The following is a 144179-nucleotide window of genomic DNA, read 5'->3' as shown; positions in this document are numbered from 1 at the left end:
GATTCCATTTATGTGAAATATTCAGAAAAGGCAAATCTACGCATACAGGCAAATCTACGCATACAGTTTGGCAATGGCCTGAGTTTTGGGAGCAGCAATGAGGAATGTCTGCTAATGCTATAAGTTTTCTTTTTGGAATGCTTAAAATGCTAAAATTAGATTGTAGTGATGGTTGCAAAACTCTGTGACTAGACTAAAAAGCATTGAACAGTACACATTAAATAGATGCAGTTTATGGTATGTACAGTATATACCAATAAAACTATCAATACATGATAAACTTTTAATACATAATTATGTTAAAGCACAGTCTTCTGCATGAAGAGTAATAAATTCACAGACACCATTCACAAAGAACAAAGTGAAGCAAAAACAGGAAAAAACATCTACTTAGTCCAAACCCCAGATTCTTAACTCAGTTCAAGAATGAACAAGAATGACATACTGAACTCACTTTAAAGTTGCTTTTTCTTTGGTAAACCCACAATGCAAATAAAGAAACAGTAAAGAATATAAATGAGAAAGGATGCTAGAGAGTCAATTTGGCTCTCTATTGGCCCCCTTTGTATGTTATGGATGCATACTCAAAATTTAGTGATCTTACAGTTCATACAGAATCAAAGGCGCATAAAACTATTAACTCATTGCCTATTTTATTGTAGCCTTAACACACAAAAATGATTCACAAAAGAATAAAGAAAAGAAGCAGTCCTTTGAAAAAAACAAAGAAATATTGAAAAATATTAGAAAATAAAAGCAAGAAAGTAAGACAACCCAACACTGAAAATGAAAAAGGAAATATAAGCATATGTGGAGGAAAATGAAATGCTGTTATAGGAAAATATTTTATGTTCAATAAGTTTGAAATTCAATAAGAAATTGAATATTTTGCCAAGTCAGTTGAATTATCCACACTATTCCACACTATTTGTCTCTCTGACAAAATCTAAGTTAGCCAAAACCATAGATGAAATGGAAATCTTATCTAACATCTGTATATACCAAGTAACCAGATCATGTGATTCTCCCTATCCATCCCCATCCTTCAATATGGGGATTGAACCTGAGGCTAACACTGAGCTTACATTCCCAGTCTTTTTATTTTATATTTTGAGACAGTGTCCCACTAAGTTGTCCTGCTGATCTCAAACTTGCTATTCTCCTACATCAGCCCCACAAGTCACTGGGCTTATAGATCATGTGATTTTATAGGTGTGTTTGAGGAAATCTTGAAAAACAGATAGGTCCTATATACTAAACTATTTCAGCTCACAGAAAAAGAAAGTTTCTTAATTTATTTTACGAAGATAGCATAATCTTGATACCCAAATTTAACAAACTAGGATACAAATACATCAATTTCACTAGTTAATAGAATACAAATATTGTAAATAAAATATTAACAAATGATTGTAAAACTATACTAAGAAACAAATACAGGATGACCAAGAAAATATTATCACGAAAATGGATTACTGAGTCAACATTTAAAAATCTATTCAGGTAACTACATGAATTAATTAATGGATATAATCATATTGTGATTTCAATACATAACATAAATAATTTCATAAAATTCTGAACCCAATTAAAATCCTTTAGTAAAATGTAAAGAGAAACTTTCATAGATATATATGAAACAAAAATTAAACATAGCACTTAATAGTACATTCCCATCATATCCAGAAATAAAGTTAAAATATCTGTAATCTTCAGAATTACTAAATAGTGTTTGGCAATCCTATTTAATATTAATAGATATTATTATCTATTTAGAAAAATCCAATTACTTATCTGAAAAACTAATCTAATAAGAGAGCAAAAAAACAGCAGAATAAAGGAAATCCTAGTTAATGCTTTCTTACAGATCAGCATTAACCATTTAGAAAGTATGTTAGAAAAAACCCAATTCACAACAACAAAACTCATAATTACATAAGAAGAACTTTTTAAAAAATATACTCAACACTTAAGAAAAATTTCAAACATTACCAAAAGACTTAAAATATGACTTTAATAAATTTACATTGAGACCCAAGATGACTACTTGTGGAATATTGGGCACTGGGATAAATTACTTAGAAATATTATAACATTTAATGACCTCAACAACCTGTTAAGCAGTTATGTTTATCCTTCTTTTACAGTGAAGACATCAAGGATCACAGAGATCAGGTAACTTGCCTAAGGACATAGACCCATCAAATGATGAGGACAACATTCAAATTCAGTTTGTCAGGCTCAAGGCCTGGGCTTTTAATCACTGTGTAATATTAAAGAAATGGAAAATTAAAATAAGTGGAGAAACCAAACAGTAACTTAAATGATTAAGGGGCAGGGGCAAAATGTGAGGAAACAGAATGTACGCCCTACATGAACTGGTCAACTCACCGGGCAACTATCACCCTGTGGGACTGTGGGTTCAGAGTTGATGATTTTCCAATTCTTCAAAAGAAGCTAGAAATCCAGATGTGAAAACTCGATGCTCCATTTTTTAAATTTAAAGTAGTCAGGGATGTGACATCAGTGAAAATGGTGGAATAAGATGTCTTCAAGGACCTGTTCCTCCTCAAGGACCTGTTCCTCCACAGAAACAATGAAAAAAGAGGCACAAAAACTGTCAGAATCCATTTTGTTGGAACTGTGGAAAAGAGACAATAGTTTACTAAAATGAATGCTGAATCAAGAAAGTGGCTGTTTACAAACAGCAGGAGAGCACTACAGCACAATTATTGGTCCTTTTTCTCACTGTCCCCAGTTTGGCAGCAGTTTTGGAGATGGTAGACCATATTAACAGTGTGAAGTCACCATCCCTGGTTCCAGAAGACGTAGGGCAGCTCTTGTTCTCAAAGAATTGGGGTTATGTGTTTTGATCTGTCAGGGAACTATCTGAAGGACTGACATAAGGTTCTTGCCTTTCTTTGACCTTAGAACTCTCAGAAGGCACCAAAGAAAGGAAGAGAGAGAAAAAAGAGGAGAAAGGAGAGGATGGGAGGGAAAGAAAGAAAGGAAGGAAGGAAGGAAGGGAAGTAGGTAAGGAGGGGGAAAAGAAGGAAGGGAAGAAAGAAGTGGCTATAAAAAGGGTATTCCTCAAAAACATCGAAAAGCAATCTGTTGACATCTGGGTCAAAAGATGAAGATCAAGGTAAACAACAGACATGTTGACAGCTTGGCAGGAAAAGCTAGGGAGAGAGATTATTTGAATAATTAGGAAATTGAAAAGTTCCTGCATGTCTAGATATCTAGAAAGACACGTATATGCCCAGAGAAGGATGCATGCTAAAAGATCTGAGAAACCCTAATTTTCCACCTCTGGTTGGTTTTAGGCTCACTGTAAGCAAAAAGTTATAGGTATTGCCAAAGCACTGAAGGACTTCCCCAACACAAAGCCAATCTACAAAGCCTGGGAAAGTTTTTTGTTTTTATTTTTAACTCTAGGATTTCAAGAAAATATGTCAAAATGCTAGCTGACTACAATTAAAGGAATAAAGGTTTCAGAGCCCAAAGATGATGGAGAATATAGGCTTTACAAAAAGAGTTTAGAAAAACCACTGAACAAACAAAATACATACCTACTTAAAACAAACAACAAACAAACAAACAAAAAAACAAGAAGAGGAAGAATACGATTTCCAGAGCTGTTATATTATAATACATAAAATGTTCACTTTTCAACTTTGTTTTTATTATGATCGTTCAAAGAAAGAAACAAGAAAGTGTGGCCCATTCCCAAGAGAAAGTGACAGAAACTATCGTTAAGGAAGTACATATACTGAGCACACTAGACAAAAACTCTAAATCAATTGTCTTAAGTATGTTCAAAGAGTTAAATGTACCAATGGATGAAGAACTCATGGAAATCAGGAAAACAGTGTCTTAACAAAGGGAAAATAGCAACAAAGAAATAGAAATCATAAAATGGGACCAAATAAAAATTCCAGAGCTGAAAATAATAACTGAAAGGAAAAATTCCCTACAGGATTTTAATAACTGATTTGAGGAAGCAGAAGAAAAGATCAGCAAACTTAAAGACAGGTCAGTTAAAATTATTAAGCCAAAAAAAAAATTATTAAGCCAGGGGAGCAGAAAGCAAAAGAATGAAGAAAAATGAATATAGCCTGAGACCTACAGGACATTATCAAGTATACCACATATGCATAATGGGAGCTCCAAAATCAGTGGGGAGGCAAAAAAGAATATTTGAAGAACCAATGGCTAAAAACTTCTCAATTATGATAAAAGAAACCAATCTACACATCCAAGATCTCAACAAAGATTCCAAGAATAATAACAAAACAATGCACTGTGGCACATCACTATCAAATGATCAAAAGTCAAACTTTCTTTTTTAATATAATACTCAAGAGTAAGTTATATTTGTATAAAAACAGGCATATAATATAAAGAATGAAATCCAGTGTCCAAAATGGATCCAACATATCTACTCAAATGGTTTACCACAAAGGCAAGAAGATAATAATAAAAGGAAAAAAGAAAAATTGGATATATGATGTAAATTTTAAGAAATCGTCTAATCTTAACATGTTATCTATTATGGTCTTTATTTTTTATTTGTTCTTTTTAGATATACATGACAATAGAGTGTATTTGACATATTATACATACATGGAGGATAACTTACTCTAATTAGGATCCCATTCTTGTGGTTGTACATGATGTGGAGTTTCAGTGGTCATGTATTCATATATGAACATAGAAGAATTATGTCCTATCCATTCTACTGTAAAAGTCAGACTTTCTGGAAGAGACTCTTGAAAGCAGCAAAGGAGAATGTGGCTTGAACACAAGAATCTTCAGGATCAATAGTCAACTTCTTAGCAGGACTCATGGAGACAAGAAGGCAGCAGGATTATATATTTAAAGTATTAAAAGAAATATTCTCAAAAAATTATACATCCAGCAAAACTATCAACTAAAAAATAAAGAGGAAATTAAGACTTTCCTAGATAAACAAATCTGAGAAACTTCATCTATAGTAAGCCTGCCATACAAGAAATTTCAAAGAAAGACCTTAAGTAGAAATGATTAGATAGCAACTTGAAGCTATATGAAGAAAATAACACTAATATAGATCCTAATTTGAAATCTAGTATTATTGTATATTTGGTTTTTATCTTTTCTCTTTTTATATGATTTAAATTATAATGCACAAAACAATAATTACAAATCTATATTAATGGACACACACCATATAAGGATGTGATTTGTGACAATTTAAAAGAGGAGAAATAGAGCTGTATAGGAACAGTTTTGCGTACTATGGCTTCAAGCATAAGCGGTTCACTACTAATAAAATAATAAAAATTATACTCATAAAGGAATAAGAAAGGAATTAACACGGTACACTATAAAAATCTATTAACACAAGAAAAGCAGTGATGAAGGAATTAAGGTACAAAAAAAGATATAACTACAGAAAACTAATGATAGACTGGCAGTAGTAAGTCCTTCCTCCTCAGTTATTAAGTTCTCCAAAGAAAAAGGAACAGATTGGCAGAATGGATTTAAAAAAAAAAAAAAACATGATCCAGCTATGTGCTGTCTATAAGAGTGTCTTGTTAGTTCCAGAGATACAAATAGGTTGAAAGTGAGAGAGTGGAAAAAGATATCTTTTGCCAACAGTGACCAAAAGAGCTGGAGTTTCTATACTAATAGATAAAATAGACATTAAGTCAAAAAATTGTTACAAGAGACAAAGAAGTACATTATGTATTGATAAAAGGTTCAACTAAATGAGAAGCTCTTGTGATTATAAACATACTGCACCAAACAACAGAACTCCAAAATATATGAAACAAACACTGAGTGCTTTTAAGGGGGAAAGAGAAACAGTTTTACAAAAATAGTTGGGGATTTCAATACCTCACTTTCAATAATGGATAAACTATCTAGAAAGAAGATCAGTAAACAAACATAGGACTTGCTGAAAACACTATAAACCACCTAGACCAAACACATAAAGAACATTCTATCCAACAATAGCAAATACACACTTTGGGCAGGGGATGGGGAACAAGGACAGTTAAATATCTTTTTTTTATTTTTGGTTCTTTTTAGTTATACCTAACATTAGGATTCATTTTGACGTGATTATCAAAGCATGGAACATAATTCGTTCTAATTATTCAGTCCCCAGTTTTCCCTTTTCCCTCTCCTCCTTCCTCCAGTGGTTCCCTTCCTTCTACTCTACTGATCTTACTGCTATTTACTTTATATATATATAAATATATATATATATATATTTATATATATATATATATTTTTTTTTTATGTCTTGTGAATATACATGATGGTGAAATTCACTGAGGTATATTCATATATCTATGTAGGAAAGTTTGGTCAGATCCACTGTCTTTCCATATCGCATCCCTCTTCCTCCCTTCTCTTCATTCCCCTTCATCTTCAATTCACTGATCTTCAATTCTTTTATCCCCCTCCCTTTATTAGCTTCCACATATCCAAGAAAACATTTGACTTTTGACTTTTGGGACTGCCTTATTACACTTATGATAGTCTCCAGTTCCATTCATTTACTAGCAAATGCCATAATGTTATTCTTCTTTACAGCTGCACAACTTACAATAGCCAAGCTATGGAACAAACCTAGGTGCCCTTCAATAGATGACTGAATAAAGAAAATGGGGTACATATACACATTCCTTTCTTGGAACATTTTTCCAGGATAAACAATTCAGTAGACCACAAAACAAGACAATATATTTTAAAAGATTGAAATCATGCAACGTATCTTCTCTGAACATTGCAGGACAAAGCTAGAAATCAGTAATAGAAAGAAAACCGGAAAATTCACAAATATTTGGAAATTAAACAACAAAATTTTACAAACTTGTCAAAGAAATCACAAGGGAAATGAGAAAATACTTTGAGATGAATGAAAATGAGAACACAACACACCCAGAAACATAGGATGCAGTAAAAGCAAGGCTCAGAGTGAAATTAATAAACACTTACATTAAAAAAAAAAACAGAAAGATCTCTAATCAATGAAGAGTAATTTTGTAAAATGTATACACATTTAAAGATACAGGCATATGGATTTGCATCAGGCTAATTCCAGAAGGATGTACATCAAAATATTAATAAAAATTACATCTTGAGTGCTAAGGACATGTTTCCTTTATGCTTATTTTTCTTGCTTTTCTACATGTGTTGAGAGCAGGGTGGTATCTGTGCTGCTAACTGTCTCAAGGACAGACAGGACTGCGGGGCCCTTGTGCTTACCAAGGTTATTAAGAGATATTTGTCCAAGGAATGTGCAGCTTCCTGGAGACCTTATCCGTCAAGGACGGGAGCAGGGCTTAGCCCCGACTCAGCTCCTGCATAGTTCACCCCTTCCCTCCTCCCTTCTTCCACTAGGACCATTCAGTTCTGGCAGGACCCAATGAAAATCAAATAGATTGGCAGGACCCAACCAGAGGAGGACTAATGTTTAGCTGTTCAAATGTTAACCAATTAAAAGAACACTGTAAAACTGCTTGCCTTTTATTATAAAAACCCTACTAACATGGACTGGGGGCCTCTCTTAGCGTCACTGGTTAAGGACGCAGAGGACCAGGTTCGAACTTGCTAATAAGTGACTCTTTGCTGCTTGCATTGATCGTGGTCTCTGGTGGTCCTTGTGGGGTCTCGAGCCTTTGGGCACAACACATGAGTATACTTAAATTATAAAATGAAAAAACAGATCTGCCATACCAATGCCTACAACCATAGCTTATATCTATGTTACTCTAAACAGTGTTCATTTGCTCCACACATTCTTAAATAAACAAAAGTGGCAGGCAATTCATAAATGCATATTCAATAAACACTTCTTGAGCACCCACTATGTTCTAGGAATGTTTACATAAATGATTTTCCTTCAGTGAGTCTAGTTACCCCTTTCTGCTTCTAAGTATGGTTACTAATAGATAAGGAAAATGAAAAATCCCAAGATAATGTGGCCTGGGAAAAGGGAGTGAAAAGAAGGCCACGCAATGACAGCCTTCATCTCCCGAGACAGATGTTTTCCAGGTCCCAGCTGCAGACAGGGAGGAGGTATTTTATCACCCTGGAGTCTCTAGGAGGCATTAATCTCCTTCAAAGTAAATCCTCTCCGGACACTGCCCACAGACCCCAGCCCAAAACAGCTCAAATTCCTGAGTGCCCAAGGAAACTGATATGCTCACTAGACCACTCCTCACAATATATAACCCAGTCCCTTTCTTCATTCAGTGGCTCATTTTCCACCAGGAAAGTGGGCCAACTGGTGCCATTTCATCCCTGCATTCCCTGTTCTGGTGTGAAACTTTGTTTCTGAATGAACAGCTGAGATGATTCCTGAGGCTTCTGTCCTGCCCCTGTTAGTTTTGTTTTGTTTTGTTTTTGTGCTAACAGTTACTACATACAGCTTGATCACAACTATTTACAATTAGATTTTAAACCTCATCTCTAATTGCTCATCCCTAAACTCCTATTGATGGAATGCCTGACAATCTTTGGCCTGCCTCAGTGATTCTAGGTTTTGGAGAATTGAAGCAAAATGTGTACCTCTTTACTATCCTGCTTCTGAATGTAGAGGGGTCTGCAGACTCTGAAGTGCATTAGTAAGATTTATTTCAAAATGAAGGAGCCAAATCTCAAAAGTGGCCCCACTGGCCACCACTATCAAGTGCAAACTCCCTTCTTGTTCAATATTCCTGCTGGTATCTTTCTCCCACTTTCTTTACTCCCTTCCTTTCTGGAATTCGGGTTTGGCCTCCCCCTAAACTTTCTTTCTGGTCTAAGATCACTGAATATGTGATTTTAGAATCCATTCTCAATGGAACTTCCTTCTCTGGTGGTCCAGGCATAGATCATAGGTCCAATTCATCAAGAAAACACCTTGGGGCTTGTTTCCAACAGCCAGATGTGCTTTACAAAGGAGATGGGAAATTGCTAACCTGTCCTGTGAGACAGAGAAGAGGCTGGGAAGGGTAAAACTCTCCTTTCTATACTCCTTTACTGTAAGAAAAAATCCATATGGTTTTGGTAACATTAATGTTAGCTCTAAACTCTTCCTTGTACCACTGAAAATAGCACTGGCACTGTTTTGAAAAGAAGTACTGTAAAATGTATTTTGTTGTTTTTCAGTGTGTGGGGTGGGGTTGTTTTGCTTTGGTACTGTGGATTGAACCCAGGGGCACCTAACCACTAAGCTATATCCCCAGCCCTTTTGAGATAGGCCTCACTAAATTGCTTGGGTCTAAATTGCTGAGGCTGACTTCAAACTTGTGATCCTCCTGCCTCAGCAGACCAAGTAGCTGGATTATAGGCATGCCCACAGGGGATGGCTAAAATATATTTTTTAAAAAAAGGCCATTTAGCCACATCACCCCAATATTGATAAGAACCTAAAGAATAACATTTAGATTCTAGCATTCTAGATTTACTAAGCACGGTGCCCAACACTAACACACCATGCAACCTTGCAACACAACTATAGTAACACAAAAGTCAAAATTGGAAGAAGCATGACTTTGATTTGATGGTAACAGGAATCTCTGTTCAGGTACGTGGCCCGCTTGTGGTTTGGGGGTGTGAATTGGAGGAGTGGTACCTGAGAAGGTCTAGTTCTCACACCGCTGGGACCCTCTGCGGAAACCCAGGAGGGTAGGACTGGAGACATCCACGTGGGCCCCAAGGCCTGTATGTGGTGGTTGCCTGCGTGTGGGAGGCACGCTCCTCAGTAGAAGGCTGCAGTCAGAACCCTGCAGTCCTGCTGAGAGCACGATGGCCAGGGCCAGGCGCTCACTCGCCCATCAGACGGACGCCCAGGCAGGAACAAAGCCTAAGGAAGCCACGCTCTACGAGGGTCTCCGGGACAACGAGGCCCCGCCCACAGCGCCTGGCAACTGAGACCAGTCAGGGAGATCTCAGAGAATGGACGATCCTGCAGAAGAGGATCCAGGAGAATCCCTGGAAGAAGAAAGCCCAGCCGCATCCCCAACTGCTGGCCACACTGATAACCAAAAAGATGACAACCAGAAGAACCAGGATCAAGGGGAGGAATATGACCAAACTGCCCAAAGACTATCGGGAGAGCCTGAACCCATCATGTTTGACCAAGCTAACCACAAAGACTCTGAACACCTGGAGAACAGCCCATATGACCAGGATGAGCTAAAATCATCCGAACAGACTGGTGACAAGACATACGATCAAGTTGAAAATGTCGCAGATGTGCTGACTGATCGCCAGGTGCCTGGCTTGACTGATCAAAGGACTTCTGAACGGACTGAAGGAAGCTTGTCTAGACAGGTCGAGAGAAGAGTTTCTGAACAGGCCGACCACAGAATGTCCACCCAGTCTGAAAGAGGAGCTTCCATACAAAGTGACCGCAGACTATCCAGCCAGAGTGAGAAAAGAGCTTCTGGCAGACTGATGATAGATTGTCCATTCCACCTGATCCAACAGTTTCTGGACAACTGATACCAGAACATCTTACCAGGCTGAAAGAAAAACTTTGGAAACAACTTACCAGAGACTGTCTGAGTCATCTGACCCAGGAACTTCTGAAGAGACTGTGGACAGTCTAACTGAGAAAAGAACTTATAAGAAAATTGATAAAGCTGACTATGGAACATATGTAACAAACCTCTACAATGTTGACCACCAAGCCACTGAAGGAACTCAACAGCAGACGTTTGACCAAGTTGACCAGCTTAAGATTGAGGAGGATGACTTCGGTCAACCTGACCAGGCTGACTACCTGGTAGACAGAGAGGCTTACTTTAAAGACTACCTATCTTCCTCTGTGTCTGAGTATGGACTATTTCCCCAGTTTGGTGATGGCAAAGAGGGTCAATACAAAATACAGCCCTGCACATTTGAGGATAGCGAAACATTCTTCAAATCCACAATTTCATATGAAATGGAAACTGAAAGTAGAAGCCCTTTGCAATCCCAGTACCCAATTGATACCAGATTCACTGGACATTTTCTAGAAAAAAACCAAAGCTTTTACCAAAGATTGCCCTCCGTCTCAACTAAATTGGATGTCCTCAGTCAAGAAAAAAATCAAGCCACAGGAATCAGTACTGTAGGTTAAAGGGGTATTTTATATGTACCATGGGTGGTGGTGGAGAGAGGCCTGTGGAATGAGGTAGGGATAAGGGATAAGAAGACACATATTGGATAAAGGATGTTGAGTGTGACCCATAAGTTTCAGGAAGGGTAGGAGAAGGGTAGGAAAAGATGAATTTCTTCCTCTACTACTCTAAGGCCATTGGAAGGATCAAGGAACTAGTATTTAGAAAACCTAAGTTTCAAATTCTGGTTCTGTTACTAACTCTGTGGCACTAAGTCACCTCCCCTCTCTAGGTTTCTACCAAGGGAAGAAATTTGGATTTGACTGGAGATCCCTGTGAAGGGAAAAGTATTTGAAGTAGATTGGAGATGTCCAAGGTAACTGCCAGGACTCGAGGTATATCATATTGCTTGAAGGATGAGCTAAGTCGCTGTCTCTGACTCCTGCTAGTAAGATACTGTCAGTACTAGATTCCACTGGTTGTAACAACAGCAAAAATTGCTGGAGCTTTTAAATTTATTAAAAACTACTTGGTGGGGGGGGCATATTTTCCATTTCAGGATGATTATTCAGAGGAGCAAGCAAAGAGTTCTCATATGACCAATCAAGGTGCATATAAAAGGAAGCCTCCTGGAGTTTATGAAGATCCTTATGAAGTTTCACTGCAGTACATGGAGAAGCACAACATTCTGCAAATATTCCAGGTAAATTTCTCAATCTGTCTCTTTAATTGTGAGTTTAAAAAGTAATTTAAGGGGCTGGGGAGATAGATCAGTCGGTAGAGTGCTTGCTTTGTAAGTACAAGGCCCTGGGTTTGAACCCCAGCACCCAAAAAAAAAAAAGGTAATTTAAAAAGTAGTTTCCAAGTATATGTTCAATCAAAATATATATATGAAATATATAATTGAATGATGTGAGTACATTAGATATATCTGAATATTGTATACCTAAAACTTGCCTGATTGTTATTCCCTGCAATTGAAAAGTATATTTACTTTATTTTAATTTTTTGTGTTATTCAATAACAACACAAAGGTATAGAAGTGAGTTTTTTAAATTTGATATATTCAACCTCATTTAATATTGCAAAATAATTAACATAATTTTCACCTTTTAGAAACCAATGTCTCAGAAGAAAGGTTATATACAGGGTTACATCATGTGCATGTGTTCAATTTTTAGTCAGAAGTCTTTTCTTTGACTGCTCTTCAAAACAAATAACTTATAATTTATCAGTCTAGCGAAATCACAATTCTCAAACCAAAGATTCTCCAAAATTTCTCATTACCTCTATCACCTTAGAAACTACTATAAATATCCATTTCTACTTATTATTAAATTTTTTGCCCTCCAAATTTTATCTGAAGCTGCCTAAGTTTTCAGTAGTAAGAAAGTAAGTTGTCAATTTGTAGAGATACATTAATTTTTTCAAAATACTATGGTATATGTTAGGTTATTTGGAAAGATTGGTTAGTTATAACCTAGCTGCATAACTTTCTCTTAGAACCAAAATGTGATGTCTTATTCTCTCTCTCAGCAGATCACTGAAAATTTAGTCTATGAAAAGCCAGAGGACCCCCTGAGTTTTATGCTGTACCAGGTATGGAATAGGAGAAAAAGAACAACCTTTTCATTCTCATTATTGTAAAAGCGCATATTCAACAGACTTTACAAAACATGTATGACTCTGAATAGAAGTAAACATACTTCTATTTACATTCAAGTTTTTAAAAGATAGAACATGACCATCCTCCCAGAATCCCCTTTTCTTTCCCTCACAATACTTTCTCCCCACAAAAGAATTGTTATTCTGATATTTATAATAATAGCTTCCTCACTTTTCTTTATATTTTTACTGCTAACCATGAATCATGAGACGCTTTTGTTTAGATTTGTCAGCCTTTTGAACTGTGCATAAAGAGAACCATATCCAGTATGTATTCATTTGTATCTTATTTGTTTTGCTCAAAATCTTGTCTGTGAGATTGATCCACCATTTGTATGTTGCTATTCTTCATTCATATTCATGGTTGTATAGTATTCATTGTGTGGAATGTTACAATTTATCCATTCTGTTTTTAATGGACATGCAGATTGTTTACAACCTGGAGCTATTACAAAAAATTTTTTTGCTATGGACATTCTTGTATGTCTCTCAGTGACACATTCTCTTGAGTATACACCTTGAAGATCAGTTGCTAGATTGTGAGGTATGTAGTTTCTTAGCTTTAATAGAAAAGAAGTGACTGTACCAGTTTGCACTCCCACCAACAGTGTGTAAGAGTTTAATTGTATATCCTTACCAGTGCCTACTATTGTCCATGTTTTTAGCATTAGTTGTTTTGGTAAGTTTCATTTTGCCTTTTCCTGTTTACTAAGGCAATTGCATACCTTTTAATTTGTTTATTGGACATTTGGAAATAGTTATTTTTTACTGTTTGTCTTTGTGACTGTTTTCTACATCTACTGGTTATGAGCTCTTTGTGATTGTTTGTTGCATATATCTTCCCAATATCTTCTTTCCTAGCTCTTAAATATCTCTTTTAATGAACAGATCCTCTTTAATTTTAATATAGTCAAATTTAACATTCTTTGTCTTTACAATTAGTACTTGTGGTGTCCTATTAGGAGTCTCTCCAAGCTTCTAAATATGGTTTTCTATATGGTTGTAGAAGTTATTTGTGTTTTTTTTAATGGAGAATGTTGGTTTCACTTGTTGCTTGTTGACTTTCACATTCATATACTAGATCTATTTGGAATTGATTTTTTGGTAGGGCATTTTTTTCCAACAGTTGTCCAGTTGACCAAGTGCCTTTTAGTATAAAAACTATGCCTTCTCCACTGCTCTTTATTTATATTGTTTATAGTGTATTTGTTGATATTCCTGTTTCACAAGACTATCTTAATCATTGTGCACTGGAACAAGTCTTTTTCTTAATATTTTTTTTTAGTTGTCGATGGATTTTATTTTATTTATTTACTTATATGTGGTGCTGAGGATTGAACTCAGGGCATCACACATGCCAGGCCACTGCTCTACCACTGAGCCACAACCCCAGTCCTGGAAGAAGTCTTAATATCTAGTAAAACAAGTCCACTCACCCTGTTCTTCAAAAAATACCTTGGACATTCTTGCACTTGTGCATATAAGTTTTTAGAATTATTTACTAAGTTACACAAACATACACACACATTCACACACAAGCACACACTAGTGAGATTTTATATTGGGATTGCATTCAATCAGATTAGTTTGGGGAGAGGTGACAGCTTTAAAATGAGTATTTACAATCCCTGATCCTTTCATTTATTGGGGTCCTCTTTATGTTCTCTCAGTATGTGAATTATTGACATAAATAATTCTTCATGACTTTCAATAGTCTTATTCATAGGTATTTAATGCTTTTTAAAATAATTCACATTTATTATTGTACAGAAGTCCAAGCATAGAAGAGCCAGTTTTCCTGCTCAGAGTCTCACAAGCTGCAAATCAAGGTGTCCCTGAGATGTATTTTCCATGTTTTTTCTTTCCATAATTTTTACTCATGCACTAGAATTATACTTAATGATGGGATTTGTTGTTACACATTCATGCATTTACATGATACAACAATAAAATTTGGTCAATTTTATTCCCCAGTATTTCCCCTTTCCCTCTTCTCCTCCCTCCCCCTGGTTACTTTCCTCTGCTGATTTCCTTTTACTTTCCATGATATTCCCCCCAACTTTCTTTTCTTTTATCCTCTCTAGCTTCCACATTTGAAAGAAAACATACAAGCCTTGACTATCTGAGTTTGATTTGTTTTGTTTAACATAGTATTCTCGATTTCTGTTTTCCTGCAAATGACATGATTTCATTCTTCTTTATTCATAAATAAAACTCTGTTGGGTATATATATCACATTTTTCTTTATCCATTCATCCACTAGACTGGTTCCATAATTTGTCTATTGTGAATTGTGGTGCTATAAACATAGGTATGTATTTATCACTATAGTATGTTGTTTAATTCTTTAGGTTAAATACCAAGGAGTGGTAAAGCTGGATCATATGGTGGTTTTATTCCTTGTCTTTTGAGAAATCTCCATACTGACTTTAGTGCTGTCTGCGTGTTAATTTACAATCCCACCAACAGTATAAAAGTGTTCCTTTTTTACCCCATCCTCTTCAGCATGTATTATTGATTATATTCTTGATAACTACCATTCTAACTGGAGTAAGATGAACTCTCATTGTAGTTTCCTTAACTGCTAAAGATGTTGAACATTTTTTCCATGTATTTGTTAACCATTTGTATTTCTTCTTTTGGGAATTGTCTGTTTAGTTCATTTGCCCATTTATTAATGGAGTTATTTGGGATTTTGGTGGAAAGCTTTTTAAGTTCTTTATATATTCTGAATATTATCCTGTCAGAAGAGTAAATAGCAAAGGTTTTCTCACATTCTGTGGTTTCTTTCTTCACATTATTCATTGTTTCCTTTGCTGTGCAGAAGTTTTTTTAACCTGATGCCATCCCATTTATTAACTCTTGTCATGATTTCCAGAACTTTAGGAGTTCTATCGAGGAAGTTCTTCCCTTTACCTGTATGTTGGAGTGTTGACCCTACATTTTCATCTAGGAGTTGCATAGTTTCTGGTATAAATCCTAGGTCTTTGATCCATTTGGGGTTTACATTCATACAGAGTGAGAGATAAGGATCTACATGGATTTTTCTACATGGGCACAACCAGTTTTCCTAGGACCATTTGTTAAAAAAGCTGTCTTTTTGCCAAAGTCTATTTTTGTCACCTTTGTTAAGGATCAGATGACTTTCTTTGCAGGTTTGTCTCTGTGTCTTCTGTTCTGTTCCATTGGTTTTTGTGTCTGTTTTTTACCATGCAGTTTTTGTCACTATAGCTCTGTAGTATCATGATGCCTCCAGCATTGTTTGTTGTTGTTGTTATTGTTTTGTTTTGTTTGGCTTAAGATCATTTTGTCTACTCTGTGTCTTTTCTTCTTCCAAATGAATTTTCAGATTGTTTCTTTCTAGTTCTATGGAAAATGTCATAGGTATTTTGATGAGGATTACATTGAAGTTGTATATTGCTTTGGGTAATATGGCCAGTTTACCAGTATCAATTCTGCCTATCCATGAACATGAGAGATATTTTCATCTTTTTGTATCTTTAATTTATTTTTTCAGTGTTCTATGGTTTTCATTGTAGAGGTCATTCACCTTCTTGGTTGGATTCCTAGGTTTGGGAGGTTTTGTCTGTTTGGGTGGTTGGTTTGGTTTCGTTTGTTTTGTTTGTGAATGGGATTGTTTTCCTGATTTCTTTCTCAGCAATTTCATTATTGGTATATGGTAAAGTTACTGATTTTTGCATGTTGATTTTAGAGCCTGCTACTTTGCTAAATTTGATTATTTCATTATAAACTCTAGTAGTCTTCTGATGGAACTTTTTGGATCTTGTAAGTGTAGGGTCATAGATATCATCTGAAAGAGTGATAATTTGACTTCTTCCTTCCCTGTTTTTATTCTTTTATTTTCTTTTCTTGCCTAATTGCTCTGGCTAGAACTTCTAATACTATATTCAGTAGGAGTGGTGAGAGTAGACATCCTTAATTTATTCTGAATTTTAAAGGAAGTGATTTCACTTTTTCAATCACTATAATGTTGGCTTTGGATTTATCCTATATAGCCTTAATGGTGTTGAGGTAAATTCCTTCTATCTCTATAGTTTCTTCAGTGTTTTTTTTTTTTTTTATCATGAACAGATTCTAAATTTTGTTGAAGAATCTCTGCATCTTTTGAGATGACTATATGATTTTTGTTCTTAATTGTATTTATGTGGTGAATTACATCTGTTCATTTGCATTTGTTAAAGTGTCCTTGTATCACTGGAATGAAACGAACTTGGTCATGATACAAAATCTTCTTAATATGTTTTTTAATATAATTTGCTAATATCTTATTAAGGCTTTTTGCATCTAAGTTCATCAGGGATATTGGTCCATAGTTTTCTTCCCTTGATGTGTCCCTATCTTGTTTTTGATATTAGGGTGATATTGGCATCATAGAATGAATTTGGAAGTGTTCCATCCCTTTCTATCTCATGAAATAATTTGAAGAGCATTGGCATTTGGTCTTCTTTAAAGGTCTGGTAGAATTCAGCTGAGAATTTACCTAGTCCTGGGTTTACCTTTGTTGGAAGGCTTTTTATTACTGCTTCTATCTCATTGCTTATTATTGGTCTGTTTAGTTTTTATCTTCTTGATTCAATTTTGGCAGGTCATGTGTGTCTAGAAAAATATCCTTTTCTTTTAGGTTTTCACATTTATTGCAGTGTAAATTCTCAAAATAGTTTCTTGTGAGTCTGCATTTCTGTGATGTCTGTGGTAATTTCTCCTTTTTCATCTCTAATTTGATCAGTTTATGTTTTCTCTCTTTTTCATATTGTTAGTTTAGTTAAAGCATTATCTATCTTGTTTTTCTTTTCAAAGAACCAACTCTTCATTTCATTTATCCTTTGTATTGTACTTTTATTCTCTATTTCATTGATTTTGGCTATGATTTTAATTGTTTTCTTTGTTGTACTGGTTTTTGGATTTGGTTCTTATTTTTGTAGGGTCATGACATAAATCATTAGATTGTTTATTTGTAAATCTTTTTGATTTTTTTTGTGTAGGTACACTTGGATATAAACTATACTCTTAAAAATGCATTCAGAGTGTCCCACAGGTTGTAGTATATTATATCACTATCTTCATTTGATTCTCATTTGTTTTTTTTTTGTTGTTTTTTTTTTTATTGTAAACAAATGGGATACATGTTGTTTCTCTGTCTGTACATGGCGTAAAGGCATACTATTTGTGTAATCATAAATTTACATAGGGTAATGTTGTTTGATTCATTCTGCCATTTTTCCCTTCCCCCCCTCCCCTCCCACCCTTCCCCTCCATCTATACAGTCCTTCCTTCCTCCATTCCTGCCCCCCTCCCTAAACCCAACTCCAACCCCAACACTAACCCTTCCCACCCCCCATTATGTGTCATCATCCACTTATTAGCGATATCATTCTTCCTTTGGTTTTTTGAGATTGGCTTATCTCACTTAGCATGATATTCTCCAGTTTCATCCATTTGCCTGCAAATGCCATAATTTTATCGTTCTTTATGGCTGAGTAATATTCCATTGTATATATATACCACATTTTCTTTATCCATTCATCAATTGAAGGACATCTAGGTTGGTTCCACAATCTGGCTATTGTGAACTGAGCAGCTATGAACATTGATGTGGCTGTATCTCTGTAATATGCTGATTTTAAGTCCTTTGGGTATAGGCCAAGGAGTGGGATAGCTGGGTCAAATGGTGGCTCCATTCCAAGTTTTCTAAGGAATCTCCACACTGCTTTCCAGAGTGGCTGCACTAATTTGCAGCCCCACCAGCAATGTAAGAGTGTACCTTTCTCCCCACATCCTCGCCAACACCTGTTGTTGCTTGTATTCTTGATAATTGCCATTCTACTTGGGGTGAGATGGAATCTTAGGGTGGTTTTGATTTGCATTTCTCTTATTACTAGAGATGTTGAACATTTTTCCATATGTTTGTTGATTGCTTGTCATATCTTCTTCTGTGAAGTGTCTATTCATTTCCTTAGCCCATTTGTCAGTTGAATTATTTACATTCTTGGTGTAGAGTTTTTTGAGTTCTTTATAGATTCTGGAGATTAGCGCTCTATCTGAAGTATGATTGGCAAAGATTTTCTCCCACTCTGTAGGCTCTTTCTTTGCATTGCTGATAGTTTCCTTTGCTGAGAGAAAGCTTTTTAGTTTGAATCTATCCCAGTTATTAATTCTTGCTTTTATTTCTTGTGCTATGGGAGTCCTGTTGAGGAAGTCTGGTCCTAAGCCGACATGTTGAAGCTCTGGACCTACTTTTTCTTCTATAAGATGCAAGGTCTCTGGTCTGATTCCGAGATCCTTAATCCATTTTGAGTTTAGTTTCATGCATGGTGAGAGATATGGGTTTAGTTTCATTCTGTTGCATATGGATTTCCAATTCTCCCAGCACCATTTGTTGAAGAGGCTATCTTTTCTCCATTGCATATTTTTGGCCCCTTTGTCTAGTATGAGAAAATTGTATTTATTTGGGTTTGTGTCCATGTCCTCTATTCTGTACCATTGATCCACCTTTCTATTTTGGTACCAATACCATGCCGTTTTTGTTACTATTGCTTTGTAGTAGAGTTGAAGATCTGGTATTGCGATACCCCCTGCTTCACTCTTTCTGCCAAGGATTGCTTTAGCTATTCTGGGTTTTTTATTCTTCCAGATGAATTTCATAATTGCTTGCTCTATTTCTGTAAGGTACATCATTGGGATTTTAATTGGAATTGCATTGAATCTGTATAGCACTTTTGGTAGTATGGCCATTTTGACAATATTAATTCTTCCTATCCAAGAACATGGGAGATCTGTCCATCTTCTAAGGTTTTCTTTAATTTCTTTCTTAGTGTTCTGTAGTTCTCATTGTAGAGGTCTTTCACCACTTTTGTGAGATTGATTCCCAAATACTTTATTTTTTCGAAGCTATTGTGAATGGGGTAGTTTTCCTAATTTCTCTTTCTGAAATTCATCGCTTATATATAAAAATGCCTTAGATTTATGTGCATTGATCTTATATCCCGCTACTTTACTGAATTCACTTATGAGATCTAAAAGTTTTCTGGTGGAATTTCCTGGTTCCTCTAAGTATACCATCATATCATCAGCAAATAGGGATAGTTTGAGTTCTTCTTTTCCTATTCGTATCCCTTTAATTTCTTTGGTCTGTTTAATTGCTCTGGTTAGAGTTTCAAGGACGATATTGAATAGAAGTGGTGAAAGAGGGCATCCCTGCCTTGTTCCAGTTTTTAGAGGGAATGCTTTCAGTTTTTCACCATTTAGAATGATATTAGCCATGGGTTTAGAATAGATGGCCTTTACAATATTAAGGAATGTTCCCACTATCCCTATTTTTTCTACTGTTTTGAGCATGAAGGGGTGCTGTATTTTATCAAATGCTTTTTCTGCATCTATCAAAATAATCATGTGATTCTTGACTTTAAGTCTATTGATATGGTGAATTACATTTATTGATTTCCTGATGTTGAACCAACCTTGCATCCCTGGGATGAAACCCACTTGATCATGGTGCACTATCTTTTTAATATGTTTTTGTATGCGATTTGCTAAAATTTTGTTGAGAATTTTTGCATCGATGTTCATTAAGGATATTGGTCTGAAATTTTCTTTCCTTGATGTGTCTCTGTCTGGTTTAGGAATCAGGGTAATATTGGCTTCATAGAATGAGTTTGGGAGAGTTCCCTCCTCTTCTATTTTCTGGAATACTTTGAGAAGTATTGGAATGAGTTCTTCTTTAAAAGTTTTGTAGAACTTGGCTGAGAACCCATCTGGTCCTGGACTTTTCTTTGTTGGAAGGCTTTTGATGACTTCTTCTATTTCATTACTTGAAATTGGTCTATTTAAATTGTGTATGTCCTCCTCGTTCAGTTTAGGCAATTCATATGTCTCTAGAAACCTGTTGATGTCTTCGAAATTTTCTATTTTGTTGGAGTATAGATTTTCAAAATAGCTTCTAATTATGTTTTGTATTTCAATCGTGTCTGTTGTGATATTTCCTTGTTCATTCCGAATTTTAGTGATTTGGGTTTTCTCTCATCTTCTCTTTGTTAGTGTGGCTAAAGGTTTATCAATTTTGTTTATTTTTTCGAAGAACCAACTATTTATTGTGTCAATTTTTTGTATTGTTTCTTTTGTTTCAATTTCGTTGATTTCAGCTCTCAGTTTAACTATTTTCTGTCTTCTACTACTTTTGGTGTTGGTCTGTTCTTCTTTTTCTAGGGCTTTGAGCTGTAGTGTTAGGTCATTTATTTGTTGAGTTTTACTTCTTTTATTAAATGCGCTCCATGAAATAAATTTTCCTCTAAGTACTGCTTTCATAGTGTCCCAGAGATTTTGATATGATGTTTCTTTGTTCTCATTTCCCTCTAAGAATTTTTAAATTTCCTTCCTAATATCTTCTGTTATCCATTCATCATATAATAACATATTGTTTAATCTCCAGGTGTTGGAGTAGTTTCTGTTTTTTACTCTTTCATTTATTTCTAACTTCAATCCATTATGATCTGATAGAATACAAGGTAGTGTCTCTATCTTCTTGTATTTGCTGACATTAGCTTTGTGGCATAAAATATGGTCTATTTTAGAGAAGGATCCATGTGCTGCTGAGAAGAAAGTGTATTCGCTCTTGGTTGGATGGTATATTCTATAAATGTCTGTTAAGTCTAAATTATTGATTGTGTTATTGAGATCTATGGTTTCTTTGTTCAATTTTTGTTTGGAAGATCTGTCCAGTGGTGAAAGAGGCGTGTTAAAATCACCTAGTATTATTGTGTTATGGTCTATTTGGTTTCTAAAATTGAGAAGGATTTGTTTAACATATATGGATGAGCCACTATTTGGGGCATAGATGTTTATGATTATTATATCTTGCTGATTTATGCTTCCCTTAAGCAGTATGAAATGTCCTTCTTTATCCCTTCTAACTAACATTGGCTTGAAGTTTACTTTATCTGAAATGAGGATGGATACTCCAGCTTTTTTGCTGAGCCCATGTGCATGGTATGTTTTTCCCCATCCTTTCACCTTTAGTCTATGGGTATCTCTTTCTATGAGGTGAGTCTCTTGCAGGCAACATATTGTTGGATCTTTCTTTTTAATCCAATCTGCCAGTCTATGTCTTTTGATTGATGAATTCAGGCCATTAACATTCAGTGTTATTATTGAGATATGATTTGTATTCCCAGTCATTTGGTTCATATTTAAAATTTTTGACACATCTTGGTTCCTCCTTTATTTGACAGTTCCTTTAGGATAATTCCTCCCTTTGCTGATTTGCTTCTTTGTTTTTTATCTCTTCCTCATGAAATATTTTGCTGAGAATGTTCTGTAATGCTGGCTTTCTTTTTGTAAATTCTTTTAGCTTTTGTTTATCATGGAATGATCTTATTTCATCGTCAAATTTGAAGGTAAGTTTTGCTGGGTATAAGATTCTTGGTTGGCATCCATTTTCTTTCAGAGCTTGAAAAATGTTGTTCCAGGCCCTTCTAGCTTTTAGGGTCTGGATTGAAAAATCTGCTGATATCCGTATTGGCTTCCCCCTGAATGTAATTTGGTTCTTTTATCTCACCGCCTTTAAAATTCTGTCTTTATTTTGTATGTTAGGTATTTTCATTATAATGTGCCTTGGTGTGGGTCTGTTGTAATTTTGTGTATTTGGAGTCCTATAAGCCTCTTGGACTTGATTTTCCATTTCATTCTTCAGATTTGGGAAATTTTCTGATATTATTTCTTCAAATAGATTGTTCATTCCTTTGGTTTGTTTCTCTAAGCCTTCCTCAATCCCAATAATTCTCAAATTTGGCCTTTTCATGATATCCCATAGTTCTTGGAGATTCTGTTCATGATTTCTCATCATCTTCTCTGTTTGTTCAACTTTGTTTTCGAGGTTAAATATTTTGTCTTCAATATCTGAAGTTCTGTCTTCCAGCTGTTCTATCCTATTGGTTATGCTTTCTATGGAGTTCTTGATTTGGTTTATTGTTTCCTTCATTTCAAGGATTTCTGTTTGGTTTTTTTTCAATATCTCTAACTCTTTATTGAAATGATCTTTTGCTTCCTGAATTTGCTCTGTTAACTGTCGATTGGTGCGATCATTCAATGCCTGCATTTGCTCTTTCATCTCATCGTTTGCTTCCCTAATCATTTTAATTATGTACATTCTGAACTCCCTTTCTGTCATTTCTTCTGCCATGCTGTCGTTGGATTTTATTGATGTAACATCTAGATTTGTTTGGGGCATTTTCTTCCCTTGTTTTCTCATATTGTTCAGGAATCAGTGGGTCATTAAGATATTGCAGATTTCCTCTATCAACTTATAATGTCCCTGAAGATTGCTAGTATATCCCCTCTTATCCTTCAGTAGCCTGACGTCTTGGAGGAGGTTGATAATGCAGAGCTCCACGAAGAAGCTGCCTCTCTAGGTGTGGTAACCCTCAGGTGGCGTATATTCCCTGCTAGTGGGCAGAGGTGCCTCTACTTGTTGACCAATGGTCATCCAATGGGGAACTAGGCTGTGGGCTGAGGCAAGGCCTGTTTGTGCCTATGTCTCTGGCTTTACCGTCCCTGTGGGAAAACCTCCCCCGGCCGGGAAGAGTCACTCGGTGGGGACGTCTTGCTGGTCAGTTGCCCTCCTAGAGGTTCCCCTCAATCTACAACTACCACCTGGGCTGGGCTGTCTTCCTCTGCAACGATCCCAGGGGCCCGGGCCTACGTCCTGGGCCTGGGAGCCTCACCCTTTGCAGGCGAGTCTCCTTAGGCTGCCTCTCCCAGAGAATCTGCCCGCCGCCCTGGAAACTTCGCTCCGCCCCTAGGCGTGTCTCTGTGCGGCTCTTCCAGCAAGAAGCCACCTAGCTCCTGGGACGCTGCTCTGCACCAATCGCCTGGCTATGTGGCCCCTCCTCTGAGCCACCGCCTGGAGCCCCGTACAATAGCTCCGAGACCCAGAGACCCGCCACACACCTCCTCCTCCGGATAGCCGCCCGGTTTCCAACGCAGTCACTAGGAGTCCAAGCAACTCACTTCGGGTCTCCTCCTCCCGCCAACCACCCGTAGCCCTAGGCAGTCACTCCAAGTCCAAGTGACCTGCCCTGTTCCTCCTCCTCCTCCTTGGGGTAGCCCCCCGGGTGTTCAGGGGCGGTGGCTCCGAGACCAGGTGACTCACCACACTCCTCCTCCAGGAAGGCCACCGGTGTTCAGGAGCGGTCGCTTTTAGTCCAATCAACTCACCACTCGCCTCCTCCTCTGGCAATCGCCTGTGGTTCTGATGCAGTCACTCCCAGACTAAGCGTCGCACTGCTCTCCTCCTCCAGGCAGGCCACCAGTGTTCTGGAGCAGCTGCTCCGAGTTCAAACAGCTCGTCACGCAGCTCCTCCTTCGGCAACCGCCCGCGGCTCTGATGCAGTCACTCCCAGGTCAAGCAACACGCCGCGCTCCTCCTCCTCCTCCGGGCAACCTCCCAGCACTCAGGAGCGCTCACTCTGAGTTCAAACAGTTCACCACGCAGCTCCTCCTCTGGCAACCGCCTGTGGTTCTGATGCAGTCACTCCCAGACCAAGCGTCCCGCCGCGCTCCTCCTCTTCCTCCAGGCAGTCCCCCGGCGCTCAGGAGCGCCCACTCTGAGTTCAAACAGCTCACCACGCAGCTCCTCCTCTGGCAACCGCCCGTGGCTCTCTGATTCTCATTTGTAATTTTTATTTTCATCCCTTATTTCTTCTATAATCCATTCATCATCCAGAAGTGTATTTTTTTTGTATAGTATGGTTTTTATACTTTCTGTACTTTGGTGATTTTTCATGTGTTTATTTCTAACTTCCTGCTGTATGATCAGATAAGATGTAAGGAACTATATCTATGTTTTTGTATTCGATTAGTTTCCTTGTAGCCTAAATAATGGTCTGTTTTGGAGATGGTTTCATGAGCAGCTAAGAAGAAAGTGAATTATGCTGTTGTCAGGTGAAATATTTTATAGATGTCTGTTAAATCCATTTATTTATAATATTAGGACTGATTATTTATTGAGTTTATGTCTGGATGATCTATCTATTGGTGGGAGAAGTGTGTTGAAATCATACAGTATTATTGTAAAGGAGTCTATTTTAGTCCTTAGGCTGAGTAGTGTCTGTTTTATGTAATTAAGCTCAACAATATTTGGGGCATAAATACTTGTTTTGTGACCTAACATATGATATATCTTGAAAAATGTTCCACGTGTGCTTGAAAAGAATGTATATTTTGCTGCTGTTGAATGGAATATTTTGTGTATGCATGTTAGACTCATTTAGTCTAATGTTTTGTTCAAGTCCATTGATTAATTATTGATTATTGATTTTCTGTCTGGTTTATCTATCCATTGTTTAAAGTGGAATGTTGTAGTCCCTTACCATGATTTTTTAGTCTCTAAAAAATTAATTAATTTAAAGCAAATTAATATTTGCTTTAAATATTTAGGTACTCCAATGTTGGTGCATATATAATTAAAATTGTTGTATCCTCCTAATGAATTGACCTTTTCACTATTTTATAATGACCTTCTTTGTCTCTTTTACTATTCTTTTTTTTTTTTTTTTTTTGTACTGGGGAATAAACGCAGGGGCACTTAACCACTAAGCCACATCCCCAGGCCCTTTTTTGTATTTTATTTAGAGACATGGTCTCGCTGAGTTGCTTAGGGCCTCACTAAGTTGCTGAGGCTGGCTTTGAACTTGCAGTTCTCCTGCTTCAGCATCTGAACTGCTGGGATTACAGGTGTGCACTACTGCACCCAGCTCTTTTACCATTCTTTATTTAAAGTTTATTTTGTCTGATAAAAGTGTAACTACCCTGCTCTCTTTTTGTTATCATTTGCCTTAAATATCTTTCTTCATTCCTTCACTCTCAGTATGTGTGTCCTTAAGACTAAAATGAGTCTCTCAGAAGCAACATATTGTTAGTCTTTGTTTTTTAATACATTCATTTAATATGTGTCTTTTGATTGAAGAATTCAATCCATTTACAATAAAGCAATTATTAATAGTAACAATTTACTACTGGCATTTTGTTAATTTTATTGACTTTTTCATAGTTCTTTTGCTCCTTACTTCTAATCTTGCTTTTTCTTTGTGATGCTGTATTTTTATAATAGTATGTTTTGATTACTTTCTTTTTATCTTTTATGCATCTACTGAAGATTTTCTTTGTGGTTTCTATGAGACTGATGTGATATATTTTATAACATCTTAATTTAAGCTGAGACTATCTTAATTTTAATAGCATACAGAGATTCTACAATTAAACTTCTTTCCTTGTATACATTTTTGTGCAAACAATGGCATACTTTACATCTACTTATATTGTTTGTTTACAACTATAGTTACTTTTACTACATTTCTGAATTTGACTATATATTTACCTGTATCAGTGAGTTTTATACTTTCATGTTTTCATATTGCTCATTTATCATCTTTTCATTCCAACTCAAAGTACTCCATTGAATATTTTCTGTAAATCTGGCCTCACAGTGATATACTCCTTCAGTTTTTTAGAATCTTCCTTCCTTCCTTTCTTCCTTCTTTTTTCCAGTGCTAAGGATCAAAACCATGAACTTGCACCACACATGCAAAGCAAGTGCTCTATCACAAACCTATTTCCTTCATTTTTGAAAGAAAACTTTGGCCAGACATGGTGGTACATGCCTGTAATCCCAGCAACTCGGAAGGCTGAGGCAGGACGATTGCAAGCTTGAGACCAGCCTCAACAACTTAGCAAGACCCTCCGCAACTTAGTACAATCCTATCTCAAAATTAAAAATAAAAAGGTATAGGAATGTGGCTCAGTGGTTAAGTACTCCTGGGTTCAATTTCGAGTACCAAAAACAAACAAATAAATACTTTGCTAGGTGTATTAGCATTTTCTGTTACTATACAAATAGCTGAAATAGTTGATTCATAAAGGGAAAAGGCTTATCTGGGCTCATAGTTTTAAAGATTTCAGTCCATAATCAGTTAGTTATGGACCAATCAATTGTTTTGGACCTGTGAAAGCCCATCATGGTGAAAGCATGTGGCGCAGCAAAATCTGTTCCTTCAAACCTGGGAAGTGAAAGAGAGGAGGAGGAAGAGCCTGGGTCCCAATGTCCCCTTCAAGGGCACATCCCTAATGACTCCTCACTAATCCCTACCTCTTAAAGCTTCCACCACCTTCCAAAACAGAGGAATTAGCAGTAGTTGACAGAGATAGTATGTGTCCTGCAAATCCTGAAATATGTTTAATCCAGCCTTTTTCAGAAAAAAAATCCATCCCTTGTTTTGGTCAATTAGCCTAATTATCAATATGGTTTAGTTTAGATATCTCATTTTACTACTTATTTTGTTTCTCCTCTCTATTTTTATTTCTGTTTTCTTTTTATTGTATCCTATTGGATTGTGTGAATAATTTTAGTATTCTACTTAATCTATTAGATTTTGGGTTCTACCTTTTCTCATTTTTTTTTTTTTTTTTTTAGTGATTGCTCTAGGGATTACACTATACATTCCTAACATTTCATAATACACTTAGAATTAATATTGTCCCACTTCACATAAAAGGAGAAAACTTTATACCCAGAGAGATCCTTTTGCTCCCACCATCCTTTAAGGTTGTCTTATATATCATTTTCTACATACGTGAAAACACCCACAAGATAATGATACCATTTTTGCTTTAAATAATCATATGTATTTTAAAGAACTTAAGAGGGAAACAATAGTTTTTTATACTTACCCACATAATTTGTATTTCTGATCCTCTTCATTTGTTTGTGAATTTCCAAGTTTCTCTCCTCAATTATTTTCCTCCAGCCTGAAAAACATCTTTTAGCATATCTGCTATTGCAAGACTTCTGGCAATAAACACTTGTGGTTTTCCTTGACCCAAAAGTCTATTTCTGGCCTTTGTAAATTCTGAGAAGTTCATAGTCATCCAAATTGTTCCTCTGTATGAAAGGTCTTGTTCTCTTCATGATCGTCTTAATCTTTAGTTTCCAGAAGTTCAATTATGTTATTTATTGGAATTTACATTTTGGGGCAGGGATAGTTGAGCTTCTTAAATGTATACAACTACTCTCTCACTTTCTCTCTTCCTTTTGACAACTAACTTATGTTAGACTTTTCAATATTGTCCCACCAATTCCTGCAACTCATGTTTTTATTCAGTTGTTTTTCTCTCTCTTCTTCAGATCATATTGTTTGGCTTTATTTATAAAGTCATTGACTCTTCCGTCATCTATATTCTGCAATTAAGCTCATCCAGTGATTTTTTAAAAATTATTTTCAGTAACAAAATTTCTGTTTGTTTTCCCTACAGTTTCTATTCTATTCTCTTATTTCCTACATTTCATTTCATTTTCAGTATATGGTCCTTTCCTCCCCAAGCAAAGTTATCACACTGCTTTAAAGGTACCATAGTTGTGTCTGTTAATCTCAACAATGGGATCATCCTGGAATTGGCATCTGATGATTGTCTTTTCCATTTGGCTTGCATTTTCTACGTTTTCTAGAAGATAATTTTAGACTGTCTTGGAAATTGTGAACATTACATTGTGTAGACTGTGTTCTGTTATAGTCCTCTGATGAATGTTGATGATTTTGTTTTAGCTGTTTGTTCATATGGTTTAGATTCAAACTGTAAACTCTATCTTGATTTCTATGGTTAACAGGACATATATCAGATTACTTAGTCAAGTTTTAGCTACACTACTTTTAATCTGTTTTATGAGTGCATGTTTATTAACTAACCTCTATAGTTTACATTGGTGTTTTCTTTTTGTACTGAACATTCTGTATGTTTTAACAAGTGTATGTGACATGTGTTTATAAATCATGCAAAATATGGTCACTGTCCTAATAATCCTCTTAATATTTTACAATATTTCCCCTAGAGATTAAAATGGATATTTTTGAGTTACCAACTTCTAAATTTTGTGTACACAAAGAATTCTGTATTTTAAATCTCAACATATTTTAAACTCTAAGATATGTTTATTCCAAGTAAACTAAAATTGTAAGTGGAAAAAATTCTTTTTCATTCTTCTTAGGTACAGGAAATGCTGAATAAAAGAGACAAAACGTGAGCCATACAAAGAATGAATATCTCTTCAGTACTGTTTAAGGTCATCAGTGTTAATACTATGCTCTGTTTACTCAACTGAAAAATGGTTTTTGAATAGGCATTGATAGTGACTCTGCCTAAATGCATTCTTAATTTTTAAGTTAAAATATATAGGTTATCTTTGTAAAATTCATATAACAGTTATAGATATCTCTGAATAATCATTCAAAAAATTACACATTATAATTAGCTATCTGAACAATAGCAAGTTCACAAATAAAAGACTATTTCAATCTATATGTACTTTTCATAAGGCATAAAATCTATCATGTCTCCAAGCTGTTTACAATTTTTCAGTCAGAAAATGTGTGGAAAATAATTTATAATCATACTTTTTGTTCTTTTAATAGACGATTGTTTTTGGAATAGCTCATATTAATGACTACAACATATTTTTACTATTTTCCTTTTTTATTTCTATTATATTCTACCATTAAATTCATGGGATTTATTCTTATCCTAGTGATAGCTCACTTCTGATTTTTAACCTACAGCAAAATTCAAACATGTTATGCTACTCTGTACACACCTGTGGGTGAGGCAGAATGTCACTTCCTCATTACCTTTATCCCCTGAAGAGTATCTATATCATGTGGAATGCATAACCAGTCCAACTAGTATTTAACAGCAAAAAGCTTTAACTTGGTCTACCTGGTATAAGAGTATCTGCCCAAAAATCATAACTGAGATGATCATCTGAGACTACTTTTGTGAGCTGAACCTTTCTTTTAATTTCTATTTGAACAATGAACCAGACTTGATTCTTTATATTGTTTAACTGATGACTTAGTATGATTATATGATTGCATTACAATGAATTAAGCTTCTATTTGAACAGTCATACACAAACACCACTTATTTTAAATATCTGACGTTCTTTTCTTATTAATTATATTTAAAAAAACTCCTTATAATTTTAAGGCTTCTTTACCTTTTACATTCAGTTGTCCACAAAATGTTCACATGCTCAGACTCAATCAGTGTTCTCCACACAGACAGATAAGGTACTTGTCTATGGATTGTGAGCCTACAAAACTAAGTGAAAGCTAATAAGTTTGCAATAAATTTGTGAGAGAAGTTTGAGTGACATAACTAAAGTCATAATCAGTTGCTTGAACAAAATAGTTCAAAGATCAAAGGGCCAATATAGTTATTAGTAATCTGAAATGTGGATGTTATTAACAACATCTGAAATTAAGCATTTTACTTAGTTCACTGGAGTTCAACCCTAATATCAGATCATTTTAACAATTTTCTTAAAGCAAAACATCAAAGATCCACCCATACCAGCCACTTCATACCGTCCCCTTGACCCTCTTCAATGCCTTTCAGAATTGTCATTTTTTTACCTTTCAGTGGACCAGAGGGAATGGGCTTGCTATGATCCACTGATCCCATCTGAACATATTTAGCTGAGAAGAGAAGAAAGAAAATGGAGCCAAAGCTTCACATGCAGCGACTCAAACTCTCTACTCAAAGCATTGTCTAGTGTAGAAGATCAATCAGCTCAAAGTATACAGTGTTCAGTTCTCAGTTCCTGAGTAGTGGGAAGTAGTCCTAGGCCAGGAGTAAACACCAAAAGTGAGAACCTGAGTGGAACTAGTTATCAAATGGAAGAAGAAAAAGGAGTGTCAGAACTGGGCCTTTTAGAGTAAAATGGACGGAGGACATGGACGACCACATAGAATAAGAATGGGGAATAAAATTTTAATGTCAGAGTAACCAGAGATTGAAAGACATGACCTCTCCTGAAGAATTTTTCAAGGATGCTGTGAAAGAGTTATTCACAAAGATATGAGTTGTTAGGTCTCAAGTGTTGTCAAGTAAGATAATAAATGTAAAAGCACTTAGAACAGTAATTGCATTGTTAACCCTATTTGTTAGTGTTATTATCAACAGTAGTAATATTGGTTGTACCTGAGCAATCCTGAAAACCTTATTTGCTCAATTCCCCAGTCACTCTCATTTCCTTGCAGTAAGAAGATGTGAAATTACTAGTTTTCTTGGGGCCTATTTCTCACCTCTTCCATTTAAAGAATAAATATGATATCATTGGTATATTAATCAGCTTTTTGTCCATATGACCAAAATACCTGAGAAGACAACTTAGAGGAAAAAGATTTATTTGGGCTCCTGGTTTCAGAGGATTTAGTTCATGGTCAGCTGACTCCAAGGCAGAAACATCATGGTGGAAGGGCATGGCAGAGGAAAGCTCTTCATGGTAGCTGGGAAGCAGAGAGAAAGGAAGGGGCCAGGGGCAATATAAACCCTTCTAGGACATCTTCCCAGTGACCTACTTCCTCCAACTAGGTCCCACCTCCCAGTAGTCCATTTAACTCTCACTGGATAAATCAAATGGATTAATTCACTGATAAGGTCAGAGTCCTCATAATCCAATATTTGCCTAAAAGCTCTAACTCTGAACGTGTTGCATTAGGGACCATACTTTCAACACATAAGCTTTGGAGGGACATTCCAAATCCAAAAAATAACTGTTGATCTGTAAGAAAATGTAAATCAAAACCACAGTGAGATATTCCTTCAGATTCACTATGGTGACTAGAATCAAAAAGGCATACAATGATAAGTTATTGGAGAGAATGTGGAAATATTAGAATATTCATATGTTGCTGGTGGGAATGCACAATAATGTCGCTACTTTGGAAAATAATTTTTAAGTTCTTCAAAATACTAAACATTGTATTGACATATGACCCAGAAATTCCACAGCTAGGGTATATATCCAAGAGAACTGAAAACATATTTCCTCATGAAAATTTGTAAACCAGTGTTCATAACACTGCATTCGTAATAACCAAAAAGTATAAACAACCCAAATATTCATTAACTGAGAAAAGAAGTGAGAAATGTGATATATCTATACAATGGAACATGAGTCATCCTTAAAATGAGCATTAAAATGGAGGGAAAAACTGTCACATGCTATAACACAGGTGAATATTATGCTAAAAAAAATAGACCAATGACATAAAGATAAATACAATATGATTCCATGTACATTAGGTATCTAAAGTAGTCCAATTCATTAAAACAGAAAGTAGAATGTTGGTTTGAGCAACTTGGGGAGAGGGGAAATTAAGGGTTATTTAATGAATATGAACTTTTGGGTTCTGCAAGATGGAAAAATTGTGGAGATCCATTGCACAGCAATATAAGCATAACACTGCTAAACTGTACACTTTAAAAGGTTATGTGGGTTTTCAAGATGATGCAATAGAAAAGGTCACTTTCCTGGCTGCTCTGTGGCATGAAACCAAGAAAGCAGATGAGCAGCTTCTCAACAAAGTGGATGAACCAAGGGAAAAAAAAAAAAAAAGTGGAGGATTTTTTTTTTTAGTTGTAGGTGGACACAAAATACCTTTATCTTATTTTTATGTGGTGCTGAGGATTGAACCCAGGGCCTCACATGTGCTAGGCAAGTACTCTACCACTGAGCCAGAACCCCAGCCCTGGGGGGATACTTTACTGGAATTTAATAATGGATATTCAAGCAGATCAGGGACTCAGGAGGTTGGATATAGTAAAATAAAGAACAAATCCCCAGTGCTATAGCCACTACCACCACCAGAGGCACCAGCCAGAGTGGGTCCTCTGCAAGCAAAGTGAAGGGATAAGGGACTTAAAGGACCCTGTATTTATTAAGTCTTTGGCATATCTGTATAAGGAGCATTTAAGGATCAAAGATACCGCCTAACTAAACTAAAAGGCATGCTGCACAATATCCTTGTGTGGGCGAAATGTCACATCTCTCCCAGCTGCATGTGGAGGACAGAGGAAGGAACCATTTTGTAGCCACAAATAGGGCCAGGCAGCTGGGGGAGCTGATTCCTGGAAAACCTGAATTTGACCTGAAATATAGGCCTGGCAAACCCACACTGCATGACATAGAGTGTGCCTAAGTGACCAGGAGAAAATCAAATGTGGAAAGAGGTTTACACAGGGGCCTACTGGTAGTGGAAACCCACCTGGCCTCTCCTCATCCCTCTCCAATCCAGTTGCTTGCAGAACCTGCTGGGAAAGAAGTACCTAGCCAGGAATTTCAAAGGGCTGGAGTGGGAGAGATTGAATTTTGAGACTGAACCTGAGACCAGGAAATGTGGGGTCCTCAGGGGACATAGACTAAGAATTGGTGGCTCCACCACACAAGTGGAACAAAGGGGAGGTCCCTGGGGTGCAGTCTTCCAACATGGACCAGCAATTGCTGGGTCCTAGAGATGCACTGATTTAAAATCTCCAGAACAATTGGCATTCAGCAACGAGCTTGGAGCCTACCAAAGTCTAAACACCACTTCCAGGAGTTCCACCTGTGGGATTACCTCTCACTGCAGCAACCCCACCATGAGGATGGAGCAAGCATCACACTCCAGAAGACCCAGCTAACACTGCTGAAAAGGAAAGTTGAGAATCTTTTGAACATCAACAGAAAAAATTCTTTAACTCTTCATTGGGTTTTTTTTGTTTGTTTGTTTGTTTGTTTGTTTTTGTCACTGTTTAATTGTGACCTTCATGTTCATGGACATTTATCATATCCATATTTTGGATTTTTTTCCTCATTTCTAGCAGTTTTGAAGCCAGTAATTTTTCATGAATCCATTGGTTTGTTGTTTTTTAATTTTTTTTCTTTGAGGACTAGGATGTTTAAGTAGTGTATTTCAGTTTGTATTGTATTATTTTTAATTTTTTAAACTTTGACTTCACATATATTTTTGTTTCCTTTGATTCTCTTTCTCTCTTCTGCTAAGAGCCAATCTCTACTGTTTTCTCTTTCACTCTTCCTTTAATTTTTTTACTTCTATTTTCTGTCCTCCTCCCTCATAATCATTACATCCTACATCACTTATTTTCTCTCCCTGTGCACCATTCAAAATTGTAAACACTTTGCAAACTTATTATTTTAATTATAGGCAATAACTGATCATATTATTTCTGTGTATTATGACAATTACATTGTAAACATCTTAGCAGAAACTATTTGGTTTAATGTTGTATTCTGTTTGCATTGGTTGTTATTATTTGTCTCCCCCTAAACAGTGAGGCACTAGAAACCTTCAGGGACACCCTAAGTCCACAGAGTAGACAATCTACTACCTCAAATCCATACTGTTAGATGGGTAGACACACAAACAACATGAAAAAGCAAGGGAACAAATTACCCCAAACAAACCAAGATACCCAATAAAACCACAGTGGAAGAATCATCAAAGAAGGAGTTTAGGATATTCATAGATAAACTGACCTGCAAGGTAAAGGACAATGTAAGGAGTAAAATCAGACATAAAACACAGGAAGTGAAATAGCTCTTCAATAAAATAGAGATTCTGAAAAAAAAATCAAGCAGAAATCCTCAAAATGAAGGAATCAATAAATCGAATTTAAAAATTAATGGAAAGCATCACCAATAAACTAGACCACTTGGAAGGTAGAGTTTCAGGCAATGAAGACAAAATATATATAATCTTGAAAGCAAAGTTGACCATGGAGAAAAGATATTAAGAGAAAATGTACAGAACTTCCAAGAAATATGAGATGATCTGAAAAAACTAAATTTAAGTTTATTGGTATAGATGAAGGCTTGGAGATACAAACAAAAGAAATGCACAATGTCTTCAATGAAATAATGTCAGAAATATTCCCAAACCTAAAGAATGAAATGGAAAATCAAATGCAGGAGGCTTAGAGGACCCCAAATACACAAAATTACAACAGCCTCACACAAAGGCACATTATCATGAAAATGCCTAACAGACTAAGGATAGATTTTAAAGCTTTCCAGAGAAAAATGACAAGTAACATTTAGGGGGAAACTAATCCAGATCTCAGCTGATCTCTCAATCCAAACCCTCAAAGCAAGGTGGTCTTAGAATAATATATACTAAGCTCTGAAAGAAAATGGATGCCTGCTAAGAATACTATACCCAGCAAAATTAAGTTTCAGAATTGATGATGAAATAAAACCTTCCACAACAAACAAAAGTTAAAAAAATTCACAACTAGAAACCCTACACTACAAAAAATACTCAATAAGGATAATTCATGAAGAAAAAATGAAAAATAAAAGTGAAAAACCTGCAAAGAGAGGAACTACACTAGAATAATAGCCAAAGGAGAAACCAGTTCAAATTAAAAACCAGAAATAAAATGACAGGGAATAAAAATCATATCTCAATAATATTGAATATAAATGACCTAAACTTATCAATCAAAAGACACAGACCAGCAGACTGGATAAAAAAAAAAAGATCTGACAAGATGCTGTCTCCAAGAGACTCACCTCAGAGCCAAAGACATCCACAGAGTGAAGGTGCAAGGATAAGAAAAAAAAAAAAAAAAAAAATATATATATATATATATATTATATATATATATATATATATATATATATCACTCACATGGATCATGTAAACAAGCAGGGGTTTCCATCCTCATATCAGACAAAGTGGACTTCAATCCAAAGTTAGTCAGAAAGGACAAAGAAGGACATTTCATACTGCTTAAGAGAATAATACATCAACAAGACATAACCATCATAAATGTTTATGCCCAAAACAATGGAGCATCTGTGTACATCAAACATACCCTTCTAAATTTCAACAAGCAAATAGGCCACAACACACAATACTGGGTGACTTTAACATGACTCTCTCACCACTGGATAGATCCTCAAACAAAAACTAAATAAAGAAGTGATAGGGGGTTCTCAAAATGGCAGACTCTGGCTGCATTTCATGTTGCTCCAGGACTCAGGATTCAAAAGAGGAGATATTGAGAGACTTGGGACCAACTCAAAGCCACCGGCGAGTCTCTCCCATTGGGGAGGCGTCCCGGATGGAGCTGTAGTCCCGGAACGCAGGGAACTTGGTGAAGTAGAGTTGCCCAATGAGACGCCCCTCCCCCCACTGGAGCAGTGAACACGGACAAGTGGAAGCATTGTAGAGGAGGCTGCTCAGCACAACGCTTGGACTCGGAGCAACCACTGGGGCTCCGGGCGGCTGCCTGAGGAGGAGCTGCATGGCAAGCTGTTTGGACTCAGAGTGACCGCTCCTGAACACAGGGGGCGGCCTGGAGGAGAAGGAGGAGCACATCGGGTCGCTTGGATCAGAGCAGCTGCACCAGAGCTATGGGCAGCTGCCCAGAGGAGGAGGCAAGCAGTGAGTTCTTTGGACTCAGAGCGACCACTCCTGAACACCAGTGGGCTGCCCGGAGGAGGAGGAGAAGCACGGCGGGTCTCTTGGACTCAGAGTGACTGCACCAGGGCTACGGGCGGCTGTCGGGAGGAGTAGGTGCGCAGTGAGTTGCTTAGACTTGTGGCAACTGCACCGGAACTCTGGGTGGCTGCCTGGAGGAAGAGGCATGCGGTGGGTCGCTGGGACTCAGAGCGACTGTACGGGGCTCCAGGTGGCTGCTCAGAGGAGGGGCCGCAAAGCCAGGCAATCAGGTGCAGAGCAGGGTCCCAGGACCTAGGTGGCTTCTTGGTGGAAGAGCCACACAGAGACAAGCTGAGGGGCAGAGTGAAGGTTCCAGGACTGCAGGCAGATTCTCTGAGGAGAGGCAGCCTAAGGAGACTCGTCTGCAAAGGGCAAGGCACCCAGGCCCAGGAGGTAGGTCCAGGCCCCTGGGAACATTGCAGAGGAAGGCTGCCCAGCCCAGGTGGTAGTTGTGGATTGAGGGGAACCTCTAGGAGGGGAACTGACCAGCGAGACCTCCCCACCGGGTGAGTCTTCCCTGCCGGGTGAGCGGGTGAGGTTTTCCCACAAGGACTGTAAAACCAGAGACACAAGACAAACAGGACTTGCCTCAGCCCACAGCCTAGTTCCCCTTTGGATGACCATTGGTCAATAAGTGGAGGCACCTCTGCCCACTAGCAGGGAATATACACCACCTGAAGGCCACCACCCCTAGAGAGGCAGCTTCCTTGTGGAACACCGCATTATCAACTTCCTCCAAGACTTCAGGCTACTGAACGCGAAGAGAGGATATACTAGAAATCTTCAGAGACATTATAAGTCAATAGAGGAAATCTGCAATATCTCAGCGGTCCACTGATACCTGAACAATATGAGAAAAGAAGGGAAGAAAATGCCCCAAACAAATCTAGATTTCACATCAATAAAATCCAACGACAGCATGGCAGAAGAAATGACAGAAAGGGAGTTCAGAATGTACATAATTAAAATGATCAGGGAAGCAAACAATGAGATGAAAGAGCAAATGCAGGCATTGAATGATGAGATGAAAGAGCAAATGCAGGCATTAAATGATCACACCAATCAACAGTTAAAAGAGCAAATACAGGAAGCAAAAGATCATTTCAATAAAGAGTTAGAGATACTGAAAAAAAACCAAACAGAAATCCTTGAAATGAAGGAAACAATAAGCCAAATTAAGAACTCCATAGAAAGCATAACCAATAGGATAGAACACCTGGAAGACAGAACCTCAGATATTGAAGAAAAAATATTTAACCTTGAAAACAAAGTTGACCAAACAGAGAAGATGGTAAGAAATCATTAACAGTATCTCCAAGAACTATGGGATATCATGAAAAGGCCAAATTTAAGAATTATTGGGATTGGGGAAGGCTTAGAGAAACAAACCAAAGAAATGAACAATCTATTCAATGAAATAATATTAGAAAATTTCCCAAATCGGAAGAATGAAATGGAAAATCAAGTTCAAGAGGCTTATAGGATTCCAAATACACAAAATTACAACAGACCCACACCAAGGCACATTATAATGAAAATACTTAACATACAAAATAAAGACAGAATTTTAAAGGCTGTGAGAGAAAAGAACCAAATTACATTCAGGGGGAAAACAATACGGATATCAGCAGATTTTTCAATCCAGACTCTAAAAGCTAGAAGGGCCTAGAACAACATTTTTCAAGCTCTGAAAGAAAATGGATGCCAACCAAGAATCTTATACCAAGCAAAATTTACCTTCAAATTTGACGATGAAATAAAATCCTTCCATGATAAACAAAAGCTAAAAGAGTTTACAAAAAGAAAGCCGGCATTACAGAACATTCTCAGCAAAATATTCCATGAGGAAGAGATGAAAAACAAAGAAGCAAATCAGCAAAGGGAGGAACTATCCTATAGGAACTGTCAAATAAAGGAGGAACCAAGATGTGTCAAAAAATAAATAAATAAATAAAATGAGCCAAATGACCAGGAATACAAATCATATCTCAATAATAACCTTGAATATTAATGGCCTGAACTCTTCAATCAAAAGACATAGACTGGCAGATTGGATTAAAAAGATAAATCCATCAATATGCTGCCTGCAAGAGACTCGCCTCATAGAAAAAGATACCCATAGACTAAAGGTGAAAGGATGGGAAAAACATACCATGCACATGGACTCAGCAAAAAAGCTGGGGTAATCATCCTCATTTCAGTTAATGTGGACTTCAAGCCAAAGTTAGTCAGAAGGGATAAAGAAGGACATTTCATACTGCTTAAGGGAAGCATAAATCAGCAAGACATAACAATCATAAATATCTATGCCCCAAACAGTGGCGCATCCATGTATGTCAAACAAATCCTTCTCAATCTCAGAAACCAAATAGACCATAACACAATAATACTAGGTGATTTTAACACGCCTCTTTCACCACTGTACAGATCTTCCAAACAAAAATTGAACAAAGAAACCATAGATCTCAATAACACAATCAATAATTTAGACTTAACAGACATTTATAGAATATACCATCCAACCAAGAGCGAATACACTTTCTTCTCAGCAGCACATGGATCCTTCTCTAAAATAGACCATATATTATGTGCCAAAGCTACTGTCAGCAAATACAAGAAGATAGAGACACTACCTTGTATTCTATCATATCATAATGGATTGAAATTAGAAAAAAATGAAAGAGTAAAAAACAGAAACTACTCCAACACCTGAAGATTAAACAATATGCTATTATATGATGAATGGATAACAGAAGATATTAGGAAGGAAATTTAAAAAATTCTTAGAGGGAAATGAGAACAAAGAAACATCATATCAAAATCTCTGGGACACTATGAAAGCAGTACTTAGAGGAAAATTTATTTCATGGAGCGCATTCAATAAAAGAAGTAAAAATCAACAAATAAATGACTTAACACTACAGCTCAAAGCCCTAGAAAAAGAAGAACAGACCAACACCAAAAGTAGTAGAAGACAGGAAATAGTTAAACTCAGAGCTGAAATCAACGAAATTGAAACAAAAGAAACAATACAAAAAATTGACAAAATAAATAGTTGGTTCTTTGAAAAAATTAACAAAATTGATAAACCCTTAGCCACACTAACAAAGAAAAGATGAGAGAAAACCCAAATCACTAAAATTTGAAATGAACAAGGAAATATCACAACAGACACAGGGAAATACAAAACATAATTAGAAGCTATTTCGAAAATCTATACTCCAACAAAATAGAAAACCTCGAAGACATCAACAGGTTTCTAGAGACATATGAATTGCCTAAACTGAACGAGGAGGACATACACAATTTAAATAGACCAATTTCAAGTAATGAAATAGAAGAAGTCATCAAAAGCCTATCAACAAAGAAAAGTCCAGGACCAGATGGGTTCTCAGCCAAGTTCTACAAAATCTTTAAAGAAGAGCTCATTCCAATACTCCTCAAACTATTCCATGAAATAGAAGAGGAGGGAACCCTCCCAAACTCATTCTATGAAGCCAATATCACCCTGATACCTAAACCAGACAGAGACACATCGAGGCAAGAAAATTTCAGACCAATATAATTAATGAACATTGATGCAAAAATTCTCAACAAAATTTTAGCAAATCGCATCCAAAAACATATTAAAAAGATAGCGCACCATGATCAAGTGGGTTTCATCCCAGGAATGCAAGGTTGGTTCAACATCAGGAAATCAATAAATGTCATTCACCATATCAATAGACTTAAAGTTAAGAATCACATGATTATTTCAATAGATGCAGAAAAAGCATTTGATAAAATACAGCAACCCTTCATGCTCAAAACACTAGAAAAAATAGGGATAGTGGGAACATTCCTTAACATTGTAAAGGCCATCTAGGCTAAGCCCATGGCTAATATCATTCTAAATGATGAAAAACTGAAAGCATCCCCCCTAAAAACTGGAACAAGGCAGGGATGCCCCCTTTCACCACTTCTATTCAGTATCGTCCTTGAAACTCTAGCCAGAGCAATTAGACCAAAGAAATTAAAGTGATACAAATAGGAAAAGAAGAACTCAAACTATCCCTATTTGCTGATGATATGATTATATACTTAGAAGGACCAGGAAATTCCACCAGAAAACTTCTAGAACTCATAAGTGAATTCAGTAAAGTAGCAGGATATAAGATCAAGGCTCATAAATCTAATGCATTTTTATACATAAGTGATGAATCTCTGGAAAGAAAATTTAGGAAAACTACCCCATTCACAATAGCTTCGAAAAAAATAAAATACTTGGGAATCGATCTCACAAAAGAGGTGAAAGACCTATACAATGAGAACTACAGAATACTAAAGAAAGAAATTAAAGAAAACCTTAGAAGATGGAAAGATCTCCCATGTTCTTGGACAGGCAGAATTAATATTGTCAAAATGGCCATACTACCAAAAGTGCTATACAGATTCAATGCAATTCCAATTAAAATTCCAATGATGTACCTTATAGAAATAGAGCAAGCAATCATGAAATTCATCTGGAAGAATAAGAAACCCAGAATAGCTAAAGCAATCCTTTGCAGGAAAAATGAAGCTGGGGGTATCGCAATACCAGAACTTCAACTAAACTACAAAGCAATAGTAACAAAAATGGCATGGTATTGGTACCAAAATAGGTAGATCAATGGTACAGAATAGAGGACATGGACACAAGCCCAAGTAAATACAATTTTCTCATACTAGACAAAGGTGCCAAAAATATGCAATGGAGAAAAGATAGCCTCTTCAACAAATGGTGCTGGGAAAATTGGAAATTCATATGCAAGAGAATGAAACTAAATCCATATCTCTCACTGTGCTCAAAACTAAACTCAAAATGGATTAAGGACCTTGGAATCAGACCAGAAACCCTGCAGATTATAGAAGAAAAAGTAGGTCCAAATCTTCAACATGTCAGCTTAGGACCAGACTTCCTCAATAGGACTCCCATAGCACAAGAAATAAAAGCAAGAATCAATAACTGGGATAGATGCAAACTAAAAAGCTTTCTCTCAGCAAAGGAAACTATCAGAAATGTGAAGAAAGAGCCTACAGAGTGGGAGAAAATCTTTGCCAATCATACTTCAGATAGAGTACTAATCTTCAGAATCTATAAAGAACTCAAAAAGCTCAGTACCAAGAATACAAATAACCCAATTGACAAAAGGGCTAAGGAAATGAACAGACACTTCACAGAAGATCTACAAGCAATCAATAAACATATGAAAAAATGTTCAACATCTCTAGTATAAGAGAAATGCAAATCAAAACTACGCTAACATTCCATCTCACCCCAATTAGAATGGCGATTATCAAGAATACAAGCAACAACAGGTGTTGGCGAGGATGTGGGGAGAAAGGTACACTCATACATTGCTGGTGGGATTGCAAAGTAGTGCAGCCACTCTGGAAAGCAGTGTGCAGATTTCTTAGAAAACTTGGAATGGAACCAACATTTGACCCAGCTATCCCACTCCTTGGCCTATACCCAAAGGTCTTAAAATCAGCATACTACAGATATACAGCCACATCAATGTTCATAGCTGCTCAATTCACCATAGCCAGATTGTGGAACCAACCTAGATGTCCTTCAATTGATGAATGGATAAAGAAAATGTGGTATATATATACAATGGAATATTACTCAGTCATAAAGAATGATAAAATTATGGCATTTGCAGGCAAATGGATGAAATTGGAGAATATCATGCTAAGTGAGATAAGCCAATCTCAAAAAACTAAAGGACGAATGATCTCACTGATAAGTGGATGATGACACATAATGGGGGTGGGAGGGGTTAGTGTTAGGGTTAGAGTTAGGGTTAGGGAGGGGGGCAAGAATGGAGGAAGGAAGGACTGTATATAGGGAAAAGAGGGGTGGGAGGGGTGGGGGGAAGGGAAAAAATAACAGAATGAATCAAACAACATTACTCCATATAAATTTATGATTACACAAATGGTATGCCTTGACTCCATGTACAAACAGAGAAACAACATGTATCACATTTGTTTACATTTAAAAAAAAAAAGAGAAGTGATAGAACTACACTACACTTAATACTACACTACACTACACTACAATTAATAATTTAGACTTTTTAAATAATTTAATACAATTAATAATTTAGACTTAACAGACATATATAAAATATGTCATTCATCAATGACTGAATACACTTTCTTCTCAGTAGCACATGTATCCTTCTCTAAAATAGACCATGTCTGAAACCATAAGCAACTCTTAGAAAATATAAAAAAATTGAATACCTTGTGCCCTAACATCAGAATAGAATGAAATTAGAAATAAATGACAAAATAAAAAATAGAAGCTATTCTACCACTTGAATACTAAATCATACACTACTGAATGATGAATGAATAGCAGAAGAAATCAGGGACGAAATAAAAAAATACTTCGAGGTACATGAGAACACCAATACAACATATCAAAATCTCTGGGTCACTATAAAGGCCGTGCCAAGAGGTTCATTGCATTGAGTTCATTCAGTGAAAGAATAGAAAGTCAACAAATAAATAACTTAACATTACATCTCAAAGTCCTAGAAAAAGAAGAAAAATCAATGTCAAAGCAGTAGAAAATAGGAAATAATTAAAATCAGAGCTGAAATCAATGAAATTGAAACAAAAGAAACAATGGGAAAAATTGACAAAACAAAAAGTTGGTTCTCTGAAAAAAATCAATACGATTGATAAACCCTTAGCCAAGTTAACAAACAGAAAGAGAGACAACACAATTTATTAAAATATGTGATGAAAATGGACTATCACAATGGACATGACTGAGATATAGAAGATAATCAGAAACTATTTTGAAAATTTATACTCTAATAAAAAAGAAGATCTTGAAGACATTGACAAATTTCTAGAGACATATGACCTATGCAAATTGAATCAGGAGGACATAGAAAATTTAAGCAGATCAATTTCAATGTACTTGCAGATGCCATAAAAAGCCTACCAAGACAGAAAGCCCAGGACCAGATGGATTTTCTTCTGAGTTCCACCAAACCTTCAAAGGAGAACTAACACCAATCCTCCTCAAATTATTTCATGAAATGAAAAAGGAGGAAGCCCTTTTAAACCCATTCTATGAAACTAATAACAGCTTGATATCAAAACCAGACAAAGACACATCAAGGACAGAAAACCTCAGACCAATATTCCTGATGAACATAGATATAAAAATTCTTAATACTGGCAAATCACATATAAAAACAAATTTAAACTATAATGCACCACGATCAAGTGGGGTCCATCCTAAGACTGCAAGATTGGTTCAACATACAGAAATCAATAAAAAAAAATTCACATCAATAGAATTTTTTTTTTTTACATAGGGCAATGATATTTATTTTTTTCCCTTCCCCCCCACCCCTCCCACCCCTCTTTTCCCTCTATACAGTCCTTCTTTCCTTCATTCTTACCGCTCTCCTTATCCCTAACCCTAAACCTAACCCTAAACCTAATGCTAACCCCTCCCACCCCCCATTATATGTCCTCATCCGCTTATCAGCGAGATCATTAGTCCTTTAGTTTTTTGAGATTGGCTTATCTCACTTAGCATGATATTCTCCAATTTCGTCCATTTGCCTAAAATGCCATAATTTTATCATTCTTCATTGCGGAGTAATATTCCATTGTATAAATATGCCACAGTTTCTTTATCCATTCATCAACTGAAGGGCATCTAGGTTGGTTCCACAATCTGGCTATGGTGAATTGAGCAGCAATGAACTTTGATGCAGCTGTATCTCTGTAGTATGCTGATTTTAAGTCCTTTGGGTATAGGCCAAGGAGTGGGATAGCTGGGTCAAATGGTGTTTCCATTCCAAGCTTTCTGAGGAATCTCCACACTGCTTTCCAGAGTGGCTGCACTAATTTGCAACCCCACCAGCAATGTATGAGTGTTCCTTTTTCACCACATCCTCGCCAACACCTATTGTTGCTTGTATTCTTGATAATCGCCATTCTAATTGGGGTGAGATGAAATCTTAGGGTAGTTTTGATTTGCATTTCCCTTATTACTAGGGATGTTGAACATTTTTTCATTTATCTGTTGATTACTTGTACATCTTCTTCTGTGAAGTGTCTGTTCATTTCCTTAGCCCATTTGTCAATTGGATTATTTGTATTCTTCGTGTAGAGTTTTTTGAGTTCTTTATAGATTCTGGAAATTAGCGCTCTATCTGAGGTATGGTTGGCAAAGATATTCTCCCACTCTGTAGGCTCTCTCTTCACATTGCTGATAGTTTCCTTTGCTGAGAGAAAGCTTTTTAGTTTGAATCTATCCCAGTGTTGATTCTTGCTTTTTATTTCTTGTGCTATGGGAGTCCCTGTTAAGGAAGTCTGATCCTAAGCCAACAAGTTGAAGATTTGGACCTACTTTTTCTTCTATAAGATGCAGGGTCTCTGGTCTGATTCTGAGGTCCTTGATCCATTTTGAGTTGAGTTTTGTGTAGGGTGAAAGATAGGGGTTTAATTTCATTCTATTGCATATGGTTTTCCAGTTTTCCAGCACCATTTGTTGAAGAGGCTATCTTTTCTCCATTGCATATTTTTGGAACCTTTGTCTAGTATGAGAAAATTGTATTTATTTGGGTTTGTGTCCATGTCCTCTATTCTGTACCATTGATCTACCTGTCTATTTTGGTACCAATACCATGCCGTTTTTGTTACTATTGCTTTGTAGTAGAGTTGAAGATCTGGTATTGCAATACCCCTGCTTCACTCTTTCTGCCAAGGATTGCTTTAGCTATTCTGGGTTTTTTATTCTTCCAGATGAATTTCATAATTGCTTGCTCTATGTCTGCAAGGTACATCATTGGGATTTAATTGGAATTGCATTGAATCTGTATAGCACTTTAGGTAGTATAGCCATTTTGGACAATATTAATTCTGCCCTATCCAGGAACATGGGAGATCTTTCCATTTTTCTAAGGTTTTCTTTAATTTCTTTCTTTAGTATTCTGTAGTTCTCATTGTAGAGGTCTTTCACCTCTTTTGTGAGATTGATTCCCAAGCATTTATTTTTTTCGATGCTATTGTGAATGGGGTAGTTTTCCTAATTTCTCTTTCTGAAGATTCATCACTTATGTATAAAAATGCATTGGATTTATGAGCATTGATCTTGTAACCTGCTACTTTACTGAATTCACTTATGAGTTCTAAAAGTTTCTGGTGGAATTTCCAGGTTCCTCTAAATATATAATCATGTCATCAGTGAACAGGGATAGTTTGAGTTCTTCTTTTCCTATTCGTATCCCTTTAATTTCTTTGGTTTGTCTGATTGCTCTGGCTAGAGTCTCAAGGACGATGTTGAATAGAAGCGGTGAAAGAGGGCATCCCTGCCTTGTTCCAGTTTTTAGGGGGAACGCTTTCAGTTTTTCACCATTTAGAATGATATTAGCCATGGGCTTAGCGTAGATGGCCTTTACAATGTTAAGGAAAGTTCCCACTACCCCAATTTTTCTAGTGTTTTGAGCATGAAGGGTTGCTGTATTTTATCGAATGCTTTTTTCTGCATCTATTGAATAATCATGTGATTCTTAACTTTAAGTCTGTTGATATGGTGAATGACATTTATTGATTTCCGAATGTTGAACCAACCTTGCATCCCTGGATACAACCCCCTTGATCGTGGTGCACTATCTTTTTAATAGTTTTGATGCGATTTGCTAAAATTTGTTGAGAATTTTTGCATCAATGTTCATTAATTATATTGGTCTGAAATTTTCTTTCCTCGATGTGTTTCTGTCTGGTTTAGGTATCAGGGTGATATTGGCTTCATAGAATGAGTTTGGGGAGGGTTCCCTCCTCTTCTATTTCATGGAATAGTTTGAGGAGTATTGGAATGAGCTCTTCTTTAAAGGTTTTGTAGAACTCGGCTGAGAACCCATCTGGTCCTGGACTTTTCTTTGTTGGTAGGCTTTTGATGACCTCTTCTATTTCATTGCTTGAAATTGGTTATTTAAGTTGTGTATGTCCTCCTCCTCAGTTTAGGTAGTTCATATGTCTCTAGAAATTTGTTGATGTCTTCGAGGTTTTCTGTTTTGTTGGAGTATAGATTTTCGAAATAGCTTCTAATTATGTTTTGTATTTCACTCGTGTCTGTTGTGATATTTCCTTGTTCATTCCGAATTTTAGTAATTTGAGTTTTCTCCCTCTTTCTCTTGTTAGTGTAGCTAAGGGTTTATCAATTTTATTTATTTTTTCAAAGAACCAACTATTTATTTTGTTAATTTTTCCAATTGTTTCTTTTGTTTCGATTTCGTTGATTTCGGCTCTGATTTTAACTATTTCCTGTCTTCTACTACTTTTGGTATTGGTCTGTTCTTCTTTTTCTAGGGCTTTGAGCTGTAGTGTTAAGTCATTTATTTGTTGATTTCTACTTCTTTTTTTGAATGCACCTCATGAAATAAATCTTCCTCTAAGTACTGCTTTCATAGTGTCCCAGAGATTTTGATATGATGTGTCTTTGTTCTCGTTTACTTCTAAGAATTTTTTTATTTCCCTCCTGATGTCTTCTGTTATCCATTCATATAATAGTGTATTATTTAGTCTCCAGGTATTGGAGAAGTTTCTGTTTTTTATTCTGTCATTTATTTCTAATTTCAGTCCATTATGATCTGATAGAGTACAAGGTAGTATCTCTATCTTCTTGTATTTGCTAACAGTAGCTTTGTGGCATAAAATATGGTCTATTTTAGAGAAGGATCCATGTGCTGCTGAGAAGAAAGTGTATTCGTTCTTTGTTGGATGGTATATTCTATATATGTCCGTTAAGTCTAAATTGCTGATGTGTGTTGTTGAATTCTATAGTTTCTTATATTCAATTTTTTGTTTGGACGATCTTTCCAGTGGTGAGAGAGGTGTGTTAAAATCACCTAGTATTATTGTGTTGTGGTCTATTTGATTTCTGGAATTGAGAAGGATTTGTTTGATGTACGTGGATGAGCCAATGTTCGGGGCATAGATATTTATGATTGTTATGTCTTGCTGATTTATGCTTTCCCTTAAGCAGCATGTAATGTCCCTTCTTATCCCTTCTGACTAGTTTTGGTTGAAGTCCACATTATCTGAAATGAGGATGGATATCCAGCTTTTTTGCTGTGTCCGTGTGCATGGTATGTTTTTCCCCATCCTTTCACCTTTAGTCTATGGGTGTCCTCTTTCTATGAGATGAGTCTCTTGCAGGCAGCATATTGTTGGATTTTCTTTTAATCCAATCTGCCAGTCTGTGTCTTTTGATTGATGAATTCAGGCCTTAACATTCAGGGTTATTATTGTGATATGATTTGTATTCCCAGTCAATTGACTCATATTTGTTTTTGACATGATTTGGTTCTCCTTTATTTGGCTATTTCCTTAGGCTAGCGCCTCCTGTTGCTGATTTGCATCGTTGTTTTTTCATCTCTTCCTCATGGAATATTTGCTGAGAATGTTCTGTAATGCCGGCTTTCTTTTGTAAATTCCTTTAGCTTTTGTTTATCATGGAATGATCTTATTTCATCGTCAAATTTGAAGGTAAGTTTTGCTGGGTATAAGATTCTTGGTTGGCATCCGTTTTCTTTCAGGGCTTGGTATATGTTGTTCCAGGCCCTTCTAGCTTTTAGGGTCTGGATTGAAAAATCTGCTGATATTCTTATTGGTTTCCCTCTGAATGTAATTTGATTCTTTTCTCTCGTGGCCTTTAAATTCTGTCTTTAGTTGTATGTTAGGTATTTTCATAATAATGTGCCTTGGTGTGGGTCTGTTGTAATTTTGTATGTTTGGAGTTCTATAAGCCTCTTGTACTTGGTTTTCCATTTCATTCTTCAGATTTGGGAAATTTTCTGTTATTATTTCATTGAATAGATTGTTCATTCCTTTGGTTTGTTTCTCTAAGCCTTCCTCAATCCCAATAATTCTTAAATTTGGCCTTTTCATGATATCCCATAATTCTTGTAGATTCTGTTCATGATTTCTTACCATCTTTTCTGTTTGGCCAACTTTGCTTTCAAGATTAAATAATTTGTCTTCATGTCTGAGGTTCTGTCTTCCAGGTGTTCTATCCTATTGGTTATGCTTTCTATGGAGTTTTTAACTTGGTTTATTGTTTCCTTCCTTTCAAGTATTTCAGTTTGTTTTTTTTTTTTTTTTCAGTATCTCTAACTCTTTATTGAAATGATCTCTTGCTTCCCGTATTTGGTCTTTTAACTGTTGATTGGTGCGATCATTTAATGCCTGCATTTGCTCTTTCATCTCCTCCTTCAATGCCTGTATTTGCTCTTTCATCTCCTCATTAGTTTCCCTGATCGTTTTAATTACATACATTCTGAACTCCCTTTCTGACATTTCTTCTGCTGTGCTGTCATTGGGTTTTATTGATGTAGTATCTAGGTTTGTTTGGGACATTTTCTTCCCTTGTTTTCTCATATTGGTCAGCTGTCAGTGGGACCCTGAGATATTGCAGTTTTCTGCTATTGGCTTATAGTGTCCCGGTAGATTTCCAGTGTATCACCTCCCAGCCTTCAGTAGCCTGATGTCTTGGAGGAATCTGATAAAGCAGCGCATTCGAAGAAAACTGCCCCTAGCCCCCTACTGGTTCCACGGTTTGGAACTGGCTCTGTGCGGAAAGGCTCTCACTGTGGGCCTGCACCGTGCAGCTGGCCGTGTGGGAGGAGCCCACTGCCGGAGTGTGGAAGGCTACCTTGGGAAGACTCTAGCTGCCCTGCCCAGCTCCGATAAGCCACCTCTATCTGGGCCTGCCACCCGGGCCGAGCTTTACCCAGTGGGCAGACTCACCTGTGGCTCTATTTCAGTCCGAGTCTCTCAATGCCTCCCCTTCTTAACTCCTGGGTTCTGGAGCGACTGGGGGTGCAGTCACCCTCTAGGCCACCATCTTGGATCGCCCTGTGAAGAGAACCTGTGGCCGGAGTGGGCAGAGCCGCCTGAAGAGTTCTCTGGCTGCCCTGCCCTGATCCCAGAGGCTGCTTGCAGATCGAAGCTCTCCATTGGTTCGGGGGCTTGTGACTGGTTCTATGTAGAAAGCCTCTCACTGGGCGGTCTGCTCCGAGAAACTAGCCTTGAAAGGCACCTCCCACTGCAGGCATCCAGGCTACTTGGGGAGGTCTCTGGTTGCCCTATCCTGGTCCCTGAAGCTGCTTGTGTGCCAGAGTACGCTGTGCTGCGCTGGCTCCAGGACTTGGAGCTTGTTCTGGTCAGAAAGGCTCTCACTAGTGGGCCCGCTCCGGGAACCTGGAGAAGCTGGCTGTGTGGGCGGGGCCCACCGCCGGAGTGCGCAGGGCTGCCTGTGGAAGACTCTAGCTGCCCTGCCCGGCTCCGATAAGCCACCTCTATCTGGGTCTGCCACCCGGGCCGAGCTTTACCCAGTGGGCAGACTCACCTGTGGCTCTATTTCAGTCCGAGTCTCTCAATGCCTCCCCTTCTTAACTCCTGGGTTCTGGAGTGACTGGGGGTGCAGTCACCCTCTAGGTCGCCATCTTGGATCGCCCCCCCACATCAATAGAATTAAAGACAAGAATCACATGATTATCTCAATAGATACAGAAAAAGCATTTAATAATATATAGCATTCATTCATATTCCAAACACTAGAAAACTAGGGATAATAAGGAACATACCTCAATATTGTAACTATATATGTTAAACCCAAGGTCAATATCATTCTAAATGGAGAAAAATTGAAAGCATTCCCTCTAAAAACTACAACACAAGGATGCCCTCTTTCACCTCTTCTATTCAACATAGTCCTTGAAACTCTAGCCAGAGCAATTAGACAGAAGGAAGAAATTAAAGGAATTTAAAAAGAAGAACTCAAACTATCACTATTTGCCAACAACATGATTCTATATTTAGAAAATTCAAAACACTCCACCAGAAAACTTCTAGAACTCATAAATGAATTCAGCAAAGTAGCAGGATATAAAATCAATACCCATAAATCAAAGGTGTTCCTATATATCAGTGATGAATCAACTGGAAGAGAAATTAGGAAAACTACCCCATTCACAATAGCCTCAACAAAAATAAAATACTTGGGAATCAATCTAACAAAAGAGGTGAAAGATCTCTACAATGAAAACTACAGAACACTAAATAAAGAAATTGAAGAAGACCTTAGAAGATGGAAAGATCTCCCATGTTCTTGGATAAGCAGAATTAATATTGTCAAAATGACCAAACTACCAAAAGTGCTATACAGATTTAATGCAATTCCTATTAAAATTCCAATGATGTTCTTCATGGAAGCAGAAAAAGTAATCATAATATGTATTTGGAAAAATAAGAGACCCAGAATAGCCACAGCAATCCTTAGCAAGAAAAATGAAGTAGGAGGTACCATAATGCCAGACCTTAAATTATACTACAGAGGAATAGTAACAAAAAAGGCATGGTAGGGGCTGGGGTTGTGGCTCAGTGTTAGAGCGCTTGCCTAGCATGTATGAGGCACTGGGTGCCATTCTCAGCACCACATATAAACAAATGAATAAAATAAATGTCCATCAACTTCTTAAAACAAAATATTAAAAAAAACTAGCATGGTATTGGCACAAAAGCTGACATGAAGACCAATGGAGTAGAATAGAAGACACAGAGACAAACCCACATAAGTACAGTTATCTCATACTCAACAAAGGTGCCATAAACATACATTAGAGAAAAGACAGTCTCTTCAACAAATGGTGCTGGGAAAATTGGAAATCCACATGTAGTCAAATGAAATTAAACCTCTATCTCTTACTCTGCACAAAACTCAACTTAAAGTGGATCAAGGACCTAGGAATTAGACCAGAGACCCTGTACTTCATAGAAATAGACCCAATCCTCCATCATTTTGACTTAGGAACCATATTCCTCAGGAAGACTCCTAAAGCATAAGAAGTAAAATCAAGAATATATAAATGGGATGGTATCAAACTAAAAAGCTTCTTCATAGCAAAGGAAACAATCAAGAATGTGAACAGAAAGTCTACAGAATGGGAGAAAATCTTTGCCACCTGAACCTTGGAACATTAATCTCCAGGATACCCAAAGAACTCAAAACATTTAACACCAAAAAAGCAAATAACCAATCTATAAGTGGGCAAAGGAATTGAACAGGCACTTTACAGAAGAAATACAAATGGTCAACAAATATATGAAAAAATGTTCAACATCTCCAGCAATTAGAGAAATATAAATTAAAACTACACTGAGATTCCATCTCACTCTAGTCGGAATGACAGTTCTCAAGAATACAAGTAACAATAAATGTTGGTGAAGAAGTAAGGGCGAAAGTCCACTGATACGTTGCTGGTGGGACTGCACATTGGTTCAACCACTCTAGAAAGCAGTGTGGAGATTCCTCAGAAAACTTGGAATGGAACCACCATTTAACCCAGTTATCCCACTCCTTGGCATATATCCAAAGGACTTAAAATCAGAATACTATGGTGACACCGTCACATCAATGTTTATAGTAGCTCAATTCATGGTAGCTAAGCTATGGAACCAATCCTAGGTACCCTTCAACAGATGAATGGATAAAGAAAATGTGGTATATATACACAATGGAGTATATTACTCAGTCTTAATGAAGAATGAAATTGTGACATTTGCCAGTAAACGAATGGAACTGGAGACTATCATGCTAAGTGAAATAAACCAATCCCCAAAGCCAAAGGACAAATGGTCTGATTGATATATGTCTATGCTAACACTTAATGGGGGCAGGGGTGGATAACAGAAGTTCATTGGATTAGACAAAGGGGAATGAAAAGAAGGGAAGAGTGAGAATAGGAAAGACAGTAGAAGAATCGGACATAACTTTTCTATGTTCATGTTTGAATACAGGACCAGTGTAACTCCATATCAAGTACAACGACAAGAATGGGAAGTTATATTCCAACAAATAAAATAATTTTTAAGGTTATATTCCAAAAAATAAAATAATTTTTAAAATAATTTTTAAAGTTATAGTAGTAAATGTTATGTGCTTTTTACTATAATCAAAAATGTTCTTATAAATCTACAGATGTTGCTCCACAGTAAAGCACTAGTATAGCACATGCAAAGCTCTGAGTTCAATGCACAATTCTGTAAAAATAAAATAAAATAAAATAATAAAGTGATATATCCATACAGTGGAATACTACTGAGTAGTAAAAAGGGATGAAGTACAGATACATAACTGTAACATGGATAAGCTTACCAAATTTGTACTCTATAAAAGAAACCAGACACAAAAAGCCACATATTATATGATTTTGCTTATATTAAATGTCCAGAATAGGAACATCTATTGAGACAGAAGTAGATTAATGGTTGCCTGGGGTTACAATTAGGAATAGGAGGTTTCTTTGGAGGGTGATGAAAATGTTCAGGAATGAGGTAGTGGCAACGGCCACACAATTCTAAGTGTGAAAACCACTGAATTATACATTTCAAAAAGATGAATCTTGTGATATGTGAATCCTATATCAATAAAGCTATTATATAAAAAAATTATGGAGTTTAATATTTTTAAATTTCCCCTTATGACAGAGAAGAGGAAGGAAAATAACAGTGAAATCCAGAAATAAGAATATCTGAAACTTCCAGGAGAAGTATCTTCCTATTTCCCTCATTCTTTACAAATTCCCCTGTCTCCGTGTTTGGTCTCTTGGACACACTTAATTTTTTTAGTTAACTTTCTACTCTTTCTTGACTAGTAACCCATTATCAGTTTAGTCACTTACTCCTTTAATCAAAGGTTAGTTCTGAAACTAACCTCTGTATTAACTCTTTTCAACCTATTTTTGTGAGTCTTTAAGTTATAATTATATAAGTATAATTACATCTTTTGGTGTTTCTGTGCAAGTATGGTTCCAGGTGACTGTGTTATCTATGTTTGAATTTTCATTTCAGTTATTTACCTGGGGTTGGGGGGACTGTAGCTCAGTAGCATAGTACATGAAGCCCTGTGTTCAATCCCCATCCTACAAAAAAGGGGAGAGGTATTTAATTAAGAATATTTAAAGACTGTCTGAAGATAATACTCGCAAAGAACTGTGCTTTAATGAGTGCTAAACAATATTATTAGACCAGTGACTTATTAGACTCTCCAAAGAGTTTTTTCTTCCTCTTCTTCTTATAGTGTTGACAGTATTTGTAACAATCTAACACCAGACGGAGAGTGGTCATGCAGCCTATTATTATGAACAGCTAGGATTCCTATAGGGAAAGTAACATTGTCTGCCTAAATCTGCTTTACATGTTCTAAGGAAAACAAAAACAACTTCTCAAATTTTGTCAAAATTACAGTAAAGATTTATGAAAAGAAGTGAATCTATAAACTCAAAGCAAGAGAAGGACCAGAGAGTTTTATGATTTCTGGGATAGTACTAATAGATAAACCAGGGCACAGTCCATGCGACTGAGAACCTCAAAGGCAGGTAAATGGAGGGAGATGTTTGTTCCAGATAGAGCCTCAGAGAGCTCTGGACTCAGTGTTAGCAGATACAGAGGAAAGAACTGAGCTGGAACTAAAGGACTTCTCTTTTCTAGTGACCTTTTTTATCTATTTAGTTACTGTGGTAGATGACCAGGCACACCTAGTCATCACCAAAACTACCCACCCACGAATCACTCATGTAGACAAATTACACTTCCAGAAGCAACACAGAACCTGGAGAATTTTATAGGGGAGATTTGTGTCCAAAAATATTGGGGGTGGGGAGGTTACTGGGGATTGAACCCAGGGATGCTTTATTACTGAGTTATATCCCCAGCTCTTTTTAATTTTTTTATTTTTAGAAAGGGTCTTGCTAAGTTGCTTAGGGTCTCCCTAAATTGTGAAGGCTGGATTTGAACTCTATCCTCCTGTCTCAGCCTCCCAAGTCACTGAGATTAGCAGCAGGATTACAAACATGCACCACCACACCCAACAGAATTTTATAAGAAAAAAAAAAAAGGGGGGGAGGGACAATTATCCAACCACACATTGGTCAAATAATTTGTGGCAAACCCATGCAATGAAATTCTGTCCATCTAATTAATATTTCTGTTAACATTATTTGGATAGAATAATTGGATCTACTCCACTTCGTGTAACAATATAAATCTACATAAATAACATGTCTACCTAAAAAGAGAATTAAATAAATAGAGACAAATTGAAAGGAACAAGAGAACAGAAAAATTAGGAAAATATGAAATCTTAAGTTGGGAAAACCCTTTCTAGCACAATACCAAAAGAAGAAATCAGAGCTGAAGAAATAGCTCATTTTGGAGAGCGCTCGCCTACTCTACACCAAGAATACAAATAATCCAATCGACAAATGGGCTAAGGAAATGAACAGACACTTCACAGAAGAACATGTACAAGCAATCAACAGATATATGAAAAAATGTTCAACATCCCTAGTAATAAGAGAAATGCAAATCAAAACTACCCTAAGATTCCATCTCACCCCAATTAGAATGGTGATTATCAAGAACACAAGCAACAATATGTGTTGGAGAGGATGTGGGGAAAAAGGTACACTCATACATTGCTGGTGGGGTTGCAAATTAGTGCAGCCACTCTGGAAAGCAGTATGGAGAATCCTCAGAAAGCTTGGAATGGAACCACAATTTGACCCAGCTATCCCACTCCTAGGCCTATATCCAAAGGACTTAAAATGAGCATACTACAGAGATACAGCCACATCAATGTTCATTGCTGCTCAATTCACCATAGCCAGATTGTGGAACCAACCTAGATGCCCTTCAATTGATGAATGGATAAAGAAACTGTGGCATATATATACAATGGAATATTACTCAGCCATAAAGAATGATAAAATTATGGCATTTGCAGGCAAATGGATGAAATTGGAGAATATCATGCTAAGTGAGATAAGCCAATCTCAAAAACTAAAGGACAAATGATCTCGCTGATAAGCGGATGAGGACATATAATGGGGGGTGGGAGGGGTTAGCGTTAGGGTTAGGGTTAGGTTTAGGGTTAGGGTTAAGGAGGGTGGCAAGAATGGAGGAAGGAAGGACTGTATATAGGGAAAAGAGGGGTGAGAGGGGTGGGGGGGAAGGAAAAAAAATAACAGAATGAATCAAACAACATTACCCTATGTAAATTTATGACTACACAAATGGTCTGCCTTGACTCCATGTACAAACAGAGAAACAACATGTATCCCATTTGTTTACAATAAAAAAAAAGAAAAAGAAATCATTAAGGAAAAAAAAAGTACAGAAAAAATCAAAAAGGAAATTATTAGCTAAGAGTGATAGTTACAAAATACATGTTATATCATATATTCCTAAGTATGTAACACGTTCTTACAAACCAGTTTAATGGGGGGGGGGAGGTGGCAGGCATTGAACTCAGGGGCACTCTACCACTGAGCCACATCCCCAGCCCATTTTTGTATTTTATTTAGAGATAGGATCTCACTGAGTTGCTTAGTGCCTTGCTTTTCCTGAGTCTGGCTTTGAACTCACAATTCCCCTGTCTCAGGCTCCCAAGCCACTGGGATTACAGGCCGTGTGCCACCATGCCTGGCCCTACAAATCAATTTTTTAAAACTATACACACTTCCAATTAAACACGGCCAGGAACATGAATGGGAACCCTATTGAAGAAAATGTACGTAACCAAAGAAATAGAATTAGAAAAAAAAAAAAATTAGGTACAAATTGAATAAATTTTGTAGACAAGGTTTTGTTTTGTTTTAAGATAGTACATAAATTTTACCTGTAATCCCAGTGGCTTGAGAGGCTGAGGCAGAACAAACACAAGTTCAAGGCCAGGCTCAGAAACTTAGCAAGGCCCTAAGCAACATAGCAAGACTGTGTCTCAAAATAAATCAAAAAAATTAAAAATGGACAGGAAATGAGGCTCCATAACAAAAGCGCCCCCCCCCCAAAAAAAGGATAGTACATAAAAATGAAGAGAACTTTCTTACACTGTTACACTGTTGTGGGAAGTAAAACTAAAATGAATATGCCCTATTAGTCAGAAATTCTAATTCTAGAAATTTGTATTAATGAAATGATGAATATGCTTTCAAATTTTTATACAGGTACATTTCCTACAACATTATTCAATATGGAAAATTTTCGAATTACCTGAATTTTCAACCAGAAGGACTCAGTCACATACATAACAACATATCCATTAAAATTATGTTGCAAGTAATCACATGGGGACATATCAGGACCAAACTATTAAGTGAAACTAATGTTTTGGAGACTGTAAATATGATTCTAATTATGTGGGAGAAGTACAGAGAAGAGAGATGGGAAGTGCCGTGACAGTGAGTTTTTGTTCATTTTATCCGTTTTATTCAGGGTAGAATTCATGACACAGTAGTCCCTCAAAGAGTTTCTGAATGATTGATTCTTCACAAAAAAAATGTTCATTATGTTTATCACTGGGCGAGGAAATAAAGGTGATTATTGTCTATAATAGATATACCTTTGTTTTGTTATCAGAATAAATGTTATTTTTGAAATAGAAAATAATTCAGGCAGTACTTCAGAAATGCAGAGACCATCATATGCCTGGCTCTTTGGTCACATGCTTTTGTCTCTCCTCAAGGGTTACTTAATGCAGTGTTCCCGCCCAAACCCCGGGATTGAGTAGAACTCATTTCACCACAAACTTCCCAAGTTTCCTCATTCAAAACTCTTTTAGTTGGGGTGATTCATCATAGGCAAGGAAGAAAAGACAACCGATAAATAATACCAGATTTTTATTCCTTCTAGGAAGGAAAAAAACATATTTGTGAAAAAAAAAAAAAAAACTGGAGTGGAGAGGACAGGGTACTTCAGGTGCTTGAAGGTACCCCGGGACAATCAGGAAAGGCTTCTCAGACAGTGCAGGAGAGCGGTGCTGCACCTGAAGGCAATGCAGAGCCAGCTCCGGCAGTAGCTGGAAGGAAGGGGCTTCTACGAAAAAGAACAGCAAATGCCAAAGCCATGCATTTGGAGCACACGAAGGGCGAAATTAGCATTCCTGAAGATGGAGCTGCTACCCGGGTAACTTAGAAGCCATGGTAAGGCGCTCCAACCTTATACTGACTACAGAGGAAGCCACTGAACTGTTAAGGAAAGAAACAAAGCCTAATGGACGTTCTTAAAAATTTTCCACCTTTTTGATTAAAGGGTGAATTTAAACTGTATCACAGAATCTTCCACACTCCATATCTAATAAACAAAAGCTTTCTTTAAAAAAAAATCAGATAGATATATTTAGCAAATACGTAGTTAAGAGGGATCACAACTAATTCAGTTGTCTTCAAAAATGGATGGTCAAGGAAAGAAAAAGCACTGCTGTGTTTCTAAGAAGACAAAAGCCTGGAAAACTCTAGTATCCATCAATCCCAACAGCATTGCTTTAGCTTTTTGAATTTCTAACCAGGCAGCGGTGGAAATGAGTGAAGGTCTGGGGCTAACTCCTGATGGAAGTGCAGTGGGAGAACCTAGAACTGGAAAGTGAGACCCGCAGAGGAGAGCAAAGGGACCTGGGGAAGAAGGAGGGAATGCAAAGGGGAAATGTGGGGAAGCAGACTGACCAAACCGTATTGTCATACCGTGCGCACGTACAAATACCTAACCAGGAATCCCACTATTGTGTATAATTAAAATGCACCAATAACAAAAGGGAGCAGGGGAGAACTGAGAGCTAGACCCAAGGCCTGGAGTCTGCCAACATCAGGCCAAGGAGGCGAGAACAGCAGAAACTAAGAGTGAATAGCCGTAGGAATAGGAGACGCATGAAGAGCATGCTATCACAGAAGTCAAGAGGGAAGAAGTGCGCGGATGGAGCGGGCAGCGGTATCAATTGCTGCTGAGTGACTCAGTAAAGGAAGTCAAAGGAGTACTCACTGAATCTGAAAGAATTGAGGTTGTTTGCACTTGATGAGCAGTTTCAATGGAGCTATCCCACAGATCTGGGTTTCCGATACCCCAGGCTTGGCCACGGTGCAGTCCCAAAATCTCAGTGCTATTCAATGGAACGGAAGTAAGAATGAATTGGGTTGAGGCCACAGATACCACAGCCAGAGATGCCACTGCCATCGCCCACAAGTCCTTTCTCCAGGAATGTCCAGGGCCTGCACTGCTACCCACAGACACCACCCCTACTGTCACATGGAGGTCTCCTCTCCAGGCGCTGCTACCACAGGTGCTGCTGCCGACAACCCACCACCAGCTGCTGCCGACCTGCTGCTGCCGCCACCCGAAGGTCCACTGCCAGAGTGCCAGCAGGTTTGGTTACACACGCCACTTCCATCTTAGGACACCAGCTAGCAGCTGGGAGGCCAGGGGCCCAACCGGTATGCCATCACCACCGTCTTAGGGCACAGCTGCCTCTGTGTGGGGACACCGGCCAGGACCTGGAGGTCCAGTGTCAGAGTGGCTGCAAGGTTGGCTGTGCCTGGAGCCTTCCTGTTGGGAGTGCTGGTGACCGCCATCTTGCAGCTTCTTTTCAGGGTGGCTCCTCTATGTGAGCACATCCCTGGTGAGCTCTGTGCAAATTGGAATAGCACTGAGATTTTGGGACTGCACCGTGGCCAAGCCTGGGGTATCGGAAACCCAGATCTGTGGGATAGCGAGTGACTGATTCTGCGTGGGCAGTCTGGACCTGGCAATCCCATGAAGAATCAGAGACAGGACTGAAAAAAACCTTTAAATTCTGAAGCAAAGAGTTGCTCAGTTTTCCATTGAGTTTTTGGGTTTTTTTTTTTTTTTTGGGGGGGGGGGTTGTTTTCGTTATTGTACTTGTTCCTAAATAATTTTTGTACTGGGGGTTGGGGCTGGAGCTTAGTGGTAGAGTGCCTGCTTCCGATGTGTGAGGAACTGGTTTCGACTCTCAGCACCACATATAAATAAATAAATAAATAAATAAATAAATAAATAAATAAATAAAATAAAAATCCATCACTAACTAAAAAATATTTTTAAATAATAATAATTTTTTTCTCTTCTCTAGCATCTCTACTATTTTGGTGATCCAGTATTTTTCATTCATTTTCATTTTTCATTTGTTTTCATTTGTTTGTTGAGGACTGTGGTGTATGGATGGTATTTTGCAGTTTTGTTGAATAGTCTTATATTTTTAATTTTTTTTTCTTTTTTTATTGTAAACAAATGGGATACATGTTGTTTCTCTGTCTGTACATGGCGTAAAGGCATACCATTTGTGTAATCATAAATTTACATAGGGTAATGTTGTTTGATTCATTCTGCCATTTTTTCTCTTCCCCCCCACCCCTTAATTTTTTATTGTATATATTTTTTCTCTCACTTGTCTGTTTTCCTGGATTCCCACTTTTCTCCCACTAAAGGTCAGTATCTGTCAATTTCTCTTCCACACTTACTATAGATTTTTGCTTATGACTTCTCTCTTCCTCCCTCATAAGCATCATGTCCTGCAGCACTTCTGTTCTCTCTTTGTCCAACATTCAGAATTGGGAACCCTTTTAGCAAATTTGTTGTGTACATGTGAACAGTAACTGAACTTGTCTTTTCTGTTTGTCGCAAGAAAACTATATAAATCTTGGTAGTATCTACCAAGCCCATTAGGGTTTGGGGCTGTGTGTTGTTTAAATTGGGTGCTGCTGATGTCAGTCTCCTCCCTTGAAGGTGAGGTGCTAGAAACCCTCAGTGACACTTTAGGTCTGCAGGGTAGAATTTATGCTGCCTTAGATCCATACTGCTAGATGGCAAAACACACAAATGACATGAAAAAACAAGGGAATAAAGAGCTCCAAGCAAACCAAGATGCTCCAATGACAGAATCCACTGACAACACAGACAAAATGTCAGAGAAAGAGTTTAGAATGTACATAGTTAAAACTGATCTGCAAAGTGAAGGATAGTATAAGGAGTGAAATCAAAGAAAAAACACAGAAAGTGAAAGATCACTTCAATAAAGAGTTAGAGATTGTAAATAAACACCAAGCAGAAATTCTCAAAATGAAGGCATGAATAAACCAAATTATACAAATTCAATAGAAAACATTACAAACAGACTAGACCACTTGGAAGACAGAACCTCAGGCAATGAAGATAAAATATATAATCATGAAAATAGAGCTGACCATGCAGAGAAGATGATAAAAAACCATGAACAGAACATCCAAGAATTATGGGATAACATGAAAAGACCAAATTTGAGAGTTATTGGGATAGATGAAGGAGTGGAGATACAAACCAAAGGAATGCACAGTCTTTTCAATGAAATAATATCAGAATATTTCCCAAACCTAAAAAATGAAATGGAAAATCAAGTACAAGAGGCTTATAGAACCCCAAATGTACAAAATTACAACATACCCACACCACAACAACATATAATAATAAGAATGACTAACACAAAGAATAAAGATAAAATCTTAAAGGCCATGAGAGGAAAAAAAATCAAATTACATATGGGGGAAAACAATTTGGATCTCAACTGATTTCTCAATTCAAATTCTCAAAGCTAGGAGGTCCTGGAATAATCTATTTCAAGATCTGAAAGAAAATGGATGCCAACTAAGAATTTTATTTCCAGCAAAATTAAGTTTCAGATATGAAGATGAAATAAAAAAACTCCCATGATAAACAAAAGTTAAAAGAATTCACAACTAAAAAATCCTGCACTACAGAATATTCTCAACAAAATATTCACAAGGAAGAAGTGAGAAAAGTAAAAATGAGCAAAGAAAGGAACAATGCTAAAGGAATAGTCAATCAAAGGAGAAACTAAGTCAAATTAAAAACCATAAGTAAACCAAAATGGCCAGAAACACAAATAAAATCTCAATAATAACCTTTAAAATTCATCAGTCAATGACATAGACTGTCAGATTGATTGAATCTCCAAGAGACTCACCTCATAGGCAAAGACATCCACAGACTCAAGGTGAAAGGATGGTAAAAACACATCACTCACATGGATTACATAAACAAGCAGGGGTTTCTATCTTCATAACAGATAAAGTGGACTTCAAGCCAAAGTTAATCAGAAGGGACGAAGAAGGACATTTCATACTGCTTAAGGGAATTATACATCAACATGACATAACAATCATAAATATTTATGCCACAAACAATGGAGCATCTATGTACATCAAATAAACCCTTCTTAACTTCAAGAATCAAATAGACCACAACACAGTAATACTGGGTGACTTTAACACTTCTCTTACTACTGGATAGATCTTCCAAACAAAAACTAAACAAAGAAACTCTAGATCTAAATAATACAATCAATAATTGAGACTTAACAGACATATGTAGAATATTTCATCCATCAATGAAAGAATACACTTTCTTCTCAGCAGCACATGGATCCTTCTCTAAAATAGACCATATCTTATGCCACAAAGCAACTCTTAGCAAATACAAAAAAACATAAATAAAACCCTGCATCTTATCAGATCACAATGAAATAAAATCAGAAATGAATGATAGAATAAAAATAGAAGCTACTGCAACACCTGGATACTAAATAATATGCTACTAAATGATGACTGGATAATGGGAGAAATCAGAGATGAGATTAAAAAAAATACTTAGAGGTAAATGAGAATAGTGATACAACATAGGGTTCATCCCAGGGATTCAAGTTTGGTTCAACATACGGAAATCAATAAACATAATTTGTCACATCAGTGGACTTAAAAACAAGAATCATATGATCATCTCAATAGATGCAGAAAAATCATTAGACAAAATACAGCACCCCTTCATGTTCAAAACACTAGAAAAACTAGGGACATACCTCAATATTGTAGAAGTTACATGTGCTAAACCCAAGGCCAACATCATTCTAAATGGAGAAAAATTGAAAACATTCCCTCTAAAAACTGGAACAAGACAAGGATGCCCTCTTTCACCACTTCTATTCAACATAGTCCTTGAAACTCTAGCCAGAGTAATTAGACAGAAGGAAGAAATTAAAGGGATATGAATAGGAAAAGAAGCACTCAAACTATCACTATTTGTTGATGACATGATTCTGTATTTAGAAGATCCAAAAAATTCCACCAAAAAACTTCTAGAACTCATAAATGAATTCAGCAAAGTAGCAGGATATAAATCAATACCCATAAATCAAAGGTGTTCCTCTACATCAGTGATGAATCTACTGAAAGAGAAAACTACCCCATTCACAATAGCCTCAACAAAAATAAAATACTTGGGAATCAATCTAACAGAAGAGGTGAAAAACCTTTACAATGAAAACTACAGAACACTAAAGAAAGAAATTGAAGAAGACCTTAGAAGATGAAAAGATCTCCCATGCTCCTGGATAGGCAGAATTAATATTGTTAAAATGGTCATACTACCAAAAGCATTTATATAGATTTCATGCAGTTCCAATTAAAATCCCAATAACATTCTTCATGGAACTAGAAAAAGCAATCATGAAATTCATTTGAAAAAATAAAAAACCCAGAATGACCAAAGCAATCCTTAGCAAGAAGAGTGAAAGAGTGAAACAGGAGGCATCACAATACCAGACCTTAAATTATACTGTAGAACCATAGTAACAAAAACAGCATGGTATTGACACCAAAACAGATACATAGACCAATGGTACAGAATAGAAAACACAGAGAGAAGCACATATAAATACAGTTATTTCACAGTATACAAAAGCACCAAAAACATATTGGAGAAAAGGTAGCCTCTTCAACAAATAGTGCTGGGAAAATTGGAAATCCACATGTAACAAAATGAAATTAAACCCCTATCTCTCATCCTGCACAAAACTCAACTCAAAGTGAATCAAAGACTTAGGCACTAGAACAGAAGACTCTGCACCTAATAGAAGAAAAAAGTAGGCCGAAATCTTCACCATGTTGGCTTAGGATCTGACTTTCTTAACAAGACTCCTAAATTGCAAGAAGTAAAATTAAGAATCAATAAACGGGACAGATTCAAACTAAAGAGTTTCTTCTCAGCAAATGAAAGAATCAATAATTTGAAGAGAGAGTCTACAGAATGGGAAAAAATCTTTACCACATGCATCTCAGGGCATTAATCTTCAGGATACACAAAGAATTCAAAACACCAAAAAAAAAAAAAAAAATCCAGTCAATAAATGGGTTTAGGAACTGAACAGACACTTCACAGGAGAAGAAATACAATTGATCTACAAATATAAGATTAAATGTTTAACATCTCTAGCAATTAAAGAAATTCAAATCAAAACTACTCTAGTGCATCTCACTGCAGTCAGAATGGCAATTATCAAGAATACAAACAACAATAATTGTTGACAAGGATGAGGGGGGAAAAGGTACACTCATACATTACTGGTGGGAAGGCAGATTGGTGCAACCCTTATGGAAATCAGTATGGAGATTCCTTGGAAAACTTGGAATGGAACTACTATTTGACCCAGCTATCCCACTTCTCAGTTTATACTCAAAATACTTAAATAAGTATATTACAGTGATACAGTCACATCAATGTTTATAGAAGCTCAATTAACAATAGCTAAAATATGGAACAAACCTGGGTGTGCTTCAACAGATGAATGGATAAAAAGAAAGTGGCATATATATATATAATGGAATATTACTCTGCCTTAAAGAAGAATCAAATTATGCATTTGCCAGTAAATGGATGGAGCTGGAGAATATCATGCTAAGGGAAATAAGCCAATCCCAAAAAACCAAAAGCCAAATGTTTTCTCTGATATATGGATGCTAATTCACAATGGGTGGGGTGGTAGCTGGGGAAGAACAGAGTTACTTTAGATTAGATAGAGGGGATTGAAGGGAAAGGAGGGGGTATGGGGATAGGAAATATAGTAGAATGAATCAGACATCATTACCCTATGCATGTATACAACTATATGACTGGTGAGATTTTATATCATATATAACCAGAAGAATGAGAAATTATACTGCATTATATAAGACATATCAAAGTGCATTCTACTATCATGTATAAGTAATTAAAACAAAGTTTTTTAAATTAATAAAGAAAATGGTAACTTTGTGAAGTACTGAATATACTAATTAGCTTGATTGTATCAAAAGGTGTATGTGTACAGTCATGTGTTGCTTAATGAAAGGGACACTGGCTGATAAATGTGTCACAGTGTGAGCACTGTCAGTGTACTTACACGGACTAAGATGGTTACATCACCAGTTGATGTCATCTTACGGGACCATCATTGCATATGTGAGCTGATGCTGACCAAAACAGCAGGCACATGACTACTAAAACATCAGTTTGTACACCTGAAATATATACGTTTTTGTCAAGTATACCTCAGTAAAGCTGTTTTCAAAAAAGAGTGGGAAAAAAAGGAATGAATTGGGTTGAAGATTATGGTTCCTGATAGATGAAAACAAACCATTTGCTTAGGATAAGTGGAATTCCTCTGGATGCTGAGACCAGAGTGGGTTTTGCTTGGAACCTCTTAAATCCAAAATGTAAGGCTGTACACAACGTCCTCAACTATACCTCTAAAAAGCCTATTTTAAAAGGTTATGAAAGAAATATATACATTTTGGGGAAATTTGCAAAGAAAGTCAACCCCAGCCTGGACAGAAAGTGATTTTTGGAGACCTTAGAGGATTGGGTAGACATGGACACGTCAAGTGCAATATTTGTAAATTTGACTCTGTTGTTTTTAACACAGAAGCTGAGCTCAGGCCAGTAACCTGCTCTACTCTGCAGGGACCCTGAGGACACTGGCAGACCTACCTACTCTTCAGCAAATTTTGCAGCAGATGTCTTCTTACCTGCCCTAGGAATAATATGCTATTTTCTATAATCTAAGTAAGCAGTTAATAGGGAAAAATCACATTATTGATTAAAAAATGTAATACATTTTAAGAGTTACACTGATCATCTCACTGCACTCAAACAGGGGACAGGTCAGCAAGGGTCTTACCTCTAAATAGTTCTATAACCAAGGGCAATTGACATCCTCAGTCTTCAGTCCCCTCATGTATAAAATGGAGTAATCAATGGTACATTCTTCACAGGACTGTTGGGAAGAGGAAATTTGATATTACCTGGGAATTTAAGTACTGAAAACATGCTAGATAACTTTATGGGTTGAGAAGTCTTACTGAAGGTGGTGACTAGAGAGAACAAAATAACCCACACTCCTAGTTCAGAGACCTTCCAGAAGTTCTCCCACCCGATCTGCACTGCAGTTGCCTCCCTCCCCCATAAGAAAAGAAGACCTGAAGTGAGGGGTCTGGTTGAGGAGTAAAGGATTCATGAAGAGAAATTTGTCATTGGTTACTTGCTTCAAAGTTAAGATGGAAAAGTCTGAGGCCATGTACAAGACCCACATCTCTGAGCCCAGGCAGATACCACATTAGTCACCAGGCTTGCTAACCTGCCTCAGAACTACCATGGAGAGGGAAGTGTTGGAGCCTGGTGGTGATGGTGGGACAGCAGGCAGAGAGGGGCAGGCATACCCCTTTAGATCCAGGTTCCTGCAACATGTGCAAAATGGATCCTACCTGAGAACAGGAATGTGGGCATGTAGGTGAGAGACCGGAGGGTACAGAATGGCTACAAACCAAAGAGGGCAGAACCATCTCTGGTGCCCAGGGGAGCTGGCTGGATTCAGTGAGAACACTCATCAGCCAGTCCTGAACCCTGCACAGTGTGCCGCTGCGGCTGCTGGTCAGCTATGAAGTGAAGGCCCCGCAGGAAGAACAGCATCCTCTCCTGGCCCAGTCAACAGAATGAGGGTTTGTCTCCCTCTTAGAGGAGTCCACTTGGGGACATGGCAAGAGGTTCTTAGAGAGAAATCCTGTTCTCCTCTCTCCTGCCCAACCACTGGAGTTTCCAGTTTAAATTGCGGTGATAGAAAACATCCCAGGTCTGTCTAACCAAACCAAGAGTTTTCACAATGATAATTCACTGGTGAGTTTTAGGATCCAGAGAAGAGGTGATTGAGGGCATCACCTAGTCAGAGGAATAGGAGGGCTTAACAGAACAGAATTAGAAATCAGTTATTGGAAAAATAAACCAGTCATACTAGACATTAAGGACTTGAAATTTCACATCAGTTGCAGTTACCTGAAAACTAATTTCCTTTCCCAACTAGTCTTTTGTCTCTGGTTATGGGCTTTTATGCTTACATTATCTATTTTGAAAAGATTTTCAAATCTTTCAATTTTTTTTCCTGACACAATCCTAGTAATAGAACAGAAAATGCCTCAAATTTGAAGGAAACTTGCCCTTGTTTACTTCATGCTACTTCATCACAAAGATTTCCAGACGAGCACATGCTCTAAATAATTTATTTCTCTTTTTATAATTGTAATATAGATCCTTTGTAAGCATATGATTTGTAATAAAGAATATTAAAGTCACCCATATTTACCACCCAGATACACCCCTGTTAATATTTGCAGTTCACTCTTCCTAACTTTTAAATTCCTAACTTTTAAAAAAAAATTAAAATTTGTCAAATCACAGAAACTATTTTTAAAGTGTTTTTTTTTTTTTTCCATCTTTAGCACCTAAAAGAGTGTCTGGCACATCGTAAGTTTTCCATTAATATTTCTTAAATAAATAACCAAACTCATTTCATGGCATTATTTTTCTGTGGCATCATTTTTAATTGTTGCATAGAATTCTTTTTTTAATTCTTTTATTTTTTCTAATTAGTTGTACCTGACAGTAGAATGCATTTATACATTTCGATTAATGGTACACAATGTTGCATAGAATTCTATTGTGTGAATTACCATAATTTATCTAAACAGGCCCTGGAGAGCTAAAGGGGAGTTAGGCATTGTGATGGACACAGAGATGTTCCATATAGTCCCCTTCAAAGGGGGAACTTGTTGCCTAGTGGCTAGGGTCGCTGGTAGCCACAGTTGTCAGCCTCTGTCAGGAATTGCCTCAGCTACAGGAAGCTGCCTTCCCAGGGTGACTCATATCTTAGGACAGATCATAGAGAAGCTCAAGGCAGAACTCCAACAGGGTATTTTCCTCTAGAGGTTGGAGGTGTGGGTTGCTTGAGGCTGTCCCACCTATATTGCCTCTTGACTTTTCTCTGCCCAGGCCTATTTCTTCCCTCTCCCCTCCATGGGTGCTAATTTCAGGGCTCTCCATAATAAACATATGGCGCAGAGTCTGTTCCTAAAGCATGTAACCTGTGACAGGGGTGGTTCTGACCCTCAAGGAACTCCCAAGGCTGTGGATTAAAGCTTTCAGTAATTCTAACACTAACCTTTACCTATTACTAACACCAGGTTAAATCAGCCACTGCAGTACATTGTGATATGCTATAAGCCCATTAAAAGTAATATCCTTGGTGCTGTGTATGACACTTGATAGCTCTAGAAAGGAGGAAAAAGGGGAAGCAAGGAGAAGGAAGGGAGGAGCTGGACATCTTCAGGTACTTCCTGGAGATTTTCTCCTTGCTGAATTTCTCCCACTCTGTTTCTAGGCAGATCTCTTGCTCCTCATTAGTCTTGGGACCACGCATGGTAAGAACATAACTTGGGCAATTTCTATCCCTATATTACTATCTCCACTCCCCCAATATAGCATGTGCAATTAGAGGAACTGAAAATGGACACGACCCTGTACAGATAACAGGTATCAGTCTCATGAGAAGTAAGGACTAACAGGTCTTTCAATACCTGAAGACAGAAGTAATGATCAAATCACACCAACAGAAACAAACCAAATAAAAATAAAAACAAGCCTGGTGCAATGACACATGCCTGTAATCCCAGTAACTGGGGAGGCTGAGACAAGAGGATTACAAGTTTAAGGCCAGCCTCAGCAACTTAGCAAGACCTTATCTCAAAGTAAAAAATAAAAAGAGTTGGGATGCAGCTTAGTGGTGGAATGCTCCTGGGATTGAATCCCAGTACAAAACACAAAACAAAACAAAACAAAAACAAAAACACACACACAAAAAAAACCTGAGTTTGTATTCGAGGAATAAAGGCCAGACTTAGAAGGAATCCTAAGTGATTAAGCTTAACCCTGTCAAGGTGTCAAGATGCTCCAGCGATCCATCAATCACACATTCCAAGGCAGCAGAAATCTACCAAGTGAGCTTCCGGTCACTCCCTGCCTCTGCCAGGCAGGTTCAGGCAGCATCAGGTTCAGCCCATGTGAGATGCTTCCTCCCAATCACAGACCACCCTTCCCCTGGACTGGAGGCGTAAAGGGTAGAAAAGCAGGGGAGAAAAGCACCCTGGGCTGGTGAGGACTGCAGAGTGAGCCCGAGCAGTGCAGGAAGGAGGTGGCAGCTCTGTGAGTACCCCCTGGCCCGAAGGGATGCCGGCTGTGCTCTCCACGGTTGGCTAACTTTCCTGGGAGCGAAGTTAGCAATCTGAGCAGGAAAGAGAAAGAAGTTACATTCCTGATTAATAGAGTCTGCTACTTTTGTAATTTAGGATATTGTAATTGTTCTGATCTCTTTTATTTTGAACTGTACAATTGCTCTCCTTAAACCTTTGAAGTCTTTGGCCTGTTCTCGGAACTGAGACCAGAGTTCTAGGGGTGTTCTTCAGCCCTCCTGCTCCCAACTTCAAATTTCCCCAGGAACCCTCCATCTCCTGATAAACTCTCTGATGGACAGATGCCTTTGTAGACACCCACCCCCACAACTTCCTTGTGGAGTTAGAAAAGCAAAAGAATTTCTAAGGAAATGGTCATGCTCTTTCTTAAAAATATATTCCATAGTCTAGGGGAAAGAGAGTTTCCTGATCTTCTTGTTAGAAATCATTTGGTCTTGCCAACTAGTAATGGGATTTGCGAGGCAATTTATTCATGCTTCTTCTCTGCAAACAGTTCTGTTCAATATATGTTTCGGTTGAAATAAGTCAACAGATAAGCTTATTCACACAATGTTATTTTTACATCATTTATTTTTATATTTCACCAATTAATCAATCCTCCAGGATCCACAGGTCCTGATTATATTTTTGTCCTAACATTCTCACACAAAATACAAGTTTCAAATAATGCTAGTACTGGTTTACATTTATGTTAAAAGTTTCAAACCCCTCTTCTAACTAGTTTTAAGATTTTTAAGACATTTAAGAATTTGTATTAATCTTAATCTATTTTTTTAATTGAAGACAATGTTTATTGACCATTTCTTGACTGAATAAAGTCCAAAAACACAACAGAAAATAACTCAAGTTTTAGGTATATATGTATTTCAGTTATAAATAAAATTTAGGTTATATAGTTTTCAAACTTTGGGAGAAAATAGTTCTTCTTTTGATTAAGTTTAATAAGCAAATAATAATTCTTATTTTGCTTTTTGCTTACGACAAACTGTTTTGTTTTCTGCTAGAGCAGGCTTAAACATCAACTGATCCATTGATTTAATTTTTTAACCACCTGGGAAGGACTCATAGACTTATGGAAACAAAGAGAAACTTAGATACCATGCCATTAAGAAAAACAAACATATAGCATTTCCTTTTTACCTCTCCTGCTTACATTCTTAACCAGACCAAATACCAATCAGCCCTAGAATCTGCTGTACCCTGCTCAGGAATCTGGGCCTGACGGCCACGCAGCCCATCCACAAACCTGATAGGCTGGCCACCATTGCCTAACTGGGACAGAGACCACATTGCCCTGATCTCACCTCCCCCAGGATCTCCACAGTATTCTTGCCCTGGGCCTAGGCATCCCACTGGCATTGCCCATACCTATGGGCACTGAAGCCATTGCACATCTTAGTTCTTGATTTCTTGTGGGTGAATGACTGCAGCCAGCACAGGGAACACCCGAAATCCAGAGCAGGGATGTCCACTTGAACTTTCCATGATGATGGAAATGCTCTAGGCAACAGCTATTAACCACATGTGGCTATGGGGTGCTTGAAATGTGGCTACAGCAACTAAAGAACTGATATTTTTTAATTCTGTTGAGTTAAATTTATTTGACTTTCAATATCCACATGTAGCTACTAGCTACCATATTGGTCAATGTAAGTTGAGAGAGCTGTAAAGTGAAACAAATAGAAAAGAAAAGAAAAGAAAAGAAAAAAGCTTGATGGATACTGTGAGCTGTAGGTATCACACCATGGAAATCGGCTTTGCTTTTCATCATTGTCCAGGACTTGTCCCACCCTAGTTTTAAGCAGATTTGTCCTGACCTGAGATCTTTTTTTTTTTTTTTTTTTTTTTTGGCACTGGGGATCGAACTCAGGGCATTATGCTTGTGAGGCAAGCACTCTACCAGCTGAGCTATCTCCCCAGCCCCTGACCTGAGATCTTCACACCCATTTTTGTATACAATTATCTGCCCTTTCCTGGGCTTCGGTGTCAAAGTTATTTGGTTTCCTTTTTCTCTCTCTCCTATTTCCCATTTATTTATTCTTTTGTTAATCCAAATTTCTCTAGCATGAGTAGAGTTTGAGGTGTGGTTTGCGTGTTCTCTGCTGCAACAAACTTGGGTGAGGGAAAGAGGTAATGAACTTGAAAAAATGATCTCATGCTTGGTGGGTGAGTCACATTTTTTTCTTCTGCTTTGAAAAGTGGTTTGTTTAGTGAGCAATTGTCTTTAGATCTATTCATTTGTCTGGAAACATCAACACTGTGGATATGAATAATCTGTATAAGAAAACAAACTGAAGGGCTGGGGCTGTAGCTCAGGGGTAAAGTGTTTCCTCGCACGTGTGAGGGACTGGGTTCCATCCTCGGTACCACGTAAAAAAATAAATAAAGATATTGTTTCCTCTACAACTAAAAAAAATTTTTTTTAAAATGAAAAAACTGAATGAAAGTCCAAAAAATATATATATATGGATAGTGTTTTAAAAATCCACACTTCCCAAAGCAAAGGAACTCCCAGGGTGTTGAGCAATTTTAGTAAATCATTGTGGTGCCAGGTCAATGGGAAGTTCTTCACAGGGTGGGGCGTATGGAGGCTATTCTTCAGCAGGGAAAACACTTAAGGTGAGTTGCTCACCTCAGTCTGTGATGTATCATTTCTAAAGTGGACAGTCACTTCTCTGATCTCTGCCCACCATGGTCACTTCCCACTTTTTACAAATTCACTCATCCTGCTTATTCCCTTCCTAGGCCTGCCAAATAAAGACACCTAACATATGCGAAGGAAGCTCTGCATTTAGAATAAGAAGGGAAAGATCCAGAAAATCACATATTTGAAACAGCCCAACATACCAGGGGCTAAGAGGGAAGGCAGGAAGGAGGATACATCACATCATCAGGGGTCAGTCTCTATCCACAGAGAGACACACCCACACCCCTAACCTTGAGTTTAGGAGCTACCTTCCGCGTGTCTTCCCTCTCCCTTTGAACATAAATATGAGGAGGGATCTGATAAACTCATTCCCAAAGAGATGTTGACACTGATGGCTAATGAGACTCAATGTGTGTCTTCTGTATGTATTTGTATTTTAACCAGCAGCAAAGCAGCGATTCTATAATTATATCATTTCAAAATAAGAGTGAAGAGTAGGAAGACTTTGAGCAGAGGGAGAGGGTAGAAGGCTTTTTCCCCATTTTCTGTGACTCACTTGGTTTAATTTCTAAGATAAAAGGCAAGCTCAAGGGCAGGGGGTTGGGAGTTTCTCTTAATTTTATAGAGGCATTAATAGAGATGGTATCTTTATTTTAAAAAGAAAAAAGTAGCTGGGTGTGGTGATGCACATTTGTAATACCAGCAGCTTGGGAGGCTGAGGTGGGAGGATCTCAAGTTCAAAACCAACCTCAGTAACTTAGTGAGATCCTGAGCAACATAGTGAGACCAGTCTCAAAATAAGAAATAAAAAGAGCTGGGGATGTGGCTCACCTGAATTTAATCCCCAATAAAGAAGGAGAAAGAGGAGGAAGAAAACAAGAGGAAGAGGAAGGGTAAGGAAAGAGGAGAAAGAGAAGGAGGAGGAGGAGGAGGAGGAGGAGGAAAAGGAGGGAAGGAGGAGGAGGAGGAAAAGGAGGGAAGGAGGAGGAGGAGGAGGAAAGTCTGTTATGCCACGAATGGGCACATGACCAATAATGACACTGGAATAACTGACACTTTAATTTTTTCCTAAATTACAAACCTTAGTAAGACACAAAATACCAAGAGTATAGTCATGGACTTTTAGGTGTGACATTCAACCTGTTTATGGGGTTTATAATTATGCTTTTTAAATATAATTCTTTGTCAAATTGAATTTTTTTAATGTACAGAAATCTGCTCCTCTTTGGGTTCAGAATACACCATTAAGCAAACTTGGGTAAAGAAGAGATATAACAAAGTACCGGGCTAGGTTGCTGTGGCAAGAGGATAAGAGGAAAGAAAAGCCAAACACACACACCCACAAACAGGACCTGGATTAAGTCCCCAGGACAGCTATTTGCCAAAGCCAGAGAGAGGATCCAGGGAAGGAATGGCAAATCTGGACAGGGCAGTAGAAGAGGTTTTTTCAGCTGGGCTTCAGAGGTCGCAAAGAGTTCAGAGGAAGAAATGGAAGGGATTCCAAAGAGAGGAGCAACCCAGCTCAACCTGGAGGCATGCTCAGGACACAAGGGGAGCAGGGAGGCCCCTGGGAACTGGTCAGCACTGTCCTGAATGCGGCTAAGAAGTTCATACTTTATCCAGCCTCCCTGCCATGACCAGAAGGGTAAAAGGGCTGGGTCTGGCCGAGTACTGTAGAAACAAGGTAAAAGAGGCCATTGGTCTGCTTCCAAGAGCAGAGAAGCTAAGAAGCTCTCGAATTCAAATGCACCAGAATAGGACAGGAGCAATTTGTATTTGAAGACCTTGGTCAATAACAGAGAATATGTGGACACATGAAGTCACCTGGCAGTAGGAAGTGAGGGAGCCAGTGGCTGAGCTTATGGGTGAAGAGACAGCTATCTATGACAGCCCTTTGAACTGAGGATACAGCAAGCCTTGAAGTTTTTGTTTTTGTTTTTTTGCATGGTGGGATGGTGCCAGGGATTGAATTCAGGGGCACTTGACCACTGAGCCACATCCCCTCCCTGTTTTGTATTTTATTTAAAGACAGGGTCTTATTGAGTTGCTTAACACCTCACTTCTGCTGAGGCTGGCTTTGAACTCTCGATCCTCCTGCCTCAGCCTCCCAAGCTGCTGGGATTACAGGCATGTGCCACCGCACCTGGTGAGACTTAGAGATTTTTAAGCAGAGGAGTGATATAAAACCAGAGCTCCGCTTTAGAAAGTTCTCTCCAAAAGCACTGTGTGGAATGGATACAGAAGTCATTGAATTCATTTGAGCCAGAAGCTATCAGCTGGAGGTAGGAATTAGAAAGAAGGGGTAAAGTGGTCTCAGGAGATATCAAAAAGTGATAATTTTTCTTTCTATCAAAAATATAAATCAATCCGAATTGGGAGGGTTTATTAGTCAAGGTTCTTCACAGAAACAGAACCAACAGGAAATGTGTGTGTGTGTGTGAGTGTGTGTGTGTGTGTGTGTGTGTGTGTGTGTGTGTGTGTCCTATTATCTATATGTAATCTATCTACCTATCTATACCTAGAAAAAAAGAATGATCTTAAGAATTGGCTCATGTGACTTTGGGGACCAACACATCTGAAATCTATACAGCAGGTTGGCAGCCTGAAAATTTGGGAAGAGTTGATGCTGCTCTCTATGTCTGAAATCTGCAGATGGAAAACTCAGTCAGGTCTTCTATGTTGCACTCATGAGCCAGAATTGCTGTTTCTTTGGGAAACATCAGTGTTTGGTCTTAAAGCTTTCATTTAACTGGAGAAGGCCCCCCATGTTATGGAGGGTAATCTACTTTTCTCAAAGTCTCTTCTGACTTAAATGCTAATTACATCTCAAAAAAATATCTTCAAAGAAATATCTAGACTGCCTTTTTGTTTTTGCAGTGCTGGGGATTGAACTCAGGGCCTTGTGATTGCGAGGCAAGCACTCTACCAACTGAGCTATATCCCCAGCCCCCTAGACTGCTCTTTGACCAAAAAACTGGGTACCGTATTGTAGCCATGCTAATGCATGAAGTGAACTTTCACAGGGTATTCATTGCCATACTTCCTTGCCAGGCCGGCAAAGACAAAACTCAAGAGGCACAACCTCTCTCAGGCACAGAGAACAAATTCACATTCTGTGCATATGGAGAAGAGTTCCCCGTTGTCCTTCCCTTTGGTTTTTTCTTCATATTTGTCTTCTTTGGAAAGGAAAACAAGCTCATAATGTCTTTCTTTTTTAATAGCTATCAACATGGAAATTCATTGAAGTTTTTATTTTTTAACCCAAAAGTTTCATTGGTCTGCCCTTATGCACAAGCATTATTAGCCTTACCAGAAATCATGTCACCTTTCCTTTGGTGTACAGAAGTGCAACCTCTCCTAGAGAGGCCTCCAGCTTGTGTGTGATGGAAGCAAATCCACGTGTCTCAGTTTTCCAGGAACATTTCCTGGATGTCCTCCACTGAATGGGAGTCTCTGTCACAGAGACTATGTAATGTCAGCTTACACATTGTGACCAGTGCCTTCCAGCTTCCCTCTTGAGTATCCTGGAAATCGTCAGATAACTGTTATTTTCTTATTGTTCTTTTTAGGTATACATGACAGTAGAGTGTATTTTGACATATTATACATACATGGAGTATAACTTAACACTAATTAGGATCCCATTCTTGAGGTTGTACATGATGAGTTTCACTGGTCATGTATTCATATATGAACATAGGAAAGTTATGTCTGATTCATTCCACTGTCGTTCCTATTCCCATCACCCCTCCCTTCCCTTTATTCCCCTCTGTCTAATCCAATGAACTTCTGTTCTTCCTTCCTCTCCCTCTTCATTGTGTTTTAGCATCCACATATCAGAGAGAACATTTGACCTTTGGTTTTTTGGGATTGGCTTATTTCACTTATCATGATAGTGTCCAGTTCCATCCATTTACCAGCAAATGCTATAATTTCATTCTTCTTTATGGTTGAGTAATATTTCACTGTGTATATATACCGAATTTTCTTTATCCATTCATTTGTTGAAGGGCACCTACATTGGTTCATAGCTTAACTAACATGGGTAACTGCTTTTTAAGGTCAGTAATTGTTCTGAGTGCAACTTTCTTTTTCATTATTCTAGAACACCAGTTTCAACTAACTTGTCATGTGGTTTAAAGATATGTTCCTGGTAAGGGGATCCTCTTTGAGCCCAGGTTTCTTACCTGCTGTTTTCCCATCTAAAGAGGCACTATTTTGATCTGTTTTTAAGTACTAGAGTTCCATATTGAAATCGTATTTCCATATTTCCTTTGAAAATATGGCTCTGTGTTTTTAAATATTAAACCACTGCATTAGGTCCCTTCACCATTCCTTAGCTTATCAGCTCTGGTCTGTCTGCGTCAAGGAACTGAGGCCAAAGTAAAGAAAATTAATAGTGGCTAGATAATTAATATTATACTAGAATTTCACATATATTCTCATTTGATTTTCACAGTACCCCTTGAAAGTAGGTATTACTATTCCCACATAGAAATTAAAGTCAACAAGATCTAGTAACCTCCTGGGAATCACGAAACTATTAAGTGGTAAAGCTAAGATTCAAAGGTCTGTACAAAGCTCGTTTTCTTTCTACTTTGCCTCACTCCTTAACTTCTGCAGTAAGCTCTAAGCAAATCACTAAGATGTATATTCATCCATCCTTCCATTCATTTATTCATTCATTCATGTAAACATTTGTTTATCCACTTTTTTTTTTTTTAATTAAACATCTGAATGTCTGGTATGTGTTAGGCACAGTTACACTTTGGACCTAGAAGGGCAAGTGTAACAGGGTCCCACCCAGTGTCTTCTGTTTTGGAGACTCTTGCAATAAAGTGTAGGAAGCCCTTCATAGGTTAATACCAAAAGAAAAGAATGCAAAAGAGAGAACAGAACTGGATCATCTCTGCATAATTTCTCTGGCGAGATGAAAGCAGCCCCAGCCCAAAGTTAAACCTCAGAGGTCACTTCTGCATCCCCTCTCAGTCTGGAGCAGAGTCCATAGAGCTGGCCAAAGCCAGAGGGAGGAGGTCCAAGGGCAGGAGCTGACTGCTCAGGAATGCTGGTGGAATGCACAGAAGACCCTCCCATGTGGACGTGCAGCCTGGTACCTGACTCTTGCCACACCCAGCATGACTGGGAACCTTTTTTTTTTTTTTTTTTTCTTTTCCCAGAGAGATTTTTGTTTTCCCCTGTGAAGCCAACCATGGAAATAAAAAGAAGCACAAATAGATAACTGTGTAAAGGCATCCATTTCTCTCCAGCAGAGCAGTCCCTGGGCAGGGAAGAGAAGGAAAGTGGATGGGAGGTTGCTTCTCAACCTAGGAACTGGAACCCTTGACTATGTCAACATCAGAGCCTCCTTGCTATGCCCCAAAAATCTCTGGTGCATAAAGCAAAACCTTAACCCAATACTCTGCTCTTCCTAAATATCCCCTGGTTATTATTAATAATTTCTCATGTTTGTAAATAATCTGAGTTTGCCAATGGCTTCTGCATCTCTCATCTCATTTGGTGAATATAACCATTCCATGGGTAGAAGAAGTTGTGTTCTGATGAATGATCTTGCTGATAAGCGGATGATGACGTATAATGGGGCATGGGAGGGGTTAGCGTTCAGGTTAGGGTTAGGTTTAGGGTTAGGTTTAGGGAGGGGGGCAAGAATGGAGGAAGGAAGGACTGTATAGAGGGAAAAGAGGGGTGGGAGAGGTGGGGGGGAAGGAAAAAAATAACAGAATGAATCAAACAACATTACCCTATGTAAATTTATGATTACACAAATGGTATGCCTTTACTCCATGTACAAACAGAAACAACATGTATCCCATTTGTTTACAATAAAATAAATAATTAAAAAAAAAAAAGAAGTTGTGTTCTGCCCATTTTAAACAAGGAGACACACTCTAAGAGGGTCATTGCCCAGGGTTACACAATAATGACAGGGCAGGACTAGAACTTGAACCTTGGTATTCTGTTGTACAGGCCCAGTGTACTCACCTTTAGCCCAGAGCCTCCAGACTACACTGTGAGCTACGAGAAGACTACACTTGACTCTGTCTTGACATTTGTGACTCTTCAAGGATTGAAGCAAATGTCAACCTAGTCTAAAACACAAGGGACCAAGGAGAAACTATGAACTGCTCTCTCCCATTGACTTCACATTACACATTTAACTTCCAGGAATTCTGATCCCAGGGAGTAGTGGGGAGAGCTCCTGGTTGGGAGGTTTCCTGGGAAAGAGTATGGCTACCACACTGGATTTGGGAGAAATGTGAATACATAGTAGAGTGTTAAAGGGCTAAGGAAACAAGAACCCAGAGAAGTGGGTGAAGAAAGGTCTGGTGTGTCTGATCTTCGCAAAAACAGAGTCTTCTAAGCAGGAAAAATATATGTGTTCCCTCGGTTCCCAGGATTGGCAAGGAAGCAAGCCAGCTGCTGCTTTTTCTACTGAGAGTGTTAGCGGTGTGACAGCCCGTGTAGACTGCAGTGCCACATAAGTGATTTGGAGCCTTACAGCAGAACGGCACTTTCTAGCAGTGTGACCTTGGCACACTGATCCCTCCAAGCCTCCTTTTCTTCATCCGCAAAATGGAAGCCAATAGATTCTCCCCCTAGATCTTTTAAGAAAATGCAGCCTTGCTAACACAACACCAGTGATTTGAGCCCCAGGAGACTCATTTCAGACTTCTGCCCTCCAGAACTGTAAGTTTGTGGTAATTTGTTATAGAAGTAATATGAAACAAATATAGACTTTGGTTAAAATGACCATCTCTCATGCTGTTGAGAAGATGAACATAAAGAGCCTAATGTGGGACTGAGAGAATCTAAGTGCCCGTTAAATGACAGCTTCTGTTACTATTTTTGTTATTTTTGGAAGACAGGTGAACTTTCTAAGTTATTATGTGCCACGGATGCCAAAGGCCTAAGGAAAAAGGAGAGAACATAGAGTGCAAAAGAAAAAATTCTAGTAGCCAGCAAGTTTAGAATATCTGCCCATCATGTGTTCCTGCTTTCCATTAGCCAGCCCACGGCCAGGCTGCCTCCCTGGCATTTGCAACCATATCTGCTTAGCTTCCTTTTGTGCTTTTCCTGTTCAATCCAGGCTCCTGTCTCCCTCCTTATTTTATTCTCCATTCTTCTGCATTTTCCCACCCCTAACTTCAACCCTTCAAATTCTCCCACAGCATATTCACTTGCCCTTTCCTCTCTTAAAAATCTGTGTGGCAGAGACATCTTTGGAAAAGAATATATTTTATGGACATACTTGAGTCTCTGGGGCCAAATTCCTTGCTAAGGGTTCTGTCCGCTCATTTCTGGACCAATGAAATCTTGAAGGTGGTCTACCTAACCCTTTCCTTTTTTTCTATATCCCTCCTACTTTCCCCCTTTTATTCATATAGTTCATTTTGCTTTAAATGCATGTTACTTTAAACTTCCTCAAAGAAAAATTTCTTCTTTCTGTTCCTTAAGTCCAATTAATCACCCCAAATAGGCTGCTACCTGAAAAATAGGTGCCCAATCAGTACTATACTGGTCAATAATGGTGCTGAATTTGGCCTGTCCAGATATTTGCCCTTTTCTCTCTATACTTCTATTATCTGGACATCTATCTTTCACAGTCTATGTATTTGTATGCCTAGTTTAGAGAGTAACCTAACTGGTCAGAGATAATGTCTGTACATACCAGTAATGAACTTCACATGCAACTGATCTGTGCATACGAGTAAAATTCCCCTTAGGGAGGTTGGTGATTTAAATTCCTCAAGGTAGCAAGAGTCCACTCAGTTTAGTGTGCAACAACACTGGAAAGAAATGAATGGCATTGCTCAGCAGAAACTTCACACAGGGATCATGTAACAATGACCCAGAATCTTCCATTCCTTCAGTAAACATTAATGGAGTGCCCATTGTATGCCAAATTCTAGCCAAGAATACACATAAATTTTAACTCCTCAAATTCCTAGTTTCCCAGGAAAACAGCAAAGGGAAAAGATTTACAGATGCTTCAATTTCTTGGAAAGTGACTAATATATATGTTATAGTGCAACAGTGGATTTAAAACTTAGCAAAGCCTCGATCAAATAATAACCTTGCCTCCCACTGATTCCTGTCTACACACTGACTACCTTGTTATCTCCTGGGGGCCTTACTCTTTTGTCTCTACTTCCTAACTTTCCCTTTCCCTGAAAAGTCACTCCTCCCCAGTTCCGCCTTTCTCCTACATGTTCCCACATCTACTCCACTGGTCAAAACCAGACACATCCACCAAGACCCACAACTCCCTTCCTCAGAACCCCCACAGTATTTAGTGTCTTCACAACTACATGGGATCATAGCTTAGCTTCCCTGCTAGAACACAAAAGCCTAGAATTCAACAATCTCCCTTACATTTCTGTGTATAACTCACAATGCAATTATATCATTTAATACCTTTTGATTTAGACCATGAATGCATGAATTAACTAGTTAATTAATTAATATACTATTGAGAGGTGGGAATGAGTTTTCTCAAGATGTATTAAGTGCAGAAGCCAAAATGATTGACCCAAACACCCTGTGTTCCTTCCAGCAAATTTTCAGAGAGACTCAAGGCCCATTTCCGCTCTCTCTGCACTGAACTTTTTGCATCATTTCTGGGAGCTAAGGTTAGCTGCAGGGAAGTTCTTGGGTCCTGGAGTCACACAGACAAGGACTTCCCAAAAGCTGAAGACAAGCAGCTCTGCTAATGCTTCTTGGATAACCCCAGGGAACCTAATTTACCAATTTAAGCTTTAGTTTTCTGATCTGCAAAATGCAGTTGCCTCCTCTCTTTTCTTGATGGCTTATGATAATTAGGTATATGCATGTGAAACATGACCTTTTCTCTCTATACTTCTGTTATCTGAACTTATATCTTTCACAGTCTATTTATTAGTATATCTAGTAACACGTTCTGTGACACTTTATTTGCCAACTATTTTTTAATAACAAAATATTCATAAAATAATGGTTTCTAACAGAAACCCACAGTTCATATGAGAATCAGTCACTAACTCTATGAGTTTATCCTTTGGGTTTCACTCTGTCGTGGTAGAGCCCTGGGACTCTCAGTGTGTGTCAGTCCTGCCTAGTCCTCACCACCTCAGTTCTGCTCTTTGACCTTGCAGGGCCTCAGTTTATCTCTCAGAAGTATGCATCTGTACCTGAAAGGCACTGATCAGACTCTGGAAGATTTTATTTTCCTTTTCTTCTTTATAAAGTTATTGTGATTACCAAGCTCACTAATCAAATTTCCTCCATTATTAAAGATTATACTCACCCCAGGTTTGGATGCTTTCAGACACAAAAAGGCAATCCACAATATCATGATTTAGTCATGCTATGAATATTCTAGCAGTATTCGTCACCTGCCCCTATTAAAACATAACACTCTCAACTGTGTCTTTAGCTTGTGGGAAATCCTGAAGATGGCCAAGGATGATTCCACTGTCCGTTGCTTCCAGGGCCTGCTGATATTTGGAAATGTGATTGTTGGTGTAAGTAATGAGAATTTTCAGAAAAGTCTGCTCTTTCCATAAGCATGAGTTTAGATTAATCAAAAGTGAGAATTAAAATGAAAATAACAGTATAATTACTTGTTCCCTATATATTCTCATTTTCAGAAATGTGTAGTAAATATGCTAGCTAGAATTTAACTATAAAAGTAATCATATGCAATTTTGAAATATGTCAAAAGACCATAGTTATAAAAAAAAATTTAAAAAAACCTTTTCCTTCCAACTTTAAAGCATAAGAATCTAAAGGAAGTCACATCCACCATGACCAGTATCCAAACACCTACCACACACATACTTCAGTGCTTCTTTCCAATTTCATCTTGGTTTAATTTTGGGAATCTGTCACTAAGTTTATTGGGACAAATATTTGCATCTTTTCTTCTACACAGAAGTCAATACCAGCATGTGGGACTGTCTCAGAGGTCACGCTGTGGGGGTAGGGGAGAGCACTTGTTTGGGAGTCAAAACCTGGTTCTTGGACCAGCTCTGCCTCTGACCCCCTGTATGACCCTGGACAAGTCATCACCTTTCAGGGCCAAGATTCCTCATCCATGAAATACAGACAATGGGATAAGTTTCCAGCTCTCACTGATAAGTACGACCAAGACCACTTTAAATATTACAATCTAGTAGTGTGCACAATAAGGCACTGGGGGTGGGCTGGGGGGTCAGCAGTAACCTTCATACAAAGAGGCACCATCTAGGGCTGGGATGTTGCTCAGTGGTAGAGCAGTTGCCTAGCACGCACAAAGTTCTGAATTCATCCCCAGCACTATAAAAGAAAAGAAAAAAAAAGTAAAAGGCACATCTGAGTGGTTTATGGATGGTCTAAAATTAGCTAGGTCTTTTCCCAAATAGGAATAAGACCAAGAGACACGTCAAAGTAGTATCCAAGGGAGATTGTATATGGAAGGAAAGAGCAGGATGAAACTAGTTGTTTGAATTCCTGGTAATGAGGAGTTGAAGTCAGTTGCATAAAACCTGTGTGGGGGAGGGAATCAGTCTGTCTCACCCACCCTCCTCCATTCCCTTTCCCAATGCTGTGCTCCTGGCCACCTGCCTGACACCACCCACTCTTGGCTTGCTCCCAGATGTGTGGCATCGCCCTGACTGCAGAGTGCATCTTCTTTGTATCTGACCAACACAGCCTCTACCCATTGCTGGAAGCCACCAACAATGATGACATCTATGGGGCCGCCTGGATCGGCATGTTTGTGGGCATCTGCCTCTTCTGCCTGTCTGTCCTAGGCATTGTGGGCATCATGAAGTCCAACAGGAAAATTCTTCTAGCAGTAAGACCTTCAAACTCTCTAGAACTGATTTTGTGGACCCATTTTAATGGATTGTTTCTTCATCACTGAGCACAATGCCTGGGTTTTCCATAATGCGTGTAGAAGCAGAGAGCTGCAGGTGAGGGTGAAAAAGCAGTTGAGGCAAGAATGTCCTCCACTACTGCAAGTCCAGAAGATTCTCATGCAGAGAACCTAAAGGGAGACACCTGGAGGTGACTCTACTGATTATTTTCCAGATCTGTGCTTCTCCAGCCAGTGTCTGCACATCCCCAACATATATAGCCAGAAATTACATAGGACATACACACAAAAAAACATTATGAGATCTTGTTTATTAGATTTTTCCCCTTGACAAGAAGTAGTTATAAATACTATTTTAATATTAATCATAGATATGTAAGGACATAAAATACCAAGTAGCCATGAATTTTTCAGAGAAAGCAGGAGACTTTTTAAGACTTTTGAGCTTAAGACTGCTGGGTTTTGTGTGATGGCCTGCACTTCCCACATCGTCATTCCCTCTGCTTTAACAGGAGCCTGAGAAAACCTTGACAAACCCCACTGTGAGTGCACCTTCCACTCACACCCACCTGAGGAGGCTCTAACCCTGTTTCCAAACCACAGACAGCAAGACTATGACCTGCCTTCATAGGTGGAAGCAAATTTGTAGCCAGCAGAGCTGAGAAACCTCTAAGTTGGGTCTAGTTCTCTACTGCCTTCCCCTATGCACCAGGAGAGAAGTTTTTCATGTTGCCATGGGAACACACACACACACATGTATACACCACACAAAACTCCCAAACCCTGAAATAACTCAGCTGCCCAAATGCTCAGGACCTGAATTCCACTTTTAGAAAACAAGTCTTGCAGCTTAAGGTGCCAGTTGGTTTACTTTTCCTTTAAGCAAACTATTGTCCTGGTACCCAGAGAATGCAGAACATTGACATTCTCTATTTCCCTAATGTGAGTTAGTTCAAGAACAAATGTACCCCCTTTGAAGGGTGGGGAAAGGAATGAAAGGAAGAGGGAGAAGAAAGGCACGTGTCCTAAAGACAGCCTTCACCTGCATCCCAGTCCTGTGTGTGTTTGACACAGCCAGGAGGTCTGAGCTGGGGAGGGAAAAGAAGAAGTAGTGCCCTCTCCAAGGGACTGACAGGGAATCACCTGCACCCCATGCCACCTTTTCCAGAGTCCCACTAAGGAGTTCTGAGACTCTATGAGAAGAGCAGCAAATCTCTTGACAAGGAGAAAGGTGGGAGCCAACACAGGGAAAAATAATATAGGGCCTCTGAAGGTCTCCTGACTCTGCAGCCAGAGGATCTTACTGTCCAGGTAGTGAGGCAGCAGAGGATCCTGCTCAGAAAGCTTCCCACGACCCAGGAAGGAGGATAGTTTCCCTGCCCTCCCCACAGACTCTGGCCACAGTGCCCCTTCTCAAAAAGGACATGGGGACCAAAAGTGCATGTGCAAAGCTGAGGAAGGCAAAGGTAGAACTCCCACCTAGACTTAGAGGACATTTGCTGCCAGATATTTTCCAGCTAGAAATAGGGGCAGTGTCACACACAGGGAGGCATTATGCGCCACCGTGGGCATGCTGTCCATGTGCCTCATGCTCACACACAGCACAAACCCCACCACTGCGGCTGGTGAGCTCTGTTTCACTCACATGGGTGAGGGGATGTGGGAGGAGAATGTCACTGAGACACTGTGCCTGGAGGCTGCTGGCTCCTCTCTGCTGAGACTGGGTCTGGTTAGGAGGGACACCATGTGTTCTGTTTTATCTTTTTCTGACGTCTGAGATTCAAAATTTTCTGCAAACCATAAAGAAAGTCTCTCCCAATTAGAGCAGATTTTTAAGGCTCTCCATTATGTGGAATACACTAAGACTGCCTGCCACTGAGCCTGCACTTTTTGAAGATTTTTGCGCACACACCACACACACACACACACACACACACACACACACACACACACACACATCAGTTCATTCTCTTGCATTTGTTTTTCCCAGTTAAACTAGAAATTCAGGAACTGGATGAGAAAGCTCTATCCACCCTGGTCATACAGTGACCTCTTTGAAGATAGGGGTCTCTTCCCCAAATGGGGACGTCAGTCAACCTAAATGACCATTTGTTCTCTGGAGAAAATCGGAAGGTTTTGCTCACTAGCATCAAGCCTTATCCCAGCACCTAGCAACAAGCCCCATTCCAAGTAGCTGATCAAAGAAGTTTTGTGTAATAACTGCGTGAATATTCAGATGATTATATTTAGGTAAAAGTGCTGAAAAACTATCGCAATCAATTGGGGAAGTCACTCTTTGGGAATAAATGTAATCCTTTTTACTCATTTGTTTCTTTTCCAGTATTTCATTCTGATGTTTATAGTATATGGTTTTGAAGTCGCATCTTGCATCACAGCAGCTACACAACGGGACTTTGTGAGTATGCTCCCAAAAAGCACAGAGCAGAAATGATAATGAGTTGCCATTACCATAATAACATAATAGCTGACATGCATTAAGCCCTTGCTATGTGCCAGCCATGCTAATATGCACACTAATAAAGATATTTAAATTTACTTACTACTCAGAAACCTAAGAGATAGGCAGTATTTCCTGTCATTATACAAATAAAAAAAATAACGAGACGTAAGAAGGTAAAGACAAGACACGCATCTAAAGTTGCACAGCTGGCAGGTGAAGGAGCCCAGGCAACCTGACTCCCAGAGCCCAATCTGGTAACCCATAAGCTCATCTCCATCTGCCATGACCACTGACCTTCTAGTGGGATGACCCATATTCTACCTCAGCTGTGACTTATCTTTCCTTCTTCTTTTTCTGCGGTTTCCCTAGTCCATGGCACCCTACAGTAACTGTCCACCCTGGTCATATAGTAACCTCCTTGAAGATGGGGGTCTCTTCCCACACGGGGACTTGAGCCAATCTAAGGCTGTCTTAGCCCACTATACTTGGTATCTCTGAAGTATAGTTTTGCTCCAAGAGAATGTTCCGAGGAGAATAATATTTTCCCTTCTTTGGGCATTGGTAAGCTAACTCTCCCTCTTGTTTTGCCTCTATCCCTGTAGTTCACACCAAACCTCTTCCTGAAGCAGATGCTGGTGAGGTACCAAAACAATAGCCCACCGAGCAACGATGACCAATGGAAAAACAGTGGAGTCACCAAAACCTGGGACAGACTCATGCTCCAGGTAAGGTGGGTGGTCCTGGGAAGATGCCATTTTGTAGCTAGACCAGTGGCCAGTTGGATATGCTTGGGGATGATGTCAGCATCTCTAGGGAGCTTTCCTCGAGAAAGAGACTTGTGACAGGTAAGGTCATCTATGGCTCTTAATTACTGGTGGAGGCAGCGGTGGAAGAGGAGAATGTTGAACACATGACTCAATGGAACCCCTAATCTGTTTTATTTCAGGCCATGATTTGCTTACTTTCATAGGGGTAGATTAAAGAAATTTAAATTAATCATATGCTCTGCCTCTTAGAACTCAGGTCTCATTTACATTAAAAGAAAAAGGTTTACTCTGTCCCAAAGTGAATTCCAATGGTACTTTCTGCCTATCTTACCTTTCTGGTACATTTGTATATCTCCCATGTGTCGCTTCTATTAAGGACCAGGGGATATGACTTGATTTTAATCCCCCAATTTTTTCTAATTGGCAATCAAACCATTTATCCAGTTTATCTCAAATATCATTAGAAGTCCAAGTGTTCCAGAATATCACCCCCATATTGCCATATGTATATCAATTGTTATCTTCTACATACCCCCTAATATGACCCAACTCTTCCTACCCCTGCTCCTGCTCCCTGCCCTACCACCAACTCCTCAGTCTGTCATTAGCAAACTCCCTCATAAACTCCACTCCTTCTTTGAACTCATCTTTTCTCTCTTGCTTCACTAGAAACCTGAGTGCTTCCTAGTGGCACTGCCTTCCCTTCACGCTCTCACTTTCCCCCCTTGTCTCATGTACTATAGGAACTGGGAATTGACTAGGTGTCTTCTTGTCCCACCTGACTGCCATATTATTTCCTTCCTTCCTTCATTCCTCTGTGAACACTTGAAATTCATGACATCAGTCTGTATCACCCATTACTTCTCTTTATTAGGATTATTTATCAACCATCTTCCTACTGGCCATTCCCTTGCCTTCCCTGGGGACTTCAACATCTCACTCACTGTCCACTCTTCACTCGGATTCCTGTCGTGGACCTAGGATGAGACATCAACCTCCACATGGGTGACTCAGAAACATGTGATCTTTCAATTCCCTGCCCTACTCCTTTCCAAAGATCTTCTCCTCTACCTCACCTCAGCCACCCTCTTCCATGACCATCACCAGTGTGTCATCACCAATAATTATGCTAAGAAAACCCCACTCTGTTCACTATCTTCTATTATGTTTTCATTTATTCTTCTATCTCCATTCCAATAATCTTTACTCCATCAGGACCTCTGATTAATCAGCCACCTTTTCACTCTGTATCACCCTTTTCATGTTCTCTTCCCTCCTCACCTGTCCCTCATAGCCTCCTTTACTCCCTTACCTGTCACTGATCATTAAGGAACTAACTGACACCCACTGTGGGAATACAACTTTCACCCACTCTTCAGCCACACCCTAAGAGCCAAACATCACACAACCATGGTGACTAAATTTAAATTTGTGATCATAAGGCTCAAATTGGCACTGTATATATTTCCTAGGATTTTTTCTCTGAAAATTCATTTTCTAGTACTTCATCTATTCTCCCTTCTCTTCACATCTGTAAACTCTCTCCTCCCCCTCACTCTCAGTTGGTGATTTCACCTCATTCTATTAAAAATATAGAAGGAATCAGACAAAAAACATCTCATCTCTCTATCACCAGATCTGCCCATTTACGTTTCTGTACCCATGTACTTTTCCTTCTCTCCAGTGATGACAAATGGACTGTCCGATATCCAATTCCTTGGTTTTCACTCTGCGTTCTCTCCTTCACTTCATCAACCTTCCCTGCTCTTATCTGCCTCATTAGTTTCCCCTCAAATCAGCCTGTAAGAAATCCTTCAGTTGTACATGTTTTTTTAAAAACTTGCTCAACATTCACCCCCTGTCCTGTCCCACAACTGTTCTATTTTATGACAAATCTCAAAAGAGATGCCTACACTTGCTGTCTGCATTTTCATGCCTCTCATCTGCTCTCATCCAACTACAATGGGCTTCTGACCCACCACTCCTCCAAACAGCTTTTATCATGGTACCAGTTACCTCCGTCCTGCCAACCCCAGAGGCTGAGTTTCTGTCTTCATCTTATTGACATCCCACCTGCATTTGTCACATGGGCCACTCCTTCTTGGCCTCCTTTGCTGGGTTTTCACTCTCCTCCCAATTCAGTGTTAGAGTACCACAGGGCTCAATTCTGGATTTTTTTAAAATTTATTTTTATTGTAAACAAATGGGATACATGTTGTTTCTGTTTGTACATGGAGTAACAGCATACCATTTGTGTAATCATACATTTACATAGGGTAATGATGTTTGATTCATTCCATTATTTTTTCCTTCCCCCCACCCCTCCCGCCTCTCTTTTCCCTCTATACAGTCCCTCCTTCCTCCATTCTTGCCCCCCTCCCACCCCCCATTATGTGTCATCATCCGCTTATCAGTGAGATCATTCATCTTTTGGATTTTTGAGATTGGCTTATCTCACGTAGCATGATACTCTCTAATTTCATCCATTTGCCTGCAAATGCCATAATTTTATTATTCTTTATAGCTGAATAATATTCCATTGTATATATATATATATATATACCACAGTTTCTTTATCCATTCATCAACTGAAGGACATCTAGGTTGGTTCCACAGTCTGGCTATTGTGAATTGAGCAGCAAGGAACATTGATGTGGCTGCATCTTTGTAGTATTCTGCTTTTAAGTCCTTTGGGTATAGGCTGAGGAGTGGGATAGCTGGGTCAAATGGTGAGTCCATTCTAAGTTTTCTGAGGAATCTCCACACTGCTTTCCAGAGTGGCTGAACTAATTTGCAGACCCACCATCAATGTATGAGTGTACCTTTCTCCCCACATCCTCGCCAACACCTATTGTTGCTTGTATTCTTGATAATTGCCATTCTAATTGGGGTGAGATGGAATCTTAGTGTAGTTTTGATTTGCATTTCTCTTATTACTAAAGATGGTGAACATTTTTTCATATGTTTGTTGATTGCTTGCAGATCTTCTGTGAAGCGTCTGTTCATATCCTTAGCCCATTTGTTGATTGGGTTATTTTTATTCTTCACGTAGAGTTTTTTGAGTTCTTTATATATTCTGGAAATTAGTGCTCTATCTGAAGTATGAGTGGCAAAGATATTCTCCCACTCTGTAGGCTCTCTCTTCGCATTGCTGATAGTTTGCTTTGCTGAGAGAAAGCTATTTAGTTTGAATCTATCCCAGTTGTTGATTCTTGCTTTTATTTTTTGTGCTATGGGAGTCCTGTTAAGGAAGTCTGATCCTAAGCCAACAAGTTGAAGAGTTGGACCTACTTTTTCTTCTATAAGATGCATGGTCTCTGGTCTGATTTCAAGGTCCTTGATCCATTGTGAGTTGATTTTTGTGCAGGGTGAGAGATAGGGGTTTAGTTTCATTCTGTTGCATGTGGATTTCCAGTTTTCCCAGCACCATTTGCTGAAGGGGCTATCTTTTCTCCATTGCATATTTTTGGCACTTTTGTCTAGTATGATAAAATTGTATTTATTTGGGTTTGTGTCCGTGTCCTCTATTCTGTACCATTGATCTACCTGTCTATTTTGGTGCCAATACCATGCTGTTTTTGTTACTATTGCTTTCTAGTATAGTTGAAGTTCTGGTATTGTGATATCCCCTGTTTCATTCTTCCTGCTCAGGATTGGTTTACCTATTCTGGGTTTCTTATTCTTCCAGATGAATTTCATGATTGCTTGCTCTATTTCTGTAAGGAACGTCATTGGGATTTTTTTTTTCATTGGGATTTTAATTGGAATTGCATTGAATGCATATAGCACTTTTGGTAGTATGGCCATTTTGACAATATTAATTCTGCCTATCCAAGAACATGGGAGATCTTTCCATCTTCTAAGGTCTTCCTCAATTTCTTTCTTCAATGTTTTGTAGTTTTCATTGTAGAGATCTTTTACCTCTTTGGTTAGATTGATTCCCAAGTATTTTTTTTTGAGGCTATTGCAAATGGAGTTGTTTTCCTCATTTCCCTTTCAGCTGTTTCGTCGCTTGAGTATAAAAATGCTTTATATTTATGCATGTTGATTTTATAGCCTGCTATTTTGCTGAATTCATTGATGAGGTCTAGAAGTTTTCTGGAGGAGGTTTTTGGATCCTCTAAATATAGAATCATGTCATCTGCTCAATTCTGGACTCTTAATTCTTCTCTGTTCCTACCTAAATCCTAGCCTGAAATCAGCACTGCTCAAACTTAACCATTTTCTTCCCCGAATGTTCCAATTGAAACAGAATGATTATTTCTCCTAATTAGCTATTTCCAATTCTCCAATGACAAAATCATGATTTTTTTCATCAAGTTTGCTTGGATACATTTATTCTAAAAGTTGAGAGATACCTGTAGTTTGAATTTCCTCCCTTGAAACATTTAGTAGAATTTATGATAAAGAGGAAAAGTGATATGGGTTGTTTATCCTCTATCTTGAATTCTAGCCAACATAAGGATATCAGTTACATGTCAATTGATCTTCCTTTTCTGTGTAGAGGCACAGCTGCATGACACCAGGTTTTAACATTTTTTCCAGTTTATTTTCTTCCCTTATAAATGTAATACACAATTATCCAGAAAAATGGTAAAAATGCAGAAAAGCAAAACAAGAATTACTCATAATTTCTATATCACTAATTTTTAATTTTATGCATTTAAATTTGCTCAAATGTAACATTAGAATAATTATACCTCTCACATTATTGTATCAAGACAGTGTATTAATAATAATTAAGATTATTACTATGAGCCAAGCACTGTACCAACCTCTTAAGTATATTACCTCATTTGATCCTCACAACTCTGTAGACACTATATTTATCCCAATTTTGCAGTTAAGGAAAATGAGGCTTAGAGAGTTTAAAACATGTCCAAAGCTACAGAGCTCATTAAAGACTAGTAAAGTAAAAATTGTGAAACATACTTTGCAAACCCTAAATGTAAAGTAACCATACCTTCAACTCCAGTTTGGGAAAATTTTAGTGAACATAAGATATGGTATACATTCCATATCTTCTTTCTCTCTGTAAAATCTCGGTTGCTACCTTGATGGCTCTTGGAAAGACCATGAAAAAGAATTTCATATCTCTTATCCACTGGCAGGATCACTGCTGTGGTGTAAATGGTCCATCCGACTGGCAGAAATACACATCCGCCTTCCGGACTGAGAACAATGATGCTGACTATCCCTGGCCTCGGCAGTGCTGCGTTATGAACAACCTCAAAGAGCCTCTCAACCTGGAGGCCTGCAAACTAGGAGTGCCTGGTTATTATCATGATCAGGTGAGTCCCCTCCCCTCCCAAGACCTGCCAGAAGGTTCTCTTTATGAGGAAAAAATAATGGTCAACTGTCAGTACTAGTTTCCCAGTAAGAAATTTTGTATACTTTTTTCCCCCCCTAAACTCATGTTAATTATTTCCTTCTCTGTGAGTTAACTATGAATGCTAATCTAGAATTGATATGGGCACATTTATATTTTAATAAAATAACAAAACAGGAGAATTTCAATGGTAAAATCCAGTTTTGTTTAAATGAAGGTTTGTATAATGCCTAGAATTGGTATTTCAAGAAACAGTTACATAAAACCAAGATTTGCTCTATTTTTGCAAAATGTATTTTGAAAGGGATGATACCAAAAAGAATGTTTTGCTAGTTTTAAAGTAATGGCAATCACTAAGGGTACATGCAGTAATTAGGCATCCACATTTCCTATTCATTGGTAATATAAGGCAATCTTAATAAAATATTTGATTGGTGATTTGGGTCAAAGATGGTTTACACACGGATGGTTTATGAAAAAGTGTTCCCAGGCAGATGAGGATAATATGATGATGATCATGAAACATTTATTGAGTTCTTACTAGATACCAGATGCTGTTCCAAGTGCCATTCATATACTAACAGCTTTGATGCTCAAAAGTAGGTGCCTATATGATCCCTATTTTACAGATGAAGAACTAAGAAATAGAAATGCTAAGTAGTACCTTGCCCAAAGCCATACAACTAGTAAGTGGAGTCAGAATTCAAACCCAAGCAGTCAGGCACCAGGGCACAGACTGTAAGCCAACAGACTTGGTAATGTCCCCAGAAACCCTGTGGAGAGCTCCCACACAACTGTAGTCACTGTGTGCTAATATTGCACACTGAAGTTGTGTACTGCTTTGGGAGTTACCCCTTTGAGGAAACCTAGTTGGATGCCAGCTTATTTAATAACTGAGGAATGTCAGGCCCTTTAGTGTAGGAGTAAATGATACAAACTGCATGTTTGAGTGACAGGCACTGTACTGCTGATCATCACACCACATCTGGCAAGGTGCTCAGACTAGGATTGAATGCATTAGTTCAGAAACAACATCAAAATGATAGAGATGATTCTGAAGCAATGTTCAGAGCAACCCACATTTAGCTCTATGGCAGCTTTGTTCTGGAATTGTTTTAATCAATTATTTTCAGAGTGTTATAAAAATTAAATTTGTTGCTTATAATCGCAGCATGAAATAAACTATCACTCTCACAACTTAAAAAATGCTTTCAATATGTCAACATAAGAACTGGCTCATGCAAACCAATCTTGACTGGGTTGTAATTATTTACACACTATCACCTCTTTGAATAAGACCAAAAAAGACTGATCAGCCTTCAGATAATTGGTTTATTTCATAGCAACACTTTTTTCTCTAGCACATATAACATTCTAGTTATGAAAACAAACCTAAAACTGTGTATTTTCTGAAGTTCAAATGGATAAAGATTTGAGGTTAAGTAAGATTTAACTCTTCCTCTTCTCACTGTCTTGGCACCTCCACGTCAACTTTGACAACCCTTTCACACCTTGCTTTTCAGTTCCTTGATCTCATCTGTCTTTGATATCTTCAGCTCCACCACCTGCCAGCTGAACCACAGTCACAAATCATCATCACACAGCCCTACTCCTCCACCAAATCCCTTAGTTCTGCAATTTCTCCTGTCCCTGATTCTCTGTGCTCCTACTTCCTCAACCTCATTCATTCTTCATCTTCAACATACTCCCTGATTTTTTAGTCCTTTCTGATTCTCCCCATCTTGCTCCCCTAGTTTCACCCACACCCCAATCTCTGACTTATAGGTCCTGCTAATTTCCTCCTAGAAATCCTTTTCCACAAAGTTAAATGTGTTACTCAACACCTACTATATTCCTGTTATTGCATTTGGCACCCTGCTCTGTCATGTTTGTTCCTAAGTTTATTTTTTCTGAGTCTCCTTAAGGACTATATAGTATTCATCTCCATATCTTCAGTCCTTAGCATGATACCTGGCACAAAGCAGGCACTTGATAAGTGTTTGGTGGGTAGGTGAATAAAGAAGCAAAGGGCTGTCATTTTTTACATTCACATTGTAGAGTTTTAAGATTTGCCATGCAGAAATGAGCTGCTACGGAATTTCACAGGTCAGATATAAATATATATGTTCTATATCATAGTTCACCTGCTTCGGAAATGCTCCATGCAAATACTGACACTACGCTTCAGGATAGTATGATGTAAGGAAGTAAACACCACTAAAATTATTACCATCGTGAAAACATACTAGGGGAACAGATGAAAAACTATGATTTTTGTCTATGAGCTACATGAAGGCAAGACCCATTTCTGTCTTATCACAGTTAAATGTCCATCCAGCACCTGACACCTGGCCTAAGAGGGCTCTTGTATATGTTATTAGATGAACGATCCCTCCCAGGAACTTCAGGAAGATGGGAGTATTTTGTGAACCCTCAAGTGTGTTGCAAAAAATGCTTTGTAATCTTTACTTAATACCATGTTCCATTTGCTCTATAAATGTTTATCAGCTATCTTCTATGTGCCAGACACTTATTCTAGGTCCTAGAGATTCAATAATGAACAAGACAAAATCTCTGCCCTCATGACTCTTGCATTCTACTATGGGATACAAAAATAAACATGTCATCAAATAAGTGGTAGAAATCTAGGTGGTGATAAATGCCATGAGCAGCAATAAAGCAGGGTAATGATACAGAGTATGACTGAGGGAAGATGTTTCTCTCTAGTTGTCAGGAAAGGCTTTATTGAGATGATATTTACAGAATTCTGAACTAAGTGAGAAAATGAGACACTGGAAGATTGGGGGAGAGAATTCTAAACAAAGGAAGCAAAAAATGGTAAGGCCCCGAAGTGAGAAGATTCTTAGATTTCTGGAGGAACATCAAGGAGGTCAGTCTGATAGGGCCAGGATGTGTGAAGGACAGCTATAAGGCAAGGAGGTATCTAGATCTTATGAGTACACTGAGGCCTCAGGGAGACCAGTTGGGAGGCCATCGTTAGGATCCTGAAGTGAGGCCTGGGAGGCCAAGGTGGTACCTCAAGATAATAGAAAGCTTTTGGATGGGATATATTTTTAAAACAAAACCAAAAAGATTTGCTTGAGTGTTGGATGTTGGTTAAAGGAAAAACAGTTAAAGATAATTTCAAGATTTTTCATTTGGCCATTTAGAAAATGGAAATGCCTGCAATATAAATGTAAAAGAGTAAAATGGGGAAGAAATGAAAGAAAAACAAAGGGAGGATATGATTGTGGATTAATAAGGGACTGATGCAGAGTCATGAGGGCAGAAACTCAAGTGACCACCTGTAGCCACTGGATGGAGCCTACACTTATGGTCAGCTCAGGGTATTTGCTGAAATTTGCTGACATTTTCTGATAAATCTAGCACATTTGCCTCAGGACATCATGGTCCATGGAATTGACCCTTGTTATTGAATTTCCTACATATTCCTATGAATCCTAGGGCTTTAGTATAGGTTGCTCAGATGGTAGTTCTAGCCTTACACATGGATATTAATCCAGGACTTTGTATGGTGACTAGGACAGATTATGCCATATATAAATACTTACTGGATTGTGGCATGTATGAATAAATGAATAAAAAAGTTAATCACTCTTTTGCATACATATCATGGATCTTCAAGATCTCACTAGAATCTAATAATGTTGAAATAATGATGTCAGATGAGAATTTAGGGAGCATGATGTAGGAATTCCTTTAATAATTATTTTTAAATGACAACAGAAGATCACTAGTTTTCATAACCAGAATCACTTTTACTTAAAAATGAACAAATCAAAAAGTAATTCTGCCTTCAAATCAACAATAAAACCTTTGGGGAGGAAAAAAATTTAAATTTTATTAAGTCCATATTATCCACATATTCAATATGGGGAAAATATCACGTATGCTAATAGCAACACTTTTGCTGGTAAAACTGAGTGATAAAGATACAAATAAATGTGATGTAGAATAATTATTCAACAGCGTTACTTAAGTTCCTTTACCAAAACACTTCTAGTAGCTGGCTGTCCACAAGAATGTGGAAATAGCCTGTTTGTGAAACTGGACTTTGGAAGGCATCTATCCAAGTAGTAATCTACTTTCCCACTGATCTCTTAACATCTTTTGTCCTGGTTCCTCTCACACCAATGTGGATCATCCCCTCCAGGGCTGCTATGAACTCATCTCTGGACCAATGAACCGACAGGCCTGGGGGGTTGCCTGGTTTGGATTTGCCATTCTCTGCTGGACTGTGAGTATCTCCTGGCACATGTTTTATTTCTGAAAGGGTGATGATAAGGAAAAACCTTAAAATTGTCACTGGTTTTCTCAATCACGCTAGAAGGCCAGGAAACAAAACCACAAAGCTGAAAGCTAGTCAGTAGACTTCTGACAGCCAAAGAAGACACTGGGGCCCCTTGAGGTGTGGGGAGTTAATATCCCTCCAAGGAAAGGATATGCCCGACTTACCAGACCTTCTTCTACCTAGGAGGATATACTTGCCTTTGGGTGCGACTACCTCTTCCCCTTGCCCAGACTCCAACCTGCTGCTCCAGGTCTCCAGATCTCAGTATTGCATTACAATTAGATCCCAAAGACTGTCAATTATCTAGATGGTTCCTTCCCAACACTTATTCACCTAGCTGCTTCCAAAATGTTGTCCTTGTTGGTCTCATCCTTTCCTAGTGCCCTCTCTATCAGCTGCACGTGCAAGCAAGAGATGAGAGCCATGGTTCTCAGCTCTGGATGCACATTAAATTCTCCTGAAGGAGCTTTAAATGAACAAACAAACAAAAACTAAAAACTTGGATCTCAGTCCCTGAGATTCTGACTCAGTTGGCTTAGGGGTAGGGCCCAGGCTTTTTCCTCCACCCTAAATGATTCCAATTTGCTGTTGAAGTTGAAACCACTGCATTCAGGAAGTGGTCTCAAACTTTTGTCTTCGAGCCCCTTGACATTCCCAAAATGTATGAAAGACTGTAAAGAGTTTTTACCTACAAGGCCTAAATCTATTAATATTTATCCCCATCAGAAATTAAGATAGAAAAAAATTAAATATTTGTTAATTCACTTTAAAATCATTTATAGGAGGCTGGGGATGTAGCTCAGTGGTAGAGTGCTTGCCAGGCATGCCCATGGCCCTAGGTTCAATCCCAGCATTGTCAAATAACAACACAGTTATGATAGTAATAACACAATTAACAAAAAGGACATATTTTGGTGGGAAAAATTACTATTTTACAAAATGAGACTCAATGGTAGAGTGCTTATCTGCAATGTCTAAGACCCTGGGTTTAATTCCAGCATTGTTGAATAATAAAAACAACAATGCACTTACAATAACAATAACGGTTAACATAAAGAACATCTTTTTGGTGGGAAAAACAACTATTTTACAAAACAAAAATGAGAAAAATGTCATCATTTCACAGTTTTTAAATATCTTCAAAGTTTGGTTTAGTAGAAGATAGCTGGAGTCTCATATTTGATCTTTCATTCAATCTGTTGTAACATGTTGACAGGGTTGAAGGATATGAAGAAAATACATCCTTCTTATAGATAAAGAGTTCAAAAAACAGGGATGCTTAAATAACCTTATCTGAAGATAATTGTGAATATTCTTTTGAAACTTCATCAAATTCCACAAGTTTCTTATATATCAGTTGCAATATAGAATCTGAACTATGTTAAAAAAACTTTTCATGTTATTACATTAAATATGTTGCACTGGTCTGTATTACTCTTTGTATAAATCTTTTACTATGCATAATTCTATACAACAAGAATTGTCTATTTTGGAAAATATTGGTTCACTGTGTTAGGCAGATCTTCTAAATGTTGATTGGTATCTTTATGCAACATCAAAAGATCACATTTGTCAATATCATCACATTGGAAAAGATCTCAAGCAATGGGATGCTATCAAGCTCATGGTGACAGATCAGGTTTCCAAAGATCTGATTTTTGCTTGAAAGCTGACATTTATTGCTAAAAACATATTGTCAGTTGTTTTCCTTGAAATGACAGACTCAGTTTGTAAATTTTTGAGATAATATCTAACCAAACATCCAAGTCTGAAAAATCATAGCTGGTTTGTTAATCATTTTTTCAAGTAAAAATAGTGCTTCATAAAAAAAAAAAAAATGGCTAGGACTGCACACAACCCAGGTACTCAGGTGCTTTTCTTCCAGACAACCATATTTCAGGATGCCAGAGGACTACTTGTAGGTATATTTCTTTTTGTCATACAGAATGTTTAAAAGATGTGTACTCAAAGGTTGAAATGAAAGAAAATTCACAATTCTTACTGGCTTGTTGAGGATAATCTCAAGTAGAACTGGTATTTGTTTTTTACTACAAGTATACAACAGAGAAGAATATACTATGACTACTAACATATTTTAGTGCCTCTACCTCAATTCTTGCTAAGACCAGAGCCATTTTTTACCTTACACCGGTTTTGCACCATTAGTGCCAATGTGAAACAGTGAAAAGGCAAATAGACCCTTATAATTGTTTAAGCAGTCTGGACATCATGGACACCTGACAGGTTATTTAGGTACCATGCTTTGAGAAGTACTTGTTCAAGGGTAGTAAACTGAGTGAGGCAGGAAGGAGAGGGAAGTCAGCTCCTTCAAGGGTGTTTTATGATTCCTTGATCATAAAACAACTCCCCTTAGGAGTTCCCACAACACCCTGTGCACAACCCTGTTGTGGAACTACCCTGCTGTTTTGCATTTGACTGCCCAAGGGTTGAGGATCAGCTGCTCTTTGCTCCCCAGGACATAGCATGGCACATAGTAAGGGCTCAATAATTTGTTGAATGAATGAAAGCTGATAATAGTTAAATTTCTGTTCAAGTCAGTTGGCAGGAACTGTACAATGATGTTTAAAGGCTTTTGAGTATCTTACAACTCCAAACCAGTTGTACCTTTTGATATTTCCACAATATGAAGTGGATTTTAGATATAGTAAATTTTTGAAATTCAGAAGATGGAAGGGAAGGGACTTAAAGGTATTAAGGATCTGCTATGGACAAGATACCATATCAAATACTTTTAGTATTAAATCCCCATGACAGTAGCTTGGTAGATAGCCAGTCTTCTATTTTACAAGGAACAGCACTTAAAGAGAACTCTTGGGCATGTTCAGTTTACTGTTAGCCACAAAGGGCTTTCCCACAGTGCTTAATCAGATAAACTCTGAAGCCAACCACCTGGCTCAGAACCCAGCACCCACAGTTCTATGAATTTGATTAAATTCTTTATCTTCTCTTGGGTTCTTCAGAGGATTTTGGAAGCAACAGTGCCTGATGAATATAAGCACCCCTAATAAACATTAGTCTCTATTTATTATTATTATTATTATTATTATTATTATTATTATTATTATTATTATTTCATTCACCTCTCTAGCTCTGGGGTAGGTAAAGTGTTATATTTATTTTACAGATGTAGAAACTGAGGCTCTGGAAAGATAAGTGACCTGGCTAAAGTCCCCTGGGAGGAGTTGCCAGACCCAAAACAGAGCCCAGATATTCCAATGCCTTGCCCAAGTCAGTTTTCTTAGGTTTTGGGTTCTGTAGCATTTTTCAGGGGCAGCTATTCCAGATCACAGGCATTACAGGAAAAAGGGGAAGTCTCCTGGAAAGAGATTCAACACTTGGTAGTAAAAAAGACTCTAACCTCAAAATGTTACCTATTAGAAATGAGACCTCACTGGAGAATAACTAGTCCTGATAGTAAGAAGAAAGAATTTCCCTAGGAGGTTAGTTTAGCACAGAAGTAGGAAGAGCAACCTCAGAAGTCAGGGCATCTAGGATGGCATTTGGGATTGAAAAGCAGGGAACAGGAACGCAGCCTCTGAGTGGCAGGTTATAATTGATGCTTTAGAGCAGGATGGACTACGTCACCTCTGGGCCTGTGGTGTTGCTTAAGATTGCTCTTAAAATCAGTGTCACCTAAGCCTGAAGGAGCCTAACTTAATTTTATCTTTAAGTAGATATTTCTATAAAATTTCTCTTTTATTTATTTATTTTGATTTCTCCCCCTTTCTATTCTAGTTTTGGGTTCTCCTGGCTACCATGTTCTACTGGAGCAGAACTGAATATTGAGCATAAAGTGTCACCACCATATCTCCTTCCTCTTGTGACTCTGGACCTGGTGCTGGAACCTGTTCTCTCCCAACAGTCCACATTTGAGCTCTATAGTAACCAGTGCACATTTTAACTCACATTGCCAAGTCAGGTGGTATGGACAGCCTTTAGACTCTCAGGCTCTTGTGATTCTCAGGACTAGTATTTTAAATCTTTGTCTAAGATTCTGCAACATTTTTATGCACTGTAAGACAGAGAGGATTTGGAAAGTGGGGACTAGCTACTCTCATCCCTGTTTATTTTTAATTTGGGGCATAAAGATATTCAAAGGAACTGTACTGTCATAGTAAGTTGGGCATGTCCAGTTTACTGTTGGCCACAAAGGGCTTTCCCACAGTGCTTAACGGCATATCTGTTGCGGGTAACTGGGGGCCAAGCCAGGGCAAGAACCTAATTCCTGATCCCTGATCCCAGCTCTGTATTTGATTAACAAATCTGCTGTATTTCTCCCTATTTTCTAAAAGAAACCTTCTCCAGTCTTCCATTTATCTCAGTATTGTCTGGATGAGAGAAGGAAGAAAAAGATTGCTGAAATGTCTTTTGCCTTTTGTTCTACTATGGACTTGTGAGTCTTTGATGAAACCTTGGGATCCTTTTATTTTCCAGAGCAATCCCTGATCTTTAGTTAATGATGGTTCAAATTCCCTGTCATGCCCTTTGGAGTGATATGCTTAGTCACCTCAATTCTCCATTAATTAAAAGTATGTGGACTTTGGGGACATCAAAGGGATCTGTTATATGTTTACTTAGTCTTTGACCTGCATGGTTTCAACTTGAAACACCTTTCAAATAGGTGAGATGAAGACTGGCTAGTAGAACAAGGTGATTTATGGGGATTTTTGTTTGCTGTAAAAATATTTCTCTTCTGAACTGTTTCATTTGCGGTCCTGGAGGAAGTTCTTCTAACTCAACCTTTGTTTGCTTGATCTTATAAATAAAGAGGGCTTTAAAAGATGTTTACTTCTTTTGTTTTCTACCAGTGCCCTAACTAGTCCTGTATGAGTCTAACAAAATGAGTTTCCTAACAGAAACCTGCTTTATGGAAATTAAAGTGGAGGAGATGGAAAATGCATACATAGAGTACAGTTTCCTGCTACGGGCTCACCATGATGGACAGTGAAACAGTTGGAATTCTGCACTTACTGTAACTTTTCACTTCTGCTGAACTTACCCCAGAAGCACTGGTGGAGCTAATGCCCTTCAGATCCTTTTCCTCTTCTCTTGGAGGCAGGGCAAATGTCTGACACCAATACAACTATGTCCCTTATGAAGAAAATGTACTTGTCATTTGGGGACAGCCAACACAGACACGCAGAGCACCCCCACCTGCACCTTTACCATGTTCCTGTGACTTAGGCTTTGTGCTGGGCAAAGGAGAGAGGAGCAGAGGAGTCACCTGGGGGCCAAGCCAGGGTAAGAGCCTGATCCCTGATCCCTGATTCTCCGGTGTTACGGTTTGGATGTGAGGTGTCCCTCAAAATATTACCTGTGAGACAATGCAAGAAGGTTCAGAGGAGAAACGATTGGGCTGTAAGAGTCTTAACCTAATTGGTGAATTAATTCCCTAGTAGCATTAATTGAGTGGTAACTGGAGGCAGGTGGGGTGTGGCTGGAGGGAGTGGCTTACTGGGGGCGTGGCTATGGGGTATATATTTTGTATCTGGAGAGTAGAGTCTCTCTCTGTGCTGCCTGATGATGGATGATGTGAGCTGCTTCCCTCTGCCACATTCTTTTGTCATGATGTTCTTCTGCCTCACCTTGAGCCCTGAGGAATGGAGCCAACCTTCTATGGACTAAGACCTCTGAAACTGTGAGCTCTCAAATAAATTTTCCTCCTCTATAGTTGTACTGGTCAGGTCATTTGGTCACAGCAGCAAAAAAGCTGACTAAAACATTCTGCTAGGAGACCAAAGCCAGCTCCCCACACCCAAACCCACTTTGTCGTCTCTCCATGGTTAAGATATCTTGGGGTACCGGGATAAATTACACCTGTACTTGGCAGAGAAGTTTCTCTCTGTGATCTCTTAGGAAAGGGGAGGAGAAGGAAGGGGCTTACTTGGGCAAAGTTTCTATCACCCTTTCCGTACTCCCTCCTATATCTTGTACTTTTTGCTTCTGCCATTAACTAGATTTTCCAGTGCTGTAGGCCACTGGCTAATTCCTGAATCAACCCCACTCCACCTTCCCTCCCAAGGTTTTATGCTCCAAAATGGTCTCTGCCTACAAAATCCCCTTTTCTTTGTTGACTGGACTCAGTAAGGACAAGGGAAAGACTCGGAAATCTCAGTCATACTAACGGGTAAGTGACAACTAGTCCCAGCTTTCTTAATCTCTTCAGATTTTTCCTTGATAATGGAAGACAGATTCGGCAATAGAAGTAGGAAGGAGCTATTGTGGGGCAAGATAACCCACTTGCTGTTCCTTAAATCTTATCACTTGACTCCCCTACCAAGAGACAAGCAGGAAGAGAAAGGGCCTTCTCTTAGCCTTGGCTCCAGGCCCCCTCTCCAGTTACCTTCCTGCCTAGAGCCTCAGCATCATCACCCTTCAGAGAGGGTACAAAGGCTTGGCTCCTTCTAAAACCAAAAAAGACTCTGAAATCCAGAGACCACCATGACCAGGCCCCCAGAGTTTGAGGACACACCTTTCAGCTGAGACAGAAGGGAGGCCCAAGGATCCTATTGCAGAGGCCAGCCATCATGACTTCTGAGCTGAGCCCATAGGGATTTTTTTTTTTTTTTTTTTTTTTTTCAGTACTGGGGAATCGAACTCAGGGCCTTGTACTTGCGAGGCAAGCACTCTACCAGCTGAGCTACTTCCCCACCCTGCCCCATAGGAATTTTCAGCTTAACTTCAGGGCAGTTTCTTATCTGCTGGTTCCGGCTGCCATCCCCCTCACCACTTGCCTGCAGAACCAGCCTTCCCTTTCTTTCTCCTGGCTCCTGGGACTGAAAATGGGGCTCACTGCCAGCCCTAGGCTCCAAGCCACAGCTCAGGAGGGCTTAGTCCCAGCCCTCCCAGACCAGGAGGTGAAGAAAATCAGAGTACTTGACTGTGGGGAGCTGGCAGGTTGCAGACCTGAGACAAGATCAGACAAAGTCATCTTGTGAAGCCTCCCTGTTCTCCAACAGTCAGCCTACTTATCAGGTAGACAAAGAACAATTACCATTTAACACCAAAAATGTGTCAGGCTAACTCTGGGGTGAGTTTACTTGATTGCAACACAAGACAGCCCATCCTGCTCTCTCCCTGCCCCCCACCCTCTTTCTCTGGCTCCAGCTAGATTATTTACATTTAGAAAGCCCACTGCCCTATGAGTCAGCCCATAACTTTTTTTCTGTATCAGCCAAAATAAACAGAATCTGCCTCTATTGGAGCAGCAAATCAGATGTTTCTTGGTTACCCATAAAGAAAAAGAAAAATAATATTATGTAAACTTAAAAATCTAATCTCTCAACCTCACACCCCCACTGCAATCATTCTGATTGACAAGCTGTGCTGTGGTCAAGGAATTAGAAACTCACCTAGATTCTCATTTCTATTGATTGAACAATTTCTTTTCTCCTTTTGTATGTAGTTTTTTCTCTAGTTCTCTTCCCTGTTTTACCTCACTCACTCAAATCCTTCTCAACTTGTAATAGACAGGAAGAAATCCAGAGGAGGCTAGTTGTAGGCTGTGAAGTTTGCTTTCATGTATGACATTTTTGTCTTTAGACTCAAATGGTCACATCCAATGAGGAGAGCCAAAAATATCTTGGAGAAAGACAGCATTGCTTAAAAAAAAAAAAAAAAAAAAAAAAAAAAAATGGCTGCTGCTGATCCTTCTCCCACCACTCTTCCCACAACCCCCTTCCACACACACACACACACACACACACACACACACATCTTTAGGAGACAAACAGTCAAGTCCTGGGGTTAAAAGCAAATAACACAGTCATGCCCCACTGTCTAGTGGTCTCTTACCCTGAGCTCCTCTTGAAAAAGAAAAAAGAACCAGGTATGGTGGTGCATGCCTATAATCCAACTACTCAGAAGGCTGAGATAAGAGGATCTCAAGTTCAAGGCCAGTTTGGGCAATTTAGCAAGACCCTGTCTCAAAATAAAAAAATAAGAACGACTGGGGATGTAGCTTAGTGGTACAGTACCTCTGGTTTAACCACAAAGAAAGGAAGAAGGAAGACAAGGAGGAAATGAGAGCAGCCCTATCGCTCTGAAGCAGGCTTAGACTCTGCTACTCTCCTACTGGACATAAACTCACAGAAACCAACCTCAGCCAGGTCACTGTGAGACAACCATAAAATGAGGCAAAGCAAGGTCAACTTGTCCAAGCACAAAAACAAGGTCATTGTATGTCTAATATCAAATACCAAATACCTATTAAAGGAGTGACTGCTGCATCTTACCAAAGTCAGGAATGTTCCCCTATTAGCGTCCCTCTGTACAAGCAAAACTTAGTTAGAAACACAATCCTAGACCTGCCCCTACTTTCTGACAGCTTGTGATAGGGAGCAAACCCTGCTTTCTTAGACACTCCCTAAATGACCCAACTGAAGTCCACAGCTGTTGGGACTAATGACACTTTAACTAACTCAGGCTGACTCCTTACTTCCTGATGAGTGAGCAGGATCAAGGCCTCAAAGGTGGTTTTAATAGTTAATGACGATAAACCGGACCACCGTCAGGGATTGGTTAACAACAGTTCCACGAACGTGATCAGCTTGTGCTTGCCATATAGTCCAATGGGACTCTTGCCTGCATGAACCCCCCTGCCTTGCTGACCTTTAAACTGATTGGTTCCTGCCTAGCCCCCACCCTACATAAAAGCTGTGTGACTTCCTCAATAAACGAGTTCCTGCAGTGACAGGTCTCCCTGACGCATCTGATTGTCCTCCACGGGGAGGGCTGGGAGCAGGCGGTCAGTCGGCCTTACCTATCCCGGTCTGACCTTGTTGGGGAGTGTCCCCTTCCCTTGTCGCTGGTTGAGAAGAGCAAGGGGGCTTAAGACCCTGACACATAGCTCCCACCCCCTTTTATTGACTCATTTTGTGACTCCCCTATTGGGGGTTTTCCTTGCTACAATGGGTCAAGTCCAATTTTGTTTTCACAGTAGAACTCTAGAACTTATTCTTTCTTTCTGTCCAAAATTGTCTGTCCTTTGGCCAGATCCAACCCTATTTATCTACAGATGGGTTCCTTGGGACTTTTGACTGAAGGGTACTGGCTTTCCCCCAAAAAACTCAGTTCACCCTTATTTCCTCTATTTGTTGGTTTATTTATCTATCTCCTACCATGAAGTGGTTAAGAACATGAACTTTGGAGTCAACTACTTGGCTCCAAATCCCGGCTGTGCACAACTTTGACAGTCTCTTAGCTTCATGGGGCCTGCTTCAGGAAATCAGGCCTACCCTCACAGTGGACTGGGAGGACTCAGTAAGATATGTACAGTGTACATCAGAAAAGCTAACAGCCTAGAAGAGATGCCTAACAGAAAGGTATACCGTAAATCTCGCCTGAAAACTCTGCTTGACCCATAATCCATGGGAACACATCAGCTCATGCTGTTCCTTCAATTTGTTGAGATAAGCTTAATCACCAAATATATTGGTCCAAATTTACTGGCTACCAAACAATAGCTCTGAGTAATAATGTTCCAGTAAAACTCCTACTCAATAGTGGAAGAATGTAGTAAGGTCATCAAGATAAGGCATTTTAATGAATACTTCTCAAGTTCTCTGTATTGTTTCTAGAATGTTAGCAAAAGAGTGAGATCTGTCTCACTGCCCTCACAAGAAAATTCTCTACTCTTTACATTGTGATATTCTTTGCAGGGGCAGGTGGGTGCAATATTAGTGTCAAGAGAGACCTGAACTCAAACTTTACCTCCTTAAAACTTACCAATTTTGAGAACTTAAATCTGCTTTGTCTTTGCAGCACACAAACGTGGGGGTGGGGGGTGTACATACATCATATATATATATATACAATTGTATATGTTATACACACACACACACACACACACACACACACCTACCCCTGCATAACTGTTAGAAAGTTAGTTTTAAAAACACAGGGAAACTGACTGATCTGGACTAAGCAATTATACTCCACCCTTCACCTACCTCTCTTCCAAGCCTCCAAATTGCACACTGACACACATACCACACACCACACACCACACACACACACACACAAAGAAACTATAAGCATTCATGGTTTGATATTTGAATTTTCAACAACTGCCAATGGAACAATGAAGCCTTTACTTATACAGGTATGCTCCCTAAGGGTGGGACTTCTAAGCCACTCCCTTGTGTATAGCTTGGAGATCTATCAGATTCTCTCAGCAGGTGTAAGCCCGCTATCCATACACTAAAAACAAAAGTGGCAACAGTTTGAAATGTCTTGGCAAAAAAGAACTTAAGAATGTATCCAAACATGCTCCATCTTATACATGTTAATGGCTCTTGACAGGGACTGTATTATGTATAAGATTTAAATGAAGTGGAAGTTTTGAGACTGGCAGAAAAATGCCTTTCAACTCCTTCAAGAGTCCATTCAGAGCATTTGGTGGCTCCCAGGAAACCTATCCAATTGGGGCTTGGGTGGAAGTGAGTCGGCTAAGGACAGAATTACTAGGGAAAGAGTCTAGGAATAACTTCAGCCAGATGAGAACTTAAACGTATGTTTAAAAGTCCAGAAGTATCAAACCTCTGTAAGGAGGTAGGACAGGGATATAGATTCAGGAAAACTACCTCAAGTGAGGGAAGAAACCCAGAAGGAGCCAATATGGTATAATGGTCTTGAAGCCAGAAGTCCTGAGTTTGGTCTGGACACTGCCATTTTTAAGCCATGGTATTTCTGGCAATGACCCACCTGTTTGGACCTCCACTTCCTCATCTGCCCCTCTTAAGTCAGCAAAGTTAGCAGCATCAATGAAGTGTGTGTAAAAGCATCACAATCTATAAAGCGCCATAAAAAATGAAGGCTAATGTAAGTAAGAAATGAAAATTGTAAAGTAACACACTTTTTGTGTTAGGTAGCTGTGATGCCCAAATAATCTGCATCTATGTAATCCTTAGCAATCAGAGCAGACATAAACTACCTCTACAGTATTGGAAATGTTTGACCTCCTGGTGGCAATTGACCATGAAAACGCGCAGGGCAGGTTTCTGGCAATGTTCCTTTTCTTTGAAGTCGAACTCCACTGCCCAGCTGTGAAGCGAAAACAAGGAGGATGACAGCCATTGGCAGGCAGGTGGCCACAAGCCTCCATCCAGTCACTGGGCCTTGAATGGCCACAACTAGCCAAGTGGCACAGGGGTGGCATGAAGGTCTTAAAGAATCACCTCTCGCTGCAATATGTACGTGTCTTAACAAGTCATTGAAATGACTTCTCTGGAGAAAAGTAGCAACATAACTGGGTGGCTTCTGACATTTTTGTAAAAATACAGATGCCTTATTAATAAACAAAAAGCAGGGAATGTCTACATGTTAGTAGCTATATTGTTTCCATTGAGTAAGAAGAGGTCTTGTAATATGAATCTTCAAATTCCCCTCACACCATTACCCTCCCAACCAGGACCCACAGCCTCTGAATTGCAATCTGTTAATGTTTTCATAATTAGGAGAATTGGAACGGAGTCCATTTCTGCAGAAAACAGATGGAAGGTAAGGGAGAAGCTTACTCACTACAGTGCATCCAATTAGCAAATCTCCCAAGAATGACACTCTTGTATGCGGATGAGCAGAAAATAGGGAAGCCATCAGTACTTTTCCACTAAATTTGAAAAAAAAAAAAAAAAAAAAAAAAAAAAAAAAACAAAAAAAAAACTTTCACTCTCTGGACTGAGTTAAAGTTAAACCAGGTTATGTATAAATGTCATGTCTATTAAATGTATTGCCCTTTCAAATTATCCTCCCCCCATCTGTCTTAGGCACTCCAAGCCCTCCAGTTTCCTTTCCCTGTTTGAGAAGGATTAGATATTATGTACACACATTGGCTGGCACCCACTCAGGTTAAAGTTTAACGGTGAAGGTGCCATGTAATAAAGATGGATTGAAAGCCCCTGGAGTCCGGTTGCATAATACTTGCTTAAGAACATTATTTATATGTCCATTCATTCATCTAAGCAAACAAAATATTCTCACAGCTGTTCCAACCCACTAATAGAATGGTTTCTATTACCTTCCTTTGATTCTCTCCCGCATAGTCCCAACTCCCTTCCCGGGAAGCTCAGTAGTACTGGTGGCTTCCCTTCCAAAAAACTACTGGTGCTCAAGTCAGTGCCATGGCCCCACCATAATTCCAAATCAGAAGTTTCCCAAACCCTGGACCCCTTGCTCTACTCCTGCCTGTCCCATACTAACCAGGTATACCCCCAAAGCCAGCCCTGCTGTTCCCACTGCTAATTCTGGGAAAGGAAGAAACATAAGAGGATGAGAGCAGAAACCTGGAGAGATTCATGGAAGGAAACAGACAGTCCCCATCATAGGAGGTGTAACGGGGGGAGGAACAGGAGGAGGAAAGGCAGTGGGAGGGTTTTATTCCAATTGTTCTAAGAAGTATGGGTACCAAAATGACTATGTCTGTGGCCTCAAATGACAGTAAAACACAAGACTGAGCACCCAAAGTTTTTTCATATTTTACTAGAGAATTATTTCAAAGATGTATTATTAGTTAATGTCATTTATAAACTGGTAATTCATACCCTACATGTACAAAATCATTTTACAAAAATGCTTTAAAAACTAGTAGATAATGTGTTCTCCTGGGCTCGTCCTGGGAGGTGCATCTAGGTGGGTGGGATCTGCTGTGGAGCATCGGTGGCAGCCAGCACAACTGTCCCAGCCAGTTCATCTGACACCATGTCCTCCTGCCACCTCTTCATTCTCAAGTTCACCACCTCTTGATTCTTCACCTTTTCTTCCCTACTCTGTGGCCTTCTTCTCCCCTGGGATCCATCACTTCACAGGTGACCAAGCCGAATACATGAATAACAGAAACACATTTTCGTACCTTTCTATATTGGATGAGAACAATTCTGGTTCTTTGAGACATCAGAAATCTTATTTTCTGTGGTTTTGTGTCTCATAATATATCACTTTGAACTGAAATAAATCTTCAACCAAAGTTCTCAGGTAGCTCCACTACACTGAGACCTTTCTTGTACTTAATCTTTCAAGTATCTGTATTACAATATTTAACTTTCATCATCAAACAACTAAGAAAACTGTCTTGCTACAATGTTTTTACATTCCACATCAATAGGAGCTCTGCTAAGAAAATACAAAAAGAAAAAAATTCAGCCCAATATTTAGGTGCAACATGTTCTTAATATGTGCTACTAAGAAGTCTCTAGGCCAAAATCATTGCAATCAAATCATCAGTTCTTTCGAATGTCACCAAAAGATGCAGGGTCATGCACCAGCCCAGAAATCCACTGTGATATTGATATATAAAGGATTGTATTCCACAGACAGCAATTTATAAGAACAACTCGTCAATCCATCTGATCTCCAAACTCGTGACACCTGGTGTAGGAGCTTCATCCTAAAGATAAGAGCAAATGTGAATGACAAAACAAGAATTTAACATGTCTCCATGGCTTTTTGCCTTGCCCCAAAATGTGGCAAAAGTATTTTTACAAATTACTGCACCTGTTGGGTTTCCTACTGCAAAAAATGTTCATCTTCCCCATTTAAAGTAAGAGACAGCAAGAATAGCCATGTATTCACGTGTCAGATCCCACTTAAGTCACTGAGGACCCAAAGAGGCACTGCCCTCAGAGACCCCCAGTCTATAGGACAAAAGGATATACAAGGACCACCAAAACAACAGGACATAGGTCACCCACTCCTAAAAGGTACTTGGATGAGTTTCAGGGGATCTTTGAACCCTCCGACATTGTTGGGAAAGTTAGTGTCTGTAGGTGGAGAAGGTACATAGCATTCGTATGTCTCCAAAAAAGGAAGGCTATGAATAGAGGGGATGAATGAATGAGCTCCTAACCTCATGGAATCTGGGGAGGGGTACAGAGACTGCAAATTTCAGTGAGGCTTTAAAAAGGTGAGATTCACTAAGAAGGTAAGGAACGGACACTCCAGGCAGAGTGACCACCCTGGGCAAGGTGCACAGATACTCAAAAGAACAGGATGCATTTAAAGAAAAAGTCACTAGTGTGGTCAGAGTTGAGAAAAGTGGGAGGAATGGGCAGTGAATGGAATAGGTCTCTAGGAGTTTTTAGCAGTGAAAAGTAACAATATGGTAAGGGATCAGAAACTAAATGTCAGAGGGAAATAAATATAGTGTGATTTCATTTACAGAAAGTTGAAGAAGATACAAAACTGAACAACTGTCTGTTCCCAAATGTGGGAAAACAAACAAACTAACAAAAACAAAAAAAAAAAAACAAGAAATAGTCAAAATAATTATCACTATCACAAGTATTCAAAGAAGTATCACCTGGGGCAGGGGTGGGTAAGAAGGGGGAGGACATGAGTTTAGGGAGGCCACACAGATCATGGACACGCATCAAGGATAAGTATCAACAATGTGCACATGCCTGTAATTCCAGTGGCTTGGGAGGCTGAGGCGGGAGGATCGTGAGTTCAAAGCCAGCCTCAACAATGTTGAGGCACTAAACAACTCAGTGAAACCCTGTCTCTAAATAAAATACAAAATAGGGCTGGGGATGTGGCTCAGAGGTTGAGTGCCCTGAGGAGTTCAATCTCCAGTACTTAAAAAAAAAAAAATGCACACTTTTCATATAATTTATAAGCATTCTTTTGTAACCATTCAATAGTTAATTTTTATAATGAAAAAATGCACACCTATGGATAAAGACTAGAAAGAAAAGTAGAAATAGCCGTTTTGTTGGAATGACACTCTAAAAAGAGAGCAAGAAGCCCTTTAATATTGTTTCGAAATTTAGGGGAAAAAATTCCAAACAAAGAAATAAAAATTCTTCAATCAGAGTCACAAAAAGAATTGTCTTATTTGCCAGGATTCTTTGGTGAAAGGATTAATTCCTGGGGCAAGAAAGAACAAAATGAGGATAGAATCTTTTATCTCCCCAGAATCCAGGACAGGAAACTATCAAAGACTACCATGGTTTGGTCAAAAGGACTCAGGAGCCAGCTTGGAGAAGATCACGCTGGACAAAGATGAGACAACTTAAGTATCAAAAATAACAATAACCACATCCTGAAGGATGACAGGGAACCATCTCATTATTCTGAAACATGATAAAATCAGTGCTTGGTTCTTTCCCTTTATTCTGCCTTTCCTATTAGAACTGTACTCCAGGGTACTCAAACAGATGAAGAAGAAAAATTTAATAAATGAAAGAATGATGGAACTAAAGTATTACTATGTTACAATCCCTGATTAAGTAATACATTTAGGCAATAGGTATCAGTGGTGCTGAAGATCACTGTGACAAACAGATGAGCAGTCTCACAATGACTGGACCAGGCTGATAGTACCTGAACCCACAGATCAATCCTGCCCTCATACAAAGGAGATAACACCCTGGATAAAGGGTTATTCCCCAAAATTAATATTCAGAATCAGTTCAAGTTTCCAGAATCTAGGAAATTCCCTACTAAGAAAAATACATAGGTCACAGGAACATATTAAATTATATTACCAGGATGCAACTGGCAAAATCCATACTGTAGGAAATTCTATTAGAAAAAATGACCTGGTGTGATCGATAAGTAAATAATAAATTGTAAGGTATTAAGAAAGAAGGAGGAGGAGGAAAAGGAGAAGGAGAAGAAGAGAGGGAAACTCTGGATTAAAAAAAAAAAAAAAAAAAAAAGAATCCAGGGATGGGACTGTGGCTCAGTGACAGAGCACTTGCCTAGCCAGGCAAGTGTGGAAGGCACTGGGTTCGATTCTCAGCACTGCATATAAATAAATAAAATAAAGGTTCATTGACAACTAAAAAATATACATATTAAAAAAATTTTAATTCCAAATGAATGTGGAGCTTGTCTAGATAGTAAACTGAAAAAACCAGTTGTTTTTAAGTATTTATGAAATAATCAGGAAAATCTGAAAACAGATTGGCATTTGATGATACTAAGGAAGTACTGTTCATTTTATTCTAGATATGATGATGGTATTAAAGTTATTTTTTAAGACTCCTTATATTTTAAAAATGTACAATGAAGTATTTACACCTGAAAGGTTATAACACCTGTCATTTGTTTCTAAAGAACCCAATGGAAGGAGGAAATGGAGGGGGGATGAGGGGAAGCCATGAGTTGACAAGTGTTGAAGTAAGGATCCCATGTACTGTTCTCCTTACTTTTGTTTTTGTTTAAAATTTTGCTTAATAAAACTTTTAACAAAATTAACTGACTTATCTGATCAAATTCAGCACAGTCCTACTGACAGAGACTGGGCAGGCTGGTTGCCAGGCACATGAATCCAGGACTTACCGGCCCGCATTCACCTCGTTGCCTCTGTCTCTAGTGTGGAAGATCATTGTATATTTACCCACTTCAGGCTTTGGCCGTAATATTTTCATTTTATGGAGCTCAACCCTAGAAAAATAACAGAGGAGATTTTAAAAAATAAATCTATCCCATTTTCAACCATGGAGCCTTAAAAAAAAAAAAAAAAAAACCTGAGAAAATTCACACATATAGTTTGATTGAACATAAAAAAAAAAAACTTAAAAAATTTCAGATTTTTTAATGGCAGAACCTCATGCAATAAGCCCATGAAATAATTACACTTAACATTTACTACTGGGCACATAGGAAATGTGTCAATTTACAGTTAGTCATTTAAAAAAAAAAAAAAAAAAAAAAGCCCTGGTAACTATTTATTTAATACGTCCTGAAGAACAGAATCAAGTCTGTTAGGATCCCTAATTAGTGTTACCTTCTTTTAACCAAGAAAAGAATAACAGTTCTGCTGCAACCATGGTTCAAACCTAGGCTCTAGACCCTTTTATTTATAACCTCAGTAAGTCAGTTCACTATTCTGGGTCTCAGCTTCCTCATCCGTAAAATGACAGCTGCTCTATGGAATTGATTTGAGAGACTCAAATAATACAATTCATTTGGAACATTATCTGCAAACTATAATATTTATGTCAGAGCAACAAAAGTAAATAAGCCTCAACGAAAAAGTAAATAAGCCTCAACGAAAAGCCAGGCGCAGTGGCCTATGTCTATAGACCCTGAGGCTGCAGGGTCACTGGCGCTCGGGAGTTTGAAACCAGCCTGTTCAATAGAGTGAGACCCTATCCCAAAACAAAACAACCAAGTTTTATGTTCAAATCATTCTGGTTTATTGGCAGCATTAGTTGAGAACCATTCTGAAAGCCATGATTTTTTTTTTTTCTTATTGAATGAAACCAAAACGTGGGGCTCCCCTCTACCTTGAAGCTGAGAGACAGCAGGAAAAGAGGCAGTGAAGGTATGTAACCTGTGCAAAAGCCTAACAGTCTTCCCAGCTGGGTAGTGAAAGGGATTTGGGGAAAAAGATGGATACTGGTTACCTCTAGGCCTTACTCCTCTTGCCCTGAAATCTAGCAGGCACCCCCTGTCCAGTTCATAAGCCATGGTCACACACTTGCCCATGGGTGGGGCCACACAGAGCCCTCAGTCAGGGAATCTACTCTCCTTCCTACCAAAAACACACCAGAGGCCTTCAGCCTACGTGGGAACAAGCCCAGCATGAAGCCTCCAGCTTTCTCATGTCAAAGCAATGGAAAATTTCTGACAGTTACACATCTGTCAGAACCCTAGCTTTGAAATTTTCTTTCTAAAAGGCAACAGCAGGAGGGAAGGGGTCTCCTGATAGCCAGAAATACCCCATGATTACAAGTCTAACATACTGGCTACAGGCTCTTTAATAATTAGTGATTTATAGGAGGGAGGGATACTACTAACCATCAGGCCACAAATCCCAAGGTGAGAGAGGAGACCAGACACCCTGAGCACATTCCCTGTGAGCCCCCAGAGTAGAACATGGTATGAGGGAATCTGAGGGTAATGCCAACAGCCCAGAATCAGTCCTGCAAGTCAGTCCAGCTGCAGTCCCTGCAGTGTGCAGGAGAGGAAGGACATCCCTGCCTGCTACAGAGAGCAAAGTTCCCCAGAGGCTATTGGCACTCCCTGCTCTGCAGAATGAGAACAGTGCCAGGTACCCCTGAGGTCTGAGAAAAAGCACAAGGCTTATAATAGGCCCTTGTCTACACTGCAGACTGTAGTGTGGTACCTCTCATTCACTGCTGCAACCATGGCTCAGTAAGGAACTCCACTGATGAGGCCTCAAAGGCCTCCACCAACATTTCTGCAGCCCAAACACAGGAATAGACCACCTTCCTTCATATCCAAGTTGCTCCTGGCAAATTTGGATTATCCTGCCCTTCCTCCATGCTCTGCCAACCTTTAAGTCCAAATCTGCAGCCTCCTGCCCTTCTGGTCTGGCATCTATAGGAACTATACATAAATGCAGACTTCCAGAGCCACCACTGATAGCCTAGCCCCTTGAAGGGGACCTTTCTTGGTTGTTCACCTGAGTCTGAGGTCATCGTCTTCGCCTCCCCATCCCCAGTAGTTGTTAGAGAATCCATTCACCTTGAAAAATTGCTCTCTGCTTAGGGCAGTAACACCCCCGAAATATCCATTGTAACGTAACCTGGAGTAGAATAGGAGAGAAAAGGTAAGAACATTAGTACAAAGCTTTTTTGTTGCCCAGAGTCACTTCAGAGGTCTTTGATTTCAGGGTGGGCTTCCAGGAACACCCAGGAGACCCACCCACACTGCCCAGCACTCCTGGCCCTCCCTGTCATGCTTTCATTCCTCTGTCTAGACAAGTGCTTACCTCTGCTCACTAAGCAAGGTGCCACCCACCAGTTATTCATACCTTTGGATATGGAGGTCTCAGAAATACCTAAATGTGCACCACAACATCAGATCTAGACAACAGATTTCATCTTGTGCAAAAACTCAACAAACTGTAATGGCTGCTAAGGGTGCTGGGTCAAGAAAGATTGTGATTTATATCCAGGCTCAGCATGAATGAGTGTCAGGAAGAAAATAATTTTTATTTTTATTTTTTTACTTCAGGGTACAGGTGGAGGGTAAAACACAGCTTCTACACACACACTGTATGTACACACTCTGCAAATCTCCAACTCAGAGTCTGCTTCCTAGAGAACCCAATATACCACCCTACCGCCCCTGAAGTTTCTGGCTTGGCAACTAGGTAGAAGATAAGTGCATTTTATGAAAATAGGTCAGACGGAAAAATAATTTGGTTTCGAGAAGAAGACAGGAAACTATGTGTCAGAAAAAATGAATTTGAGATAGCCCTGGAGCTTTTGCCAGTAGGCAAGGATACAGGGTCAAAGATCACAAGAGAGGTGGGGCTAGTTTTGCTTTAGAAATAAACAAAAACAACAAAAACAGCAGGTAGTACTTGAGACAGAGGGTAGTAGAGATCACCCAAAGACAAAGCAGTGTTGGGAAGAGCTGGAAGAGTGGAACTGTAGGCTGTGAACTCTGAAGAACCACTGGGAATATTGACAAGTAAAAGGCAAAGAGAGAAAACCCAGGAAGAGACCAGGAGACGACAGTCAACGAGCACCTTCCAGTCATAAAGGACTTGTGTTATCAGTTGATGAATTAGCAAATCTGAGAATAAAGATAACCATTATGTGTAACACTGTAACAAGTAAGAGATGTGAATGAAGGCAGTTCAATAACTTGGACATCCCTGAATAAAAAAATAAAACTGGGAGGATTTCTAACTTTAATTAACTTCAGTTCAAAAGTTCCAGAACCAATTAAATATTGAAGTTTTTCTAGATAAGAAGAAAATCCAAAAGGAAAAAAAAATCAATAAATATGTAGACACTTGCCATCTAAAGACTGGCATCAGAAAGCTAGTTTGTAGCTCAACTGTTTCTATGTTCTGCATACAGACTGGGACCCTGCTTAGACTCTAATAAAAAATGGACTTAGCTATATACCTCCAACCTAAAATTCTGGGAAATGATATTTTTGCTACCTAAAATAAACAAAAGGAAACAAGGTGCTATAAAGATGGCTGTCACTGACCAAGACACCTACTAGCAGTGACTTTAGCCATGGTTATCAGACTGTTTGAGAAGGAATTCTTAGCTACTTGAAGCCAGCAGCTTCATCAGGACCCTGTGAATAGAACCACCACCCAGGCATAACCTGCCAGGCACCAAGAAGCAATCTCTACGAGAGAACCAGCATTGATGCTTTAGTAGGGATCTGTCACAACCTCTGTCCACCAAATGTAAGGTGGTTGGTTAAGCATGGTGCTACATGAGCCCTCCAAGAGTTTATAATCTAGCAAGAGAGGTGAGCATGACAAGGGTTTTGAGAAAGAGTTACTACTACATCAGGAAAAGCTGGGCTTGGAAGGATTCAGACAGAAAAATGGGGGATCTCCTGATGACCAGAACTCCGGGAGGAAAGCACAGAAGGGAGAAGTACAGGTTGCCTGAGGACCACCCAAGACCAGCTTAGGTGGAGTGGGGAGGAGCAGAAGGAGACGGGGAGAAGAGGTAAGGACCTTTTGGTTTTGCAGTTTCCTGGTAAAGTGGCAACTGTCTCCATGTTTATTGATCTTTGTTTTCAGTTTTCTTCTTATATGGAAAGGTATAAATATTTAACTGAGACTGGAACAGGCTTTCATTTTTTTTAAAAGGCTATAAAAGCCCAGGGTAAGGAAAATGTAGTCATAAAATAACCATAGAGTCCTTATAGATAACAGGCAGGTGCCAAAGGAATACTTGGCAGTAAAATTTGCCACAGGCTAGTCCAAGGTTTATTTCAGGCCTGATTAGATTCTGAGTCACTTGAGGCAAGTTACCTTAACTTCTTCCCTCTGCATGGGAGGCAAGTGAAACCACTTCTATATACTCACCAGGCTGTTTTAACAGTAAAGTGTGTAATTTAAACTCTGTGGTGCAGTGACACACAGTTCCCAACAGGGGGCAGGCACTTGTCTGTCTAAACTGAACTTGCCAGGCATAAGTGGGACTTTCCCCAGGGTAGCAAAGGTTAGGCAGAGGGGGAAAGGAGGGCACCTCCAATATTGCCTCCCATGCCTCTGCCTCACCACAAAAATGAAGTAGTTCACATGATACAATAAGAGAAAAATCTAAATGACAAACTAGAACCAGAGAAAAGTCTAAATCAGAATAGATTAAGATGGGAAATACAGAGATAAGGGTATATATAGCTCAGGGTATAGGTATAGCCTAGCATATGAGAGGCTCAGCAACACACACACACACACACACACGAAATACATCAGAACTCTGATCTGTAAATAAAATTCTTTTTATTTTCTAAAAGAGGGCTAAGATTTGGCTTCAGAGCTTCTTGCATACAGATCAAAAGGGGATACAAGTAAAGCTTATTCAGGGAAACAAAGGTTTTTGGATATCTAGTTATAAAAAAAAAAATGGCTGGCCTGGCATAATAGCATATACTAAGAGTCACACATTGAGCTATTTCTTAGAGGATATAGCATCTGATGGAATCCATGATAAGTCAACCTTAATTCCCAGCAGGATGGCCCAAGAATTCAGCTTCCTTAACATCCAGCTTAATACAAAGACACAATCTAGAATTCCAACCCAAGGCCCATCTGTTATGGTTTAATATGATGTGTCCCCCAAAACCTCCTGTTAATGCAAGAATATTCAAAGGTGAAATGATTAAATTGTGAGAGCTATACCCTAGTTTGAATGGGCTGACTGGGTGGTAACTCTAGGCAAGTGGGGTATGGTTGGAGGAGATGGGTTCCTAGAATCAAGCCCTGGAAGGATGCATCTTCCCTGTGGCTCCTTCTTCCCTCTCTGGCTCTCTGCTTCCTGACCCTATCACCCATCCTGCATGAGAAGAGCAGTTTTCCTCCACTGGGTCCTTCCCACAAGATGTGCTGCCTCACCTTGGAACCAAAGCAATGGAGTCAGTTGTCTCTGAAACCATAAGTTCCAGACACATTTTTCCTCCTCTAAGTTTTCTTTTCAGGTGTTTTAGTCACAGTGATAAAACGGCTAACTAAAATACCATCCTTAAACAATCCTGTGATTGTTCAGAACAAAACTGGGTAATGGAAAGTTTAAGGCTATTATCTCTGGCAAGTGTCTGAGGTAAAAAATTTCTGTATTTAAGCAGTGATATCTCATTAATTTTACATAATGAGCAGATGGTGACATTTCTGGGGGCGGCGGGGAAGAGAGGGCCCACCCAGTCAATGCAAAAGTGGCTCAGAGAAACCAGTAAATAAAATCTCTGTATGCTAAGATTCAGAAATAAGATCAAGCCGGGCGCAGTGGTATACGCCTGTAATCCCAGCAGCTCACGAGGCTGAGGCAGGAGGATCAAGAACCTCAGCAATGGTGAAGTACTAAGCAACTCAATGAGACCCTGTCTCTAAATAAATACAAAATAGGGTTGGGGACGTGGCTCAGTGGGCAAGTGCCCCTGAATTCAATCCCCAGTAAACCAAAGAAAGAAAGAAAGATCAAGTTCCTCAAAAAAAGAAAAATCCTGTGATTCTCTGTACTCCGGCCATGCAGGCACTTGATATCTCTTCTTTCAGTTTCTTCCCTCCTGCCTTGCTCCATCCAAAACATTAGAGATCGGTTGAACTGAGAGACCTCCTCTCATTCCCCAGCTGTAACCATGTGTCAACAGCTCTCCGCCTGTTTCCACAGAAAACTCAAATTTCTTATCAGACTAAGCAAGGCCTACATTTCTTGCCTCTCTTCCTGGTCATTCATTCTAGAATACCAGCAAACTACCAGCATTTCCTCCAATCCTGGACCACGCTCTCTGGCATGTCTAGAACTCTGCAGGAACCTCCTACTGATTCTACCAGATTAAGGGGTCACCATCCTGGGAATAGCTTAGAACCCTTCCTTAGGTTCTTTTTTTTTTTTTTTTTTTTTTTTTTTTTTGCGGTGCTGGGGATCAAACCCAGGGCCTTGTGCTTGCAAGGCAAGCACTCTACCGACTGAGCTATCTCCCCATCCCTCCTTAGGTTCTTAAAGACTCTGTGCTCTCACCCAGCACAATTCACTCTAGGTGTTGTTTCTATCCCACAGCTCACACAGGGATTGTGCTCAAAGTCAGTTCCTCAGGCAAGGTCAGCTATGGTCATTGTTACACAAGAATTCTCTTAAGTTCAAAGGGAGAGACCGACGTTGGAAAACCAACATGGAAGTCAAGACCCCGTGAGGCATCGGGAGATTACATTTTCACTTCACACTCACTACCATCAAGGCTTGGGGAGCGTGGACACAGTTTAGCAAGTACAGGGTTTCATTTGTAGAGAAATTTTCTTGGTTATTGTTGCCCCTGGTTGTGCTTAAATAGGAGCTGGTATAAAGTAAGGTTGAAAAGCAGCTCTGCCTTTCCTGGGGAAGAATGAAGAGATGTTGCACCTAGCACTTCCCACAGTGGCTTTGAGAGAAAGGAACTTGTTCTGCATGTCCTGGGCTCAGGCTCAATGGTTATACCTTTTCCCACCACTTCCCAGAAGTCTGGAAAGCAGCAGCAGCTTGGAAGAGATGTCCTGTCTCACAAAGAAACCTCTGAGCTGGCCTTTAAGGGGCACCATCCTGTTGCCTCCTCAAGGGAGAAGTCAGGGATAGACAGATAAGCTACTGGAGGACATAAGTTCATGGGGGACAGCTTGCAAGGTCCCACTGGGGTGAGCTGTCACCATTCGCAGCACTTAGATTATATTCTCTCCTGCACTTTCCCTGTTGACTGTGATCCTCTGGTCAAGGTCGCTACTGCTATTGGATTTTTTTTTTTTTTCCTTATTCTGATTCCCATTTTGTACTTTATGAGAAAATGAACCATTTTTTCCTATTTCTCACCTTCCTTTGACAGTTGGGTACTGTGTTCCACACAACCCTAACTACCATAGGGCAGAACTCGACTTCAGCCACCCCTAGGCAGGGCCACCTTACCTGTACCCAGTGCTGTTCCTGCCAACCACCAGATGCTTGGGCTGATCCTCACACATGTAAAGGTTATAGTCATTCTCAGGCACCAGGTCCACATCGTGAAATATAAAGCAGTCCCAGTTTTCTTCCTTGAGAGCTTCTAAATAGCCCACATTCAAGAGTTTGGCTCGATTAAACTTTTTAGTTCCAGCCTAGATATAAGGGATATTAAAATGTGAAAAGTTCCTGGAATAAGGTTTCCCATGGTTCCTCTCCTCTGCTCTGGTTCAGGAGTTCATGTTTTTCTTGTTAACACACAAAACTGCACCTGTGACAATAAGATCTGACAGGAGAAATGTGATGACAATAAAGGACCACTGATTTTTTTTTTTCTTTATGTTTCACACATGCTCATGTTCCATAACTTGAAAACATTCCGGAGAGTTGTCCTTTAATGGCACAGAGCTTCTGTCTAGCAGTGAAGATTTCTGGAGATTGGCTGCACAAGAGTAAATATTGCTAACACTACTGAACAGCATCCTTAAAAATGGATGAGATGGCAAAAATAAATAAAAATGAAAAAAAAATGACTGACATGGTAAATCTTATGTGTTTTACCACAATTAAAATTCTTTAATATAGTTTTAAGATATAAACAATTCAAATAATCAATAATGTATTATACATCTAAAATATGTTAAATGAATAGATCCTGTGTTGTTAATAAAAAAATATTTTTAAAAACTCAAAATTCTCAAAAGTACTTTTATTTATTCCCTTTAAAACTACAAAATCTCAGACATACTAGTCACACCAATTAACGTCACTGCTTCACTGTTAACTCTTGGCTGATCCCAATCTTACCCCTTATTACAAATCAACACTAAGCCTCCAAGAGATTTAGCTAATACTTGCCAGAGAGGATCAAGAAATCAGGACGTATAAACAGAAAAGTTTGCTGCAAATATTTCTAATCTATTTAAAAGTTTCTTGGAATTAGTGTAAGAAAATCCTGCATTAATGCTAATGACAGAGGCTAATCTTCACAGTGGCCTTATGGAAAGAGATTCAAGATTTGTCACACTAAGAAGTCTGACCTTTGGTAACATCACCAAAGCTATAGTATGAAAAGGATTTTGCAGTATTAACTTTTTCATAGCTAATTGGATCAAATAAATTCTAATGTGATAAATAGTTTATTACAATGTAAATACAAGACATTCTCAGAAGTTCCCAGAGCATTTTCCTGAAAAGAATTGCACAAAGCAAATGTGTTTCCATTCATAAAAATAGTGTTACACCTCTGGGCTGCCATCCTGAATAAGAACTTAGAATCAAATAAATTAGTTTTGACCAAAAATGTTAAGAACAAAAATAATTACAAAAGAAAACAATTGTAAAATTTGTTTAAAGTCATAAATAAATGGACATCACTGTGCTAAATAAGCACACTAATTTTCAAGAGCTCTGGTTTTATCACAAAGCATACAGTGCAGAGCTAATCGTCTAAGCTGTCAAAAGTTCTACTTCCAATAAATATCACCAGCTACAATCAATATTAAGTTAGTTGCTAATGATTTTGTGTGCATTCTTAGAATTTGTAAGAGTTTGAAGGGGCATCATTTGGATAGACCTGGATGTTCCTGAAAAGCATAAACATGATGTTTAAACCAATGTCTTATTTTTTTTAAGAAACTTTAATACCAAACAGAGCATCTTAAATCCCTCACTCCATTGATCCCTTAGATTAACTCTTTAAAAGCAGCTTACAGTTACGTGGTGTTCCTGCTAAATGATGCTTCTGGAAGGAAGGAAGCCAAGAAATTGAAAATTAAACATAGTATGTCCGACATAGTGGCAAAGTGAAAGACAAAAATGTGAAGAGTCACAGAACCTGAGAGCTATTAACACTCAGCAGTCTATCAAGCTCTCTGTCTAGATCTCTGCTGAATGGCCACATTCAATAATGAAAAGTCCAGCATCTTATTATGTAGCACATAACAAATGCAGAAGGAAAGATCATGAAGGACCAGCAAATCTCAGGGAAATCTTAGGGCAGGTGTTGGCTGATACAGAAGCGCTCATAAGAACAGGCATCATCCAGAGGTTCATTTTAGGGCAGTAAAATATTCCAGAATGTGGTCTTAAATTCTTGGGACAAGAATTTCCTCTACTGCTTTCAAGGATACATGAAGTAAGAGAGCTGTCCTTTGAAGATAGTTCGATGAGATTTTACCCAAGACAGAAAATGGGGTCACATGGCCAAGGTCCTTAACGGGAAGAGGACCCCACAGGCAGAGCCTGGGGCAGACACATACCACCCCACTCACCTGGTGGATGATGTAGATGCCATACTCCAGCTGCTGCCTCTGCAGGAAGGGATGAAGATGTTCCAGCAGGTACATCAGGTGCTTCTCTCGGTTCCGGTGGGGAATGAGGATAGCAACCCGCTGCAGAGCTTTACACTTCTCAGGGCGATACCGGCCTCTGTGTACATTGGGATTTTTAGCCTGTACTTCCTCTAAAGTAAGATCTGGTTTGAAAATGAGCTTGCTCTGGCCTCCTACAATAAACACAGGACACGGATCATAATAGGAGCTATCTCATGAAGTGCCAAGAGGCTTACATGCACAAACACAGGCAAAGCCTTCAGGCTACTGCCTGGCACGCAGTGAGTATTAGCTCTTACTAGTACAATCAACGTCTCATTCAGTCATGAACTATAACCATGCATTATGGAATTATGTAACAAGGATAACTGGCTGCAAAAGCAAGTAACTGACATATCAGAGCATTTCCTTGTTGCTAATCAATTCTGCTCTATGATCCACTGTAAGTAGGAAATGGAGACAGTGCTGGTGAACCAGGTGATGAGCAAAGGGCTAAGCTAGACTGAGTGACTCTTCAAATATGCTCTATCCTCTTTTCCTTTTCAAAATTCCATAAGGAAGGTGAACTCTCTTGAAAATCAAGAGCATTCCACAGAATCAAGCTCCTGGACAAGGCCTCAGGGCCACTTCTTCCCTAAACCTCCTGAAGGCAAAGCACTGGAAAGAAGTAAAATTTGCTCCCCCCCACCCCCCACCCCAGTCCAGTGGTGACTGGTGTATGCAACACTGCAACAATTCTCCCTCTGTGCCACCATAGCATAGCAGATGTTTCCAATCAAGCACCGAATTTGCTCAGTGAGTTTGGAAATGACTTGACCAGATGAAAGCTAAGGCCATCCATGGTAAGTCCTATGCCAGTCTTCAAATATCAGGCTGCAGCAGCCGACCCTCCTCGTTTGACCTGAATTAACAAGATATCCTGACTGGTAAGAGAGGAGGCAGAGTTCTAGTTAGGGAACCGTGATAAGGTCCCCCTGCAGCCACCTTTTTTTTTTTTTTTTTAACTCCATATATACTGGTCAGGCTGTAAAATCTCTTGCAAGTTGTACTATCCCTCTCTGAGCAAAGTAGCCACGGGCCCTTCCTGTTTCAGTCACAATGCCTTACTGCTGTGACTATCCCTGACCATCTCCATGATGGTTAGACCAGGTTCCAGTATCGAACAGTGCCTTGGGGCTCTACCCAACAGCACTCAAGAGTTAAGTAACTGCCTCAAGACAACCAAGGGAATTTCTAGCCCACGAGAACCTTCCTGAAGGGTCTGTATATGAGACATAGAGTCAGCAGTCAGTCACGTCCTAAAAATAAATAGTAAGCAGCAGAGTTACATGGGAGACACACTATACGAGCTGCCCATGGCTACTGAGCTGCTGAGGGGTGAAGGGGTGGCTGTTGAGACGGCTTCCTGTGTGGCCTGTTAATAAACCCCATCATTACTTCAACATGCCTCTGTTCTTGCACCCTACAAGAGCCTCATGTGGCTGGCTTGATGTAACTGGTTCCCTTGCTCACCTTCTCATTATGGTAACTCTCATGTGCCCTAAACTTTCAGTATCTGCTTTCACTTAGCCCTTCTCAGTTTCCCTACCAGCTCCCCAGAGCATCTTCTTTAGTTCTCTCCTTTCTAAGGTTACAAAGGGCCCATCTTAAGACATTGCTATTTATGTCACCCTCTTAATCCAGAACTTGCTCAGTTTGTGTCACTGAGTCTTTATGTAAGACTTTATGTAAGACTTTACTGCTGAAATAGATTGTGAAGACTTTAAGCAGATTCGCATTTTAGTAATTCATTTTCATATCTTAGCCTGAGTAATTTGCAAGGGGAATACAATCAAGAATAACTCTGACCTTTCCTTGACTAACTAAAGGTAAGTTACAAGGCAATATAAATACAAGACTGTGATTCAGCTGGAAAGGAAGATGCACGGACTGAATGCCTGTGTCTCCACTCCTCAAGTTCATGTATTGATGCCTTAATCCCAATGTGATAGTATTTGGAGGTGGAGACTCCAGGAGGCATTTAAGTTAAGATGAGGTCATGACCAGAACCAAGTGTTCTGGCAATTAATCCATAGTATTAGAGGCCAGAATGGGTGCTGTTCTTTGTGAGGTGTGAGCGTTCCAAGGGAATACTATAATTGGGAAGGAGCATGAGGAAGTTTGCTTGGTTATTGATAACATTACGTTTCTCAATGTGGGTGCTATTTACATAGCTGTATTCATTTTGTAAAAATTCACTGAACTTTGTGAGAATTCATATGTATTCATTTTGTAAGAATTCATTTATGAATTGCATAAATTTCTGTAACTATTTGGTACTTCAATAACCTACTGTTTAAAAAGGAAAAAAAAAAAAGATGAGGTCATGAGGATGAGCCTCCTTGCTGGGATTAATACCCTTCTGAAAAAAACAATGGGAAATCTGGATCTCAGGGTGTGTGTGTGTATGCATGCATTTGCAGACCAAGGAAAGGCCACGGGAGGACACAACCAGCAAGAGCACCCTCATCAAGAATACAGCCATGGTAGACCCTGATACTGAACTTCCCAAAAGCCTCCAGAACTCAGCCACATTCCCAGCCCCTTTTTTTAAACCCTTTTTTTAAATGTAATTTATTTAGAGACAGGCCTCACTAAATTGCTTAGAGCCTCACTAAGTTTCTGAGACTGGCTTTGAACTCAAAATCCTCCTGCCTCTGCTCCTGAGTAATGGGATTACAGGTGTGCACCATGGTGCCCAATAGTCTGCAGCTTCTTGCACAGCTAAGAACAATGAGCCCCCAAAAAGCCCTAGGCCACCCCACAGAGAGCTCTTTAAACATATGTAGACAACCAGAGTCACAGCCATGGGTCGGGGAAGGAACTAGATTTCAGCAATGTAAAGGATCACTGGGACCACATCCTGCTGGCTCACTGCCTCTTGGGGAAGAAGGCAAACATAAGAAGGACACACTGTGACAAGCAAAAAGGAGTACTGACACACGGGGAACCTAAGACTAACTCTGGCCAGGGCAGTCCCAGAAGCCTTTCTGGAACAGGGAAAATGTAAGGCGGATTTCGGATGGGAAAACAGAAACCCACCAGGCAGACGTGGATGGAGGAAGGGCATTCTCAAAAAAGAAAACAATGCAAATTAAGGTTCCAAGAAGTGTCTGGAGAACTCAAAGCACTTTGAAGGTCTGTAGGATGGACATATGTGAGAATTATCACTGACTAAGGTTTTTTTCCCTCTCAAATTTGTTGTGTTCATTAAAACCAATTTACTGTGCATTTAAGTTGAAAGTCAAGACATCAAAGGGAAATCAAAACATACAAGATATTTAAGAAATACACACTAAAACAATAGTGAAAAACTTTGGTCCTGCACCTAGGCTCCCTAACTTTTGGGTCAAGGAGATGCTAAGAGATGTGACACCACAGAGGCCTGAGTGTGCCTGCATTTCTTCACTTACACGCCTATGAGGAGAACATGCCCAGGCTAGCCTGCTGGTCCCAGGAGAAGGATGAAAGACACAGGGAGCCAAGCCACAGCCTAAATCGACAAACCCTATTATTATATGCTACTGAGACTTTTGTGGCCGGAAAATAAAGTCAGGCCTGTTCATATAATGGAATATCACACATCAGTGAGAATGAACAAACTATAACCACAAACACCCATGTAAACAGATCTTTAAAAAATTATGTTGAGCAACAGAAGTCAAAGACAAAAGAGTACATAACACACACCTCTGATCTGTAAGGCTCAAAAACAGGAAAAATATCATGAATAGTGTAAGAATCTTGAAGCCAGGTTAGTAACTGAAAGAAGCATGGCAACTTCTGGGATTCTAGGAAGATTCCATTTCTTAAGCTGCGAGTGGTGGTGTATGCCTGCAATCCCAACTACTCAAGAAGCCAAGGTAGGAGAATTGCAAGTTTGAGGCCAGCTTGGACAATTAAGCAAGGTCCTGTCACAAAATAAAATTTGTAAAAAAGAGCTGGGATGTAGGCCAGTGGTAGCGCACCCCTGGGTTCAATCCCCAGTGATATGGGATAGACACAGATGTAGCTGGTGGGAACATGAGGTTAAGGGACTAATTCTATACAATGGGCCCACCGTGCTGACCCCTATATGCTTCCTTTTCCAACAAACCTGTAGCCCTGCCTGGCTTAAGGAGACAGGATATGTCACATTCCTCAGCAAACTACCTGTTATCTGCAGGAGAAATGCAAGCCTGAAATAATGTTGATAAGAGGAATCCAATTTACCCTGAAGAGGGAGACTTTTGTGAACCTTCTTTTAGAATAATTTATGGTTAAGAATCCAATTAGAACTGATCAGCATGAGCCAACGTGATCGAGAATTGTCGTGGTAGTGGGGACTTAAAAGTCTGATGTTATCCTGCTCATCAAAAGTTAAGAGGCAGACCTGGGCAGGAAACTTCTCTGGGATCCCCAATAAAATGAGAGTACAAGAGAAGCACACTGTCCCTCTCCTCTCTGAGAGGACCCTTTCTCTCCCTTGAGAGTATTCCCTTTCACTTTTCCTATCCCTTCAATAAACTCATGCCTGTTACTCTGAGCAACATGTCTGAAATCTTTCCAACTTGATCGAAAGAATCAGGGTTTGAAGGGTGGGAGTCAAGGGTCTTCACACTGCCTCAGTTTCTTAGAAGGCCCCAATTCTGTAACATGAGTATCAAGAAAGAAAAAAAGAAAGAATTCAATTTCTTAGCTTACATGCACTTTGTGAAACTTAACCAAGTACACATCGATTTTTATACTTTTCTATACAGCAGTTAGAGTTAAATTAAAAATTTACAAAGTACTTGTAAAAAAGAAAAAGGGAAACACTTACTGAGGTCTGGAGACACAGATGGACAGTTTTCAAGTTCTGCTTTTTTCATGAAGGCTTCATTAGTCAGTGTTTCTTCCTTCCCCAGAGCTATGGCCTTGAAGTTAGCCATGAAATCCTTTGCTTTGGGAATCTCTTGAATAGCACCCACAAAGTAGTTACTGGTGGCCCATCCAACCACCGTCAGGCACAAGGTAAAAAGCAACAGTAATCGTAACTTGTAGGAAAGGTGGAAAGGCAGGTTGAAGCCCATGTCTTTTATTCAGTAATATGTATCTCTCTGCTTCAATCCAGGTGATGGAGCTTCAAGTGCAATTTTTCCAATCTGAATGCAAACAAATGACAACAGAAGATGTGATGGCTGCTTTTGCCCAGTACTTCTGCTCCAATGATCTCACAAAAGACATGTTGCTTTGAATGGAAATCCTACCTGAAATGATTCACTTCAGCATGAACTAGGTCCCCAATGGACCTTGACTAGAGTAATGGTAGTTCTTCAAGTTACAGTTTAGATAACAAATCAAATTTTAAAGGTAGAGGGCTAACCAGCTACACATCACAGAGACTCTGCCCAGTCTGTCACCCAAGAAGGGAAACCACATCCAGATGTTATACAGAACAAAGAAGTAAAATTGAGAAGGGGGAATGTGGTCATTTCTGAGCTGGGGACAGCCTAATTATAGCTCTAGTGGCTCTCTTACTCAAATGCCCCTTCCTGGCACAGCCTTTAAGAGAAGAGTCACAAAATGTAAAGACTTGTTATGGTAGCATATTTAGACCCTGTTATAGTTTAGATCTGGGATGTTCCCCCAAAGTCTCATTTTAAAGGCTTGGTCTCCAGTGTAGCCACAGGTGTGGCCTCTGGAAAGGTGACCATGGCCTCTAACCTCATTGGTGGATGAAATGAATCAATGGATTCATAATTCAATGGCATTATTGGGAAGTGGTGGAAACTTTGGGTGTGGGGTCAGGTTGGAGGAGGTGGGTCACTGGGGGCATGACCTGGAAGGGTATATCTTATATCTTGTACCCAGCCCCTTTACCCTTTCTCTCAATAACTCCCCCTTGCTGCTGCCGCCCCCCTGCTTCCCACCAGCCATGACTTGAACAGCTTTCTTTCTCACCCTCAGTCCCAGAAACAATGAAGCCGGCTAATGGTCTGCAATCTCTGAAATTGTGAGCCAAAATAAATCTTTCTTCTGTTAAGTTGATTTTCTCAGGTGTTTTGTTACAGCAGTAGAAAGCTATCACAAACTCAGTAAGAAAATAAAGGAAAATACCAATGCTCTTTCCCCTTGTGAGTTGGAAAAACATGGTCCTTAATAACAGGGAATGAATGTTATATTCTCAAAGAGGGGCTGGCACAGGGCACAACCCCCAGTGTGGGGTGGGGTTGGGGTGAGGGCAAGAAACCTAAGAGAGTCCCAACACAGGAAATCAATAAGAAAAACAGGTAGAACTATAATGTGGTATTTAAGATCAGGAGTTTGGACTTAGACAGAAACTATAACTCTACCACATATCAGTCATGTAATCTTGGGTCATCACTTAACCAAGACTTAATTTTCCCTATCTGTAAAATAGGGATCAAAATAAAAATATCTATATATAAAAGTTATTTATATTATATATTGCTATGGTTTGGATGTGGCTTGTTCCTCAAGGGTTCATAGTCCCCAGTATGGCAATAGTGAAAGACAATGGAACCTTTATGAGGAGAGAGTTGGTTAGTCACTGGGGGCCCTGCCTTTGGAAGGGAGTAGGTAGTTCTTCTGGGACTCATTTCTCTCTAAACACAAGGTTATAAATGAACCTCAAAAGAGGGTGATTGACCCAGGAAGTAATTAACAGTATGGTCTGTGTTTAGGCCCCATTGACAGGAAGTCAATGGTGAAGGCAATAACAGCTAATAAGAAGGGCCACTGATTTGTGTACTTACTTGTACCATGCACTATGGTTAAATCACTTATATTAATTCTCATCTAAATCCCATGATGTAAAAATTTGTCTTACTTTATGGATGATAAAACAAAGGTTTAGAGAGATTAATTAACTACCCTAAGACCACATAAACTAATTAAGGGATAGAGCTGGGGTCTGAGCTCAGGTGGTCAATTCCAAAGGCCATGCTTCTGCCATATCCTTCACTTGGACACTTTCCCTTATTTCCCCTGATGCCCAGGTAGGCCCAATGCATACCATATGCAGGTGCCTACAGTGGCCCCACACCTCCCTCCCACATCCTCCTGTCCCTTTCCTTGGATCCGTCTGTTCAGATGCCTTCCTGGAGGTCTGTTCTTTTCCCTGCAGATGACAGTAAGTCATTAGGTTCCTGGGACAAATCAGACAACCTCTTATGGACTTAATTATAGGAAGTTTAAATGCAGGATTGATTTTTTATAAAAATTCTCTTAAAAAATTGGCCCCGGAAACATTGCTTTTCTAAGAGCTATTGTGGAGACACAGTCCCCTGAAAGAATAACCAAATTGAAGGAATTTATGATCATGTTACTGTCATGATAAAGGCAAGAAGGACCACAAATAACACATGTTCAGCTCCCTCATTTTGCAGAGGGGGAGGCAAGGCTTAGAGATTTAAAAACCTATCCTAGACACAGAGTATATGGGAAATCTTTACACCTTCTGCCCAATTTTGCTGTGAACCAAAAACTGTTAGAATTAAAAAAAAAAAAAACCCTACCCTAGAAGTAAAGAGTTATGAATAATCATAAACTAATAATGTTAAGCTGCAGGCTAGGCAATTTGTTCAAAAACAAGGCATTTATTCTAAATGCAAGGAGTCATTATTAACAATTACTGATAGGTCATTATGAATGACTACTGATCCCACACCTTGAGACTACATCTGACCCAGTTAAGAACAATCATTTATCCCTTTTTATAAGCCTAAGTGTCCTTGGCAAAATTAACTGGACATGAAGGAAGTTCAAGAGCGAGATTGCCTTGGTTCCTGTGAGTAAACAGAAGTGCAAAGGGTTTAGAACATTGTTCTGGTATCTTTCCAGAGAGATCTCCACCCTCTTCCCCCTGCTTATGGGCTAAATTACTGGGGGTGACAGGTTCAGCATGTTTTCCTAGCTATAAAATGAACTCTCACTAGAAGCCCCAGAGCTAGTTTCTTATAAGGCTATCCTGAATGGCAGGGGAACCATGACTGTAGAGAACCAATTCAGGCAACATCAACAAGTTTTTTTAGGGCAACTCATACCACCCTTTTCCTCTCTAGAAGTCTGCCCTAGAGTTAGTTGGAAATGATTCTGTTGTTGCATTTTTTGTTTTTCCTTGCCTCAATTCTATCTTTAAGCACAGGATAGGTATCAAGGGGACAGAAAAGGAAGCACAGCATAGTCCTTGTATTCAAGAGTTTACTTCAATCTTTTTCCAGATCTACAATTTGTTTTCTAACTATGCCGGTCCCTCTCCAACTTGAAAGTGGAGGAATATATGAAACAAGATTGGGAAAATATTGAGAAGTGCTGAAGTTGAGTGATAGGCACCTGAGGATCCGTTGTCTTTTGCTCTACTTTTGCATATGCTTGAAATTTTCCATAATAATAAGTAGACTGAGGAGGAAGAGGAGCTATAACAAAAGGCAAGCAGCATGAATGCAAAGTGTCATTCCTGGGGAGTCTCTAACCACACATATTTTTGCATCATGGGGTATAGGGAGGGCACCAAGTGTCAACCCCACAAATATTTACTAAGCACTCATGCACCTGCACAAAAGGACAGGGTCTTCATTCAGCCACTGAGAGCACCAAAACCAGCATTCCAATGCCTCTGCGTCAATTTGGTCAAACTGCAGACACAGGGTGTTCGAGTGGGCATGATGGCCCAGGCACATGCTACTATTCCCCTGAGACTCCCTGGGGCACAGTGCCGAGGCCCTTATTTACTCCATTTACTCCTGCAGAATTCCTGGGAGCTGATTATTTGCACACTCCTTGTCCCACCTTCCTTAGGCCTCTGCTGTTTGCTGTCCCAATCACAGTAGTGATCATTGCCTGACCAGCATGGACCCCAAGGACAGGAGGGAAATGATGAGAGCTATTTACACGTACAAGTCATTATACTCAAAAGGCTGAGCTCCAAATGGCCCTAACTGGAAGCATTTAAGCAATAAAATAATGATGGCACTATATTTTAGCCCAAGAATAAAATGACTATTCATGAATCCATACAACTACAAAACATCAAAAAATAGGAACAGGAGAGAAAGGGCAGCTCTTCCTTATAGGAAACGTTCAGTTAATAAGGAAGTGGGACATGGAAAAAAATCATGATTAGGTAAACACCACAATAGTAACTACTGCAGACAAGATTCACCAATGTGTGCTAAAATTAATGGTACAAATTTGAGAATCAGCAGAATTTGCTAATTCACAAAGTATCCACCCTGGCTATTAACTACAAAGGGAAAGACAGTTTTGTAGTGGAAAAACCCAATGTCACCTTAAAGAAGTGATTAAAGTTAAAATCATCATGTAATAACTACTGATTAAAGTTAAAATCATCATGTAATAACTACTGACCCCATGAACCTGTAATAGAGAACATCACTTCTGTGGTATTTATGCCAAAACATATGGCTTTGTTACAAAAATGAGAAAATATCAAACAAATTTCATTCCACAAAATAACTAACTGGCACTCTTCAAAAAAAGGAAAAATTACGAAAAACAAGGAAAAATTCAGGAATTATTTCAGATTGGGGGAGACAAAGGAGAAATAAAAACTAAATGTGATGTAGGACGCTCAAGGAACTATGGAAACAAAAACAAAAACAACAACAAAAAAAAAAGACTTGTAGCAAAACTGTTGAACTTTAAATAAAGTCTATTGTTTAGTTAACGGTAGTGATAAATGTACCATGGTTATGTGAGAGGTTAATAATAGAGGATAATAGAGGAAACTAAGTGAACACTATCATTTGTACAACTTTTAAGTAGGTCTAAAATTAGTTAAAAATAAAAAGTTGAAGAATAAAGTCAGAGACTGAGATATCCCAAATCTACATACAGTAGTACATTAACTTAATTCTCAAAGAAAATCACTGTTTTTTGCATTTCTAGTGCCTCAAGCCAACCTGATACATAGGAAGCACTCAATTTGGTAAATAATGGATGATTTTCTAGGAAATGTTAGTTGAAACATAAGGGCACTCCACAATCCCAGCCTAACTACTAAAAGAAATGATATATGGAAAGAGGGGGGAAAGATAAAGCTAGAGAAGGAAAAATTAAAGGGTATAAAATTCCATATTAGCACAAGCAATAATAATAAGTGTTGGCGTGGATGTGGGGAAAAAGGCACACTCAAACATTGCTGGTGGAGTTGCAAATTGGTACAGCCACTCTGGAAAGCAGTATGGAGATTCCTCAGAAAGCTTAGAATGGACCCACCATTTGACCCAGCTATCCCACTCCTTGGTTTATACCCAAAGGACTTAAAATCAGCATACTACAGTGATGCCGCCATATCAATGCTCATAGCTGCTCAATTCACAAGAGCTAGATTGTGGAACCAACCTAGATGCCCTTCAACTGACAAATGAATAAAGAAACTGTGGTATATTTACACAATGGTATAAAGAACAATAAAATTATGGCATTTGCTGGTAAATGGATGAAGTTGGAAAATAACATGCTAAGTGAAATAAGCCAAGTCCAAAAAACCAAAGGCCGAATGTTTTCTCTGATAAGTGCATGAGAATACATAATGATGAGGGGTAGCAGGGGGAAGAGAAGAATGAAGAAACTTTGAATGGTGTAGAGGAAAAAGGGGTGGGAGGGGGTGGGGATGGAAAAACAGTAGAATGAAACAGACAGTATTACCCTATATATATGTATGATTACATGAATGGCGTGAATATACATTGTGTACAACCATAGAAATGAAAAGTTATACCCCATTTGTGTACAATGAATCAAATGTGTCTGTAAAAATAAAAAATATTTTAATAAAAAAACAATAAAATAAAAAATAAAGTGAATCCAGAATATTAAAAAAAAAAAAAAATTCCATCTTAGAAAAAAATTTTAAATTAAAAAGTTTCACCCCAATACTAGCTCCCTTTGGTTTACAAACACCAACACTTTTCTAAGGGTAGTGGACCCCATCTCTGACCAATGGCACTCTCAGTCTTGCTTGCCCCTTCTGCCCCTCTGCCACTGAATATTCAAAAGGGATGTTTCGCCTCTTTGACTTTGAAAGAGCTGCTGCTAGATCTGCCCCATCTCCAGGAGCCCACAGCGTCACTGTGTGAGCTTGCATTAGGCACTTGTCACTTTAATACCAGAGATAACCAAATTATAAGGCGTATTTTAGCTCGAAGTTTTGGAGGTTTCAGTCCATGATTGGTTGGTCCCATCGCTTCTGGGCTATGGCAAGGTGGCAACCATGGCGGGGAGAGTGTGGCAGAGAAAAACTACTCACTTCACCAGGAAGCCAAAGAGTACAAGAGAAAAAGGCTTGGGGTACACTATCCCCTTCAAGGGCATGCTCCCCATGATCTGAAGACCTCCCACTAGGCCCCCCAGATTGCATCACCTCCCCATAGCATCAAGCTGGAGACTAAGCACTCAACACATGTGCCTTAGAAAGACATTAAGATCCTAACTGTGGCAAAGAACTACCCAGCATGCTTGAACAAAGTGGACCTGCCTCCCAGGTCCACTTAGAAATATGGGAACCCACACTTGAAATCAGATGGTCCTGTAATACCCTTTTCACAGCAAGAAGAGTCATGAAATGGTAGGGAAATATGAGGTAGACTGAATCAGTGAAAGGCTGAAATTGTTTTACATGGTATGTAACTCAACACAGAATTCACAAGAATTTCTGGTGGGAGGTTTTAATAGAAGTTCATTGATTATGTCATTCTTAGCTACCCTAAGAAGCCTATGATGGGGCCAGTGGGAGTTTACTTTCTGCAGTCATTAGGGGCATACCAATGTCTCTGAGGTTTGAGAAGCTCTGATATAATGGACAAAAACGGACTCTGAAGTCACAAAGTGCTGAATTCAAGTTCTTGTTATCAGATGCATGAATGGCTTTGGGCAAGTGACCTAAACTTTTTGGGTTTATCTGGCCATTTACTTAGAAAGCATTTCTCAACATGTGGTTCTAAAGGTGGCCTTTATCAAAAACACTGGGGGGTGTTTTAAAACAGTAAATTCCTAGCTAATAGATCCAAACAGCTAGGTCTGGGACTCAGGAAAATGAAAGTTTAACAAGCTCCTCAGGTGATTCTTATATGCAGTAAAGTTTGAGAACCACTGAAATAAGAGAAAGAACCTAGAAAGTAATAGATCCTTCAGAAAGGTTAATTTTCTTTTTGGTGAGAAAACCAAGATAGGTGAAAATGAGATTTATAAAATGCATTTAAATAGCTTTTGATTCTATCATTCGGGAAATAACCAGAGGGGTTGACCACAATATTCGAACAAACATTGCTAAAGTAACCAAAAATGAAAAAGAATACAAATATTAACAATGGGGATCTGAGTTAATTAATTATAGCATATACCTATGATGGAACACATACTCTCATTAAGTACATGGGAACATGCTCATGAAAGCTAAGTGGGAAAAAAAGAATATAAAAATGTATACAAAATACAATCCCAATTCTGTAATATATGTGTGTACATATCTTCTATATATAAAATGCCAGAAAGAATCACTAGTAGTCATCTCTCAATTATGGAATTAGGAAAACTTTTGTTTCTTCTGTAACTTCTAACTTACCAGAGTTTTACAACCAGAAACAATGTTGTTTTCTGATAAAAATGACTAGTTTCTTTAAAATGTATTAAAATTTAAAGATGACACATTAGACAGAGATCAGGATTTTAGTTAGAAAAGGTTGGCAGCAATTCATTCAAATAATCTTTAAGAAAACCTGTTCTAAATTGGCCCAGCAAGTCCCAATCTCAATGAAAAAACTCAGAGTTCCAGTAAACTTCAACACCAGAGAACCTTGTGCTCTTGGCTTGAAATGCCTGTTCCTAGGCTCCAGAGATTTTTGGTTTTGTTTTATTTCAAAGGTCTGAGATGGGGCCAAGAAATCTACATTTTTAACAGGAACTCAATTCTGAGACATGAAGGCACCTTTGAGAAACCATTGTTCATTGGTGGTTTTAAAAAAGACTAGAAAACAACAACTGACTTGTTTTGGATATTCTCATTCTGAATAAAATATCTTCAAAGAAATGATAGATTCTCAAATTATTTGCAGGCATCTCTGAATAAAGTACACATTATCAGCTCTGCTTAAAGTAGATACTAAATACATCGTGGCATAAAATACAGTAACAACTGGTTTTATTGTCCTCCCTACCCACTCCCCCTCGGGTTACTTAGGTGCAGTTCAAAATTTCTCTTTAAGAGATATTTTTAATCTAATCAAGGCCGCAGACACCTCTCAAAAATGCATACATCAGGTACACGAAAGTTTCTGCAACTTTATGGAGTTTCTAGTGTACGCAAAGTCCAAATCAGTTGCCCAAGAGCGAATTCAAAAGCAAACAAATTATACCCAATCAAGCATTATCTCCTTCCCCTTTAGAGACAATTCAGCACTCCTGATCAGGTTCCAGAATAGTCCTCCACGCCCTTTGAATCCCAATTTCTCAACATGAATTCTGAATCCTATCTAAGAAATCCTAAGATTTCTTGACTTTCTTGTAGCCTCAATATGTTCTTTTCCTTAAAAAAAAAAAAAAAAAAAAAAAGTGGTTGATTAATGTTCAAAGGATAAGGAAAAACCACCTCTCCTCAGCTCTCAAATTTCCACCTCCTTCCAGCTGCCTTTCATCAAACAGCGAAGGAGATCTACCTGTGCCCTCACTGCCTTGGTATCCGCATCTCCCACCCACTCCAGAACACTTTGCAACAGCGCGCACACCCACCCTCCTTAAGGTCACCAACCCAAGGCCTTTCCTCGGTTCACATCCCGGTGGGCCTTCCCCTACTCCCAAACCAAGAGTCAACAGCCCTTATCTAATGGAAAACAGAACAGCAAGAGACACTAATCAACAGATACCGGATAGACGAAGAGCCTGATGAGGGTAGATGTCTCTGAAATCCTTTAAAAACCCAGGTGACAAACCCTTTCGGAGAAAGGTCAGAACTTCTCCGCCCCTTGAAGGCCCCCAGGCCGAGATCAGTTTCCCAGGGAAAACACCGAGGAGGGGGTTTTCAGGTGAATACGCCTGGCGGGGAAAGAGGTGCGGACGGGCGACCCTCGAATCGTGATGCGCAGCCACTGGGGCTGGCGCCCTGGATCCTTCCCTACCCGGCAGCATCGTATCTACCCTCCCGGGCCGGTAGCAGAGGCAATGCATTGCATGCACCTGAACCTCAGCTTTGCGCCAGGCTCGGCCTCCGCAGGCCCCTTGTCCGGTCCGCTGCTCGGGTAGAGGCAGGACAGCCCCACCGAAGCCAGGCCGCGCGCCCGCCCAGCCCCAGCCCGGGGACAGACCCGGGCCGCTACCCAGCGATCCCTGCTCGGCACCCGCCTCCCGGGTATTGCTCGTCCCAGAGCCAGCCGAGGCCGCGCGTACTCACCACAGACCCGGCCACAGCGAGCACCGCCCCGGGGAAAGGGGAGGCGGTGCGGAGCAGCCCCGGGGACCGCCCTCCCTCCCGGGAGGCGGCTCCAGAGTGCGCGCTCCGCCTCCTGCCCGCGCGGCCTTGGGGACGGATCTGCCCAGTTTTCCCCAGGTCTGAAGTTCCCAGGCGGACCCCACCAGGGCACTGGAGAGAGCACCGGGAGGGAAATGTACATCTCCGCCCTGGGTGATCGTAAAACTTGTGTCATAGTGGAATAGGTGCTGGGCACCCCAAGTTGCTTTCCCGCAAATGTTCACAAAGCCCAGGGAAGGAAATTGGAACCTTACCCCTTTACAGAGTATGAAACTGACCTTTAGGGGTTAAAAACTTACCTTATATCACCCTGATTTCGGTCTTCTCAACTGCATAATATACCAAATCCCCTGGCCTTTCTCATTTTGTAGGAATATTAATATTAAGTGAATAATTAAAATCCTAATTTCTTCAACTTCATTCTTTACTGAAAGTCAAAACAGAATTGTTTATACTCAAGATTTGAGTGAAAAGTTATGGTGGGTTCTGTTTAAGCCCGCAAAAAAGTCGGTAGATTCTCTAGGCTATCCTTCCTGTCCACCCCACCCCAAAAGGAACAAACTGGGAAGAATTAATGCTACCGTCTTTGTGTGTAAGCGTGAGCTCTGGGACTATACTGAGGCCTCTGTCACTGTAACCTGGATCTGAGTCAAGGTGATCTGTGCCTGAGGCTCCTGAATAGAGCAAAGACCTCTGAAGAGTCTAAGAGGGCCCAAGTCCCCTGTGTTCTCGGCAAAAACGATAGAAACCCCCTCTAGAGGGCGCATTCTCATAGGCGTCAAGCCTTTTTTTTTTTTTTTAATTAATTAATAAGCACCAGAAGCCATACGACTGAGAGCAGAATTACCCAACTGATTTAGACCCCCCCCCCCCGGGACAAGTTAAAAACTTCTGACAAATTGGATGTAACATAGTTTATTTGAGCAAAGAACGATCGACAAATCAGGCAGAACTGAGGGAGTGTAGTGGAACAGGAGGCAGAATTCACTTTTTAAACTCCAGCTTAACTGGGAGCGGTGGTACACACCTTACCTTACCTTGCAACTTAGCAAGACCCTGTCTTAAAATGAAAAATAAAAAGGACCCAAGATTTAACTCAGTGGTAAAGCATTGCTGGGTCCCGTCCCCAGTATTAAAAAGAAAAAAAGACTAGACTCAGAACTAGTACAATTTCCCTTCCTCTACTCCATTTATCTAAGAAGCCACAGGCCAGGCCAGATTTAAGGAGAATAAAATATACTCCCATAGCTCAGGGAGAAAAATGTCAAAGTATTTGAGGTTGTTTTTTAATCTACTTCGCTATAGATATTTATTTCTAATTTTCCCCATAATATACTTTACAGCATCTTTTTCTCTGTCCAACAGCACACATAAAGAAGTCTCTGTCATGGATGGAACTGTGCCCTTCCACCCCTAGTTCACATGTGAAGTCCTAACCCCCAGTACCTCAGATGTGTCTATATTTGAAAACAAGACCTGAAAGAGGTAAGAAAATTGAAATAGAGTCACAAATGTGGGACCTAGTCCAACATGACTGGTGACTTCATAAGAAGAGAAGATTAGGACCCAGACAACACTGACAGAGGGACGACCATGTGAAGCCACAGCAAGAAGGTGGCTGCCTAGAAGCTAAGGTTGCCTTAAAAGAATCCAAAGCTGTCAGACACCTTCAACTTGTACTTCCAGCCTCCAGAATTGTCAGAAAATGTTTAGGTCATCTAGACTATGGTATTTTGTTATGACAGCCCTAACCTACTCATAGTCTCCTTTAATCCGAAACAGTTTGTCATCTTTTCTTGGTTTTCATGACACTGACATTTTTTAAGGCTACAGGCCAGTTGCTTCAAAGAATGTTCAATTTGGACTTGTCTTATACTCACAATTAAATTCCAGTTATGTATTTTGGGCGTAAATATGATAAAAATGATGTTAAATTCTCAGAGCATCAGAGCATGTGTGATGCCAGTCTGTATTAGCAGTGGTTCCTAGATGCATTCATGCTTGCAACCCTGAACCACTATGTAAACAACTGACTACTCTGAGGCTACCATGCTCTAGAAAGCCCACACTAGCCATGTGGAGAACCTATGTGGAAAAAGAGAAGAAGACCACAGCCACCTCCCAACTATTCCAGCCATTGCCCACTAAGAGTCATCCTAGCAGAAGTTCTAATTATCATGGAGCAGGGAAGAGCCTTCCCTGCTGTGGCATACCTGAATCCTGACCACAGAATTGGGAGATCCAAGAATAACAAATTATTTTAAGACTCTACGTATGGAGATCATTTGATATATTGCAATAGTTAATCAAAACACATATTAGATAATTATAGTCTATCCACATTAAATGTCTTCAATTTTATCATTGTACTGTGGTTGTATAAGAGAATGTCTTTGTTCTTAGTAGTTATTTAATGATAAAATATCATGATGGTTTATTTAATATGAAAGAAATAGAAAGGACAAATGTAGTAAAAAGTTAACAATTGCGAAGCTAAAATGTATACAGTTGTCCACTGAGTAATTTTTAAGACTTCTAAGGAAGGAAATTTTTTCAAAACAAAAAATTGAAATGAAAAAGAGAAAAAAGACCAAATTTCAAAGATGGAAAAAGCAGTAAATGGACATCCCCTTCTGGTTATGATTAAGTAAAAGGGACCACATTTACCATCCTACCTGAAGCATCTTTAAACACACACACACACACAATATGTAGATCAGACATTTGATATGGGGTTACAAAGGATAGTGATCTCTGAGAGACAGGAAGCAAACAAGATGAGTACTGTAATTGTCCCAGCTTATTACCTTGAGGGAGTTTCCAAACTACAGTAAAGGGAGAGAAAACAAAGGCAGAGGCTCACAGACTCCTTGGGTTGAGGATAGAGATCCTAGAGTCCAAAAGACCAAGGCAGTTACAGTTCCCAGAATAAAATAATAGAGAGAACAAATAAAGGTGAGACAAACAGAAAACAAATAGCAAGATGATATACTCAAGCCTAACCTTCTTACTAATTACCTTAATGTAAAGGGTAAAAATACCCCCAATTAAAAGGTAGACATTATTAGATGGAATTTTTAAAAAAGCAAAACACAACTATATTCTCCTTATAAAAGTACACTTCAAATATAAAAATTATAAAAGTAAAAGAATGAGAAAATATATACCATGTTAACACTAGAGGATGCAACTCAATGGTAGAGTGCATATTTAGCATCTGCAAGGCCCTGAGATCAATCCCTAGCATCAAAAACAAACAAACAAACACAACAAGATTAGTGATTTCAAAATCAACAAAATAGGGGCTGGGGTTGTGGTTCAGTGGCAAAGCACTTGCCAAGCATGTCCAAGGCACTGGGTTTGAGTCTCAGCACCTCATATAAATAAATGAATAAAATAAAGGACCATCAATATCTGAAAATATATATATTTTAAAAATCAGCAAAATAAATTTTTTCAGTAAAGAAAAAGGGATAAAGAAGGTCATTTTGTAATAATAATAGAAGGGGTCAATTTATTAAAAGGAAATAATTCAAACATTTATGAACCTAATAATAAATAAGCCTCAATATATGTGAAGTAAAAATTGTTAGAACTGTGAAAAGAGACAAATCCACAAGTATAGACAGTGTAACAGTTTGGATGTGAGGTGTCCCCAATAAACTCATGTGATAGACAATGCAGGAATGTCCAGAGATGAAATAATCAGATTATGAGAAGTTGTAACCTAATCAGTGAACTAACCCATTTGATGTATTAAATTTTGGATTACTGGGTGGTAACCGTAGGCAGATATGATGTGACTGGAGGAAGCAGGTCACTGGGGTTGGCCTTTGGGGATTATATCTTGTCAATACACTTTTTAAAAATCTGTGTCGCTGATTCTCTCAGCATATTTTGAATAGGCATTTGAATTTCATTTATTTTAGTGGGAGTGAGAATGATGAACACATTTTCATAAAATAAAGATGTCTTTACACTTCCTTAACTATCATTATTCCTTCATATATTTTGCCCATTTTACTATTGGTTTATCTGTCTCCCTTATGGGATTCATGGTATTGTAAATGGCACTTTAAAATTTAAATTCCCAATTGTTTATTGCTAGTATATAGAAATTTAATTCATTTTTATATAATAATCTTGTACTTTATAATATTGTCAAACTCACTTATTTTGGTAGCTTTTTATCTTTATCTTATTGGAATTTCTATGGAAACAATAAACTATTAAAGACAAGTTTTTCTTTTTTCTTTCCAATCTGGATTTTTTAAATCCTTTTTGTTTTGTTTTGTTTTAGTTTGAAATTATGATAAATTAAATTGATTGATTTTTAAATATTCAATCAACTCTCATTCTTGGAATGAACCCTGGTTGGTCATGATGTAATTTCCCTTTTATAAAAAAAAAGAAATTGAGTAGTATATCTTATACACATTAGAAGCAAGGACATAGTTGAAATTAACTAAATGAATGGTTCTAAATGTGACTGTGCATTTTAAAGTGCTTTCTATTTTGCACATTTAAAAATGTTTATATTTGATTTTAAAAAATCAAAATATAAAGGCTACAGTTGGCTTTTCTATGGGTTCTGTACCTATGGATTCAACCAACCATGGATTGAAAATATATTTTTAAAATAAATTGTGTCTGTACTGAACATGAACAGACTTTTTTGTCATTATTCCCTAAACAATACAGTCACAACCATTTACATAGCTTTTATTTTATAGCAGGGTATATAAGTAATTCTAGAGATAATTTAAAGTATATTAGATATTGTATAGGTTATTTGCAAATACTATACCTTTTTATATAAGGATTGAGCATCCTTGGATTTCAGTATCCTCTGGGTTCCTCAAACCAGTTCCTTCCCCATGGATAACAAAGAATGACTTTATAGTAAAAAGTAAGTCTCTACTGTGAACCCTAAATCCTCCTTTCCCCCCTACACAGTGGCACAAATGTGTGTAATTGCTTGGGTATTCATCCTGTGTACAACCCAGCATTTACAAATGTACAACAATATGTTTAAATATCCCCCATCTTTTCATTTTACTAATAGATGCACACTATTTTGTACCTTGCTTTTCATTTACTAACTTGGGAAACATTCATGTCTTTTTTGGGGGTCGGGGGCACGGTGCTGGGGATTCAGCCCTCACTGATGTGATGAAATGACTGGTTAAATGGGGCCACACCCAAGATTTGATAAGGAGAGAAAGAGAAGAAAGAAGTAAATGGAGAGTGAGGAGAAAATAAGCACTGGTTTGGGACTTGATACTAATTTTTGAACATTGGCATGAGTTGACAGCTTATTAGAAATACAGAATCTCAGGGCTAGGAATGCGGCTCAGTGTAGAGCACTTGCCTGGCACGTGTGAAGCCCTGAGTTTGATTCCCAGTGCAGCAAAAAATACATATGTACATACAAATCTCAGTCCTCACCCCAGATCTACTAATATTTTAGAACAATCTGTAGGTGGTTTATATGCCCATTAAAGTTCAAGCAGCCAAGCCAGGTATGGTAGCACACACCTGCAATCCCAGCTATTCAGGAAGCTGAGGCAGGATAAAATCACGTTGGAGGCCAGCCTGCACAACTCAGTGAGACCCTGTCTCCAAAAGAAAAATAAAAAGGGTAGGGAATTTACCTCAGTGACCTTGTGTTCAATTCCCAGTACTGGGAAGAAAGAAAAAAAAACAAAAACAAAAAAACAAAAGCTTAAGAATCCTGGTACAGAGGAAGAAATCTAATGCAAAAAAACTACACAGAAAAACATAAATTAGAGTTAATTATAATGGTAATAGAAATCAAAGTTAGCAAAAGGACAGAGTGACTTGTTTAAGAATCAAAAAGTTCCTAAGATGGTGAAAATTATAAATCATTGGATTTGGCTAGAAGGAGATCAGTAGTGACACTTGGGAGTGACGGCAGCAGAAGCAGAATAAGCCTCAGCAGGAGTGGATGAAGTGTAAAACAGTATGTAAATGAAAAGGTGTAAAATGAAGGCTAAATGAAGGTTTTGGAATCCAGTCCTTTCCCAACCACAGGTCTGAGAAACAGGTTTTTGTAAGATGGAGCTTGCTCTATTCCTCACCTTCCAGGTAAGGGACACTGGTTAAGCTTCTGGACCCCTTTCCTTTTCCCTTGTGTCTGAGATACCCAGAAAAAGATAATGAGTTTGCCAGCATATGACTTAAGCCGGAAAATATTGCTCCAGGCTCCTTTGCAGCTTGATTGGGCCATCACTTTGAACCATACAATGCAACCAGTAGTATCAGGAAAATATAGCGATGCTGCCTTACAGTCTGTGACCCCTGGAGGGCGCTGAGAGTCTGCTCAAGAAAAACTACAACCTCTGTAGGTTAAAATTTAGGAGCCTCACATCCTATAAAGCCAGAGGTAAGTATGGCAGTCTTAGAGGAAGAGAGAGAGCTTTCTCTTCCATTCACTGTTGAAAATTGCAATGACAAAACTCTTTTGGATTCCTCTAGGATCTGAGTGTGGCTCTATACAAACCACTCAAATGCCTCCAGAGAACTCGGTCTCCTATGCTGTGACATAGATCCAGTCCTGCTGGAGCGAGCTAAAAAAAATTGTCCTTTTCCCGATGACTTGACTTTTATCACCCTGGACTTCATCAATCAAAGGACCCGGAAGGTTCTCTTGAGCTCTTTCTTAAGTCAATTTGGACATACAGTTTTTGACGTTGGCTTCTGCCTGTGGATTCATCTGAACCGTGAGGACCAGGGCCTGTGGGAGTTCCTGGCCCATCTTCCCTCCCTCTGCCGCTGCCTCCTTGTGGAGACACAGTCCTGGAAGTGTTACCAAGGTCTGCTAGGCATCTCAGAAAGCGGGGACTCCAGGACTTTGATCACTTCCTTTCCCTTGCCATCCAAGGTGATACAGCCAATCAGTTGTGCAGATCTTGACCCAGGACCATGACATGGAATTAGTATGCTGCTTTGGCAACACCAGCTGGGACTGAAACCTTCTCCTCTTCAGGGCATCTGACCCCTGAATCATTAAGTTTTCTCTGCTGTAGACGGCCTCATTCTATCCCTGCTGTGCTCAGCCGGTGTCCCTGACTGTGACACTGGGGAGGTGTGTAACAGGCCCATGAGGGCCTGAAGAGGGTCTAATTTCCCTTTTAATTTGTTAAAATTGTGTTTAGAACATTTACATCTATGTACAATATTGGATATTGGATAGAAGCAGTGACAGAAGACATCCTTGTCTTGTTTCTCGTCTTAGTGGAAAAGTATTCAGATTTTCACCATGAGCAGGATGTTAGCTGGAGATTTCTCACAGATGCTTTTTTAAAATTTATTTTTATTTTTTACTAGTTCTAATTAGTTATACGTGATGGCAAAATGCATTTTGATTTGTTATATACAAATGGAGCACAACTTTTCATTTCTCTTATTATACATGATGCAGAGTCACACCATTCATGTGATCTTACATGTATATAGGGTAAAAATGTCTGTCTCATCCTACCATCTTTCCCATTCCCACTCCTCCTCCCCTCCCCACTCTCCCCTCCCCTCAACCCCCTCCTCTCTCCTCTTCAATCCCCTCTGCCTGATATAAAGTTCCTCCATTCTTCCCTTGCCCTCCCCACTCCATTATGAATCAGCATCCACATATCAGAGAAAATATTTGGTCTTTGTTTTTTTGGGATTGGCTTACTTCACTTAGCATGATATTCTCCAACTTCATCCATTTACCTATAAATGCCGTATTTTATTCTCCTTTAAAGGTGAGTAATATTCCACTGTGTATATACACCAGAGTTTCCTTATCCATTCATCTATTGAAGGACATCTAGGTTGGTTCCATAGTCTGGCTATTGTAAATTGAGCTGCTATGAACATTGATGTGGCTGTATCTCTGTAGTATGCTGATTGTAAGTCCTTTGGGTATAAACCGAGGAGTAGAATCGCTGGGTCAAATAGTGGTTCCACTCCAAGTTTTCTAAGGAATCTCCACACTGCTTTCCAGAGTGGTTGCACCAATTTGCAGTCCCACCAGCAATGTATGAGTGTACTTTTTCCTCACATCCTCGCCAACACTTACTGTTGCTTGTATTCTTAATAATTGCCATTCTGACTGGAGTGAGATGAAATCTTAGTTTTGATTTGCACTTCTCACGGATGCTTTCTTATCAGGTTGAATAAATTATTTCATGCTCCTAGGTTGCTGATAATTTTTAGCAGGAATAGACATTGGATTTTGTCAAATACACTTGCTTGTTTCATTTTCTTTGTATAGCCCAGATTTAAGGATATTGAATTAGTAGCTTACCTTCTGAGCCAAACACCCTCTATTCTGTAGCAAATAATATTTGCATAAGCACGAACTATAAGTCATAAACTAATTTATTGATTTCAATCGTCAAATCAATCAACATATAAAATGCACAAAAGCTAATTATACTTACAGAACAAAATGCAAATGTTTTAAACCCCAACATAAATATGGAAACAAGAGAAATTGGTGGGCTGATTGGAAGATTGGTGTGGAAGTCAGCAGGCTGGAAAATGTGAAAAGTTGTCTGGGTGTGCTGTTTTCTCATACTGCCTTGCAAGAGCTCAAAGATTACTATCTGTTATAGTTTGAGTTTGGTGTGTCCCCACCAAAATTCACATTGTGGTTTGGTCCTCAGTGCAGCAGTGTTGGAAGGTGGAGTCTAGTG

General features: G+C 39.0%; 3 protein-coding genes, 1 long non-coding RNA gene and 1 pseudogene across 9 annotated transcripts; 4 read left to right on the top strand and 1 right to left on the bottom strand.

The window, feature by feature from the left end:
* Window positions 1-9939: 9939 nt before the first annotated feature.
* Window positions 9940-58387, top strand: Tex55 (testis expressed 55). The gene is given in 7 exon segments (XM_047565488.1): window positions 9940-10429; window positions 10432-10482; window positions 10485-11098; window positions 11647-11790; window positions 12624-12686; window positions 57510-57583; window positions 58222-58387. Coding segments are annotated over 7 exon segments (1602 nt in total).
* Window positions 58388-68226: 9839 nt separating this feature from the next.
* Window positions 68227-99556, top strand: Upk1b (uroplakin 1B). Its single transcript, XM_047564877.1, has 8 exons — window positions 68227-68344; window positions 80469-80556; window positions 81669-81869; window positions 84232-84306; window positions 84954-85076; window positions 90230-90409; window positions 94622-94705; window positions 98516-99556. Exons 2-8 carry the CDS (start codon window positions 80488-80490, stop codon window positions 98564-98566), a joined length of 783 nt encoding a protein of 260 aa, XP_047420833.1. The 5' UTR covers window positions 68227-68344; window positions 80469-80487; the 3' UTR covers window positions 98567-99556.
* Window positions 99557-107249: 7693 nt separating this feature from the next.
* B4galt4 (beta-1,4-galactosyltransferase 4) lies at window positions 107250-135456 on the bottom strand. Of its 6 annotated transcripts, none has more exons than XM_047565226.1 (7): window positions 135400-135456; window positions 125812-126133; window positions 120912-121144; window positions 118606-118793; window positions 113151-113273; window positions 111059-111163; window positions 107250-108161 (listed from the first exon to the last, which is right to left on the bottom strand). In XM_047565226.1, exons 2-7 carry the CDS (start codon window positions 126059-126061, stop codon window positions 108029-108031), a joined length of 1032 nt encoding a protein of 343 aa, XP_047421182.1. In that variant the 5' UTR covers window positions 126062-126133; window positions 135400-135456; the 3' UTR covers window positions 107250-108028. The 6 variants fall into 6 exon arrangements, 5 of the variants coding, with proteins under 5 accessions (XP_047421182.1, XP_047421185.1, XP_047421181.1 ...); XM_047565229.1 differs by lacking the exon at window positions 135400-135456 and adding an exon at window positions 135314-135337; XM_047565225.1 differs by lacking the exon at window positions 135400-135456 and adding an exon at window positions 135186-135322.
* On the top strand, window positions 122661-127014 carry LOC124993411 (uncharacterized). The gene is made up of 2 exons (XR_007110304.1): window positions 122661-122839; window positions 126103-127014. It is a non-coding gene; the product is annotated as an uncharacterized LOC124993411 (long non-coding RNA).
* Window positions 135457-140968: 5512 nt separating the features above from the next.
* Window positions 140969-142502, top strand: LOC124993662 (RNA 5'-monophosphate methyltransferase-like; annotated as a pseudogene).
* Window positions 142503-144179: the final 1677 nt, after the last annotated feature.

Source organism: Sciurus carolinensis, chromosome 9 (genome assembly GCF_902686445.1).
Source record: "Sciurus carolinensis chromosome 9, mSciCar1.2, whole genome shotgun sequence".
Taxonomy (NCBI): domain Eukaryota; kingdom Metazoa; phylum Chordata; class Mammalia; order Rodentia; family Sciuridae; genus Sciurus; species Sciurus carolinensis.
Note: the sequence above shows the minus strand (reverse complement) of the source record. Positions and strands in the feature narration are given on the sequence as shown.

Bases quoted from the DNA above. Each gene is read 5' to 3' on its own strand.
- Upk1b (XM_047564877.1), top strand. From the start codon at position 80,488: ATGGCCAAGGATGATTCCACTGTCCGTTGCTTCCAGGGCCTGCTGATA. The intron at 90,410-94,621 runs GTGAGTCCCCTC...CATCCCCTCCAG, and splicing joins CTGGTTATTATCATGATCAG to GGCTGCTATGAACTCATCTC. The intron at 94,706-98,515 runs GTGAGTATCTCC...TTTCTATTCTAG, and splicing joins TTGCCATTCTCTGCTGGACT to TTTTGGGTTCTCCTGGCTAC.
- B4galt4 (XM_047565226.1), bottom strand. From the start codon at position 126,061: ATGGGCTTCAACCTGCCTTTCCACCTTTCCTACAAGTTACGATTACTG. The intron at 121,145-125,811 runs GTAAGTGTTTCC...TGTTTATTGTAG, and splicing joins ATCTGTGTCTCCAGACCTCA to GAGGCCAGAGCAAGCTCATT. The intron at 113,274-118,605 runs GTAAGGTGGCCC...ATTCTACTCCAG, and splicing joins AGGAACAGCACTGGGTACAG to GTTACGTTACAATGGATATT.